Source organism: Oryza sativa, chromosome 6 (assembly GCF_034140825.1).
Source record: "Oryza sativa Japonica Group chromosome 6, ASM3414082v1".
Lineage (NCBI taxonomy): Eukaryota > Viridiplantae > Streptophyta > Magnoliopsida > Poales > Poaceae > Oryza > Oryza sativa.
Window position 1 is genome coordinate 25,119,387 of NC_089040.1, and position 129,200 is coordinate 25,248,586.

Sequence of the window (129,200 nt, forward strand, 5' to 3'; positions counted from 1 at the left end):
TAATGGTGAACAAGTTAGGTTATGGGAGGATAAGTGGTTAGGAAATTTTTCCTTTAAGGATAGATACCCATCTTTGTATGCTATAGTCAGAAGGAGAAATGATACATTTGCGAATGTTATGAGATCTGTTCCACTTAATGTGTCTTTTAGAAGATCATTAGTTGGTCAGAACTTAGACAAATGGCATAGCTTGTGTGCTTCAATTGTGCATATTGATCTGACAGAAGAAAGTGATAGTTTCAGATGAAACTTTCATCAAAATAGTCAATTCATAGTTCGATCTACTCAAAGGAATTTTTATGTGGTATCTACTTAAAGGAATTGTGTTAGCTAAGGATAATTTGGCTAGAAGGAATTGGGATGGTAATTTAAGATGTTGTTTTTATATGAAAAATGAAACCATCAACCATCTATTCTTCAATTACCATTTTTCTATATTTCTTTGGAGATCGGTTCACATTTCTTTTGGTTCATCCTCCACAAAGTATGTCTCATATGTTCGGGAATTGACTTGTTGGTGTTGATAAAAAGATTAAGAATCTTATTCTTGTTGGAGCATCCGCTTTATGTTAGGCTCTTTGACTTAGTAGGAATAACATGGTTTTTGGTAAATCACCATCAAAATCTTATTGAAGGTACTTTTCAGGGCAACGTATTGGCTCTAGTGTTGGGCTCAATTACAAAAGGTATGAAGAAGATATTAACCTAATTAATGATGCATGTCGTAAACTTGAGCCAACGATTATGCAGCTGGAGGTTCTCAAATAGAATTCAATAGTTGTGGGATCTTTATCTTGTGTTGGTGTCTATTAGTTCGTGCTTGTTTAAAATTTTCATTCTGTGGTTCTAGACTCGTTGTGTGAGTTTGCTATTGTGTGAACTATGTAATAATTGGTTATAACTCGTTTGAGTAAATGCTGAGATATTTTATTCTATTATCTTAAAAAAAACATATAGTTACATGGAGTCAAAGGGTACATTCATGCACATGCACAGTGCAGATCGCGGCCATGTGAAGCTTTCTCCATCGCAAAGCCAAAACCGCCTACACAGAGCCAAAGTAAGACACAGTCCAGCCTCTCACCTCGCCACCACCACCTCTCGTCTACTCGTCTCCTCTCCTTTATAGCCCAAAACCACAAGCTGCACCACACTCTACTTCACCCTCTCTTCTCTTCTCCTCTCCCGTGATCTCGATCGCCATGGTGATCACCACGGCGATGTCGGCTCGATCCATGTCCACGCGCCTCGAACTCCTCGTCGTCTTCGTCTTCATCGTTGCTCCCGCCCTCGCCGCCACGAAGCCGTCCTACATCGTCTACCTCGGCGGCCGCCACTCCCATGGCGACGACGGCGGCGTCATCTCGCCGGAGGAGGCGCACCGCACGGCCGCGGAGTCGCACTACGACCTCCTCGGCTCCGTCCTCGGAGAGTAAGCGCAACCTCTCCCAACTCCATTGATCTCCAGATTCGCTCTTTTGCATGATTTCTCGAGACGCATTTGGTCGAACGACACGCGCGCGTGCGCAAAAATGCAGCAGGGAGAAGGCACGTGACGCCATCTTCTACTTGTACACGAAGAACATCAACGGCTTTGCGGCGAGGCTGGAGGCGGAGGAGGCGGCGGCGGTGGCGGAGCGGCCCGGCGTGGTGTCGGTGTTCCCGGACAGGGGGCGGCGGATGCACACCACGCGGTCGTGGCAGTTCTTGGGCCTCGAGAGGCCCGACGGAAGCGTCCCGCCGTGGTCGCCATGGGAGGCCGCCAGGTATGGCCAGAACATCATCATCGGCAACCTCGACTCAGGTAAACTATACACTGATCAAACATCCGGTGGCTGCTACACATCGAACGTTCGATATTTAGGTAAACTATACACTGATCAAACATCCGGTGGCTGCTACACATCGGACGTTCGATATTTAGCAAAAGATCGGACGTTGTTCATCCACATATCTGATGCATGCAAAAAAAAAACCATCGTAGTTAAGCTGCTATGCTGCAAGCCTATAACCTTCTCTAGTACATGCATACATGTAGTCTCTCTCTTTTATCTTCTCTACCAATAAATCTTTAAACTATTTTTCCTTCTAAATTACTTAGCCGATCTATCATCCGATTTCATCATTGTGTTCGTTACAATTAAATCTTTACAATAAGATCTCACTTGGCTATATTTCTGATAAAATTTGTAAATATGATTATATTACTAATTGAAACATTTATATATTATACGTGAAACAACGAGTTATAATTATTGAAACAGTAGAAAATATTCACTACAACATCCCATGCAAAACGTGCAACATTTATAAATGAATTAGTGAAACATTAGAAAATACTTACTAAAACATCCAATAGTACCACATGCAACATTCATGAATAAACTAGTAAAACATCAGAAAAAATATTTATTGAAACATCAAAATAATGCCCATGCAACATTTTATATGTGTTTTTAGAAAAATCAACCTTTTGTTGCACCATAAAATTATTTTATCACTTGTACCGATAACTCAACCCACTTTAAAAAATGTTTCAGAGCGATGTAACTTATAAAAATTACTAAATGCAACAATAACCACCGTCACATTAAACATTAGGTCCCAACTACTGAAACATAAAAAAAATGATGCAATATATTAGCAAATATTGATTTGTTAAAATTTTATATCATTCTTGAAACGTTAACTTGCAATTTTTGAAAGCTAAAAAAAATTATTTATTGAAACATATAAATAGATCACGTGCAACAATAACTATATAAAAATTACTGGCTACAACAATAACCACCATTACAGGAAACACTAGGTCCTACCTAGGGAAACATAAAAATATATATATGATGCAAAATATTTGCAAATACTTTATTTTGTTAAAATTTTATATCCCTCTTTAAGCGTCAAGTTGTATTTTTTTTGAAACACAAAATATATTTACTAAAGCATATAAAAAGACCACATGCAACATTATATCTGAATTAGTGAAACATGAGTAAATACTTATTGAAACAATAGAATAATATTATGTGATAAAAATCATCGGATTATTATCATGTGAGATCTTTGTTATAAAGAGTTAATTATAACAAATCCAATGGTATAATTAGTTCATAATTCTAATAAATAGTTTAATAGAAAAGATCATTTAAATTTTGAATCCATGTAACTTGCATGCACGCTCCATTGGCTGCATGCACTTGTAATGCACCTGCGCTACTACTACTCCGTTGGGTTGAGGTGTCCGATTTTTCCTCCTTCCTCGGACGTCTGATGATAAGCATTTTCGAAAACGTCCTTAAGTGCATTTGATTTTCGAATGGGAAAGTTACATATACTGTGTAACATGGTCATTTTTTAAATCTAATTCCGTCTGATTTTGTGTTTGACATTCAGGCGTGTGGCCTGAATCGCTGAGCTTTAATGACCGTGAGCTTGGTCCGATCCCAAATTATTGGAAAGGAGCTTGCCGGAATGAACACGACAAAACGTTTAAGTGCAACAGGTAATTTTATGTTACAAATCTACTCCCAAGTATGAATTTTCTTTATATTTCTTTCAATTTTGGTAAAAAAAACTATTCAAAAATGTAACTGTCGCAATAAATTTAGTGGATTTTTTCTTCAAGAAAAAGGGTTGAATTTCCGGAGTTTTTATTCCTATTTTTCCACCGATGTACACTTTCGGTGGCGAAAAAAACAGAGTAAAAATAATTTTGAAAAAATTTAACAAAATGTAGGCATATATGAATTTTCTCCAAAGGATATATATTTGATTCATTTTTCGTGTGCGTGCGTGTGTGTGCAGCAAGCTCATCGGCGCTCGCTACTTCAACAATGGCTACGCGAAGGTGATCGGCGTCCCGCTGAACGACACGCACAAGACGCCGCGGGACGCCAACGGCCACGGCACGCACACGCTGGCCACCGCCGGCGGGTCGGCCGTGCGCGGCGCCGAGGCGTTCGGCCTCGGCGGCGGCACGGCGAGGGGCGGGTCGCCGCGGGCGCGCGTGGCGGCGTACCGCGTCTGCTACCCTCCCTTCAACGGCAGCGACGCGTGCTACGACTCCGACATCCTCGCCGCCTTCGAGGCCGCCATCGCCGACGGCGTGCACGTCATCTCCGCCTCCGTCGGCGCCGACCCCAACGACTACCTCGAGGACGCCATCGCCATCGGCGCCCTCCACGCCGTCAAGGCCGGCATCACCGTCGTCTGCTCCGCCAGCAACTTCGGCCCCGACCCTGGCACCGTCACCAACGTCGCGCCATGGATCCTCACCGTCGCCGCGAGCACCATGGACAGGGCGTTCCCGGCGCACCTCGTCTTCAACCGCAACCGGGTGGAAGGCCAGAGCCTCTCCCCGACATGGCTGCGCGGGAAGACCTTCTACACCATGATCAGCGCCGCCAACGCCGCCGTTCCCGGCTACCCGCCCGCCGACGCGTAAGCAAAACACACACACACACACACCGATCAACTCTCGCCGCCGCCGCCGCCGCCGCCGCCGACGCCGGCGTCGAACACTAACCATCTCTGTGGATGGATGCCAATGTCACAGCCTGCTCTGCGAGCTGGGAGCACTGGACGGCAAGAAGGTGATGGGGAAGATCGTGGTGTGCATGCGAGGAGGCAACCCGAGGGTGGAGAAGGGCGAGGAGGTCAGCCGCGCCGGCGGCGCCGCAATGATCCTCGTCAACGACGAGGCCTCCGGGAACGACGTCATCGCCGACGCGCACGTCCTCCCGGCGGTGCACATCAACCATGCCGACGGCCACGCGCTCCTGGCCTACATCAACTCCACCAAGTAATCAAACAACACCGTTTCTTTCCAAAGATCAAATTTACGAGTCGAGTTCTTGATTTGTTCGAGCTGAGCGGAAGGTGTTTGTGAAAATGAAGGGGCGCTAAAGCCTTCATCACGAGGGCGAAGACGGTGGTCGGCGTTAAGCCGGCGCCGGTGATGGCGGCCTTCTCGTCGCAGGGGCCGAACACCGTCAACCCTGAGATCCTAAAGGTGAGAAACTTTTCATGGCGAGAGCTCGACGTCGCGCCGCGCGCACACGAGGTAAATCTTTTTGTATGCGTGGATGCAGCCTGACGTGACGGCGCCGGGGGTGAGCGTGATCGCGGCGTGGAGCGGCGCGGCGGGGCCGACGGGCTTGCCGTACGACCAGCGGCGGGTGGCATTCAACGCCCAGAGCGGCACGTCCATGTCGTGCCCGCAAGTGTCCGGCGTCGCCGGCCTGATCAAGACGCTCCATCCGGACTGGAGCCCCGCCGCCATCAAGTCCGCCATCATGACCACCGGTGAGAAATTCTCTCCTCACGACGCCGCGCGCCGGAGACGACGAACTCATCATTATTTATTAGAGATTTGCTCCGATCCAACAAAAAGTACCTCAAGGTACCGGTACCTCACGGTATCAAATCGTTTCCGACCATTAGATCTAACAATGTCCATCCTGCCTATCTAGATTCAACGATCGAAAACGATTTGGTATCGCGAGGTACCGATATGACCGGACTAAATCTCTACTCCCTCCGTCCCAAAATAAGTGCAACCATAGTTTTCCGTGCCTAATTTTGACCATTCGTCTTGTTTGAAATTTTTTTAAAAAATATTAAAAACATAAGTCACGAGTAAAGTACTATTCATGTTTTATCATCTTATAACAACAAAAATGCTAATTATAAAAAAATTTCAAATAAGACGGACGATCAAAGTTAAGCGCGGAAACTTATGGCTGCACTTATTTTGGGACGGAGGAAGTATTTATTAAGCTAGCTGACGAGCCGTTTGTCATGGGCAGCGACGGAGCTGGGCAACGACATGAGGCCGATCATGAACTCGTCGATGTCGCCGGCGACGCCGTTCAGCTGCGGCGCTGGGCACGTGTTCCCGCACCGCGCGATGGACCCGGGCCTGGTGTACGACCTGACCGTCGACGACCACCTGAGCTTCCTCTGCACCATCGGCTACAACGCGACGGCGCTGGCGCTCTTCAACGGCGCGCCGTTCCGGTGCCCCGACGACCCGCTCGACCCGCTCGACTTCAACTACCCGTCCATCACCGCGTTCGACCTGGCGCCGGCGGGCCCGCCGGCGACGGCGCGGCGGAGGGTGAGGAACGTCGGCCCGCCGGCGACGTACACGGCCGCCGTCGTGAGGGAGCCCGAGGGGGTGCAGGTGACGGTGACGCCGACGACGCTGACGTTCGAGAGCACCGGCGAGGTGAGGACGTTCTGGGTGAAGTTCGCCGTGAGGGACCCCGCGCCGGCGGCGAACTACGCGTTCGGCGCCATCGTCTGGTCGGACGGGAACCACCAGGTGCGGAGCCCCATCGTCGTCAAGACGCAGGAGAGTTGATCATCAGGGGGACGCCATGCCCATGCGCCATGGCTGGAGGCCTGGAGCTTGGATTTATTATTATTTTTTGGTTCTTTTTTCTTTTTTTTGGTGTCTCAGATTAGGCTTTAGTTAGCAAGAACACTGAGAGAAGTAGCTAGGAGGTTTTGATTAGGACATAAATTTCAGTCATCGGTTTAATAAACAGCAAATATCAGGTTGAGAATTTTTCATATAGTTATTATATTTGTCTTAGGTTGATGCTAACATCCAAAATGTTGATTGCTGCTTATAAATAATTTTATTTTATTACACAAAAAATAGGCACAGATACATTCAAGTTTTTCACATAAAAGGACTGCAAACTTTTCTCTTTTTTTTCAAAAATGTAACTGAAATAGGAGCACATGAACCAAAGTGTATTGTGTATCCGGGAAAAAAAAATGCAATGTCAACCTTTCATCTGATCATTCCCTTAATCCCTTCCCATTTCCATGTTAGCTTGATCAGGAATATTCCAATTCCTACCAGATCTCCTACGTGTACGAGAGCTCCATGTCACTGACAGGTGGGTCCCAGGTCTCCCTCCTACCTATGATTCTCCTAGCTCTGACCAGAAGCAACAGAGCAAAAAGAAAGCTCTAGAGATCCAAGCCAAGAGCCTCGCAAGAATCCAATCCAATCATTTCTCCCTCGCTTGCAGTCTTTGCTGCTTGCTCCAGGAATCGAGACCCCATCTGGCGATCTCTCCTCTTCTTCTCCTAGCGCCGGCGCTTCGGTTCGCCTCCTGATTTCGAAGCTTCTTGGGATTTTTCAAGCTGATTTTCGTTTCGAAGGAGGCAGGTTCTTGATTTCTTCATTTCACTGCGAATCCGCGATGCTAGCTTAGTGGTTTCTGTGAATATCTGTGGTTTGTTCGCTCTCAATCCTTTCTGTTCGGTGGACTGGTCGATCTATTTCTACCCGGTGGAAGAAGATGACTTAGATGAGGGTTGCTCGATCCCCCAAGGGGCAAATTTCCTTCTCTCTCTCTCTCTCTTTTCTCTACTATTACTGCATTGATGCCGTAATTTTGGGAAGAAAGTGATATGCTGTTCTTGACCATTGTCGTTAAAATTTGCCTATTCTTAGCAGCGTTGAGGCGCACCTGGAGGGGAGTGTTTGGTGGCAGCTGCTGAAATGAGTACCAGCAGAGGTAGTGCTGAGCTTGAGACTTTGTCATTTCCTCTTCCGCTTTTTTTTTTCATTTTTATCGCAACGCGTGTGCTCTTGCTACTTGAGCGCGGCTGCATACTTGCATTTGAGGGACATGTGCATTATATATTATGAAAGTATTTCTCGTGATGAACCTAAAACCGTACTAACATTTATCTTATGATGTTAAACTGTATAATTCTAGATGTTTATAGTCAAAGATACAAATGTTTGACTTAGGGAAAAGCTAGTACGACCACTAATTTGAAAAGGAGGGAGTATATATGTGGAGGACATATATGGTGAAAACGAGCTTAGTGTTGGAAACTTGTGAAAATTATACCTAAAAGTTTTGTAAATTCATGAAAAAATTACTAGAGATAGGTACAGGTATGAAATACATTATCACCAAATCTCAAATCCAAACTCAACTTTGTTTAAGAGAAATAAAAAAATACAAATTTGGGGTGAATAGTGTCATGTTACTATTCACCTGAAATTTGTCTTTTTTGTTACTCCTAAATGAAGTTGAGTTTGAACTTGAGATTTGGTGAGAATGTATTTTATATTTACACCTCTCTTTAGTATTTTTTTTATGAATTTACAAAACTTTTATGTATGATTTTCACGAGTCTCCAATACTTGGCTCGTTTTCACCGGATATGTCCTCATATATGTGAGTTAGTAACTGCTGTTCATCAGAAACCCTAAAAAAAAAGAAGAAAATTTTGATTTTGTATCTGGTACTCAAGCCAGCAGTTCTGTTCATATCGATTGTGTTGTGTTGTATGATGGGCTCAAGTTTCAGTGCTTTCGTGCAGATAAGATGAGAAAGCTCAAGGAGCTGCTGCACAAGAGTGAAAACCGAATATGTGCTGACTGCAGCTCACCTGATCCCAAATGGGCGTGAGTGTTTTATCTTCTGTGAGCAACATGGTTTGTTTACTCCTTTTAAATTAACTATGTGTTTTTTCCTATACAGATCAGCTAATATAGGAGTTTTCATATGCCTAAAATGTTCTGGAATTCACAGAAGTCTGGGGACGCATATTTCAAAGGTTTCACTCGCTGCAACTAGAAAAAAAAAGTTATTTGACCTTCTTGATGAATCCATGATATGATAACAATGATATCCATATTTTAGTAAGATTTAGAACAACCATGGGCTGGTTAGTTTAAACTGCAAAATGATACGAGGAAATGTGTAACATTTTTCAATATTGCTAGAGGCAATACAAGCTTAAATGAATTTTCTGGTTGAAATCAATATCCACTTGACACAGGTTCTATCAGTCACTCTAGATGAGTGGACTGATGATGAGATTAACTCCATGCTAGAAGTCGGTGGAAACTCTTACGCCAATGCAATCTATGAGGCATTTCTTCCAGGAGGCTATCACAAGCCACATCCCGATTCTAGCCAGGAAGAGAGAGCAGATTTCATCAGGTGCATTTATGAAATACACATCAGCCATTTTTGTTGATTGTACCCATGAGTTGCTAGGTTTAGTTTTCAACAACATATATCTAGCTAGTCATTCAATTTGAAATGTGCGAAGCTTTTTTTTTTCCTAATCACTTGAAGTAATTTTATCACTCATACTTTTTTTTGATGGTTTATAAAATTTAATTACTGGGGCAAGCCAGTAGTGTTTCCCTTTAAAATAAGTAATTTTATCTGTATAAGGCTGTCTCATACAATTAAATTTAAATAGCTTAAGTTGATGACTTCCATAGCGGAGTAAACATTGAACAAAGTTAGTTTTGTAATATCTCAGGTCAAAGTATGAGTTGCAAGAATTTCTGAAGCCAAGCCTGAGGATAGTTTCTAACAAGAGCTCTTTACAGGCCATGGACTCTAGAAAAGATATTGGCAATGCTTCTAATTCTTACAGCTTCAAGAGTGAGGTAACGCCATCCCATAATTACTAACTTGGTTGCACAACACTCTCAAATACAATATGATTAGCATTTCAAATACATTTTCATCCATGTGTTTTGCAGGCTGGTATGGTTGAGTTCATTGGAATAATAAAGGTTAAAGTGATCAGAGGGACTAAACTAGCTGTGAGAGACATTCTAAGCAGCGATCCTTACGTTGTGCTGACCCTTGGACAACAGGTATGCCTTTCACCAAATGGAGTAATGTCACCTATATTCCTTTCAGGGTTGATAACTGAATTACTTATGTGCAGAAAGCAAAGACTAAAGTAATCAAAAGCAATCTGAACCCGGTTTGGAACGAGGTGCTTACACTGTCGGTTCCTCAGAAATACGGACCTCTGAAACTTGTAAGTCATCCCCACTCCATATCACCAGCTTCAGAACCATAAAACTTTCAGAAAACTCGCAATTGTTACACCGACAACGGCATATTAATCTCGCCACAATCTTTACATGCTCTTCCATTGACAATGACCAGCAAGTGTATGATCATGACGTGCTATCGAGGGACGACATCATGGGGGAGGCCGAGGTGGACCTGCAGCCGATGATCACCGCCGCTATGGCGTTCGGTGACCCCGGGCTGCTGTCGGACATGCAGATCGGCCGGTGGCTCATGTCGCGCGACAATGCGCTCGCCAGGGACAGCGCGGTGAGCGTCGTCGGCGGCAGGGTGAAGCAGGAGGTCTCCCTGAGGCTGCAGAATGTGGAGTGCGGAGAGGTGGACCTGGAGCTGGAGTGGATTGCTCTCAACCAGTAGAGACTTCTGGCTACATCAGTGTGATCTTCCTCCTTTTTTTAAAATTATTTTTCGTAACAAAAATTAACACTCTTAGCGTCTGCACCAACTATGAATGCGCAACTAAAATGTTGGCTTTTATCCCGATGTATGTTACTGGATTTTGGTGTAGCCTTTGTGTTACTGAAATTGTTGTAGCCTGGGTGATGGTCTTCCTGGACTGTGGTGTCCAAAATGGCAAAATCCATGCTGAACTTTCTCAACTTGGTTGAATTGTACGTGATTTTGCTTATTGTAACTACAGTTGTTTGGTTTAACGGCACAATCATAGCTTTAAATAGTACAAGATCACAAGTGTGATATTCAGTTTTATGTCGTGGTTTTGGCACGAGTTTACGGCAAAAACGTTGTTAAATATGTGATCCGAATTTTGGGCCTACAGTATATTCGGATTAGTTATCTAATAAGACTCTACTTTATAGGATTAGTTTCCTATTAGTATATCCCTTGTAAGCCGCACGGGGAGGGTGCGACAGCCCAATATATCCCTTGCGTTTGTATCCCATTTCTCTATAGTGATCATTGCCGGTCGGCGCCTGTGGTTTTTTTCCGCAAGGGTTTTTCACGTTAAATTCGTGTCTCCGTTGTGCATCTATTTTCATAACAAACGTGGGTGGCAAAGTCAGGCTTGAGCCAATTTTCTACATGAATCAGGTCCGCAAACATGGCCGTGTTTGGAGAAGCTTTAGCAGTAAAGCTTCTTTCAGAGCCTTACGGTTACTCATATTTTCTAATAAGCCAAAAAAGTTTTAGAGAATAAAAATTATTTTGTAGGTAAAACTTTTATATATTTGTTCGTAGCGACTTGAAAGCCAACTCTAAAAGGATTATGTTAAAAATATCTTAAAATCAAATTTAAAATCGAATTAAAAAATTCAAATTTTGGCTTATTAGGCCAACTGATGAGGCTCTGAAATATCGAGCTCTGCGGACAATCTAGGTTCTTTCATCTTTTTTTTTCTTTTTTTGTTAAAAAAAACAAATTCTCACTGACTCTGCTTACCATCTGTTTTTGGGAATCTCTGTCCAAATAAAGGCCTTTGGCTCATCTCTGATGCAATCATACACCGTCCAAAGTAACTCCAGGCCAAGCAGATGACGCCACGTGTCCAACCCCCAATCTGACTGACTCACACGGGTGTTGGCTCTTCACTTGTCCTGAACCCAAAATAACTGACGAATCCAAAGCTGGAAGACACGAAAAAGGAAGGAAAGAAACCTAAGCCCATCGGAAATCTCTCCTCCTCCCAGCAAAGAGGAGGTGGTGGAGATCTCCCAATCCGCGGGAATCACTCGCTGTTCACCCCGATTCGGCCTCCGCTCGAGCTCTGAATCTCGGGAGCTCCTGATCTGGGTGCGTGGTCCTGTCCATTGCTGCTGGGTTCTTGGCGAATTTAGTTGGGGATTCGTTGGTTCTTGGGGTCAGTTTAGGTTCTCCGGGTTATAGACTTTGCTTGCGAATTGCTTCGGGTGAAACTGCTTGCTGGATTTTGTAGGGGAAATCCTTTGTTATTGCTGCAGAAGAGAGCGCCATTTGGGGAAATGCTCGTTACATTTATGTTTACTTCGGCGATTTTTGAGAGGCTCGAGGAAAGCTAGATGTGAGTGTGCAAATAGGGTTGAGTTTCTCATATATCGTGTTGATTGTATTGTGTGATAAGTAGGTTTTGGCAGCTGTTCATTTTTTCCAGGATAGATTCGACTCCAACTCCGCATCTGCTTAATCATTCTTAGGAAAAATGTAATGCTGTTTCTTTGATTTGGAGTGTGTATGGTTATCCCTAGTTTTGTTAGAGAACTTATATTGCCCTTGTTAATACTCTGCTAGTTTGTGTGCTTGGGACGTCCTTATTCCCCACAAATTCTGCTGTCAATTGATGGAGGCATTTGATGTAGTATAAATCTCTGACTAGTGCAAAGAAGCATTGCTTTGAAGTGGCAAAGGTATTACTGTGGACTGTTATTGAATCCCATAAACTTAAGTGGCAACATAATTGTTGAAGCTTTGGTTCTAACAACCACAAGGATAAGTGTTAGGAACATACTAGCATATGGTGTCTTGTTGCACAACTCTCCTGCGCGTTCGAGAAAAAAAAAATTATGGTCCTTATGTAAAGAGACAAAATGCAGATATCCTGTTTGGTAGAAGTTTGGCACCATTCCATACAACAGCTGCCACAATTATTTCACCAATATGACTTTATCTCAACCTGCAGGCATACATTCATTTTATATTTTAGTCTGCCATTGCCAGTGCAGAACTATCTTGTGTGTGCATTATATGCTGGAGAAAGGCTTCACCAGTAGTAAAAGTTCATTACACTTACCATTCAAGCACAGACATGGCACATGCTAAGGAAATCGAAAACATTAGTTCCTATTTTCACTTCATATGGCTCCTTATACCACTTTTTTGTGCTATGGTGGAATATTGTTTTAATGTTTTGTGAAGATGAGTATTTGATCTTCTTACCTTATTTCACAGCATGGTAATTCAGTTTATATATGTCTTGTGCAGAGGATGCCAAATGTATGAACCAAAGCCCTTCTCAAGCATTGTACTAGCTCACAACGATCCAGTTTCCCACAATCAACAAATTGAACGTATTAACAACAATGTAGTATCTAATAGTGGTGGGAACAGCTCAAACAGCAACTTTGCCGCCAGACAGCGCTTACGGTGGACTGATGACCTCCATGATCGTTTTGTGGATGCTGTAACACAGCTTGGTGGACCCGACAGTAAGTTACTATGCCTGCTTAATTACTTTTCTCCTAGTACAAAAAATCCTGTGCTTGCTCTCCATTAAGTTTTTTGTTCACAAACCCTGTGATGCTAAATACATTTATGCTAACGGACTATCTTTCAATTCTTATTTCAGGGGCAACTCCGAAGGGAATTCTTAGAATAATGGGTGTTCAAGGGTTGACCATCTATCATGTCAAAAGCCATCTGCAAGTAATTGAGCTTGAGATTCTCAATACCTGCATATAGTCTATTCTCCAGCTTATGTTCTAGACTTTACTGATTGAATTGCTTGTTTCTTCAGAAATATCGGCTTGCTAAATACATTCCAGATCCCACAGCTGATGGTACGTAATTGCTGTTGTGGAACATAAGAGTTTGATATAGATGTTACAATTTTCAAGTTAAGAAATAAGGATTTAATTTGTGTAGGTGCCAAGTCTGACAAGAAAGATCTCGGAGATTTGCTTGCTGACATTGAAAGCTCCTCGTAAGTTATTTCTCCTTCCTTCAAAAAAAAATGCATGTTGGTATGTATCTGGAGCCTATGTGCTCTTCTAGTAGTTGTGAACTTCCACTATCTTTTCCATTCACTTAGCTGTTTGTGTCCATGGGATTTGATGGGTTCCTCTTAAGAAAAATAAAAAAAATCTAATTCTATTGCCATATTCTACTAGCACAACAGTCTGGTACAATTTGACGTGGAGCCGCTCCACACATACCTATATGGTCATCCTCTGTCGCATAAACTTTTACTTCTCCAACACTGAATTTAAGTATTCATTCACAAACTATTATTATTCTAATTGTGAGTTTAGATCTCCCAGCACCACATAGGTATGTCCAGTAATGGTGAGAAAGCATAGCTATTACCTCCATGAGGAATTAGCCCCATGACACGTGACCATGAGGACTTCCTGGTTCATCTTCCGTTCGCATTCATCACCCTAAATAAATTCTAAGGTTGCCTCATTTTGTACTTCATAGCATTGCATGTACATGCCAACCAATTATTATTTTCTTTTTTCTAATGATAAACCTGTTGTTTATGCTGATAAACTGTTCTGAATTTTCCTTCTTCTGATCATTGTGGTTAAGCAATACAAATGGAAAGCGTCTAGCTCCATAGGTCTGTAGCAATATAGGTTATCCATTTAGGGCATAGAGCATTGAAAATATTTCTGTTGTGCAGAATTTTCAGATAGCAATGCACACTATGTGCATGAGAACTTCTAAAGTTGAAACTAACTGCATCACGTTGCTTGTTTACATGCATATCACAAATAAATTGAACAGCTGAAATGATATGCTGCTGCATTAAAGAAACATAAATACAATATGCACTTTTTCTGTTTTTCGTTATCTTGTTTCCAGGCATCCATTCAATATTGTTCAACAAATCTGTACTTATTGATGTAGTATTCGAAGTAGAAAGTTCAATTTTGCATTGTCTAGTTTAAATGCATCCATCAGATACTACTTAGCAATTCTTTACTCCCAGAAATCTTGTTTAAGGATCGAGTAGCCAAAGTAGGATGTTGAGTTCTTAACAAAGCATACTTATATATGAAGGGGAATGGAAATAGGGGAGGCTTTAAAGTTGCAGATGGAGGTGCAAAAGCGGCTACATGAACAATTAGAGGCAAGTTGCCTTTCGGGCACCTTCTTTATGTCTGACTTCATGTTTGTACTTCATCTCAATTCTGCATTTCTGCTAATGCTGTCAAATAACACGTGTCCTTTAACATTGTGTTGTTTTCTCTATTGGATCGGATAGTCTAGTTTTATTAAATTGCTTACAGACACGCTGCTTCTAACCTCGTACATGGATATTGTTAAAAAATTATATAAGCTCTTTCCTGTAACTAAAAACAATTCTATACAGTGACATCTTCTGTTTATGTTTGACTTCTCAACTGTACTGCTTCAAAATAATGTAACTAGATTTGTTTCATCTATGCATTATTTCAGTCATCAGGTGTTTTCACTGATAGTGCCAAACAAGATTTGATAACGCAGAACATGTCTACAGGTGCTACTCTTTCCAATTCCAGAGAATGTAACTTACTGCTCTTTCAAAACATGTCTACAGGTGCAAAGGCAGCTACAGCTCCGGATAGAAGCCCAAGGAAGGTACCTCCAGAAGATCATTGAGGAGCAGCAGCGGCTCAGTGGTGTGCTGGGTGAATCAGGCAAGTTAGGCGCCCTGGGACCAGCTCCAGGGGAGCCATACCAGGATTCCAACAAAACCGACCCCTCGACCCCGGTACCGACTTCCGAATCCCCAATCCGCGACAAGGCTGGAAGCGGCTTGTTCAAGACCATTTCTTCGCACGACGACTGCCGCGAGCCTTTGACACCGGACTCCAGCTGCCGTGCCGGCTCCCCTTTGGAGAGCCCCCCCAGGGCTAGCAAGAGGATCCGGGTCAGCAGCGACATTGATCATCGTGGGAACAATGAGTTCCCCCCTCCTCTCAAAGTTCCGGAGCCAAGTTCAGGTTCAGATTTCCGACAGGAAAGCTCAGTGTTATTATCATCCAGCGCAGTGCACTTCGATTCTTTGGAGAGCCTGGATGCAGATGAAAATGTCTTCACCAATGGTTCAGGCAGTGATGATTGATTTTTCATCTGTGTAGGGGCAGGGCAGTGATGTTTAGAGGACTTGCTAGTTATCTCTTCAGTAGAGCTGTTGATCTTAGTGAGGCTGTAATGCTGTAAACCCAGCCATGACTGTTAGTTGTTATCTACTGTTCAGTGCATGTTTGTAGCTTATACTTATTCAATCAGAGATGTGCAGTGTGCACATCACTTTACAGTTCATGTAGGTCTGGAAATGTAGTAAGGTGAGAAGAACATAAAGATATGATCTTATTTTCGTTGAGCATGCAACTGAATTATAGCATTTCTCCACATCAAGTCCAGGATATTGGTAAGTACAACCATTAGAATTACTGTACAAGTTCAGATCTATCTGTCATGGAACTCTTTAAATTTGTAAGCATACATGGAGTCTTCAGGCATGTTAAGATATTCTACTAGGATCATGTTGAATCATCCTATAAGATAATACACAATATCAACGATCAACTAATCAACATCATATGCTCCAGTTGTCATTACCACCAAACTTTATAACCTCCTTAGGCTGGCCAGGTCCTAATAATTGAACAACTTATCTTCACGAAATTCATTCATTGTCGTCCTCATTTTCGTCAATCCCAACCCAGCGAGTGAATGCAAACAGAAATTCTTTGAAGGTCACCATTCCATTCTTGTCCCAGTCCATTTCCTCTGGTGCCATGCAAAAAAAGAAAGTGTTACATGTTAGGACTTAATTCTGAAACTGATGGGAATTGTCAATCTAGAAATTTTTAGATTACTATAGAGAAATAAAAAACGTGGGACAAAAATATAATTTATTCATAACATGTACATCTAAGGGCATACAACTAATTGTTTTCGCCCTAAACTCAGAGACCAGAGAGCTGGAGAACAAGCGACTTACCAAATCTTTTCATGGCTATACGCCCAGAAGAGCGTTCCCCTGTTGCAGTCTCATTCATTGATTGAACCATCTCTTCCTTACTGACATATCCATCTTTGTTCTTATCCAAAAAAACAAATGCATCAACCAAGGTCTCAAAAGTTGCCTCAAGATTTCCTAATCCCATCTTAATCTTCTGTGCATTATGTCAAGGAAACAGAGAAGCTCCTGGCAGAAATGAGTTAAGACAGATCTAAAATAGGATACAGGTACAGAAAGTTACTAAGTATCCTATCCATCTAATAAACATTACTCCAATCAGATTTACATCGTAATGAAAGATTGAAGAAAATAGAACAGTAAATAGTAATGTATCATTTTTGCAATACCTAACCTATATGCTAACCCAACATTGCTCTGCAGCAATGCTTATTAAGAAAAGGATACTGCTTCTGACACAGCTGGTTCGTTGAGCAGATAAATGAGGCACAGAAAGACGATGAACTCATTGAACTTCATGCCCATGTCTTCATTTATATCACAAGCTTCAAAGAGGTCATTTATCTCCTCCTCTGTGAATGAAATTTCCAACTTTTGGAAACAATGCTTCAATTCTTGTTTATCTATTTCGCCATTGGAATCTTCATCTGAGGAGCAAAAAAGGTTGTTTTTGATATATGAGTGAGAAGCTGTTTGTTTGCACAAATCAGTAAATATTTGAAAGACGACATAACCATTTATATAATACAACTCATGCTGATAATGTATCATTATTGAAATTCAACAGTCCATGACAAGAACCTTATGAAACAACAACAACAACACTACATATTTATTTCTGGTAAGGATTTCATTGTGTACAGGAAAATAGAATATATCGGTCCGACAGTCCCTATGTTTTCCTTTCAAACTATTTCACCATTGTATAGAAGATCTCTACTGAATCTCACTAGCAGTGAGATCCAAAAGTAGGAGATAATCAGGTAATTAGACAATGATTGGCATGCAGACAGCATGACGAATCTCACCGAATTGCTCGAAGATGATCTTGCATTTCCTCAAGCTCTCATCGATTTTCGGAAACTTCATGATGATGCTATCGAACGACTTGAGTGAAGTCCCGTGCGACGCTCTCTGCTGCATGGACTCCACCATCTTCGTCTCGAGCTTCGAGCCGTGAGAGCTCCTCTTCATGGTGTCATGGCGTCCAAGGATGCCACCCATGCTGGCACTTCACTCGGCTGTCCTAGCTGGACAAGCACCAAACAACAGTTGTACCTGAAACAAAATTAACAAATAGTTGTGGCTCATCTCATCTCTCATGCATGGGACAAGTTGGCAAACTGGTTCAGAACAGCATGATAATATAAATTGTGCAAGTTGTAGCAGCAGCCGACACAATCAAGCAATCAGCATGAAGGGCCAGAACCAAACTAAAGTACCAACTCACCTAGTCTGATTAAATTCAGAATAATACGAATTTTACTCTTTTCTTTACACTAGAAGAAGAGACGGTCTGATCGCTACCATATACTCGTAACAATCAACTACAGACAGAGAGGGTTCACCATCATGAACAGTGCAAGAACAGTGCAGAAAACAACAAGGAGAGTACATGGAAACAAAGATCAACAAGGAGAGTACATGGAAACAAAGATAAGGTATAAGGAAATCCATCGAATCCCTGTGCGCCATGAAGAAAACCGGAAGCCCCTTTCCTTCAACCTTATCATACACCCAGGCACCCAGCTACTCAGCTCCCCCCACACCACACACATCTCCCAAGAATTAATCCACCAAAAAGAAAACAAGCGGATACGAGGTGAATCGTGACCAAGAACAACAATCCAATCCCACCCACTATCCGCCAAGCGACGGAGAAGAGAAAGATTGCAAGAAAAGAACCTTTATCTTTGCTTTGCCTGTGTTTCGCCGTCGCCGGCGGCCCAGATCGGAATCGGCGGCGAAGGAAGGGCAAGGTGGGATGGGTGGTAGCTTCGATCGAGGGCAAAGAGTACCAAATTCTTCTTCCCTCTCGGCTGGCCGCGCTGAAGCCGCAAGAGAGAGAGAGAGAGAGAGGGAGGCTTTTGTTGTTGCTTTCGACGAGGCGGCTGATGAGAACAGCGCAACGGCGGCAGGTGCCGATGCGATGTTGGGGGGGAGGTGTGGGGTCGCTGGCAGGTGGGGCCCAGGTGTCAGGATGACTGTTGACCTCGGCTGGTGGTGGGTCGTTGGTGACTTAACTTACGGGATATGCGGTGTAAGAAACGAAGGTACTGGTTGGGAGCTTAAAATACTGAGAAACAACTAATTTAATAACTAGTTTTTAAAAATTTTAAAAAATAGGTTTTTCAGCTTCTGGCTTTTAAATTATTTTCTGAATTATACAACTACAGCTTCTTAAAATTTGGACCAAAAGCTGAACGGTTTTGGGGAGCTTCTACTTCTGGAAGAAGTTGCAGCAGCTAGAAGCTCCCCCAACAGGCTCTTAGATACTCATAAGAATTTAGAGAAGCTGGTAAACTTAGTTTTCAGTTCTTAGTTTATTTTCTGGATTTTATAATTATAATTTCTTAGAATTTTGGTGAAATTTTAAATTATTTATTAGTGGCAGTTGTAACTAATAGAAGAATCTTCCACTGGCAGAAGTTTTACAAATAGGCCCTTAGAATGAGATGACGCCACGCCGCTGGTCTCGCTGGGACGCTTGTCTTGCTATCGCTGACTTTGCTTTCTTTTTCTTTGCGTTTTCCTTTGTCACGATTCAGATTTTCTCGGGGATACCTTGGCGATGTGCACGAATGTGCGCTCCTCGACGTGTCAAATCCTTGCTTTACTTATGATTTCTTATAGAGGCCGAGTTTATTTACAAACTTTTTCTTCAAACTTTCAACTTTTTCATCACATTAAAACTTTTCTACACACATAAACTTTCAATTTTTTTGTCACATCGTTTCATTTTCAACGAAACTTCTAATTTTGGCGTGAACTAAACACACTCTATAAAAGAAAGGTTACTCATGGATTTTTCTTTCCACCTTTGTTGATTATTATTATTATTATTATTATTATTATTATTATTGACTCACTTCAAGTTCATGCCACCAGATGGCCTCTCAAGCTCTGTATGATCCTAAGATGCAGCAGGCATTAAGGCTGTGTTCGTTTGGACGTTTTCCCAGCGCGCTACAGTGTTTTGCCCCCGCGCACACTTTTCAAACTACTACACGGTGTACTTTTTTGTAAAAAGTTTCTATACAAAAGTTGCTTAAAAAAATCAAATTAATCCATTTTTGAAAAAAAAATTAGCTAATACTTAATTAATCACGTGTTAATGAACCGTTCCGTTTTCCGTGTTACTGTAGCGCGCTGGGAAAACGTCAAAACGAACACAGCCTAAACCGTGCAAGTCACATGAACAAGGTCAGATTAAATTCCAGACAAATTGAACATTTTCAAGGGACTCAGAACTCAGATGAAACTTCTCTACTTCAAATGGTCATGCAACTGACATGCTCATTTCACACTTTTACACTGTGGGCACAGTAATGAGAGCGGTCCACTGTTCCAACACCACAGCGAAAAAACGTTCTCATGTCAATTGTCAATACAGTTTCAACTCAAAAGCCTACCCAGATCTTAGAAACAATGCACCAGGCTACTAGAACTACTACCCCAAAGACCAGGGGTGGTCACACGCTAAAATTATAGTACATGCCTTCAGATTTACATAATCAAACGTGGAAAATGATAAGGTACAAAATGGCAATTACAAGGATTGCCTGATAGGCTTAGTTGAGCAGTAAGTGATGTTTTCAACCAATGTGTGTACAGTTGGCGCCAAGAGTCAGAATCAGGGGTGCATTTCCTGTCCTTCGTGTCATCCGTGTTCCTAGCGGATATTTCCGTGTTAAGATGTGTATTCACAGTTGTTAAGATGACTTGGTTCTCTTGTGTTGAGCCTGGCCTTGGAGGCACAGCCTGAATCGCTGGGTTAGGCTCTCCCCCATCTCTTGCCTCTCCTGTTTGAGCCTCTTCCATAGAGATCGATTCTTCCTCTCCTTTGGTATAGCGAGCGGTTTCCTTCGTATCCGTCTCAGTGGTGTTGCCAAGGCCCGTAGCGTCATGCTCTACAGTTCCAGAACAAATGATGAGATTGAGATCTAATAGAAAATTTCCGTTGTTGTCAGGGACAAAGCAATGTCACTAGTTTGAGAGGTTCAGTAGGTAACAAACAAAATGACATATGCATTCACTTGAGGATCTATTTAAAAGATGTGTTAACAAAAATATCTAAGGTAAGTTACCCTATGAAAAAAGGACAGTATGGTCATGCAATAGATGGACATCAAAAATGAGAAAAGAAAGAAGACATACCTTATGCTTATGACTAGGAATTTCAGGGCGCTCGCCTAGGGATGATCCATCACTCGCTGCCCCCAAGGAAGAACATCTTCCCCAGCTCTCTCGGTTTGAACTTGTGTATGAGCAGCACTCCTCATTTTGCCTGTGAGATTTATCCTACAAAAGGAAGTAATACTTTGTATCAGTGAGATAGCAAAACAGTTCTATGTAATATTCTGTACTCAGGGAACAATCAAATGTAGCAGAGCAACAAAATATGCTTTTGGTGTTTTGTAGGAACAACAAACATATGGTAATCCACATTAAGGGAACTATACCATATGTTGATGTAAAGATGTTTACAGAACACAGTGTTAAATTACAATGCAAAAAAAAACTATTTTATGCTTCAAAATCCTCATTTATTTTACCTCTAAATGAGACTCAGCAGTGTGAGTGTCCATCTCAGTGAGGTTATGATTTTCATCCAAAAGAAAATCCTGCATTCAGATGGAGATACTCAGCTAAGATCTCAAGTACTTGAGGCAAACCAACCACTGATGAACTTACCAAGTCATTATCTGTTTTAATAGACAACTGATTGACCCTCTCTGTCAGCAATTCAACCACTGATTTTGTAGCTAACAAAATGAAAAAGGAATTGACTTAGGGATCACAATGATAATTCATGATATCAATTTAATAACCTACTAAGGGAACTGACTCACACCATTTGTGAAGTTAGCTGCAGCTGCCGATGAACTGCCTGCATCAGGACCAGCAGCCCTTAGACCATTGATGATTTCATACAGTAAGCTCTGAAAAATACAAGCAAATTGGTTGGTAATTTCCTCAAAATTTCTGATAATATAGGCATTAAAAAAAGGATAATCACCTCATTTGTTCCAGCTCCAACCTTAAAAGCACCAAGGTTGTAGTACTTATCTAACTTATTTGAGCATACTGAAGGAAACTGAGGTGGGTGTAGAACATTATAGAAGAATATTGAAACAGAATCATAATAAAATTGAGGCCTGGGGGAATTGTGATCGCCATCAAATTTGATTAAGTTTTTGTCCCCCTGTAGACAAATACACCAAGAAAATGAGTTATAAATGTATTTAGCATGCATCCATTAACTGTTCAGCCTTTGTAAAGCAAGCAAGAGTTAGACTTACCGCATATGCCTGATGAATACGGTCCGTGTGATGGGGCTGAATAAACATGTCATTTGATGCATGTCCAAATAATGCAGGAATAAATGTCTTGGGGGCAAACTGTTGTAAAATAAGGAGACAGAAGAGGTGATTAGGCAAACACCAATGTTAGCTTTGATTTCCATTGAAACTGACAAATGGTAATTTAGAAAGCACACCTGAACAACATCAAGATCCATTATATCAAACTTAGCTCTTCTTTGAATTACACGGCGCATGTACTGCACAGCCATCTTAACCTGAACAATATAAATAATAGCAAACATTATATGATGCAAGTATTGCAACAGTCAGTGGGCAGTTAGGCACTTAACTTAGCAGACAATTAACATGAAACTAGCATCGCTAACTAGAACTTTAGATTATTCCTATACTTGATATATAACCAGAAAATACTAGAATTTTATTATATTATAGAGCATGAACTGAAGTTTGGAAAACTTTTCTTACCTTTTATACATTACCTACCAGTTAGCTAGTGTCATGCACAGTTGCGCAACCAGAGTTGTAAAACATTTGAACCGCACAAAGCTCCCTAAAGACTACTATTTCTGGATGTAAACACATTATTTTCTAATTATAGATACATGTTCTTTGTCATGCACACAGCACACAGCAGTCAGCTGAAGCACAGTAACAAGGTGACAAGCGGTATAACCAAGCACCATAAACCACCGATTGCGGATTACCGCATAAGCTAAAGTTCATCAAAGCATGTGCCTATATCATACAAACTCCAGAAAGCGAATGGTTCCTTTATTCAGTTCATAGTAACAGTGAACAAGACTATTCTGCAAAAATGACAAGCATACCGTGAACTTAGGAACTCGGATTTTGTAAACATCTACAAGCTCCATCATTAAGTCATATAGGTTAGAGAAAGCACTGTCCAAAACCAGACCGGCAATTGAGGGGTCTTCTGCTCCATACAGTAGGCTGTCAAAAGTTTGGACAGAAGTTATGAAGAACTTACCAAAATTCAATACATAAATAGAACCTAAATATTTAAAATATTTTATGGACAGGGGTACTTCTAAGTAACAATTCAAATAATCAACAGGAATTATATATTATAAAGATTCTAGTGTATCCAAAGACTTAAAAAATAATGTATCATTAAGAGAAATAAAGTATTGGATAATTGGTCATAAACTGGGAAACACAAACGCTTTAACCAAATACCTTGTAACAGCACCCATTGATCGCCCCCAAAGGCCTATGCAAGAAACTTCCTTATTGTTTCGCAAAAAGGACACCGCGCATTTGAGATCCTGTTTCTGAGAGTGATTGTATTTTTATCAGATTAGTGCAATTGCAAAACAATAAGAGTGTGTTTTCAAAAAATTATGATGACTATGTACCTCATGCCAACCAAGGCTGACATACTCTCCACCTGATAGCCCTGACCCTGCAAAGTCAAGTGTAAAGAGGGTGATATTTGAAGGGAGAAGTATGACAGCTGCTTCATTTGCATCCGCTCTGCATCCACTGCATTGAGTTAAGAGAAAGAGCTTGTAAGGAATACGATAAGCACAAGAAGAAAACAAAATTAATGATTCATCTCAATAACTCAGAGACTGTAACTAACAGATAAATGACCGGTCTCCAAGAATTAGAGTGTAAACTATGATCAGAATGTTGGTCCCACCAAAAGATTGATCATATTAATATAAGAAATTGAGAACCTATAAGCATAATCCAACTATGATAAATACCTATTTCCATGGCAGTAGATCACACAAGGAAGGGCAGTATTGTCTGGGATGACAGCAGGAACATAGTGGCTGCATTTTAAGGTCTGGTCTCTTCCGTTCGTAAGCTGCCATATACAAGTAACAGAATAAGGCTAATATATAGTAAAAGGGTGATTTTTTCTTCAACAAATGAAAGAGAAAGAAGGCCTTAAAAAGCTCCCCTTACTTGCCTCCAAATCTATTCGTTTGTACTTTCTTCCCGCAAGAGTAAACTCCGGTTCCCACAGATACTGATCTGGATTGTACTCTGCACTGCAAATGCATAGCCAATTAACTGCCTCATACCATAAAGATAAAAAGCATCAGTTGACTATCAACATTTTGTGGGGTTCCGAGTTCCAACTCCATTATTAGACATTAGTGCATCTTAAAGAAAACAAGTAAAGTTATCTTTAGGAAAAAGAGTACTGTGGAATGAATGTTGATGTGCTAACTAAATGCATAAGCCCCCTTTGCGGCACTTGCGACTACAACACTCCGCTAATTGTTCGACAAGCTAGTACAGTAATTTCAACAGCAGGGATTAATAAATAACAGCCTCAAACTCCTACTTTTGGATATTTCAAGTACTGAGCTTTTCAATGCTTGAAGTGGTAAGATTAATACTCAACCACGGCTTAGGAAGCATGACCGTCTAAATCACAGAACCGAGCTAATACAGCGAAACATGATAGTCTACAGCACGAGGCATCATTTCAGTGGGAAAAAAATATTTACAGTGCAATTACCGCGGCGGACGGATGACAAAATTTACGAACTGCTCGATCATCGCGCCGCCGGAAGCTCCCCGACGAAGACGCAGCCGCGTAGGATGCTCGCGGCGCTCATGTACCAGGCGCAGCCACAAAGCCCCAACCTCCTCCTATCCCCCTCAGCTTCCCCCGCCAACCAGCCTAACCCAACCCAACCCCAACCCAAGGCCAAATCAACTCAACCCCCCCACCAAATTCCCACCAAACACCCTCAGATCCGCGCCCGCGGCGTCCCGGCGGCGAAACAGGCAGCTGCTCTCGCGGGAGCCGCGTCGAGCACCGCCGGATCCGGCGAGGTTTCGGGCGACCCGGAGCTCGGAATGCTCGCCGCGAGCCGGCGGATTCCGGCGGGGGCGAGGGCCGCGGCGCCCGCCGGCGGCAGCGGGAGGAGAGGCGCGGTGGCCGCGGGGATCGAGGCGAGGGGGGAGGTGGAGGAGGAGGAGAGTGGAAATGAGAACGTTAATGAGGCGGATGAGATGTGTAATAAGGGGAATAAAATCGGTTTTATGGGGGGGATTTTTTCGATTTTGTTTGCTTTGCGTTTTTGTAGTTTAGTCCTCGGAATGTTTTTTATTTTGTGGACTGTGCACGGATGGGTCCTTGGGAGTTGGGGACGTGGTTTACCAGGGTAGGAGTAATTAGGCCCTGTTTGGAAGATTAGCACAGGGCTAATTTTGAAAGCTAATGTTTAGTCATGAATTGGTAGGCTAAACATTAGTCTAGGGTGGTATGTTTTGATCCATGGGCTAATTCAAGGCTTAAAGGTATAGAGAGAGTAGAAAGAGAGGAGAGAGAAGGAGAGAGAGAGAGCTGTTTTTTGATGGTCCCCACACAAAATTAGCCCCATTAGCACCCCTTGGAAAGGCTAATGTTTTGAGGGGGGCTAATTCACATTAGCTCAAAATTAGCCCACCTGTTTGGATCCTTGAGGGCTAATTTGAGGCTAAAAGGTGAGGGCTAAACATTAGCCCATGGAACCAAACAGGGTCTTAGACACGGGTGACGGTTGCAAGGGTTTTGAAAACCGTGGTGTTTTGTGTATCCATATGCTTTTGTATTGTATTGTGGGATTTGTTGTGGCGTGTGAATCTCATATGGTTGGACATAATGTGGTTTTATTTATGATGATTTCTAGTTGATAACATCATATAGTTCGTCATCCAACATAGGCCATCATTTAATCTAAGTTACCGAATACTTCACATATGTGACGGTTGTGTGGGTTTTGAAATCGTGGTGTTTTGTGCATTTGTATGCCTTCGCATTATATCGTGGGATCGTAAATGTTTGTGTGACTTGTAAATCTCATATGACGGGACATTGTATGGTTTTGTTTATAATGATTTTTGGCATATAACATGACTTATAGTTCATCATCAATGTAATCATTGTCTTAGTTGCCCAACAAATACTTCTACCCGTTTGTTGAAAGGTCTTTTTTAAAGATATGTTGAAAGGCTTAAAGCATATAAACATAATATAAACATTCTTACTAGGCATGACGAAGCATTTTAAAAGAAACACGTATGACATCGTTCACATATTTTTGAAGACATATATGACTCGTAAAGTTATGATATCCAGCTGTTAGCTAATTTATAAAATATTGCTTGACACGACTGTACTATGATAACATAATTATATTAAAAGAAGTCGAAGCCTTAACTTATATATATTTTATTTTTCTTGATAATGAAATAAATCCTGGTGTTTGTCTCGATACATAATTTATGAAGTTAACAAAGTGTGCTGCTAAAATTATGACGATCCACATAACCTTTGCTGAGAAAAACTGGAGATATGAACTTCAAACCAAGGCAGTGAGATATGAACTTCAAAATCAAATGTTAGGCGCTGACCTTTTGAGAAGGAGCTGTTTGAAAAAACTCACATCTACCCAGGGCTATACCAGCGAAATTCTGAATCAAGAGAAGGACAGCTCGGTATATCCACCAGGCCGCCAAAAAAATGAAAAAGAAAAAGATGTGTGCGAAACCTGAAAGCCCCGAATATTCACCCGCCACGTGGGCCCCACATCGAAAGGCAGCGCCTCGTACCACCACCGCTGCTGCTGCTAGCCTGTCCATCTCACCGGAGATGCTCTCCGTGGGGCCCGCATGTCATCGACCACAATACGGGGGCCAGTTTGGTCATTTCCGGTGGCGACGTGATTATTGTTTTGGACTTTGGACTTTTCTTCTTCGGTGGACGACTCGTCAGGGTTTTTTGGCCGCGCACCGGACAAAGCCGCAGTAAAGGAGGCGGTCCATTGTGAGTGTGAGGCCCTGGTTACTTGCCACATAAAAATTTTACATGGTATCACAATGAATATTTGAATATCTGTATAAAATATTAAATATAGGCTAAAAATAACTAATTATACATATTATAACTAATTAAATATATTAAATTTGTTTCGCTGTTTACTGACGGATTATATAATTAGTTTTTCTATTAGTGCCCAAACATCTTATGTGACACCCTATATAATACCCAATATGACATGTTAAAACTTTACATCTGGATCTATAAACACACACCCTGAGTGTGTGTGAGCTTGACTGTTTTTTTTTTGAGAGCCTGACTGTTGGGTTCAGTAGACAGTAGACTGTTAGGAAACGATAGGCGAACAAACGATAAAAAACAATATATCAATCACAGAAGACACGAGATTTAACGTGGAAAACCCTCCCAAAACAGGAGAGAAGAAAACCACGGGCGCCAGCTAGCAAAATATCTTCACTATATCTGAGGTGAGGTTACATCGCCGCATGGCGGCTTACAAGATGTATATATATGGTGGAACCCTAAAAGGGATGACGATCCATACCGCTGGGGCTCCGCCCCCGCACCCCCGGATAGCAGAAGCTGGCCTTTATTAAGTGCAAATGAATTTGAATCACAACTCACCATAGCCGTGGTTGTCCTCATCCGTCGGCTTGATCGGGCCACCAACTGCTGCTCCTGCTCCTGAGTGACATGGCCATTCATCAAAAGAAAAACCAGGTCCAGTTTGTTAATGCCAATATGATGGGGTTGGATGAGACGTCTGATCACAGCAAAGACGTGTTTGGGAAGTAATGGGGGTGATTAGGGCCCATTTGAAAGGGAAGGTTTGGGAAATTTTTATGTGTCGTGCGAAAAATTTTATTTCTATTTTTTTTCAGAAAAGAGAAGGAAGAAAAGAGAAAAGAAGAGATGCAGACCCATTTTTTTCTCCTCACATGTGGGGCCCACCGTATGCCCCGTCAGTGAAACCAGAGGAAAATTAAGTTGATACTGCTCGGAATTTTTTTTTTCACGATTTGTGATAGTTAATGGGTAGAGATTTTTGGTATTGTGGATTAGGGACCTCAGACAGACTCCACCTAAAGTTAAGGGAATTTACTCCACGTAAGTTGGAAGGCCTCTTGGGCCTTGGTCCAACTAAATTGTTTGATGGAACGCATTGGTTGAAATAGCAGAAAAACAAATGGAAAAGGCACACCGAAGGTCTCTCAACTTGTCATTGAGTTACAGAATCGTCTTTGAACCGTAAAATCGGATATAACGCATCTCCCAACTTACAAAACTAGTACAAACTAGGTCCTTTAGCGTGGGGCCCACGTGGACCTCACATGTCAAGGTGGCCACGTCATCACTCTATGTTTCCCCTCTTCTCTCCCTTCCTTCTCTCTCTCGCTCTTCTCTAGGAAAGAGAAGACGAGGTTGGCGTCGGCAGCCAGCTCACGTCCTGGCGGAACCACGGGTATTGTAAATTACATAATACGTTTATCACGTTACTACTTCTAGTCTAGTAATGAATCAAAGTTTCTATGTTTTCCTTTGCACTATCCGAATGATAGCTTTACCCGTTTTTCTATATTTTCTAATCCTCTATTTCACACCTACAATCCTATCATATTATTGTTTTTTTTTCATGTTCCTATGCTTTTCCTATCCCATATTTCGAATAAGCCCCTCATCCCCAACAACATTGGCAAATGACTCTCCCAACAAAATTTTAGCCAATGCATAGCAAAAAAACTCCCTCTAACAGCCTTGCTACTTGGACTGCCAACCTATATAGCTGGCCAAATGAGCACCTCAACTGGCCAAAATGGTGGGCCCACTGTGGGTCCCACCTTCATCTCTTTCTTCGCTTCCCTCTCCTCTCTGCCGATGGTCGAAGTCGTTCGCCCTCCTCACGTCCGCGTGCCCTCCCCTTGCTAGCTTCGGCTCTAGCTCTTTCATCACGGCTAGCGCCATGTCTAGCGGTTAGCTCCCACGAAGGTCGATCCCACGCTAGCACCAATGGCCAGCTCCTACGGAGGTCTATCTAATGGCACGGTGAAGGTCAAGATTGAGACGTGACCGTGCGGGGAGATTCGACTCCTTGACTACCTGTCGTCTTCCTCCTTCGTATCCAGTTCCTGTGGTCGACCACTCAAGGTGGTCGGCGGCGGCACCAACGGCGGAGGAAGGCGCACAATGAGGCGGCGGAGGGGGGGGGTATGACAGTGAGGGAGAAGCGAGGGATGAAGGGAGGCTCGGTGGTGCATGGTTATTGAAGAGGACGAGGACGGCGAGGAGTGGATCCGATGTCACGCGCAAGAGCCCGCCTTGCGTGCACGCAGATCCACCGTCGAGGAGGGCCACCATGCGCTCATCACCTCCTCAAATGTGCGAGGGCATGTCGTCGTTGCCCAAGTGTTGTTGCCACAGCTGCCACCCGACTTCTTCCCCTCTCGCCACCTGCAACCGCCGCCGATGGCTTCTCTCTCTCTCGTCTCCTGTGGTCGACGTCGCCGGCTTCTTCATTATAGCTGTCAAACACGTTTGGATTCCCAAGTGCGGGATCCTAGTGAACCCACCCACTTAGGAGATCAAGTGGCTATGCATTTTCTACAACTATTGCCTAGAGCCCGAACCAGAAAAATACCGCGGCCATGCGCAAACTCATCTGAATTCTTCGCACCGCAACCCCATCCCCCCACATCATTGGGTGGAGCTCCTTTTTCTACCCTTCAAATTTCAAACTTTCCCGCTAGTTTTTTGCAGCCCATCCGTTTCCCACCGAAGCAATACGACCGTTCTGCCTGCCCACCTTGTCGGCGCCGCGGCGGAGTACACGATGACACCGACGAGGAGGCCCAACGCCGGCGAGTCGGCGACGGAGACCGCCACGCGCACGTACGCCTCGCGATCGTGACGGCTCTCCTCCTTTGGCCTGTGGCGTCACGGGCGAGCGGCGAGACGAGACGAGACACGAGACACAGTAGTTCCCCTGTCACGTGGCCGCGTTTGGCCACCTCCTGTACCTGCACGCGTATTGTCCTGTACCAACCGAACCTGTCAAAGACGCAAACAAAATTCAGAATGATCATTCATGATTTCGATATAATACTCCTCCACATTATTAGCAGCAGCTCCAATTTCAAACTCCGTCACTGTAATTCTAGTAAATGCTCTTGGGCTGTGTTTAGATCTAAAGTTTGGATCCAAACTTCAGTCCTTTTCCATCACATCAACCTGTCATACACACACAACTTTTTAGACACATTATCTTTAATTTCAACCAAAATCTAAACTTTGCGCTGAACTAAACACAGCCTTGGACCCGTTGCCAAATTGTACTACAAATTCAAAATCGTGTCAGCTCAACGTGTCAGGCGTCGAATCTCGTAAATTCCCCTCAAAACCTGGCGCACTTTTTTTTAAATTCAAAATTTCCCCAATCCGCCCACCGTTTCAACCCACGACACCCGCCTGACTCTTACCCGCCTCCATCCGCCTCACCTACAGGTGGGCCCGGGTTTAAAGTCGAACGAATTTAACTGTTACTACTACTAATGGTAGTATACTAATTCAAAACGAATTAATTAATTTGGTTTTAATTAATTTTGTTCGGTCCACTCGAAGAAGGTTTTAGTTGCCATCGCCATTTCCGTCTCTTATCCGGTGGAGAGGTGAGGGGATTAGTGCAACCCTAGCTGCTCTCTGCTCCGGTCGCCGGCGGCGATGGCGGCGGCGGCGGTGGGGGCGTACCGGTCGGCGGGGAGGAGGAGGGACGCCTTCGCGGCGGCGGCGGAGGACGCCGGCTCCGCCACCACGCGCGGGCGGGCCGCGGCCGCCGGGGGAAGCGGCGGGCTGCTCCGGCGGTCGAGGAGCCTGAGTAGGTTCCCGCCGCCATCGCCCTCCCCGGAGGACGCGGCCACGCCCTCCTCGAGGTTCGTCAACAAGGTCAGGGGCGGCGGCCGGGGCGGAGCGGGGTTGCCGCCGGAGATCAGCCTCGATGACCTCGCCGACGAGTTCTTCCGGGCCAGGGCGGAGTCCGAGGACGACGACGACGACGAGGAGGCGGTGGTGGTCGTGCGCGGGGAGGAGTCGCGTGGGCGGCTCAGGTTCCCGGCGCCAGCGGAGAAGGGCGGCGGTCGGCGGAGCTCCACCGCGCGGTACGCCAGGGAGACGGAGTCGTCGCGGCAGCGCGGGAGGTCGGTGTCGCGGCCGCCGGCCGAGAGGCGAGGCGGAGCCACTGCTGTCGCCAATGGCGGGGCTGCTGCCGCGGGGCGGCAGCGGTATGCATCCGTCGACCGGCGCGCTTCGATGGATCGGCACCGATGGTGTGATTCGGATGTAAGTGTGACCAGCATTTCACAATCTAACTCGCAATTTTTAGTTGTAATAATAATAATAGTGGTGTTCGGTTTTGTATAGGAGTTGATTGCATTATGCCGAGTTAATTTCATTGGGATTAGCGGATTGCGTGTGATATGCTTTGGATTTGCTGTCATATATTGTCATAAATTTTTTAGTTAGTCCTATCGGGCATTTTAGAAATAAATTTGTATTAGCAATGAATGCAAAATCTCGCTACGATTCTATTTAACGATATTAGACTTGTTTAATTGTTCATTGTGCTATGTTTAAAATCTGTTTGGAAATTTGATACATGCTTCATGCCTGTAATTCATGTACCTCTACTGGTTGCTAAGTTTATATGGTATTATTCATGCTTGTTCATGAAACGTGAATTAGTTCAATTTATGGATGTGTTGAGTTGAGATTATAAGAATAATAAAATCAAGCAACTAGGTAATACAACAAAAATATACACAATGCTTTCATATGTTTTTGTATGACACGTATCCGTTCAGTTTGTTGGTCCTGGATGATGTTTGTTATCTATGCGATATTTGCTTGACTGTATAAAAATGTGTTAGATCACTTGTTTCTTGCTACACACACCATAGTAGACTGCCGTAATCGACAAGAGGATCTTATATCGCATTGTCTGTGATGGGGTAGTATTCTTGTCCTCAAAAGCACAAATGGACCTGCTTTTCTGCTTTTCAACTGGAACATTGATCTTGATGACCATAGGTAGTTTTACCTCATCAGCTTGCATTCAATAGCTATCATATTTGATTATTTGTTTATTCAATAATAACTATCATAAATGTAATGCTATCTATAGCTTCAACACATCATGATTTTACCCAACAGTATGGGAGTGCTTGGATGCATAAATAGATGATTGTAATTGTTCACTTATATATAATGTTAGCCAATGTACCATTTAATATTTATGGTACCACATTATCTTTAATCTTCATCAGAAAATTAGGTGAACTATTTCCTTATTTTTGCTTTGCAGTGGTCTGTGAATCCCACTAGTACCTTTGTTTTTAAGGTTTGGCATCCTAGATTTCGTATTTCCTTTTGTTTGCTATCGTGTAACTTATATGCCTTCACTTCATTGCTACTAGTTGTCTAGTATGTGCAATTCTACTTCTGTTTAAATCTGTGCTTTATGTTTATGACTGCAGAATGATATGGACATTTCTCACCGGTATGGTTCTAGGGGAATAAATACCAAATCCAGCAATAATAGCCTGCAGAACTCATCATTCCATAAGACGGCTAAAGTAAATCAATCGTTGAGGAAGTCTACAAGTCAAAAAGATTTCTTACATTCACGAGACAGCAGCTCAGTGAGTACATCACATATTATTCTTTTGCCTGCTGCTATTGTGATGACTTAAGAAATTCTGCTTTCTAAGGATGCAGAAAATGGAATAGTTATTTGGGTGGTTCCCCTTGCATGTGAAAATAGCAATATAATTGTGACATGTTCCATGTGATGCAAACCATAGTGCATAATGTAGCTGTTTGTGCCACAGTGCAACCTGTTGCTTGGTGCTTAATGATATCTGGGACTGGGAGTGACTGCATTACTCACTTGCATCCCTGGGCCATCACCTCCCTTGCTGCCTTATATGCCCCAAACCGTAATTTGGTGAGCCCAGACCCTAAACCTATGCCTCCATAACTCCATTGCTAGAGCAGAGAACCACAGTGACTTTAGCATGAATCATCAAGCCTCATCCAATTTGAAGTAATTTTCATTAAATCACAAGAAAGAGTTGACTGCTGTATATCATTAAACCTTTTGCCTTACCCTGTGCTTTAGTGCCGTCAGTTGCTTGGCCTGAGCACGAGTTGTCAAGCCACATCTAATTCTAATTTTAAGTAATTTGATTAAAATCACAAGAAAGAGTTGAGTGCTGTACACCATTAAAATTTTTGCGCTATCTTGTGCCTTAGTGCCATCCATTGGTTCGTGCATAAAAGTTCTGGCTCTTCCATGTGTCATTGTGAGCTCATCTTAACCTTGATTTTTGCAGAGCCATTCTTCAATAACTGATGATGAATTTCGGGACTCTTTTCATAGCAGAAATCAGAAGGGGATTCGGGCAGTTTATACCCTTGAAAAGGTTGATCTCACTATATTCTTTTAAATTTTTAGAACTAGAATATATCAGATATCCCTTTTATATGCTTATGGCATTTGATAGGACCGCCTGAGTAATAATGAGGATGAAAATGCACTGTATGACGTGATGCGTAAAGAAGTCCGGCAAGCTGTTGATGAAATCAGGACTCAGCTTGAAAAGGTAACTTATGAGCAGCAAAAGTTCCTAATGACATTCACCGTATATTCCTTTGATTAGTTTCCTTGGTCTGTGATAATTTTCTCTTGGTGCCTATGTTCGGAACTAAACCTTTTAGAAAAAAGTTATAGCACTTAAAATGTTAATATCCTGTGCACAATGCACAGTTGTAAGCTATTTTTTCTAGTTCATTATTTTGACTCTAAAATAGTTGACTTTTGAAATCCTTTGCCATGTTTTGACATAGATTGTAAATGACAGTATGATTACATGCATCTTGCCTTCGATTGCATTTCTCTAGGTCGTGACAAAATCTGAACCTTCAGAAAAAGCAACAAGCGCTGATGCACAACCAACTCAGGTTATTAATGAGCTCCGCAGGAGTTACACTAGCAAGTTGGAAGAGGTAATATTCAGTAGATGAGTGTTTTTTTCTTGTTCTCTTTTAAGGAATCATATTTCTATTTAATATGCTTTATTGCTTTATCCAATGTATTTTTCAGTCAGAGATGCGGAAACAGGAATTGTTAGCTCAATTGGCAGCGGAAGAACAACGTGGGCATGAACTCACAAAAATAGTCAAGGAATTGCTACCTACTCCTAAGAAGAATATGAATTCGGAAAGGCAACCACGATATAGAAGAGTAAGTTTTCTTCACTGTATTGCTACTTCTTCCTTTGTTATTGAGAATCTGCGAATTCAGACTTTATGTATATATATTCCAGAGAAGCAATGATAGAGCCAGGGTGTCAAGACGTCTTACTGAAGAGGCTGAGCAATACTTCGAAGATTTCCTGTCAAATGTTGAAGATACTGATTTTTCATCTTTTGATGGAGAAAGAAGTGATACAAGTTCAAGCAGAAGAGATGTGGTACAAAACACCAAGATCGAAACTCCAATAACGCTTCCAAAAGTTGCTTCACCCGTCGAGGCAGACGGGGTTGTCCTTCCCTGGCTGCAATGGGAAACAAGCAACGACCTTCAAACCTCTCCATGCAAACCAAAGACACAGGTGACGATAACCATCTCTGTTCTCTCTATGCTAAGTTGTGCTTGTTGTACTTATTTGTATGTCGTTATTGATATTCTGCGAAATTGTTTAACAACACATTTTTAACTGCAGTAAGTAGAATGCCAATATTTTGAGAAAAAAATGCTCTCTGTTATGTGTTTTCTACATATAACATCTTTGTTAGTAATTGTTATCAACATACCATCGCATTGTGGTGCCTGATTAACTGACCATTTCAGGGAGCAAGTACCGCATGCAGCACCAGCAGTCGCACTATGAGCAGCCGCGGGAGTTGGAGTCCTGGAGATCATGATAGCGCAGCTGGCTCCAAGGATACACTTCTGACAAGGTTCGAGGAGGCTGCGTCTCGCCGAAGCAGCTGCCCCGATAACACTCAAAGATCGTCATTTCACATCGATGACTACATGCATTTGCGGAGGAGCCACGATCTTCTCTTGGAGCGATGGAGGCAAAAGGAAAGAATTGGCGACGGTGGCCTTATCCTGTGCAGTAGATCATCAATAATGTAGGTTATGGCCCATGGTTCATATGTAGAAGCAGATGATTAGCATATCAAAAACAATGTAGCCATTATTCATCTGTGTGCTTACCCATTAGGTTGTTGGTTGTGATGAGCTAAGGCCAAAAGTGTGTACATTTGCAAACTTGACATAATTACTTCATGGACCTGTGGTGCTTAGCTATATTCTAAATTTGTATAGACGTTTGCTTTTAACTTAGTCCTAAATTTGTTTACCAACCTCAGCCATAAAGATATACGAAATCCTTTCCCTTTGCTTGGACTGAGCCATGAGGCCCATGACTCTTCGCCCGGACTTTCTTCCCCTTGGGTCCAGTTGCACCTCTTCGCATTCAGCTTCCTCTACAGCGTCGGGTACTTAAGGAAAAGCCAACTGGATTGCTTAAAATTCGACAAATTAAGCTTTTTTTTTTAAAAAAATCATCTGCATACTCTAGTTAGAAACAAAAATTTAAGGGTTCAAAAGGATTTTAATTAATTTGTTAAATTTTCTGATCGGAATGAGCGGTTGCGGGAGCCGGAGATGGAGACGAAGAGTTCGCAGGCTGACACGCAACAGTTGGCAGGCTGAGCTCTCGTGACCCACCTTTTGTCCTCCGGTCCCACACGCTCCGGAGAATCTCAGATAAATCCGATGAACGGCTCAGATGCTGTTTCTCTCTAGATCGTTCGGTCAGAAATCGTTTCCGCTACTTTATTATGAGGTGGTACCAACGGTGGGACCCACACTCATCTCCCTCCTGGTCCCCTGTAGCTCTTCTTCAACCTTTGGAGCTCTCGAACAGCCCAAATCTACTCTCTTGAGAAAGAAGAAGATTTATATTCTAGGGAGTAGAATTTGGTCATAGAATTTGTGATCTCAAATAAATATGGAAGCAAGCCTCAAATCTCAGATTATGGTTTATCAGGAAGGAGGAGTGCTTCAAGCATCTGCGAGGAAGAACCCATTCAGATTACGCTGCATTTTTTTTTGTTCTCTCGCCTCCCATCCCCATCTCCGCGTCTCGCGACCCCGAGCTCTTCCTCGCCTCGCCGATCGCCGCGCCGCTCTCCGGCGAAGCGCGGATCGAGCCGCCGCCATCCGCCATGGCGGACCCCGTGGAGCTCGGAGCGCCTCCCTCCCCCGAGCCCCTCTCTCCCTTGAGGGAGCTGATCGACGTCCCCACCGTGGTGTACGTCGCCGACGAGGACCCCAAGTTCGCCGCTCTCGCCGACCAGGCGTACGCCGGGTTCCCCTTCCTCTTCGTCACCATGGTAAGTTCCTCTCATGCCCTTCTCCTCCTCCTCGTGTTGTTCTAAACTAATCTATGTGCTCCTCCTCCTCCTCCATGTGTTGTTCTAAACTAATCGATGTGTAGTTGTGCAATTGTGCTCCTCCTGTTCATCCTATACTAACAAATTGCTTGTGAAGGTATGTTTAGAATCTCATCCGACAAACCTTGTTCCAGATTTCATATGTAGATGTTCTTTGGCCAAATGGCATGTATCTCGTCAAAAGCTTCATTGCAAAGGCTGCAAATCTGGTTATGAGGCCAGTGTCGCCTCAGCGAGTTCTCAGCTGCATGGGTCTTTTGCTGCAGCAACAGCCATAGAATGCTACCAATTACTTCTAGATCCTTTAGGTTGTGTTTAGTGAAGTGAACATCATCATCTGTGTAAAGCGATCATCTGAAACGGGCTATGTTTTGGTAAGAGGAGAGACCGAGAGAGTAAATAAATTTCTTTTGCCACCTCAAAAACCTTCTGCAGACCCCTTGCATGCACGATATCATCTCCTGGTACTGTAGGCAAAACTCTAGAAGTGAACATGGCTAGGTGGTTGGAGTGTTGGACTCCCAGTTCCTCCATTTTATATCAAAACCTGTAGAACCTCCAGCAAATAAGGCCAGCAATACATTTTCAAAAGCTTTTGAAATATCCAGTTTAAAGAAGAGTGAATGAGTCCTTTTTTCTTGAGAGGAGTAGGATTATGTTTTGAACATAAAGGAAATTTTCATGAATCAATCTCTTATGAATGAAGATAATTTGATTCATTGACACCAACTCATTTAATCTAGGGGCAAGGCGATTAGCTAGAACTTGTGCCACAATTCGGGCAAAACTGTGCATCAAACTTATTGGGTGAAAATGCTACAGGCTTATTGCCCCTTTATTCTTGGGAAAAAAGCAAATAAATGCTGAATTGAAATACTCAAGTGGTCAGTGTTGTTTGCTAGGAAGAACTGTACTGCCTCCAAAGATCGTCCAATAATGTTATCCTCCACTGTAATACTACCTCCCCAGGATATAAGGGATTTTGGCAATGCAGATCCCGTATATTATGGGATGGAGGTAGTATCTTCTTTCTAGTATGTTAATCCATGCTCTGCAGTTGCATCCATGTTCCATTTAAACTGATGGAGGTAGTATCTTCTTTCTGGTATGTTAATCCATGCTCTGCAATTGCACCCATGTTCAATTTAAACTTATTGTATGGACTGTGATGGACCAAGATAAACCTTCATTTCTCAGTATGATCTGAGCTAAGAGGGAATAGTTACCCAGAACTTAAGTTATAGGGCTCTTTGAACTACTCTTTGCTTTGTTCTGTCTGTATATTAATAATGTTTGAGATGCATCCTCTCTTGTGTCCTCTATTAGATATCTATTCATTTATGCGGAATGATAAATTGACTAATTGCCCTGATTTGTGTAGAGCCTAAAAGCCCTGGCCTACAAAAGGATGGATCTAAATGAACTCGATGAAGAGCACAGTGCTCATTACCTTCGCCTAAGGTTTGAGAACCAACTTCAGGATGCCATGGAAGGTATGGCGGCTGGTGGAGAGGAAATGAGGGTGGCGCTGGCCAGGATGGAGACCCTGAAGAAATCGGTGCAGTTTCATTTTCGCCGTATGCAATACGCAGCGCATGAGTTGCGGAAGGTGGTGCTTAAAGAGGAAGAGATGTACAAGAAGCTGGGTATGTCAATGCGCATTCTTATGTGAATTTGGAGGGAATGAAACAGAGTTTGCGTGCCTTGATTATTTTCTGAGAATTTGCCTACTGTTTTGCAGTTACCCTGACCAACTGAGCCAAGGGAGAATGGCGTAACGATGGCTTCTGTGGTGTAATCTGGGGGTAAATGTCTCTGTGCTCAAGAATTCTCCTCTCATGAGACCTGTTTCCATCTCCTGCCACGTAACTACTCCACGTACTAGAACTTGGACTCGAAAATCCTAATCGGCGATCGATCGCCCGGGACCGGGGGTAGCGATCAATCCCCCTCTCCCTCTCTCTCTCTACCTGGTTTCTTTTTTTGCACCGCATTACTTTACTATTTTAGTAAATTTATACACATAAAGTTTATACACCTCAAGTTTACACATCTAAAGTTTAGAGACCAAAAGTTTATAAGTCAAAAGTTTATATATCCGATTCAAATTTGAATTTGAATTCAATTTTTTTATATATAGTATTTCTATACATCTAAAGTTTATACACCTAAAGTTTATAGAACCAAAGTTTATAAGTCAAAAGTTTACATACCCGATTCAAATTTGAATTTGAATTATATCTTATTCAAATTTGAATTTGAATTCAAATATTTTCTATATATAGTATTTTTATGCATCTAAAGTTTATACACCTAAAATTTATAAGTCAAAAGTTTACATACCCGATTCAAATTTGAATTTGAATTTAAATTTTTTATATATAGTATTTCTATACATAATTTTTTTCTAACTTTTGGTTTTTTTAAAAAAATTTGTGTGGTGTACTGTAGTAAGAAGAGAAGAAAAGGAGGAGGATGAGGGAGGAGTGTATGGAGTATAGGGGAGGGGGGCTGATCGCCTGGCGATCGATCGCCCATTAGCCCCCCCCCCCCCCCCCCCCCAAAAAAAAAACTTGGACTTGCATGGTCGATCGAGTAATGGGATCTTTTATGTTGTTGACTTGTTGCCCATGCCTGTTTGGATTCAGTACAGCCAAAACTTTTGTTTGCTATAGCATCCATTGTCTGTTACAGTATTTGAGGAAGTGAAGAAGCATCTTCAGTCCGTCAAGTTTGTTTTTTTTTTCTGTTTTTGTTTTTTTGCCACTCTAGAATCCGACTAGGATTACCTAGAAGGCTAGAACGAGTCAGACTTGGCGCGTGCCCCCCTTTAAATAGGAGATCCCCGTAGACCCCCCTGTGTCTCAAATCAGATCGAGATCGATCGAAAGTTGAAAGCTGAAACTTGAAAAGTTGAAAGCCGCATTGCCTCCCATGGCGGCGAAGAGGAAGGAGCCGGAGACGGCGGCGGCAGAGGAGGACCCGTCGGACTGGATCGGGGCCGTGGCGAGCGTGTTCAGGATGCTTGGCGAGATGAGGGAGCGGGAGAAGAGGGAGGAGGAGGAGCTGCGCGAGGAGAGGGAGCTCGCCGCGTGGGTGGCGGCGACGAGGGCCGAGAGCTACGCCAGGTTCAACATGCGCTTGCCGACGCCGGAGGAGGAGGCGGCGTTCGCCCGCGACCATGCCCACGAGATAGACTTGTCCGTCCTCAGGCCGGAGGACTACGGAGAGAGCAAGCGCGGCGTCGGCAACGATGGCATCCTCCGTCGCCTCGACTAGGCAATACTAATAATCAAATCAATCAATCAATCTCGATCCATGGATTTTCCAGCTAGTTAGCTAGGTTAACCGATTCATGTTTCAAAATCCTAGTACTATGTCGCAGCTTGTTTATCCCGTAGTGTGTCATCTGATGACTTGCTTTTAGCATGTTTTTTGATTCTGTTAATTTTGATCAAGGTGAAATTTGTCACACATCTGTCATGCATTACTATTATGCTATAAACATGAAAATTTGACAAGCCGTCTTCGATGAGTTCGTGTTACTTTGCCTTCCAGTGTCACCCTGCAATTAAGCAAACCAACAAACGTTTTTACTCACGACAAAGCCAAGCGCAAAATTGTCGTTCGATCGTGGCACACGTCAATGCACTGCACTGCACTCGCTTTACTTACATCGTGGACGACTTCTCGCAGAGGAGCTCCATCTGCTGCCGCGACACGCGCCGCACCTGCATATACGCTCGCAATTGCTTGCGCCATCAGACGACTAACTCACGAAAGAAATTAATGATCTGATCTGTGATGTGTGTGGCTTGCCTTCGTGGACACAGTCCAAGTGATCCCCTCGGTGCAGGGCGGCGTGGTGAAGGAGCCCGTGTACCTGTAGATTTTTTTTAACACGTAAAAAAATATTACACGTTAATATATTAAAAAAAAATAGAGCTTTAGTTACAAAACGTGACAGGCCGGAACGGCCCGTGTACCTGTAGTAAACGCCGCTTCCCTTCACCGGCCACCTCGGATCCACGTCGTCGTCGATCTCCACCTCGTGCCCCTTCCTCCTTTTGGCCACCCTCTTGATGTATGGCTCCAGCTACTCCCTCCGTATTTTAATATACGACGCCGTTGACTTTTCGACCAATGTTTGACCATTTGTTTTATTCAAATTTTTTTGTGCAAATATAAAAATATTTATATCATGCTTAAAGAACATTTAATGATAAATCAAGTCACATTAAAATAAATGATAATTACATAATTTTTTTTAAATAAGACAAATTGTCAAACGTTAGACAAAAAAGTCAATGGCGTCATACATTAAAATATGGAGGTAGTACATTGCAGACATCGATCACATGTTACAATGTTACGTGTAGTAGAAATACTATAGAACGATATACTATTATAGCGAAATAGCTAACGTCAACATGATATAGATTCTGATACCTATAGTATCATGCTAACATCAACATGATACTTAGTAAAATCATGCTCAGATCCGCTACTTACGTATCATGCTGATGTCATCATACCTATACGGTGTATCATATTTGGTATTAAAGGTACCAGATTGGTATATATTTGCTATTCCGTTACAACTGTATACTTTTTCGTAGTCTTCCTCTACGGCGGTGTTCTTTTCTCCTGAAGATGAAGATTAAGTTTTTTACGCAAAACGAGGTGGTATTAACGTATAATTGATTGAGTTTACAAACTTGGAAAATAGATTAATATGATATTTTAGAGCAACTGTCGTATAGAAAATTTTTGCACAAAACGCGTCGATTAGCAGTTTGAAAAGCGTGTCACGAAAATCTTAATGTTCATTCAACTCTTGTTGGAGAAAAGAACGGGACCTACGTGCAGGGTTCACTTTATCGGTTAGGCCGATCGTGTCGGAGGTCACCGAAATCCTGAAATTTTGGAAATTTTGGTCCGAAATTTTGAACAAAATTTAGTTGAGTTTGAACAAATATGACCAAAATTCATGACAAAATTGAAAAATTTCCGTCGAAGTAATATCGTATCGGAGGGGACCGAAATGACCGACGTCCGAAATTTCCAACCCTGCCTACGTGTAGATAGTAGAAGATGTGGAACAGAGGGTGATCACCATGTCCAGGGTGGCGTCGCGGCGGTGGCCGATGTCGAACAGCTGGGCGACGACGGCGTAGCGGCCGTCGCGTGTCTCGCTCTGGTGCAGCATGTGCAGCTCCAGGTCGTACCGGCGGCCGTCGACGGCGTGCTCGCTCGGGGAGTGCCAGTGCATCTGCCGCAGCGCGTACGTCTCGCCGTCGACCACCACCCCGCCGGCGTCGCCGTCGAACCTCACCATGATGTCGTGGCCGCGGTTGACGAGGGAGGCGGCGGCGGTCGTAGCCGCCGCGGCCGCCGGCGGCGATGGCGGCGGCCGCGGAGAGGCGGATGGGGGATTGGCGGCGGCCGAAGCCGAAGGAGCAGGCGGCCCAATCCCGCCTGATGTGCCCCCACCGCTCCGGCCCGTCGTCGTCGCCGCGACGGTAGCTGAACTCCATCTCGTCGTCTGCCCGCAACGATCAATCGATCGAGCAGTATTCAAATTCAATCACCAATTAGCTAGTACTTAGCTGCTGCAACATGTAATATAAAAGCGATCGATCGATGGAGAGTGAAAGCTACCCGGTTTCTTGCTGCGCTCGAGCATGCCGGATCGAGCCGAGCAGCAGCAGGAGGAGGAATGAGACGGCGGCGGCGAGGAAGACGACGGCGCCGTTGGTGTTCGAGGGCGCGTGCATTTCGGCGGCGAGCGCTAGCTCGCTGGCGTGCGTGCGTGCAGCTGGCGCGCGCGTCCACGATTCCACTGGTTTGATCACCGGTTTTACCGTGCGCCGGCGGCCGCGCCGTCACGCGTAACACGCGGCGCCGGCATATGCGGCGGCGGGAGAGGACGCCTGCACGCTTTACGTGTGACTACAAATGAAGTACATGCCTCGAGATAAAAAATTAAATAAATTCAAATAGTACTACAACGCTAATTTGTTTTTACGAAACATATAACGTAATCGAAGTTCGGTGGGTAGGAATTAGGAAGTCATCCACGTGATTTTTTTTACGGATTTGCTAAACATGTTGCGCCATATTTTGTTCCTCATCTCAGTCGGATTCTAGACCATTGATGCCATTGAGATTCGTGTAGCAGTAGTACGTGCGTAGGCTGTCGGTGATTAGCGTAAACAGGAACGACCTATTTAATAGTAGCGTAGCATTAGCACGGGCATGTTACTAGTAGGAGTAAATATAAACAAATTTGAGTATCGGTGATTAGCATACATGTTAGTTACATCATATTTACACGGTAATTACATACTAATTACATATGTAATTTTGATATTTACATATGTAATTTTGATATTTACACTATAAACACACTAAAATTACATATGTAATTTAGAGATTTACAATGTAAATACATGTTGACTAATTTTTAGTGAAAAATATGGCGCCATAAATATAGCTATTTTTTTTAAAGTTGTAGCTCCTTTGAGTAAAGGCCGGGATGTTATCTATTGCATTTAAAAACAACGTGATTTTTTTCAACAATCTTCAAATTTGACGGTGATTATATTTTTTCCTTTTCTTTTTTTGGAAAATTAGATGTGGTTTAATCCGTGAAAGAACAAATGGGCCACATAAGCCCAAACCTGGGCTATCACAAATGCCACCGGAATAAGTTCACTTTGGGTCCCTCTATTTGTCGCCCAGTCCGATTTTCGTCCCTTGATCGCAAAACCGGGTACGACAGGTCCTCCAACTTACGAAACCGTTTAAATAAGGTCTCTCGGCAGTATTTGACCCCGGTTTTAGCTGAGGTGGCGCCTACGTGGCTAATTTGACTCGGTCTTTATCTGACGTGGCATTGACGTGGTGATTACGTGGCAATTCAATCAAAAAATAATAAATCCTATGGGACCCACATGTCAGTTTCACACCCACAATAATAGAAAATTGGTGGGGCCCACGTGGACCCCGCCTGTCATCTTCACTACCCCTTATCTCTATCCCCCTCTCTCTATCGTCTCTCTCCTTCTCTCTATCCCCCACTGCTCCCCATCGTCATTGTTGCTCTCCTCTCCGTCTTCCTCCGTGGCGGGCGGCGGCCGGAGCGACCGGCCGGCGGAGCGGGCGACGAGCGGGGCGGAGAGGCCCTCCACCATCGCCACGACCTCACCGCCTGCCTGCTCCCCCTTCGCGCAGCTCCGCGCCCATTCAGTGAGCTGCTCTGATGACGCTGGAGTCCGCGCCGGTGCGAAGAGCCCGGCAGCCGGCGTGCGGAGGCGAGGTGCGCTCCTCCGCCGAGGCCGTTGGTGGTAGGCTGAGGTGGCCGGGCTGTCACCGTGCTCGTGAACGATGGTTAAGGAAAAAAGTGGAAAAGTATGTGTTTATTTAGCCGGTAATTAATTAACAGAGCTAACCAAAATCACCAGGTTGCTTCTGGTGGCCGCCGAGATTTCATGCAGCATTTCGCCGACGAGAATTTAGCCATGGCGGCGCCGCCGCCGACGGCCCGCGGCGAGCCGGCTGTTGATGGGCGATGCCGCTTCTGCCATGGAGATCCGCCCGCCGCTGCCTCCCGCCGGCGAGTGGCGACATCTCTGGCGCCACCGCGTGGCGCCGAACTACTGCTGCACCCCTCCGCCCACGTGCACGGCTCTGAACTCCGCGCGGGGTCTGCGCCGGCGCCGCGGACGAAGACGAGGAGTAGCTTCTAGGGGCGGGCGGCGCCCCCCACGCGGAGCCCCTCCCCCCAGCGCTCCCGCCGCCGACACCCAGCCTTCTCCCGTGTCGTCGTTGTCGCGTCGTCGGCCACCACTGCCGGACCTCCTTGTGACGCCGTGGAGAGGGAGGGAGGAGGAAGAAGAGAAGGGTGAGAATGACATGTGGGGCCTACGTGGGCCCCATCATTTTTATTAATTTGTGCGTTAAACTAACATGTGGGTCCCATGTGGATTAATATTTTTCTACATCGAATTGCCATGTCAATGCCACGTCAGATGAAGACTGAGTCAAATTAGTCACATAGGCGTCGCGTCGGCCAAAACCGCCCTCTATACTGCCGAGGGACCTGTCCGGTTTTCGTAAGTTGGGGGACGGGTCATACCCGTTTTCGTGGTTCAGGATGAAAATCGGACTGAGCGACAAATAGAGGGACCCAAAGTGAACTTATTCCAATGCCACCATAGAACAAGGCCCAAAACACAACACAACCATCGGTTCACGCTCATCGTGTGGGACCCACCTGTCCGCCGCACAGTGCCCCTCCGCGCCGCCCTCTGTTTTGCCGCCGGGAAAACCTCCGCCTCCGCCTCCGCCGCCGGGGAGTTCGCGATCCGATGGCTGGATCGGGATCGCTCCTCCCGCCGCGCTGAAGGCGCGGGCTCGGCGAGGCGCATCCGTCTTAGGTATGGCCCCAATCCTCGCTCCTCGTACGTGCATAGTTCGATCATGCTGTGTTCGTGTAATTGTTCCAAAAAAAAATTTTCAGTTCTCTCCGATCATCATCCCAGAAACTAATCCACCCCTTATTATTTCAATCGGATGAGATGTTTTTTTTTGACGAATCGACGAGGCCGCCAATTTCATTGAATAGAAGAATGATATGTTTTTAGATCGCGAGAATTTATTAGTAGTAAAAGTTTAATCCCAAGCGGTGCTTGCCTGAATAAAATTTATCTTCGTTTTTCCCATTACTTTTTTTTGGGCTAGAAAGAAGTAAAAATGTGTATCGGAAGGAACAAATCTCGTGGAATTATGTGCACATACTGCTGCTCTTGCACGACATTTTGTCTATGTACTCTCTAAAAAAACCAGGTGTTCTGTCACCTTGTGTGTGATCCTATTCTGAGAATGGAATGTTGCTATGGTAGTGCTGCATTTTAGATGGGAGTCATAGGAGAATAAATGACAAACAGGAAGAACTAAGGTTGGTGAGTGACAACATTTTTGCTTGCTTGTTTGTTGTGTATAAATTTGGTTTCTGTCAAGTACAGTCAAAATTGGCCTTGGACCGAGCACTTCAGGTAGTTGTTCTTCGGTGGTTGCATGTATGAATTCATAGCCCGTGCAGATTGTGTTTGTTTAGATAGCACGGCATCAGGCATCGTTGCGTGTTGCTTTTGGACGTGACTTTGATTGTTTTGTGTAGCTCTTTGTAGTCAAAGGGGACCATGAACTTATCAGGGTCAAACTGTCAAAGAAAGCATGCTTTAATTTCCTTTCATGCTTTCTTTTGGACAAAGTTTCCAGCATCGTAGCTGTTGTTCTTTTGAGAAGATGATAGTGGCTGGGGGCATCAACCTGAAAATGGGCTGTGGCGTGTGCGCATGAAAAATCCAATGTTAGTAGCTTTTCTTGGTTATTGTCAACTTGTGCTCCACCAAAAACTTGTACTTCAACTGGATGAGAACCACTAATCAACCATGGATTTAGTTGGTTCAGTCAGCTACGAAAAGGGCAATCTATCAGTTGATCTAGTGCTATGTGATGTTAAACAAGGGGAAGTAATTGTCTGATAGACATATGAAGAGTCGACCGTTTTTTAGTTACAATTCATAGTTGCAATCAATTTGGCCTGATTTTGGACTAAGAAATGTCATAGTTCATAAATGATTCATTTAAACGCCATGTTCTTATTTATGTCAAATATTCACTTGATATCGGTGACAATATGTTAATTTGATCACCATGATGCAAAATCTACATCAGGAATTCAGGAGCGGGACATATACTATGCTGTTGCTGCCATCGTAAATCAAAGAAATCAGTGACTAAAGAATCGAAAATGTGTCAAGAGAACTTCTCTATCTGTTAAATTCCTAAGTTGAACCTACTAGAAACTATAGAAAGTCTCTGAAAGTCCATTTTTCTTAGATTTTTAAATTAGATTTTTTTTGTCATGTAAGATTCGCTTTTGGATTCATGGGTGTATTAGATGAGTCTTATGTCATTCTTATCCTACAAAGTACAAAGTTCTATTCATCTGACATCGTTGTTACTCTCTGTAGAAGCTGAACATCTTCAAGCAAAGCAGAACACCATTAGTACTGACATAAGGGAAAAAGGTGCAAATAGAAGATGTCTCAAGGTTAATAAATTTTTTAGTAATATTGCATTTGGAAAAAATATTAGATTCTATTGACAGTTGCTGAACATATCTGTGGCTGTTATTGATTTATTTGTTCTGCACTTATACTAAATCAAAGTACTATACCAAAGAAAGGATCAAAATTTAATTATCACTTATGAAGGATGTAGTAGGACCAAATTAAAGGTGACCTCCTTTACTTATTCTTTGCTTATTTTAGTGCACATATGTTCAGTTAAACACTGGTACATCGACAGTAGCAGAAATCTCTACTAGCACTTATGCTCACCTACTGTGTACCTTCAGGCTTCAGGATCTCCTGTTACCTTTACTTTAAGGAGCTTTTCTTTGTGTCTTCTTTTTTATTATTTGTTAATGACAAATGTCAACTAAATTACATGCTACGTTGTGATCAATGGGGTTCCTTCTTACACTGTTAGAGACAATGAAAGCTTGCAAACGTGAGGTATCTTCCATGACCAGAGTCCACTAACTAGTAATGCGGATTAATTGAAGGATTCTATCATTCTAGTGGCAGATTAAAAATTAAGGATTTTAGTAGAAGTCTCACCATTATCCTCTTGGCATCTGTAACCTTCTTGAAAGATCCTGTTCCAGATTGTTTCAAGTTTCCTCGGCCATCAAGTAAGCCAAACCTGATCAATATTTCCTTTGACCAAGCAACTCGAATTTTGGGATTCTTGTGATACAGTATATGGCGCTTCCCTTTCATTACAAAATTGTTTTACTTTATTAAATAGAAAAAAGTATCTAGTTACTGACCAAAATCTGCCTTTGATGCATGCCTTTGATTAATTATTTGTAATTACACAAGTCGCCACAATCACAAGATGCCTTCTAATAATATCCATAGATTGTGGTTATGAGCACCCCCAGCCTTCTAAGATGCTGTTAGTGCTGCTAATTTCCAGCTTTTCCTTATCCCCCACTAGGCACACAAAGCTAATGTCGCCATCTGCTTGATCCAGAGCATCTTGAGCATGATCTTCCTTTGTTGGACTCTGCCTTAGCCCATTGAAATAATAGCCATTAAAAGTCCAAAGGACTTTTTACATGGATTTATTCTCACAGAAAGAGCATCAAGAAGGGGAAAGGAAGATTTAGAGTACAGGAATGATCGGTGTGCCTACGATGAGGACTGAAATATTAACTAGTCAATAAAACTATAATGTGATAAGGGAATCTTTGAAGTTCTCAATTAGAAAATTGATGACTTGGGTTGAGCACCTTGAGGTTTTTGCTCCAGTCCATTCATATCACATAAAGGTAGTAGTAGATTACGTGGTTTGTGCTATGAAAAGAGTAGGTCAAGGGATAAAGCCTCTTCATAGGGTTCAATGTATGTACAGCCAAGAAGACATGCTCTTAAGTTGGATGTTTCCATAGGTTTGTGCTCTCTCTTTGGACCATGTTCAGCATTGTTTATGATGTTACATGTATGCTATTTAGCTAGGTGAGGTCTACAAATTGAGCACTGCCTTTTTGACAAATGCGCTGTCCATTTCATCCAAAATTTGCTGCTCCTTGTGTCTATCGAATGATGGATGCCTTTACTGTTGTAGCATAGAGTTGAATTGATTGTTTTAGGGGGACCAAGACTACAATTTGACACAATACTATTATATTGCTCGATGGTGCTAAACCAGCAAACTTAAGATGCACCGTGCAACTTGTGTTTGCTTCTAGGAAATGCCTGCTGCTCTGTTTTTCTTTTCTCCTTGATGATTACTGAGTTATTCCCTTCTGGAACCATATCTTAATCTCTCTGTTTGATGAACAATATATATCTTTTTTGAGGGAACAACAGAATGCCTGCTATTTCTTAGTTAGAGTGGGATTTGACCAGCAATATTATTGAAGTTTTCATTTGCCACTTTTGCTTGCGTTGTTTGGGAAAAGAACAAATCCTTTGTGCCCTTAATGGGAGAAGAATTCTGAAATTCCTTCAGGGCAGGACAAATCTGAATGCTTAAAGCTACTCATTTTCGTTTCTGTCCTGCCCCACAACTGAAGCCTGATGGTTGGGTCCAGCAGTCACACGACGCCAACATGGCTACATTCCAATTCAGAGGCTGCTAGGTTATTTACTAGAGTACTAAAAGCCACATCTTGTAGATTTTTTTTTTAAAAAAAGCAAAGGCCAGACCTTTCTAGATCCCGGTGAGAAGAAAAAAGAATGGAAAATAAAAGGAATAAAAGGTTTGGTGTATTTTCTTCCAGAAGAATAACAGTGTACCAGCAGTTTGAGAATATTCAAGTCTTAAACTAACCCATGACCGTCTTTGTTTTCCAGAAAACAGGCAGACAAGTTCAGGAGAAACTTACTGGCAGGAGCATATGTTTATGTCCATAGAAGCAAGATCTTGGGTTGCTTTGCTCCATGCTTAAGTCTTGTCTTCAAAAATCCAAAATCCGGTTGACTTTATATTGTTACAAAAAGAAATAGCCAGTGCCAGGTGTTCCAGTTGGGATCTTCTGTGGAGATGAGGTAAGCAGTCATGTGTTGCAACCGCAAGGTATTGTTTTCATTCACTTACATAAAAAAAATCATTTCTACCATGCAATGCTTATAATTAGTAAAGCCTCGAAACGACTGAAGTATTATATCATGTGAATCATGATTTTTTTGTTGACAATATTACATCCTAAATATCGAAATACGTTAATAGATCAACTAAAACACATTTGTTGTCCAAAGATGCATATGGAGACCGAGAAATTCTCTTTAAAAAAGTCTGAACAAATTTTATGATAGGAGAGGTTCCATTTTTAAGAAATTGGATCCACTTATCATAGTCTCGTTTTCTTTCCACTTACCAGAAGTGTGTCTAACAAATTGTTGGCCACACAAATTGTGGCTTGCCCAACTTTGCTAAAAAAACTTTATTTACATGGCTTGTTTTGATTTTAAAAATTCTCCTAGAAAACTTTGAGCAACGAGTTCTTATGAATATATTTTACTTGTCCATATAGAACCTTAATGTTCTGAAGGTTAGACAGGTTCGATCGAGTTAATTAGGCACCTATTTATTGTCATACTTGTAACAAATATTTATTCATTACTGTGTATAGACTCCGTGTGTCGTTGACGTAAGACGTTTGATAAAATTGCGTCATTCTAGGTGAATTGCATGTTCAATTTTACTAGCCAAACTTTAGACAATTCAGCTAAAAAATGTTATTAACATCTTGGTCAAATTGAAGTACTCAATGAAACAAGCTTGGAGCCAAGATTTCCCAGCGTTTGAAAAGGTGCCAATCGATCGAACATGGTTTTACGCAATGGTCGAAAACATGTCTCAACTTTGGAGTAACAGCCACTCCTACAGAAGATCCTTGACCTTTTGTAGGACACGAGGGTAACTTAATTTAATTACGATTGCAGGAGACAACGATCAATCAGCTGTCCCCTCCACCTGGCCACACGTTGTACTGGAGAGCGTGGGCTGAGTGTGATATTAGTATAAAATTTTACTCACGAGTACAACTACTATTTGTATAGTACTATATCGCTGCTTCTCACGCTTAAATTTTATCTTGAAATATAACTACTTCTCCATATCTGAATTTAGGTCTCCTTTGATTCAAAAGAAATTCATAGAAATTTTAGAGGATTTATTCCTATAGGATTTTTTTCCTACAAAGCCCTTTGAATCAAAGGAATGAACTCTATGGAATCCTATGAAATTCCTATGGAATATCTCTTCCCATACAAGTTTTGGAGGAATTTTAACAAGAGGTAGAACCTCATGGAAGAAATCCTTTGAGTCTTTATCTCTCTCAAATTCCTCTGCTTTTCCTGTGGTCCAATCAAACGGTTATTCATATGTTTTTCCTGTGTTTTGAAATCTTCTGTTTTACACTTACATTCCTGTCAGAATCCTATGTTTTTTCTGTTCCTCCGTTTTTTCATTCCTGTGATTCAAAAGGGGGCCCTTATCTTAACCAACTACGAACCATTTTTAATTTAATTTATTTACTTTTTTACAAACGCTCACAACATGTGCACATTTACCCTTATAAACGTACACACCCACGGTCTGTTCTTGTGAGTATCTCTGAAAGATCAAGCCAATATACTTTGAGATTAATGATATCATCACAACGCCTCGCTGAAAGAATAACTAGTCATAAATACGAGCTCCCCTATCAAGTCTAAAACTTAAATATGTATAAACTGATTTCATCACAAAAAAATCAAACCAGTTAAGAGTACTTTCTTATCTTAACTTACCGTAGTACATCTTTCCCCAGCCTCTGTAAAGAAAAACTCCATAAATGTTTATATTCCAGGGAGTACTTAGATTTGACACAACCTGCACTTGGGAAGAATTTTTTTTATATGCGTTAGTGCCCCTGCCCTATAGTGATCGAGTGGACATCTAGGCTCCTGGCCACAGCTTCTGTTCTCCTCCATCATCTCTAGCTCTAGCTCGTGCACTGCAGAATTTGCAGATGCTGGAGTAGATAGATAGCGGACGCATGACATACCTTTCTGTTTTGGCCGATTGGTCAGATCCATCGTAGTTTGGACCTGTACCTTCTGTATACTGTACTGTACTGTACGTACCCCTGCTGCTGTCTTAGTACTAGTACAGCATGTAGAGTACGTAATGTTGATAGTTAGTACTCCTAACCGATACTGCAGAAAGCCCTTGAGATTCGTGCCGCGCGCGTTCGTTTGTTCTTTTTTGTTGGTGTGGATGGGGTCACAAAATGTGCTGGATTGTTAGGAGGGGTTGTTGGGCTAATTAGGAAATTTTGATGGGGCTTGTTAGCTAGGGTTATTGGTAAGGAAAATACTGTATTTTGTGCATGTGCATATGAAACTACTCTAGTTGCATTGTTGGAATATAATATATATATATATATATATATATATATATATATATATATATATATATATATATATATATATATATATATATATATATATATATATATATATATATATATATATATATATATATATACAATGGTGAGACATCAGCAAATGTTCTTTGAGTAGATGACACTGATTATGTTTTCAATTAAATTACAGTGGACATTTTTCTTCTTTTTATTCAGTGGGCCGGCCAATGCATATAAAGTAGCAAAGGTGATTTCTTTTTGTTGAATTTAGTGCAGTATTACACTAAGGTATCACCATAAGCATAACAACAAGAAGCTTATCTCTAAAAATAATTTTAGAGTTGTGTTCTTGGAAAAAAAATGAGAGGAAGGGCTGGCCTTGGCACACTCTATGCTTTGGATGCCTTTCACATATATCTACTTGAACTCGCGGAAAAACTGCTAGCGGAAAAGATAGGTTGTGTCGTCACACACCAATATTTTATGCAAAAGAACTTGACGATGTGCTATATATGAGCCCCATTATGTTCACCAGGTGAGCGTGGACCATGGAGGACCCGACCTAATTAATAATATAGTACAAAACTAACAACATGTCAAGCTAGCATATCCCTTTTCTTAGCTATCTCGTGTGATTCATATTGAAAGTTAATTTAATTAGTGGATATTCGGACCGTTGATCGATGATGACCACTTGATCTCTCATGACCCTTCGATTGTTCTGCACTTCAAGCAAGTACTGTACTTGATTGGTTGTGTCTCTAAATAAATATATAATCTTCATAGAAAAAGTTGTGGTAGGAATAATTTCAAGTTCTTAGGGGTATATACAAGTTGGATAGTAGTAGTAGAAAAGTTAGAAGCAACATACATTAGCTAGATCTGACAGTTACTTAAGTTATGGTAAAGTTTTAAGGTTTTTTTCCTTTTTACTTCTGGTCTGCTAGTGTTGATTTCTTGTGAACTCGATCTGAGCTATTTAATACTAAGTAGGAGTAGCAGATAATGTTTTAGTTTGGTGCTTGATCTTGTTAATATTGTTTTCTTGCCCCTGAAGCGAGGTTTGTAGGTGGTTGTGTTAACTGGTCCTACCAGAGTGACTGTGATCACATCACACAACTTTTAGTTATCTCCTCTACATGGTGTTAACTTGTTCCATTTGATTGATTAGAGTATCATTTCCTACCTTTATTGCAAACTATACTCATTCCAATTAGAATAATTCGGTAGAAAAATCAGTGACTTTCTTTGGTTAATTTGCCATGTTGTCTGAAGATTGTATCCAAAACTTATCCTACAGACTGCACAAGTTACACACTAGCTATACTTGAGTGCATGCATGCTCGTAGTCGTAGGTAATCAGAAGACACAAGCAAAGGATCACTTTTGCAGCCATTGATCGAGAGAGGATGATGCCCTCCGGCTACATGCAAGAACTCTTCTTCTAAAGCAGAATATACTCCTCTCTCTCTCCATTCATTTCTTGAGTCTTCCAAGCATGCAAAGCTCCTTTCACCTCTCCTTTCATTTCCTTTTCATGCCTCATATCATCATCAGCTCGAGCTGTTCTTTCTCACCTGTGACGACTGAGTGAGTGACTCCCCTGATGAACAAATTAATTGGAGCATGCCTGAGCCTTGACTTTACAGCCCTGGAGAAGATTCGAAAGACGACGTGTGTTTGACTTCTGCATTATTCATTCATTCATTCATTCATGCATACTACTCCTACTGCTCATTTGTGTTGGGAACTGGGCTAGAGTTGTTGGGAGTGATCTGATGGGATTGAACTGGAGTGAGGTAGGTTTCACTGGGATCTGTTTCACAGAGAAGGAAAAGAGAATAGACCTCTAGTGGAGTACTCCTACTAGTTCTCTCAATAGTGAAATGAATAAACAAGAGGCCATTCATGGAAGGGGAAGGCAATGGTGTTACCACTGGCTTGATCAAGGCCTCAAGTAGTGAGTGGCATTGGTTATTAAACACCACACAAAATCTAGTAGAGATGATCTTTTTCCCACCTGTTGCATTACATCATATGTCAAGTCTCTGACAAGAACCACATGGAACAGTTTCACTCATAGTTTTTGCGAGTTCAGCCAAATGGCTACCACTAGACACTAGTAGTACATAATAGTTAGGATTAGGGGGGGAGATATGAGAGGGAGTGTGTGTGAAAGTGAGGGAGAATATAAAAAAGGCTATGCAAAAAGGTGGCAACAAGCAAACAATATGAGTGGGGGCGATATACCTTTTGTGGATTTGCTAGTGTTTAACTATTGAAACCATGACTTCTCTGGGCTAATCCTTTGTTTACATCGTCTCCTTTGGCATTATAGTATCACAGCTTTGGTCCCCATCTTGTTCGATCTCTTGAGCATGCATGCTCTCCTCCTAGCTTAGCTTTCCCTTCCTTCAACTCTACTCAACAAGTCAAAGATCGAGTCCTCTCTCTAAAACTTCTTCATCCCAATCAAAAACTCCTCCCAAAACCTTCTCAAACCTCAGCTCATATAATACTACTCTCTCTAAAACTCTTCGTGAGAGAGAGAGAGAGAGAGATGTGATGCTGCATGAAGGTTAGATTTTGGAACATGTCAAATCACAATTGTTCCAGGCATATGGGGAGGTAATTGATTATGAGAGGAGAGTCACAAGTTCTTTCTTTTTTTTTCTTTTTTTGTTATGTAGTATATTTTTATTCTACTGGCTCTTGTACTGGATGTTGCTGCTGCAAGTGATCGATGCATGCATGAGAGTGATGAGCTGCTTCTGCTTGTTGCCTTCCTCACTTTGGGCATTTCTCTCTCGCCTTCCTGTCCATTGCTGGCCTTATGTGAGGTTTTGCCAATACCTCTAATCATCTCCTCTCTCACTTTCTCTCTCTCTTGATGCTACTACTGCCTTGCAGAGGCAGCAACAGGAGAGAGTAGCAGATTCCTTTGTTGTTCTGCCCACAAGAGAGAACTCACAACTCACAAGTAGTAGCAGTAACAACATCAGCAGCAGGTACTACTAGACCCACACACATGCAAGCACAGATATGAGTATATGATCTTTCTCCCATGCCACAAGTGAAAAGATTTCTCCCTCTCCATTATCCTTTGTTTCCTTTTGCCTTTTGTATTGTTCTGAATGCATGCTGCTAGCTACTCCAGCTACTGGTTGCTCTCTCTACACATGTGTGTATACAACTACACATACTATGCTTATTTGTACAAAATTTTGTGCAGGGTTGGAAGCAAGGGATCTCTGCATGCTGTGGTTGCATGACACAGATGCACATGTCCCTTTTGGTGGGTAATGATGGGGTGCAGGTGGAGGTGATGATAGATTGCCTCATCTGGGGACTGAGACATTCCATCCAAGGGTGCCCAATGCCATGCCCTCACATTCACTCACAGCTAGTAGAGCTATCCCCCTCCCCTCCCCTCTTTGCAATATTCCATTTGTTTGCTAATGTGTTGTATCAAGATGCCCTTGATGTGAGTGTTCACTGCCCTCTCTGTCCCTCATTTTTTGCATCTCTCATTCTCATGCATTGCATACCATGTACAACTACTGCTTCAGCTAGAATTGCATGTGATGTATATATATGATAGTATATCCTTTGCATCTCGGGAAAATATGTAGTGCAAATCACATATATAGTGGAAACTTGAAAACTACCGTTGAATCGAGAAATGGACGTCCGAGATTCGTCCACGTCATCATGAGTTAAAATTTAACTCGCAGATTCACTCATGAGTTAAAATTTTACTCGGAGTTAAATTTTAACTCATGATGACGTAAACGAATCTCGGACGTCCATTTCTCGATCCAATGGTAGTTTTCAAGTTTTCACTACATATGTGGTTTGTACTGTATATTTTCCCTTGCATCTCCATGTATCTCAAAAGTTACATGAGTGGCACTTGCTACTGTGCATGTAGTATGTGTAGCAGCTAGGTTATAAATTTCTTTATGTGTAACATGTGTGTGATGCATAGTATATGCAATGTGAAACACTGACACAGCTAGACCAGGTGTGGGGGGTGTGCTTGTTCTTGTTGCAAGGAAGTTATCTGGAGGCCATCATCAATGAAGATCCCACCAAGGGACAAAACATGAGATGGTTGGAGACTTGGGTCTGTCTAGTCTCTATTCAACCATTTAAAGCATTGCGTGTGTAGGCTACACTCGGAGAGAGAACACAGAGCAGCCGTCCAAACCGTCTGAAATGATAACTTACTCTAAGCTAGTAGGAGTGCTAGTAGTACCCTCTATATGTGCAATTTTATTCGTTAAAAAGGTTTCCATGCATGCTTTTTTAGTTTATCAATAGCCTAAACCTTTTGAATTATTAAGAGTTAATTAGTCCCAAGTGTGTATGATTACTCCCCCAAATTCTCTTTGTTTTCTTCGAAAAATTTGCAGTTATTTAAGTGAGGTCCTCTCTCTCTCTCTCTCTCTCTCTCTCTTTGATAAACTGAGGTTCTCAAGTTTCATGTTTTACCAATTAATCAATCCCAAGTAGGTTTTATTTTTGTTGATTTAAGTCCTCGGACCTCAAGCCCTGAACATTCAATAATTTATCAAATTCAAGGACCTGCAGTTAGATAATTTTTAGTTAATAGAAAAAAATATCGCATTTGTTGCAACGGGTGAAGACTATTTTAATCTTATTATTGTTATACGGTTTAGCTAGGGTAAAATTTACTCTAAAAATTCGTTTGAACTTTTTTTAAAAATGTCATGAGCTACAATTAGGAGTTTGACTTTCGTCACAAGTTAGCATGCAAGTTTTTTTAAATATATTTCTTATACGACTCCTTTTGTATTTTCAAAAGTGAACAAACATAAAAGCTAACTCAAACACAAATCTATATTTGCAAAAGCGAACGAAATTAAAAACCAGCTCAAACAAGAATGACATACAAAGTACTGACAAAAACATATTTAATTTTTATAATAGTAGAGATATGAGTAAAAGGGACCAAAATCAACAAAGCAAATAGTGGAGAGCCGGAATCAACACTGTCTGACTTGGTGAAGATCTCAATTACACAAAAATGAATGCTTTAAAAGGATCATTTAATTAAAGAAATACCAAATATATAATAATAGCTAGTACCATCATATTATATATACTCCCTTTGTCCCTGAAAGAGTATTATCCAGATTCATTCATAGCTAAAAATACACTCTTTTAGAGATGGCCGGAGTATCATTATATGTCTATAGCATATACTTCTACTTAACATATATAAATACATACTCCCTCCGCCCTAAAATAAGTGCAGTTTTGCACTATTCACGTTCAACGTTTGACCGTCCGTCTTATTTGAAAATTTTTTATGATTAGTATTTTTATTGCTATTAGATGATAAAACATGAATAGTACTTTATGTGTGACTAAATGTTTTTAATTTTTTATAAATTTTTCAAATAAGACGGACGGTCAAACGTTGAACGTGAATAGTGCAAAACTGCACTTATTTTGGGACGGAGTTAGTACATATATATACACATTACACATTGCATACATAAACATACAACCACACTGCCCTCTAGCTATACACATGCCATGATGCCAAGAGCCAATGATCACCACCCAAATCCTTCTAGCAATAGCTCCCTATGGCACAAACAGTCACAGCTGCACAAACACACACACACACACACATATCACCCATTCATCTACTCTAGCTAATCTAAAGGCACTAGCATAGTACTACAATCAACCAGTAGTAGTAGCCCTCATTTGCATGTTTTTATTTCGCCCACCAATCCTTGGAATGTTTTAGATTCCCCCCTCTCACTCTCTCATCAAGGAATGAGCATCCCCCATTCTCCCCCAACCCCTCATATTTTCAGTTTCTCACTCTACCTTTCCCCTCCTCCCCTAGCTAACCCCTCTCTCTTTCTCTCTCTAAAGCTCCAATCTTTCTACCTTTCTCTCTCTAAAAGCTGGAGTAGCTTAATTTCTTTCTTTCTTTTTCTTTCTCAGCTGGGATTGCACAGTGAAGCTAGGGAGAGGCTATAGCTATGGGGGTGATGTAGCTGGGCAGTGAGGCTAGTGACAATCTCTCTCTCACACACACACACACAAAAACACTTGTGTATTTTTGGCAGATGATGTCCTGTCAAGGAAGCTGCAATTGCAAGCCCAGATGTTGGACGTGCACGCTCGCCCTCCCTATTAAACCCGCCCTCCTCCGATGCTCCCTCTCCTCCTCCCCCCTCGCCGCCGCCGCCGCCACCTTCTCCGGCAGCTCACCGTCGTTGTAGTAGCTCTGGTGGTGGTGGTGGTGACGACGACGGCTACGGCGGCGGCGACGGCATGCTCCGGTCACTCCACTCCTCGTCGTCTTCTGACACGGATAACAACAGCGGTGGCTGCAAGAACAATGGCGGCGGCGGTGGCGAGGCCGCCGCCGCCGTTGAGGGTGGCGGTGATCAGCGTGCCGTTGCGGCGGCGGCGCCGTCGACGCGGGACTTGCTGCTGGCGTGCGCGGACCTGCTGCAGAGGGGGGACCTGCCGGCGGCGAGGCGAGCGGCGGAGATCGTCTTGGCGGCGGCGGCGTCGCCGCGGGGCGACGCGGCGGACCGCCTGGCGTACCACTTCGCCCGCGCGCTGGCGCTCCGGGTGGACGCCAAGGCCGGCCATGGCCACGTCGTCGTCGGCGGCGGCGCGGCGCGGCCGGCGTCGTCCGGGGCGTACCTGGCGTTCAACCAGATCGCGCCGTTCCTGCGTTTCGCGCACCTCACGGCGAACCAGGCCATCCTCGAGGCCGTCGACGGCGCGCGCCGCGTCCACATCCTCGACCTCGACGCCGTCCACGGCGTGCAGTGGCCGCCGCTGCTGCAGGCCATCGCCGAGCGCGCGGACCCGGCGCTCGGCCCGCCCGAGGTCCGCGTCACCGGCGCCGGCGCCGACCGCGACACCCTCCTCCGCACCGGCAACCGCCTCCGCGCCTTCGCCCGCTCCATCCACCTCCCCTTCCACTTCACCCCGCTCCTCCTCTCCTGCGCCACCACGGCGCCCCACCACGTCGCCGGCACGAGCACCGGCGCCGCCGCCGCCGCCTCGACCGCCGCCGCCGCCACTGGCCTCGAGTTTCACCCGGACGAGACGCTCGCCGTGAACTGCGTCATGTTCTTGCACAACCTGGCCGGCCACGACGAGCTCGCCGCGTTCTTGAAGTGGGTGAAGGCCATGTCGCCCGCCGTGGTGACCATCGCCGAGAGGGAAGCAGGCGGCGGCGGCGGCGGCGGCGACCACATCGACGACCTGCCGCGGCGGGTCGGGGTGGCCATGGATCACTACTCGGCGGTGTTCGAGGCGCTGGAGGCGACGGTGCCGCCGGGGAGCCGGGAGCGCCTCGCCGTGGAGCAGGAGGTGCTGGGCCGGGAGATCGAGGCCGCGGTGGGGCCCTCCGGCGGCCGGTGGTGGCGCGGCATCGAGCGGTGGGGCGGCGCCGCCCGCGCCGCGGGGTTCGCGGCGCGGCCGCTCAGCGCGTTCGCCGTGTCGCAGGCGCGGCTGCTGCTCCGGCTGCACTACCCGTCGGAGGGCTACCTCGTGCAGGAGGCGCGCGGCGCCTGCTTCCTCGGGTGGCAGACGCGCCCGCTGCTCTCCGTCTCAGCGTGGCAGCCGTCGTCGTCGTAGCCGGCGACGAAGACGACGATGGCGACGGCGGCGGCGACCACGGGCTAGGGTTTGCCAAGCTCGATTGATCGATCGATCACTACTGCTCCCATATATAAATAGAGAATATATATATATATATTATATATGAACATTTGCATAGATGCAATAATATTGGCTACTCGATCTCTAGTTAGCATGCAAGATCTCATGGAGGTTTTGGGAGGATGTGAACTAGTTGGGTTTGCAAGGAGGAAGAAACCCTAACCCTAGCTAGCTGCTTCATTAATTGCTGTTAAATCTTTGGTTGTTTTGCTTGCTTGGCTAGTTAATCAAAAGCTGTTAATTAATTTCGATCCTGCAATGGGATGGAGAGGAGGATTTGAGAAATGCATCATAGCTTAATTAGCATGAGGATGGCAATGGAGTTTGAAGTGATCAAGAACATGGTGAGAGGCTACTACTACGTACTAGTACCAATTCCATGTTTTTTCTCTTTTTTTTTCCATTTTTTTTTGTTTCTGCATGTCTCACTAGTTCCTGTTGGAGATTTACATAGTTCTAGGGAGATTTTGTCTATATGTTGGACCTAAATATTGCACTACTATTAATATAATTTGTTAATTTTGATGTGAGGATTTGTTGCTACACATATTATTGCTTCTATATATATTCTCAGTGTTCTATTATTTATTTGGATCTGTAGATCTTGCAAAATGGATCATATCCACCATGCATGCACTTTTTCTATGACCTTCATGTTTTTTTAGTCATGTGTGTGTAATATTAATTTCTTAGGCATGGAGGCCAGGAGGGGATCTTCTAGCTAGCTTCTATAGCTCACTTGCATGGCCTCATTTTATAATCCTACATTTCACTTGCTTGTTGGTGCTTGATGCCCTTGTTAGTATTATAACTAATCATGCGTTCTTTGGCCAGCACTAACCATAAACTAATCCCTATTTTGGGAGGTTGTTTATGTGGGAGTAATGATCACTCCTGTAGTGTTGCAACTTGCAAAGGCAAACAAATCAAATTGTATATATATACAGACAGGTTTTGTATATGATGCTAATTAATACACCTAGCTATAGCTAGTGTTTTCTTTTTCTTCTAATGTGCTCTTAGGGAGAAATTAAAGAAAATGTTGTGTGTCTCCTCTCCTGCCCAGGGAGAAGGGGTTTGGGGGTCTTGTTTTCTGTGACACATGCCCCTGATATGCTGGTAAGCTGTCTTTGTGAGGGCATGGCATGATCCCATGCATCAATGCCACCCTAATCCCTGCCCCCTGTCCCCTCAAACAAAATCATGGGATTTCTCAAAACCAAGCCACCCCTTTTGGTGGCCAACTTGCCCCCTTAATCTCTCTCTCTCTCTCATATATGTGGTTGCAAGAGTAGTTTCTCTCTCTAAGAGTGAAAAAGATCATTCCCTTTTGGAAGGACCCATGTTCCTCTCTCCATTGCCTTGGGATCTTTGCATGCATGCCTTCTTAATTGGTTCCTCAAAGAGAGCCATGCCGGCCATGCCCTACTTGATTCCCTTTGGTTGCCTGTCTCTCATGTTTTAATAATTTAATTAAGTATAGATTGGTACCTCTTCTTTTATATCTGTTACTAGGCAGTTGTTTTTAGAGAATTTTTGTGTGAGGCGTGTGGTGGGTATATATGTCTGTGAAAAAAATATATAAAACCAATCACACTTGAGTTCAGAAAACCAAATCATAAAAGTGTTTTATTGTTCGTTAGGAGAGGTGAGTTTATATCATATTTATCTTCTTAATAATAGAGGTACCACAAATTAACAATAGAGTGGTATACCATGGTACAACAAGAACCATGAAAAGCTCAAATCATAATGTTGCCCTTTTGTTATAATTCAAATCATCAGTTCTTTATGTGATCACTTGTTGACTGCTTTCACATACTCCAGCCTTTCCCTATTAAATTTTGTCATGATTTTTCATGAATGGATGGATTATCAACTAGCTATTTTTAGATCCGATGTAATCTGAGGTTCCTTTGGGGGGCATAACTTTTGATAGAACCAAATCTAGCAGGTGTGGTCAAAACATTAATTTTGAGATAATTAATTATATATAAGCATATTGCTCTTTAGTAGTACTATATATAGCATTTCATGTCAACTTGTTGTACAACTTACTAGCGAAAACGAATAGCTGATTAGACATATATGATATAATCGATAATAGTATATTGTAGATGGATGGGTTAGTGGGCTACACGTTCACTATGAACAAATTTGCATCGAATACCTTTTACTGCCTTGTATATATTTGTCTGAAATCCTGCACCAGTCTAATGTGGAGTCGTATATACTTGCTACTATATAAATTAAAGAAGATATTGTAGTATGCTTAATTACCGGCACTAAGATTAATTAATAATGTATGGGCCCAGCTGTCCAGCTCAATGCCATCAGTGGGAGTGTCAAACCTTATCTTAATTTCGTTGCATATTACAATTATGCTGACCTTAATCTTCCTCGCACACATGCTGCATTGCATCATCCTCACATCTCTTTGACTTTGATTAGGCTATAAACAATTGATTGTAGCTTGGTATTTTAACCTCATCAATCTTTTCCTCAAGAAAAAGTGACATTGACTGATATGTCTGCAGTCAGGCCCTAGCTTTCTTTGCCTTCCAACCAATGTGTTTGGCATAAGAAAAAAAAATCCTACTACTACAATGCCTAGTATTCTACTACCTCCTCCCATAATAAGCGCAGCGGTGGGTTTCAGTGCCCAACTTTAACCATCCGTCTTATTTGAAATATTTTTATGATTAGTATTTTTATTGTTATTAGATGATAAATATGAATATTACTTTATGTGTGATTTAAATTTTAAATTTTTGTTCATAAATTTTTCAAATAAAATAGACGGTCAAATGTTGGGTACGGAAACTTATGGCAACATTTATAATGGGACGAAGAGAGTAATGATAACATAGCTACATTCACAATGTACTGTAGGAGTATTTGTGTTTGCATGGACATGGCATCTTATAATCTTTTATTCCTAGTATATGCTGCCCCAGCTATGCACTATATCTATACGCATTCCATACCATAGGTATATATATCATAATTAACCTAAGGGAGCATATGTAATATCACATCCACTCCAAACTACTCCTAGCTAGGAGTATGTACTGCCTACCTCTTGCTTACTCTACTTGCCTTCCTTGTAGAACACCTACAAAAAAAAGGTGGTTCAAGAAAACATTTTTTTTCCTTGTAAGAAAATCGAATTAATAGCAATGCAACAAAGGTAAGTGTGCGGTGCAGCACAAAAGTTTGTTAGAACTGTCGATCGATCGATCATGTAGCTAGGCCTTTTGATTACTCCCTGGATTTTGCGAGAGTTTATAGGGGAATCTCTTCAACTTAGTAACTTTTTGGAGACCGATGTTACATGACATTCAGCTTCGTCAACTCCCAATGAATCTCATCTGCAAAAATTTTTGTCAACTACTTACCGGAATCATACGACTTTGTAATCTTCCTAAATGATTGCCATCTTACTAGCTACTACTAACTAGCTAGCATATATAGCTATCGATCACAACCAAGCTAACTATAGATCGGGATCGCTCACCAGATTCATTAACCTTTTTATTACACATCCTAATCAACGCATAAACGTTTTCACATTCATATATATGTTCAAGTGCTATGAATTATACATGAAGATAAATATTGCGCGTTGATTTTCGTTTCTTTGAACATGAATCGGGGGGGGGGGGGTGCATTCATAGGCGTGTGAGTGGATGTAGCGTGTGCAGTGATGTGTGTACATGTGCATGTACTATGCAATCAAAAAAATAATACTAGGTTCAAGCTACTCCATCCGTCCTCTAATATAAGGGATTTTGACATTTTGTTTGCACTGTTTAACCATTCGTCTTATTAAAAAAAATTGAATTATTATTTATTTTATTTGTGACTTACTTTATTATCTAAAGTACTCTAAGCACAACTTTTCATTTTTATATTTGCACAAATTTTTTGAATAAGACGAATGGTCAAACAGTGCAAGCAAAATGTTAAAATCCCCTATATTAAGGGACGGAGGGAGTAGCTAGCTAGCCAGATGGTTTATGTTATATATGATCTTACCCAGAGATAATTAATTAAGTTAAAAAGTGCTATATGGTTGCATTAATTAGCACACATGTAGCATCACCAATGAATGATCCAACTAGCATACATATATGCATGCAAAGATGCATGTAATCTTCTGAACTTTACCATGATCAATACAATTGGAGTTACCTTAAGAATTTCTCCAAAATTAAGTTGCTTACAATGGACACATACCAATCCACGGACGAACTGGCGAGTGACACAGTTCGTCACTGGCCAGTTAAGGCTGCCATATCCTTAAATTTTGCAGGCTACAACAAAGCTGCTTATCATTGCTTGGCATTAACTCCCATGGCATGTATGGCAGCAGTGACAGTGGAAAAGAAGAATGTGTGCAACCCCAAAACCAGATGAGATAGAAAGAGGAGTAGATACTCCATGGTGCCAATAGCTAACTAGACAGGCAGCACAGGGAGACCAATGGAATCAACAAGGTATAGCTAGGCAGGGTATCTGATCTCTCCATGGTGCACCCATGCATTCTGAATTTCTTATTCTCTTGCTCCTTTTCTTTTTTTTTTTTTGAGAACTGATCGATTCTCTTCTCTTCCTCACCTCTGCTCACTCCATGCATTGATGATAGATGGATGACAGACAGGACACAGAAAAAAGGGGCCATGATTTCCATCTACCAAGATCAGATTGATGCCTTCCTAGAAACTTCAGAGATTATTATGGAGTCATTGAGTGAGCCTAGGAGTACAATTATATATTCAATTCTGTTTGGTACAAAAAAATGTACTAGTAGTACTAAAGATAGAAGAAATGCTTTTGAAAAAATGGCAAAATAACAGTGCAATCCTGATAGAGCCTGAGAAGAAAAGAGCTAGCAAGAAACGGTGAAGTTGAGGGCTAATTAATTTGCATCAAATTAACCATTGATCGACTAGCTAGTATATAACCTCTCTTGTAACTTTAACTAAATACGTTGAGACTCTGTGGGCTAATTAACTAGAATATATTAATTAACACGCATACATAACACCCTATCAGTAACCAGCTAGTATTCATATAATGTAATTTGTATCCCCAGAGTATTTGCTTTTCATGTTCCTCTTAAAAAAATGATTGGGCCGTGTTGCTATTACAATTTCAGTAAGCTTCCATTTCTCTCTTTCAGCACAAGTTAATTACCAATTGCAGTGAAGGTTTGATGAAGTGACTACTTAATTTGCCTGGGTGGCCAAGATGCAAAACAACAGTTGGTACTCACAGCATTCACTGCCATGATATAGGAGGATAGGACAGAGGATGCATGCACACACATCATCATCTGGTAAAGGGGCATGCAGCATTTGTGTGTGCAATAGAGATCCCAATGCTGATATACACATTTGACGATTGGATTCTAGTAGTAGTGGGAGGAAGAAACACAAGCTTTGGTTTTGCATATCTGTCTCATGCAGGCAGTGCACCCCAGCTGAATCTTTGGGAGCATCTCTGTCATCTTTTTGTGTGTGTGATGTGCATGTTTCTGCTCTCTCTCTCTCTCTCTCTCTCTCTCTCTCTCTCTCTCTCTCTCTCTCTCTCTCTCTCTCTCTCTCTTAAATGCCAATGCATCTATGCATATGCTTTGTACCACATTCATATATATGGATTTATTGCATTGATGTGTTGTGTTGTACTACTGATGAGGCAAGCATCATGAGATCATGCTGAAGGATGAGCATTTGGGCATCAATGCTGCCCCCCTGTGTGCATGTTTACCCATGCACGGTTCCTACAGGGCATCACATGAATACATGATCAAACCATCTTTATTACAGATTTTTTTTATAAGATGCTCACCTAAGAGTATGGCCAAGAATGCTTAAAAATCTCCCCCCCCCCCTAAATCTCCTTTTGAATTCTGTAACGATGATTTAAGGATTAAAAAATATACTTCTTTCCCATATATAGCCTAAATTTGACTCTCTAAGATAAAAAAATGTGGGCCACCTATAAATCCCGCGCACGATTTGCCTCCCTCAGCGCTAGTCTTGCTCGCTCTTTCTCTCAAGCGATACCACACAGATTGCAGATTGGAAATGAGTGCGAGTCAACTTGTGTAGAGCGACTTGGACGAGCTGGAAGGGATTTTCAATTTTTGGACAGGTGGTTAGGCTGTTGGACCCATGTTTTCAACTAAAATCACCTAATTTTGGGATTGAGAGGAGTTTTGGAGAATTGTTGGCCATGCTCTAACAATTCCAATGGAACTTCGATCGATATCAGCTCGCCTTTCAAATAAAACCTCTACCATTAGTTATCTTTCTTTACATTTAGGTTGAAGTGGTGCATTATTTGGACAGATTATTTAATTTGACCTTTAGGCTGCTAGAATTTAGATAAACTGCATTCCACTAATTATATTAATTGATATATACAAATTCTCGCTCAGAAAAGTTGGTGATTTTATGTGGCATTTTGCATTATCATGTGTGTGTTTTTTAGGTGTAGCTAGCCTAGCTACATATATTTCAGTTTGCTGTATTTTCTTAATTAACCTAAATTATCTTCCTTCTAAAAAAGATTATCGTGATGTCGATCACGTCTTTGTCCAACGAAAATTAACCATCAGACTCTGGTGACCTGAAGAGTCATGTAGCGACATATATAAAGTGTGCCATGCATATGCATGTGTGAAAATTAAATTAATGCTTCAACCCTGTTTTCTTCTAAGCTAGCTATAGGGTGAAAATGAAGCAAAGCTATATATGTCACACATCAGATAAAATGCACGGTTTTTGGTCGCAATCACCATTGTCAAGAGCAAAGTCAATCATAGAAGGAAATTAAACAACAAAAATTGGACGAGCCACAAGCAGGTACATGCATATATGTGCTATGCAGTCCTTCAAATGATCATTGGCAAGCCAAAACTGCCCAAAATGTCACGTATGCGTCGTGTTACAGGCGTGCTTTGGTGATTGTGCGTTTGTTTCTATCTCTTTCACAATATTATGGAAGATATTCTTGGCCATATATATGAGTACTTACGCCTGTCTTTGATGACCTTTGGGAAAAGAGCAATTATTGAAAGGACGGATGAGACGACAAAAGTTTAGCGGAAGTCTTTGTTGTGTTCAGGGTGTTTGGCCTTTTTATATCTTTTTTTCAACAAATTAGTTTCCAAGCGCGTTGCTTTTTTGCCGATCATTTGAGAGTCAATCTTACGATTGAATCGAAATGTATCTCATATCCTGATCCCTGTTAATCCCCCCCACCCCCCCTCCCCCGCCGGCCCTTTTTCACATTATAACTTCAAAAAAAATGTTGACACAGTAGCTTCAGCCCTGTTGGAATGCAACCTTACCCTATTCCCCTAGTACAAAACAAAAGATATGTAGAGAGAGATATCATAGCTTTTGAATTCAAATATACCTTGATTGTATATATGAAATATATACTTCTCCAAACCTAGATCCAGTATCGACTAGGGGAATCGCACTATGGGGAGTTTGGCCGGCAGTCCGCTAGCTCATGCGGGGGACCGGCCGGTGTTTGGAATGGGGTACGGTAGTCCGTGGGGAACTACCCAGCGAAGGGTCAGGACTACAACATAGCGGGGATGACCGTCGGACTATCGTGTGGAGGGCCAACACAGGTTGAAGATAGCCCAGGCAGATGGCTGACGTGCGCGAGGATGACGATGGCATAGGCTAGCTGATGAAGTATGGTCTTGTGGGTGGCCGGCTAGAAGTTGTAGCAGGGTGGCCCGTGCAGGCTGCCCAGGTGAATGGCCACGACGGCGGCAAAGCAGGCAATTAATTGCCAGTTGGCAGTCGTCAGATCTAGAATCCTCCGACCGGATCTGACCACTCTACTATGCAAGCGGTGGTGTTGGGGACAATATGAAGGTTGTCGGTTTGGTTAAGTTGGGCACTGAGTCTCCTTTGTAGTATAGTCCTACCTTTCCTCCTTGGACTCCTCTCCTTCTTTGTGTTGAGCTCTTACTCGGGATGAGGTGGCTTGGTCTACAGGGCATTGCCTTGGCCGAGGGTCAACGACTTGCGATGTCTTGGTGTCCTAAGCGACAGTTCTTGTGATATGGACTTAGGGCCGTGTATTTGGGGATGAGGCAAAGTCGGGCACCCAGACAACGATAACGTCTCCAGGAGTTGTTTTGGGTGCCTGGCGCGGGTTTTAGTCAATTTTATTTTAATTAATCATGCAATTATAAGGTTTTTAAGCCAGGTTTTACATAAACGATCAATTCTCTTATTATTAATAAAAAATATGAATTGGATGTCCTTCTTCGAGATTGCTTCGAAATAAAAAATGAAATATATATATATATATATATATATATCCTGGAGCCCATACTATAAATCTATGGATAAGGTGTTCAATATTTTAACTAATAATTAAAATTGGAATGCCATTAGGCAAAGTTTCTATGGAGAGCTTTACAAATTTCTTTTGGTTTATATCCTCCACACGATATTTCTCATATATTTGGGAATTGGCTTGTGGGTATTGATAAAGGAACCAAAAAATTCATTTTTGTAGGAGCATCCGCTATATGTTGGGCTCTATGGTTCAGTAGAAATGATATGGTTTTTGATAAATCTCCGTATGTATCTTATATGCAGGTCCTTTTCAGGATAACATACTGGCTCCGGTTTTAGGCTCAATTACAAAGGTGTTATGAGGACATCAAGCTAATAAAATCTGCATGTCGACTACTTGAGACAACGGTCATGCAGCTTTTTGCCAACTTTGGTTGGAGGTTCACCAATAGGATTCAATAATCAATGGGTCTTTGTTTTACGTGGTTATTTGTTAGCTTGTGTTTCCTTTACCTTACTAGTGTGTGTTTTTTAAGACTTTTTTGTGTGCTGGTTTGTGTGAATTTGTGTAGTAATTGACTGTAACTTCTTGAGCAAAGGCTGAGATTTTATTCCATTATTGAAGAAAGAATTAAAATTGGAGCGCGTGGAATTAACACAAAACGCATGGAGAGGAACATGAAAAACGCTATTACAGAAGTGATATTTTGCTTTTTTTTTTAAAAAAAAAGGGACGGAGGAGAAAGCGAACAAGGAGAATCACTTGCACGTTGGGGGTCTGAGAGAGGGGTCCCTGACTTGGCAGATCCTCCAGCGATCCCGTTGCAGCCTTGCCCACTATTCTATCCACTATCGCCCTCCTCTCCTCTGCTCTCTGCCCTCTGCTGCTGCAAGAAGCTACCAATCCAATCCTATCATTGCAACATCCTCAACATCCTCACACACAAGCACACAGCTCATCCCTCTCTCTCTCTCTCTCTCTCTCTCTCACGGGCATAAATCACATCCGATTGGCACATCAATGCATGCCAATTTGATGAGCATGAGCATTTGCTGCTAAAAAAATGTACTCCTATTTTTTAAAGGAAAACAAACACAGTAGGGGAAATGTAACCCCACAGTAAAGATAATTGCAAAAAAAAAGTATTAATCCCGTATTTATAAATATATTGGTTTGATGATTCATGAATCGCCGAAGGATGTCACACATTTATAAAATTTAATTGGAGCCTTGGTAGGCTTCAGAGAGAAAGCAGGTATAGACCCCTCGCTACGAAACCATTTTTCACCTCATCTTTTATTAAGTACATGAAGGAAGGATTTAGAGTACTAGTCTAATGAAGGGTCTTGCTCATGAAAGCAGCACCACATTCATCATTCCTTTAGATGACTGGTGAAAAATCAGGCCATGTTTAGTTACTACGAAAAACTTTTCACTCTGTCACATTAAATATTTGGATACATGCATAGAATATTAAATATAGACAAAAAAACTAATTACACATATTGCTTATAAATTACAAGATGAATTTTTAAGTCTAATTACTCCATGATTTGATAATGTAGTGCTACAGTAAACATTTGCTAATGACAGATTAATTATACTTAATAAATTTATCTCGCAGTTTACATGCGAAATCTGTAGTTTGTTTTGTTATTAGTCTACGTTTAATACTTCAAATGTTTGTCCGTGTACCCGATGTAACACGCCAAAACTTTTCACTCCTAATCTAAACACAGCCTCAGTCCATTTTTACTACGAAGTTCCTAACAAGTGCTAGCAATAGAGCTATAGGTGCGCCTAATAAGGAGGAGAGGACGAAGACGATATGGTGTCGGCAACGATCAAGGTGAAATGTGATTAATGGTGATTTGACATGTGGAAGCAGTAGATAAGGTGGTCCATGGATGAGAAGGGTGTTTATGCCAAATCCAACAATAAACCTAGCTAGTACAAGGCAACTGCATATTGAACTTGCTCTTAATATCTTTTATTTGGAAATACGGTTAATTTTCATGACCTTATATTTGATTATTTCTCTGATTTTCTTGTATATATGGCAGACTGCTAGACGCCACCTCCAACTGCTAAATCATGATGAAGTCCAATATCCAAAATGAAGGATAATTACTTGCGCGTATATATTGCTTTAAACTTGTGTTCGGGCAAAATGACGTATGCATTAACACATTATTAATTAAATTTTAGCTAATTTTTTAAAAATAGATTAATATGATTTTTTTTAAAGCAACTTTTGTATAGATTTTTTTTAAAAAATACACCGTTTACTCGTTTGAAAAACGTAAATGTGTAAAACAAGAGATGAGTTAGGAAAGTGAAAAAAAAAACTCAGCTGAGTCATTTATCCAAAATCCGTTGCACCACACGTGAACATTAGGCTGCCCCTAGATCCCCAGCTGTAATAATATCCTAAGAAATATTTTTCTTGTTCAGATGATTGTGTGGGGAAGGGGAAGGAGAGGCTGAGAGAGCTGTCTTGGTGTGTTGGGGGCCCACAGACAGGCATTGGGCCCACTGTTAACTCTGGATCCAAGAGACACATACTCACGCAAACGAGATAGCCACAGCCCATGCCATGCTGACACCAATCTATATTTTTACGATTTTGCTATATATTTATCGACAAATTTTCTCCCAAAAATTTAACAGATATAATTACAGTATAATCGTAGTGTAATTACACTGTAACTTGCATATAATTACACTGTAACAATAGTGTAACTTGTATGTAACTTTCAAAAATCTCTCTGTAATATGTTATTTCGGTAAAATGGAGGTTATGGGAACAAATCCTTACACATATGTGTGTGCTGTGATTTTTTTCTTCCTCACCAAAACAAATCTTGTAATAGATTTAACGATTCAAAATTACGTGAAACTTATATACAAGTTACACTGTAGTTACATGCAAGGTACAGTGTAATTACATATAAGTTACAGTGTAATTACACTACGATTGTACTATAATTACATCTGTCAATTTTTTAGGAGAAAATTTATCGATAAATATATAGCTGGTCCCATATTTTTATATATTTTTTTCTTTTAGGAGTAGCTAATTGAATTGCATCTCCTAGCTAGATGTCACACGTGTTCTTCGTATCATTCATTCATGTGTGTAGAGTGTCGACCCTGTAGTCCTGTAGCAGGCATTGGATAGCAGCTGGCGCCTGGCACCCAAAACAACTATGAGCCGCGTCAGTTCCAAATCCATCAGAACCGTTGGTGTCCAAAAACACTAACCCTAGTTTTACTTTTCCTCTCCCCTCCCCTCACTATGAGCCGCTCTACCTCCCCTCCCCTCACCGGATCTTAGCCTTAAAGGAGGTGGCGGGCGGCGGCGACACAGCTCGACCAAGCCAGCCCCAGCGCCAGCGGCCACTCCGCACCCCTCATAGTCGGATCTGACCTTAGGGAGGCGGTGGTGGAGCTCGAAGGCCGCGGCGGCGGCTGAAGCTCGACGATAGCAAACTCATGCCGCTCGTATCTCTTGCGAGATATGGTAGCTAGATTTTTGTTCGATTTGGGTTTTCTTTTTCTTTGTCTGCCTTTATCAACTCTTGTATTTAGGATCTAATTCAAGAAAATTTTGTAACCAATTTTTGTATGTTGTATATGCAACTTCTCCTGGTGTAATACTAACTGATTTAAATTTTTTGTGTTATTTGATATGGACTCTGAATGACTTTTGTGTGTTGGACTTGGGATGCCGCGGATGAAAACATTTAGGTGAGGACGTTCAATTTTTATTAGGGGCAATGTATCATGTGCACACATGCACTCATGCAACGGCATCCTTCCGATCTCAATCCAAAGGCTAGCATCATGGTTAAGGAATTTTGCAAAAAAAAAAAAACAAAAATCCCTGACGAGGCTTTTCTCTTATCTCATCTTCTTATGTATCCCAAATCTTCATCTCTATCAAGCAATTGAACTGGGAAGCCCCAGATCTGGAACGAGAAAGAAAGAATCAAGCAGCAGGTGGCGTACGTACATGTTCTATTGAAAATCAAATCTCTAATTTCTCTCATCTCCCGAACTCGCCGGCCTTTTTGTAGGTGGCGCCGATGGTAGCCACATCGGCAGTGGCGGCGGTGCAGCTGCTGCTGCATGGCTACGGAAGCATCGGCAGCGGTGGAGGCGCCGGCAACCAGAAATCAAGCACCCACATACATAATATGATATAGGGCCTGTTCACTTTGATATCATTTTCACTTTGATACCACTTTAACACCTTGCCAAAATTTTAGCAGGTACCAAAATTTGGCTGCAAACTAAATGTAGCCACTTTTTAGCAACTTTACTAAAATTTAGTAAGGTTAAAAATGGTAGCAAAGTGAACAAGCCCATATTTTACATCTAATATTAAATATATTTTAGTACTATATTACTTTTTTATAAAATATATTGAAAAGAAGGAAGTTTCAATTTAAAAAATTAAAACATCTTGTAATTAATATACTCCCCCATCTCCTAAAAAATCAATCTAGTACCAGATGTGACACATCTTAATATATATTCGGTACTATGTTAGTTTTTTTTATCAGGGCAGAGAGAGTAAACTACTCGATCGAGTACTCTTTTTCAAAAAAAAAAAGGTACAAATTGGGCCAAGGTATATGTAGCCCATGCATGAAGCTACTCCGAATCACTTTGAGCATACATGGATGGATTCCTCCAAGCATGGAGGGGGAGAGAGAGAGGGAGGTAGGTAGCTAATGATCGATGGATGGATGGATCGAAAAGATCAACGCAGAGAGAGTGAGAGAGATCAGGCTAAGCTAGCTGGAGTAGCTCTCTAGACGCAGATCGAGATGCCACGCTATCTATCTTAGCTAGGGAAGGAAAGAATATGCGTTAGTGTACTAGTACTACGTGCATATGCACGCACGCTGGCTGGCTGGCTCTCTCTCTAGGTTGCTTGTGCATCTCGCACAAATATGGCCCATCCATGTGGACGATGTCATGTAACGTACGTACGCTGTCCCTCCCTCCCTTCCCCCCACTCCGTTCAATCAACCTCTATAGCTACGTTGTAGAGTACCCTGCCTAGCTGCACACTATGCCCAAATCATTTACGTCCCAAAATATAAGTATTTTTTAAGTTAGCACGGGTATTAAGAAAGTAGGTGAGAATAATTGAAAAATGTGTGTGATTGGTTGAAAAAAGAAAGTAGGTGAAAAAGAATGGTTGTGATTGGTTCAGAGGAGAAGGTTGGTAGAAAAATAGCTTCATTTTAGAATAAAGTACTGTGCTAGAAATAACTACATTTTAGGGCGGAGGAGAAGCTTGAACCCCGATCGAGCGTAGGTATATCAGGTATGTTTGCAAGTGTGTTTGCTACTAGAATATTCTTGTAGCGCTTTGCCAATTTCAAAATATACCCATATAGTCTTTCGAATATGTGCGTGTGCAGGTTTATAAGAGCATGGTCAGCCGTTTTCCCTAAACATCTCTCTCCCAATATTAAAATGAGGGGGTTTTGGTTGAAAAAGTCGCTCTCCAACGATCTCGTAATAATCTATTTAAGAATTGGAGTTCCTTCTGTGATGGAGCTAACGTAGTTGTCCTCCAACCTGGATGCATGGCTAATAGCATTTCATGGCAATCGCTCAATTTTTGTACATATTGATGGTAGTCGGTAATGGAGGCACAGTGACAGAGCCCAGATAGTCGGCCAACCTGCTCAAGAGCTACCTCCGTTACTAAGTTCATTTCCCCATGAAAGTCTCACTCTCCACAAGTCAAAGCGCCGTGCTCGTTCCCAATCAACTCTCTACCAAATCAATCGCGCGAATGCAGGATGAGGGGAAGAACAGTTTATTGGTAGTTTGGGGGTAGCTCATATTTTTATCTTAGAGTCAAGCTGATTTCAGGCTATCTGTTGGAGAGTTATTTTAACATTTGTGATTGGAATTTTGAGAAACCGTTAATCACGCTTTAAAGATGTGAGCGTCTACGCTTGTACCACGCATGCATGTTCCGTTCGTATAGCATATTCTTGTAGCATAGTATGCATGCGTGCATGCATATGTCTACCACTGCACGCTACGGCATCGGCCACCGACCACATGCAAAGCATGGATGGATGCAGAAAGGTGTTGCAGCTAACGCTACATAGCTGGAGTAGTTGCCACGACGACGACGACGACGAACCGATCGATCGAAACGTACATACCGGCCGGCCGGCAGCTAGCACGCAATGAAGCCTCAAGTCTGTCGATCGTCCAGTACTTGATAGGCTTCAGCTAAGCTAGCTAGACGACGACGACGCCTAGCTATATATAGAGCCAGGCCTAGTAGAGCTATAGACCCGTCTCGCTCGCCTCTGCCACCATGCCGTGTCGTCGTCGTCCCTGACATGATCGATGCATGCCTGCCCCAGCCGCAGGCGCGCACGGCGGCTGGCCGGCCGACCGGCCGTACGTGCCGCCGAGATGTTTCGATCTGGGCATCGATCAGGGACGACGACGAGACGGCGCCTCGCCGTCGTCCCCGGCCCAATAATCCGGCCGACGTCGAGTCGGCAATAATTGGGAAGCACGCACGGAAGCGTCCGTCCGGCCGGCCGCCGGCGATGGCAGGGCAGGCGGCGACAACGGCGGCATATACTACCTTCATAATAGTGCAACTATGAGTTTCTGTATCCAACTTTGAACGTTCGTCTTATTTAAAATCTTTTTATAATTAGTATTTTTATTGTTATGAGATGATAAAACATAAATATAACTTTGTGTGTGACTTATGTTTTTAATTTTTTTAAAAAAAATAAATAAGATAAATGTTTAAAGTTGGACATGGAAAATCATGGCTATACTTAAAATGAGACCGATGGAGGATTTGTTTGCACTAGGAAATAATAAAGCGAAAGGAGGGGTTACGCGCTATGTACCTGTGAATTGTGATGACGAGCAGCTAGCTTTCGCCATGACAAAGCTTGAAGCCATCCGTAGCTTTTTTATCAGATCGATCACCACGTGCAGCAGCTAGCAATGCACCATCGATCAAACAAGAAACCGTTACCTACAATGTACATGCCTGCACAGGTTAGAGAGAGTCCAGGTGAAATACTACCTCCGTCTCAAAAAGACGGAGCACTATCTAGCATGAGATTTGATATATATCATATACAAAGATTCATTATATTAAGATAGATCATTCAAATGCTATCCTAGATAAAAACATTTTGAGAAGGAGGAAATAATAATTACATGCATATATACAACCACACAGGCTCATTCTGCTTCTACCTTGTCTTTAGTCTTTACAGGATTATTTTCTTATTACAAAACGGAGTTACGGAGGCATGTCCATCAGGAACACCTGCCGCGCGAGTGTGTATGTGGGCTCCGGGGACGACACAGAAAGAAAACACGAGCCAAGCCAAGCCAGGCCAGGCCAGCGCCGGCCAGCCAACAAGCGTTGTGGCGTCTCACACGACATGTCACAACGCGCCTGCCTTCCTGCCGGCTCGGCCGGCGGCGGACGACGCGTCCCGTCGGCAGCTAGCGCCGACGCTGACGTTACAGACAGCCCTGACGTACGAATCCATGATGCGACGGACGCATATGCAGCAGAGATCGATCATCGCCGCCCCCGACACAATGAATATAATTTCGTCAATCATCACCTACGGTGGCGGCTGTCGTCGCCGTCGTCGTCGGCGGCGGCGACGGAGACGATCTCGACCAGGTCGGGGGAAGGTGGTGGCGGCGGCGCCAGGGCGCTGCGCGGCGAGGCCCCGAAGTGGTCGCTCCTGTAATTGCTCCCCTCCGTCGCGCCGGTGGTGGCGCCGCCGTGGGACGACTGCTGCTCCTCCTTCTTCCTCCGGGCGTCCAGGGCCCACCCCGCGACGGACTCGTGCAGGCCCGACCCAATCCCTTGCAGCTTGATGCCTCCGTCCATCTGGGAACGCCATCGTCAGAGAGCAGTAAAAGTGAAACATTTCATGAAGTAGTAAAAAACCTTCAGAAGGAGATTGGGAGTTTACACGAGCGAATTGATGATAAGATTAAGATGAGAATTTGATTTTTAATCCCAATATCTTGTTTGGTAGAGGTGATGGATATTGATAGGGAGTTTAGTTGAAAATTAAATCATTAATAAAAACGGATGGCTGAGATTTGCTTAGATAAAGTAAAAGAGGAATTCCCTCCCAATTACCTACCCCTACCAGGTATTGAAAAGGAGGGAGTTCCTTCCTCAATTCCCCATCCCCATCCCACCAAAATTCTCATGTCTCCCAACCAAACAAAACACTTAATAACCTCATCCCTCTAAACTCCCGATCCCTCCTAAAAACTCCCTCCAACCAAACGGACCGTCAAAAGAGAGAGTTATTTCTGGAGCCTACATGTGTAACGATGGCGTATAGTGGTAGAGTGACGTAGCTGCAGATCATTTGGATGAGCACACTGCATTAAACAGCAAATAATTAGTCATTATCAAGACGACTCTAAGTAATTTAGTAGAACTAAGGGCATAAAAGGTCAACGGATAAGTAATGTTCCAACTCTTATTGTGCTAGCAGGACTATGCATGTGAGAAAGAACGAATCTTGCAGGTAATTCAGAATTTTTACTGACCCAATAACAAGCCTAGAAATGGCGTACACCTTCTTCTCCATAATGCACGAGTCGAACCCGAATGTTACCTGTCGAGTGATTCCTTTATTAGCTGCGATTCTGCGAAGTCATAATCATTAAATGCTTGCAATTGAAGTGGGAGAGCGCAATGGACAATACCAAGACCCAGATGAAAAAACCAATCTCGAAAGAGTTCTGGAACAGGATGAAATGGATCAGGTTGAGGACAATTTCAGGTCTGCCAAACCAGAAATGTTCCTTCGATGGCTTTACATAAGGAGTTCTCTCTGTTCCGTGTGATAATGATGCCACTGCTGCTGCCTCTTGAGCTAATCGGGTAATAATATGCTCTAGCTTTGCACCAACAACAAGCAGGAGCTGCAATTTTACTCCATTATCAGGAAGTGCCTCATTCAGATATAAATTCATTCTATGTTTACTTTTCAAAAATAACAGCTAATGTAGATTTGAGTCAGAATTTAAAAGTAGATGTCTCACCAAAAAAGGAAGAATTCTAAAGTAGATAGCAGGAAGTAGAGTATATGAATTCAACGGAACCCATGTCAAAAGGAGAAAGTTTGACTTACAAACAGAGGCAAGAAAGCTAACCAGAAGTATGTATGCCATCCTGCATTGGACAATAATCAAAGGATGAAGAGCATTACACCCCACAGAAAACTATTACAAACCTTGCTCCATAAGAGAACTGATACCACTTTCTGAATCCTAAAGTTGATATGCAAATGGCATGCTAATTCATACAAGGATAGTAGCATACAATGCAGAAACACCATGTTATTCACAAGCCACCAATGGTAGTGTTCAAATAAAGCATGTACTGGTAATAATAAGAAGATACCATGCCATTTTAATCATTTACTGTATACCACTATACTGGATCCAATGAATCAAGGGGACATGTAGACTAACCGTTTATATTCAGCAATAGGAAAAGGATGACAAAAAGCCACATGTACCAGCTGCACACAACTAGCTAATATTAACGTCATGTACAAATTTAAGTCAAAGGTTAGAACTGTTCTATGAAAACACCAACCTGATACCAACTACTCTCTTAAAGTCATGTTCAAGAGCACGAATCAAGTACTTGTAGAAATTGAAGGATGGATGACTTGGGAAATGTTTCTGTGAAAACAAAAGCACCCTGTTCGCTTCAATAGCGATGTAAATCAATGAGCAAGGCTTGAAATAAATGATGTGTCTTACCAAGCCGAATGCTGATCTAAGTGCTTTATAATCTGATTTACTCACAGAATCATGAAACTGCTTAAAGAAAGCAATCTGCAATATATGTAGATAAAAGCTTTTAGAAAAAAACACCTTCGTAAAGTTATAGATACATGAGGCACTACTGAAGACAGTAAGCAAACATCATAAGCATTGCAATAAACACATACATAGAACATAGTAGGAGAATGGTAGGAAACAATGTCTTGCGGAAAGCATTTAACTATATAATAAAGAATGTTTACTGAATGTATTGATCCAATATGAACATCAGACATGTGACCACTTTGAAAGATAGCATTTTTTTGCATACTTTCCATACTTTAATGGCACTGTGGCATGCAATTCGTGCAATGATATAATCATTGCTTATTTACATCAATCATGATTTGGATCAACTTACGGCCATGGCAGCATGCGGATATCCACATTCCAAAATATATGAAATGAGAAAGCACAAAAGATTTGGCAGATGACTTACTATCCAGCTTACAACAGCCAGCTTCATCCATAACCCCTTTGTTCGCTCACTGACAAATTCACCCTGTTGATTATGTGCAATACGCCCAGGTGTAGCATCTCTTTTTTGTACTACAACCAATTTCTCCAATAAAAATGAGATCATTACACAACGAATGAAAATGTTAAAGTGTTAGCAGCCTAGTGCTTCTAACAGGAAAATGGAGACACGATCTTTTATACAGAACTTCCTAATGGTAGTAACTAGTAAGTCTGGAAAGGGAATAATCAGAGCGTGGTGCATTAACATCATTAAGAAACACTGCAAAAATTGGACATTCCAATATGTTGTTTATGCATGTCGTGGTGACTGCCTTCTTCATGAATGATTAATCCTGGGTATCAACCAAAAAGAAACTAATATTTGACCAAAGGAATTGCTCATCAGTAAGTATATCTAAAGACAAAAAGGGTCATCAGGAGAAAGTGGCATAACAGTGAACAAACTTGTACAAGCAACACACTACTGGAATTTGAAGCCATTTCACTTGTTTGGCATAATGCAAAGTGCTTATGTGGTTTATGCAATGGAAAACTCAATTAGCAAACATAGGTTATAGGTACAGGCATTGGAATAAGCACAAATCCATTTTTCAGTGTCAGATGAGAAGCATGAACATCCAAGCATATTGAGCTATCATGCTAAAGTGCTCTGAAGCCAGCTCGGTAGAAAAAAGAGGTTATGTGACCAATACGCATAAGTCATAACTTAACCCACCTATAGGTTATGGACAGACAATGATGCAATCATGCAGTCACAATTAAGAAATTTATGAGAACTGAATTCTTCCTCCTATGGTAACTGAATTTCAGTGACAATGACAATGGTTAAAAAGAAACTGAAAGGTGTTCAGTCGCATGCAAATGGCTTATCAATATATGCTTATGCCTTAAAACACCTTGAAACCAAAGGATGGCAGGAACAAGCCAGTGTGAACAACTAGGACAAAATACAAAAAACATGGGAAAACATAAGCTGAGGGGATGTGCAAGGTTACAGAGTATGTTCTAACTTAAATCAGTGAAGGTAATACTATCTTGTGAAAGCTGACCCTTTCTACGCTTCAATATGCATTCAAGAAAATTGTGTATCTTTATCTTTTATAATTATATTTTATTTTGGAACATAAGTTATTTAAAAACAGAAGCAAAGAATAGGGAAATAACACACACATTTCTGTTGCATTTCCTGTTGGATTTCTGTCTCCCAAAGCTTCCATTTTCTTATCTACAAAGTTTAACCAGGCAAAGATTAATCAATGGAAGCATGGTCACATATCACAGAGACTTATCTATGCAGATATACCTTCGCTCCACCAAGTAATATTGTTGTAGCACAGAACACAACATGGACCAAACCAAGTATAAATATGAAGATGTGCAGCTGATGCAATGCCTCCACTGATAACAGGGGAACTTCACCCTAAAACAGAGCAAACCTGTTTTGTTACAATGTTTATTGAAACAGTTCTGCAAAACAAAATTGGCACAAGGTTTTGCTAAACAACAATGTGTAATTTGTATGCCAGAATGGAATTTCAAACATCATAGAACCAGGCATCCACTTTCAAGAAACAATTTCCCACAAAAAAGTTGCAAGAAAAACAATCAGATACTATTTTCATTTCCAAGAAAAGGAATCCTTAATATTCGATAATGGTGTATATCCCTAACCTTTTTCTTGCAAAGCTTAACACCTTCTGAAAGCTGGTAAGTCTCTTTCTTGCATGGAAGCATCAAATGCATAGCATTTTCCGAAACACAAATACCAACAATGAAACCTTCAGAGAGGCTCAGGACGAAGGAAATGAATCCCAGAAGCATTAACTCTGCATATGTAGACACTCAATTAGATAAGACGTTAAAGAAATAAAATTTTAAATGAAATAGCATAAATTTTGTGAAATACAAATATACCGTAAGCAGCTATTTTGAATATTTTTGTTTAACCAAAATAAGTGAAATTCTACAACAGATGTACCATGTTTATATATTGAAGTCCGGTTAACAATATCGAAAATAAGCAACTGAAGATATTCCTGAATGATACCTTCTTTTAGTCTCTCGAGAGCTGAATACAATGCCTTCTGATCTTTATGTTTCAAGAACTGTATGAGCAAGAAGAAAAGAAGAACTTAGCAGTTTCTTAATAGCATTGTCGACCATTATTACTAAGTCAATTCAACAAATGTGTTGAGTATTAAAACTCATATTGAATATTGAACAATGCACTGTATTTTTTTTAATGGGAAAAAATGAAAGTTAAGCTCTGACTGTTATTGTTTCAACAGAACATAAAAAGTTTGCTTTCTTAGAAGTCCACTAACATAAAATACCCAGTAATTAAATCAATTAATAGAAGACACGAACACCATCATTTGACGCCTAACCAGAAGAGCTAACTGACACACAGCAAGGAAACAAGGGAGCGAAGTTAACTGGGTCAAAGGAGGATAACTATATTGAGCCAACAATGGAAGTGCCTTGCCAGAAAGAAAAATGAGATTATGCATAGCATGTGAGCTATCACCTTACCTAACAATGAAATTATTTGTATTGGCAAACTGTCTGGTCCTAGAAAAACGGACGAGTGTGCTTGTGTGATGATGCTGGCAGGAAAAATGTTGTGTCTGTCAACTAGTTTGTCAGCTTAGGATGTGATGAGATTAATCATACAACACATTTGGCCATAACCATGTAGTACTAAATTACTGTGCATTCGTAGCACAGCGAGAAAAATCCATCCACAGAGAAGCGAACATCTACACGGCTAGCTATTCCAACTGAGCACTCAAATTCTAGCTCCTCAATCCAGTAAAACAAGGCCATATGTAGTTGCAAACAAGTTAAATATCCATCCAAAACCAGCCCGCCCTTATGTTGCTGGAAACAAGATGAACTCGATTGCGATGGCGTCACCAGTTCATCAGCCATTATTATGACTTAGTTACGAGACCTCGATTCCCGCAGGGGAAGAGAAGAGAAATCACGGCGAGCGCTCGGATCGGATGCCTGCAAACCCGAATTTCCTGATCCCCCAAACGCGAGCATAACCCACAGCGCGTAGCAAATCCACCACCGCGTACGAATCCAACACGAATCGGCGGGTGCATTTGGAGAGGCGAGAGCATATAGGGGTGGGATAAAGGAGGGAGGAAGGGAGGTGCGCGTGCCTTGCCGAGGTGGTGGAGGAGGCGCTCGGCGGCGAGGGAGACGGAGACGATGGCGAAGCAGACGACGGCCACCACCCAGGTGGGCGTGTGCGTGATCGACGACTCCTCCATTCTCCTCCTCCTCCTCCCCTCAGCTCGCGCGCCGCGGCGTCGTCGTCGCCCCTCCTCCGGACCATCCGCACGCAGCGTGCAGCTCCGCGGGTTAAAGGGGGGCGGAGGCGGAGGCGGCGACACGGAAGGAATCGTGGTGGCGCGGCGCGGCCATCCCCGCGGCGTGAGCGTGACTGCCCCGGGTTGCTTGCCGGCGGCGGCGGCTGGATTCCATGGCTCCAGCCTAGCGCGATGCGGCGAGTACGGTGGCGGTGGAAGGAAAGCTAGCGGAAGAGGGAGGCAAAGCTTTGCTTCCACCGCCGGTCTCGTCCCCTCCACGCGGCGGCGGCGGCGGCGGCGGCCAACGGCTACCACCCAGCCTCTGCAGTTTGCGTGGGCCGGGGGTAGGCTAGGCCCATCAAGAGGCTCAGAAGCTATAAAACTATTGGAAATAAGTCCACTTTGTGTCCCTTAATTAGTGGCTGTATCTGATTCATATATGTGAATCACAATGCCGATATTTGACCCCTAAGTATTAAATCCAGTGCAATTAAATCGGGTTAAAAATTAAAGCATTAGTCTGTTAATCCTTTTTTTTAACTCCCAATGCATGCTTATTTTGGTGGAGCTATAATTAACTCGTGTCGTCCTTCCCCTTCACTGACTTGACAGCCACACATGTCGCTCCCAACTCAGGTATTTGTATCGGAGGGTGCCGGTATTTGTTACCGGTCCGAATTTTAAACAAAATTTTATCAAATTTGAATATATATTGCCAAAATTCATGGAAAATTAAAATTTTCGGCCGAATGATACCGTATCACGGGTTCGAAATTTTGAAGATAGCCTCCTCGCTATCTGGTGATCTGGTCAAGCGAGAGCGTTCTCCTGACCGTGTGAAAATAGTTTTTCACTATACGATATCCAGGTTTTCACTACAATACTTTCCCAGTAATCTATGCACATGTACAATTTTTATAAGTACATATAAAAAATTCAAAACTTTTGGTGATATTTATTACTTCCTCTGTCTAAGAATAGTTAATTTTAAGCCCCTTCCATCTTTTATAGAATAATTTTATCTTTTAAAGTAATTATTATATCATAGTTTGTGAAAGTAGATAATAAATATATTGAGAATATATAAGAAAAAATAATTAATTTAGGATTTGATAAAGTGGAGGTATTTTAATTTTTTTGGTTTTGTATTGGTATACATAGACGTAGGATGAGTGAGAAATGAATTTATGTATAGTATATACTCCCTCCGTTTCTAAATATTTGACGCCGTTGACCTTTTAAAATATATTTGACCGTTTGTTTTATTCAAAAAAATTTAAGTAATTATTAATTCTTTTCCTATCATTTGATTCATTGTTAAATATACTTATATGTGTATATATAGTTTTACATATTTCACAAAATTTTTTGAATAAGACGAATGGTTAAACCTGTGCTAAAAAGTCAACGGTGTTAAATACGGAGTATATAGACCCAAAAGTTTTGCGGTTCCCACCACTAATTAATTTATTGGCCAACTCGCGGAGTCGCCGTGCATTTGCACACACATTTGCACTAGGGCGGCAATGGTGTTGTGGACTTGTGTGGTGGCTAGGACCGATCTAGAAGAAAGCTAGCTAGCTTGGGTGCTTAATTTGAAGTTAATCTCGTCCGCCACTAATTCCCCATCGATCCTAAGTGGTGGGGCTGACTAATGTTGTAATGCATGCCTTGCCGGCATCATCACACAAATGGAATACGTAGGCATGCAATTGAGGACCTAATTAACATTGACCAAATCGCAATACATCAATCCAATATATATGCATTAATTAACTACTCCGTACTAGTTTACTATACTCGCTGCGTCTTGGCTACATATTGGTGCCAAAACACCTGCCAAATTGCAAAACTTTACACGAGACCAACCCAGCGACGAGTGGAACAGAAGCTAAGAGCAGATTGAATAGCACACTCTATAAACATATTTCGAGGAGATAAGAGAGGAGAGAGAAGAGCAGTGGGCTACAGATTTATAGTCAGCTGCAACACGGACTCCAAGATACATGTGTGTATGATAGGTGGATCCAGGTATTAATAATGTAGTATATATATGTTTATATGTAACTATTATATGAATTAGCTATTAAATTGACTAAAGATAATTTAGAGCTAATAGCTGGCTATACTATTAAACTTGTTCTAAGCACGAATGCAGCTTGTGCACGACTGCACGCAGGTAATGCCCACTTATTAATTTGAATATTCTGATAAGCAAATGATAAGGTTTTATAATTTCGTTACACACAAATCTATCGGAGAAAAGAAATGACATTTGAACAATTTTTGACAAAAATTTGAATTTTCAGCGAAACGGTTTCGTAACGATGGTCTGTTCGGTTGAATTAATAGTTTCGTGCTGATGGTCTAAATTTTTGAAAATTTCAAATCGAATTTTTTTAAAAAAATTATGTAGCAATTATCTCATATATGGGGAGCTGAAAATTCTTTTTAAAAGTTGCAGCTGCTACCAAGCTGCAAAACAGAGCCCTAAGAGCAAGTTTAATAGTATAGCCCACTGCTAGCTCTAATTTATTTGTAGCCAATCTAATAGTCAATTCATTCATATAATAGTTGCTTACTATACAATTAATATATGGTCACACCTGTCATACACACATTGTATCTTGGAGTCCGTGCTGCAGCTGGCTATAGATCTGTAGCCCGCTGCTCTTCTTTCTCATTTTTTATCTCACTAAAATATGTTTGCAGGTGACTAATAGTCTGCTATTGTACCTGCTCTAAGGGAGCGGCAATATGGTACAAGCACCCCGGTGAACGAAAAACCTAACATATGCATTTGCCATGATTGATGGAGTGTCGTGCATGTACTTTTTTTTATCCAAATTAAGTGTACGATATATCAATGTATATATTGATCGCTTTTGCCTACGTTAGATGCGCCCTAGATTCGTCACCATCCATAAAGCCAATGGTGCCCTTTTTCGTCACTTAGAAATTTGCCTATTATTTTTTTTAAAGGAGGACAAAAGCTTTGCCACATATATTAATAGAGAAGGAAAAAATTATACAAAGTATGTACATGGCTAGTCGGAGAAGACCGGCCCGCAAGAGAGAAGTTCGTTAGGTGATATCTTCCAAAATTCCGAACTTCTGCAGCCTAGCCGTTCCGGCTTTGACTCAAGCTTTGCCTTCCTTTTTGACCTTTGCAAGAATTGAGGCCGGTGTTGAGGCTGTACTTCGAAAGATCCTTGCATTACGCTCCCCCCAGATCTCCCAGGTGACTAGCATCAGTAGCGTTCGCAGAGGGGCTCTTGGGGTGCTGGGGGATTCGACGACAAGGTTCCACCAATGTTCAATCGAGGGGCAGTCATTCCATTTGTCCATTTGGAGGTCAGTATGTGTCCATCTTTGGATTTCTGCCCAAATCCTCTTAGTGACTCTACATTTGGCCAGAAGGTGAACCGCTGATTCGTCGATTGTGCGGCAGAGGGGGCAAACCTTTTGATTTCGCTAGCCTCAATTCCCCAATCTGTCAGCCGTCCATAGCCTATTCTGGGTAGCAAGCCAAGAGAAGAATTTGCATTTCGGCGGCACCCACGCTTTCCAAATCGATTGGTAGAAAACGGATCTTGCTGCTCCCATGAACTGCAGAGATGAAATATGGATACTTCAGTCATTAAGACCCACACGTCAGTGAGACATAACACGTACCACTTCAACACCTAAACTTAAACATCACAAGACCCTAAAGAAAAAAAACTTAATCATCACAAGCAAATAAACACTCCAATAAATCTTCAGAAGAGAAAAAAATGAATCCAAAAGACCTGGATGATGAAGGGTAAAACCGCCATTGACGTATTGACCACTACATGATCCAAATGAAGCCTATGTTAGCTAGTGCATGTTAAGGGCATGTGGGCATGTTTATATTGTAGCCAAAATAAACTTTACCAAATTTTGGCAATGTCAAAATTTTGGCAATTTGGCAATATGGCCAAGTTTTGTTAGGATTTATTATGTATTTACCAGAGTTTCATAAAAAAACTAAATGGGTGCACATATTTGATAAATTTACCAAAATTTGGTAAGGTTTATTTCGACTACAATCTGACCAAGCCTTAAGTGACCACGTAGTTTTAGTGTAAGTACAACAAAGTGATATAAACATATTGTAAGAGTTTTTATATCAAATTTATGTCAAGTTAAAAAGAAAAAAGTAGCTACAACAGATTTACAACTAGCTGCAGTATAAGCTCCAATCAACTTTTTATGAAAATGAGTTGTACTATAGAGAAAGTATTATATACCTAAGGAGACATCCCCTCGTATATTAAAAACTATCCAAATGGTCATAGAAAGTTCTTTAAAAAAATAACAATATTCAAACAACATATTTATGCCACATCACAAAATCTTAACTCTAAAATCAACTCACGTATCGAGATATAAAGAACAAATCTATGAACTGTATTTTGCACTCAAATTTATCTCTTTATTTTTCTCAATGTCTAGGCGATTAATTTTTTTAAGTAATAGATGTCACTATACTTATAACATTATTAAAATAATTTAAATTTTTCTAATAATCATTTTTCTCTAATCAACATTGGATTTAAGTGATAAAGGATCTGTTTAGATTGGTGCCATTTTAAACCATACCGTTGTTTGGTAAAATTAACAAATATATGGTTGCATTTAGTTTGTTACCAAATATTGGTAATGCATAGAAAATTTTGGCACAACATATTTATTCCAACATATCAAAATTTGGCAATTCTATCAATTTGTCAAAAATTTGGTATTGTCAAATTTTGGTAAGGTTATTTTCGGAACTAATCTGAACATGCCGAAAGGTTTAGGGTGAATACCCAACGTGATCCTTGAACTTTCGCTTAAGGATCAATTTAGTCCCTGACATTTCGTGTTGTCCAAATAAGTACCTTAAGTTCATTGTGTGATTCAATATGGTCCTTAGACCCTCTAAACATGCCATGTGTACATGCCACATCATCTATGCATGCAAATTCAATATTTAAATATCCTTTACACCCTTATGTTTTCATATGAAATAAAGAAAAACTATTGAGAAAACACACAAAAAAAAGCTTTTGACCATTGGCAAAAATGTGTAGTAGGGGTGAAAACGGTTCGGAATTTTTCCGGATTCCGGACCTGTTTTCGGAAACGGAATCAGCCGGTCGAAATTTTTTCGGAATTTCTCGGAAACGGAAATATTTTTTCGGAAACGGAATCGAATATGATAATAGCAGTTTCCGTCGGAACTCGGAATCGGTCGGAAAAAATTCCGGAAAGTTTGTCGGAATTTCCGAAGTTAAAAAGGCCCATCCAAATAGTCCATAATTCCTCCAGCCCAACCCAAGTCCCTACTAACCGAGGAGACAGGCTAACCCTAGGATAGAGGCGGCGCATCCAGGAGGTTGAGTCGAGCACGCCACCGCTGGCCGCCGTCTCGTCGCCCTTCCTCTCTCGCTCATTTTCGCCGCCGCCACCACCGACGATGACGCCGACGACGCCGGCCACTGGCCACACCGCCGACGCCGGCCACAACACCACACTGCCGACGCCGGCCACAGCCACACGACCGACGACGCCGGCCACTAGCCACACCGCCGACGCCGCCGACGCCTCGCCTTGCAGGCAGCAGCAGCCAGTAGCCCAGTGGCAGCAGGTGTTCCTGCTTCTGCTTATATTATGTTCTGTTAATTTTGTAGAAGAGAACTGTATTATTAATATGTTCTATTGCCATTCACCAAGCACTCCAATAAAGACAGACTGCTAGTATGTCCAGCTAAAGACAGACGGTGTTCTTGAGCCTAAACCGTTGATTTGATTTCTTTTATCGTACAGATTTGTGATTTGAACTTTGTTTTGTGATGACTGATGAACTATGTACTAATGGAGTGATGTGTTATGAGATTGAACTAAGTACTGAAATATTGATGAAATTATATGAAGTTATAGAAGACTATATTTTGCTGTGAAGCTCAGTTTGAGTGGTTTCTGTATTCCGATAAATTTTCGTTACTGTATCCGCACCGGTTCATTTTCGCTCCATTTTCGGTTTCGATAATATTCGTTTCCGTTTTCGTTTCCGGGGTTTCCGATTTCGATTCCGATTCCGAAAAAAATATGAAAACGAAAACGATAAAGGTTGTTTCCGTCCGTTTCCGTACCGTTTTCACCCCTACTGTGTAGCATTGATAGATAAAAAAATTAATATTTTTTGTTTTATGATTGCTTCTTCTTGTTTTTCTTTTCTTTATTTGATAGAAAATTGAAGGTTAAAATGGACATTTAAATGCACGAATGACGTGGCATGTTCATGTGGCGTTTTAAGTGGTCTAAGGACTATATTAAGCCGCATGATAATCTTTAGGGTCATGTTTAGACATTATAAAATATGAAGGACTAATTTAACCTCTGAGCAAAAAGTTAAAGTACTGAACTGACTATTCACCCAAAGGTTTACGAGGGAATACTTCTCGAGGATCAGTGGTGGATTAACTGAAGATGAGATGCTCTACGTCAGGTCAACATCGGTCTTTGCTTGTAGCATCGTTCATTCCACGCTGGTAGTGGTACTATCTTAAGCTAGAAGGCCGGCCATCTCGTGGTAGAGACGTGGACGCCTCTGCCCTTGTGTGCCCCTCAGTTGTAATCCACCACGTCTGGCTCCGTTTCAGCCTCCCGTTGCCCTATCTATCTAGTTATGTAAGCTAGAGCTGGACTTTGCTTGTACTCCCTCCGTCTCCTAATACGAGGGATTTTGACATTTTTTGCGTATACCATTTGACCACTCATCTTATTTAAAAAGTTTGTGTAAATATAAAAAACGAAAAGTTGTGCTTAAAGTACTTTGGGTAATAAAGTAAGTCACAAATAAAATAAATAAAAATTCCAAAATATTTTGAATAAGATAAATGATCAAACAGTGGAAGCAAAATGTCAAAATCTCTTATATTAAAAGACGGAGGGAGTAGCATATACTATTTCCTGTCTGTCTCCACTGAAATTTCGTGAGATTTCAGTTTTCAAAATGGGGCCTAGCCATGCACGTTCGTTGGCTTCTTGCAAGCACTGGATGATGTTGTCCTTGTCCCTGAGATGCTGAATTCTAAACTAATCACGCATTGCTTATCTTATTACTACCTCCATCACAAAATGTTTGACGCCATTGACTTTTTAAAAAATGTTTGACCGTTCGTCTTATTCAAAAAATTTAAGTAATTGTTAATTCTTTTTCTATCATTTGATTTATTGTTAAATATATTTTTATGTATACATATAGTTTTACATATATCACAAAAGTTTTTAAATAAAACGAACGGTCAAACATGTTTAAAAAAATTAACGTTGTCAAACATTTAGGAAAGAAGGGAGTAATTCTCAAGCGTCAAGCGTGCACGCTGAGCTTCGTTATGGCGTTGAAGATTGCTGCACAGTAGCAGCAGACAGAGACCTTGGTCAATCACACTACAGTCCCTGTCTTTACAGCTAGCTTGTGGCCTCTGGCACTCATCAGTGAGGATTGATCAATCAATCAGAGCCTTCCCTTTCTTTTTGGCTTTTCTTTCCTCATGCGTTAGACAGCGGTAAAGGTTCATCTCTGTAGATTCTCTACCTGACTATCCGTTACTTCCTCCATTTTATATTATAAGACTTTCTAGCATTGTTCATATTTATATATATGTTAATGAATCTAGCCTTATGATTTGCTGAACTGTGAAGGAAATCACTTAAGCTCGTCTCCCCAGCTCGTCTCTTCAGCTCCCAGATCTGCACCTGCCGCCGCCAGAGCTGACCGGCGGCTAGGACAGCGGCAGCGGCGGGAGGGGGGGGCAGAGGATGGTGGAGGATGGCGGCGGTCCGACAGCAGGAAGGCGGGTCGGCACCGGCAGCCCTAGAGGCTACGGCGGCGGTGGTTCCCGTCGGTGCCGGCAGCCCTAGAGGCTGCGGCGGAGGATGACGGCGGCCCTAGGGGATGCGGCGGTGGCTCCCGTCGGCGGCCCTAGAGGCTGCGGCGGCGGCTCCCGTCGGCGGCCTAGAGGTTGCGGCGGCGGCTCTCGTTGGCGCTGGCAGCCCTAGGGGCTGCGATGGAGGACAAAGGCGGCTTCCGACGGTGCCGGCGGCACTAGGGGCTATGGCGGCGGCTCCCGTCGGCGCTGGCGGCCCTAGGGGCTGCGGCAGCTCGAGACAGTGGCAGTCTGTGCACTTTGACGGTGGATGCCTAGGATTCGGGTGAAGTGTAAGTCAATCCCGTAGGTTCGATCGTGTTTGGTTGGCTAGTTCCGACTATACGGCGAATGACGACGGTTGAGAGTGGGGCCAACAAGCGGCGCGTGACGTCAACTCTCCTGAAACTGATGAAGATGGCACAAATGGAGGTTTGCATCGACGGCGCACTAGGGGCGGCGGCGACCGGTAGACTTCCACTCGTCAAATCTAGGCAGAGAAGCAGGATGTGTCGAGGTCGTTTGGTTTTCTTTTCCTTTTTGGTTCTGTTCTCCTCTTTGTTGAGGTGTGAGTCTAAGTACTCATATCCTTTTGGCTGTGTATATCCTTCATGGATATAGAGGGCCGGATTAATAAAAATCTATTATCTAAAAAAATGTTAATGAATCTAGACATACTATATACCTAGATTCATTAATATCTATATGAATGTGGACAATGCTAAAAAGTTTTATAGCCTGAAAGGGATGTAGTAAATAATTTCCAATGGAATGGTAAAAGGAAGCCATCCGAATGTTATAAGATTATTAAGAGAAAAAAGATACAATAAACACAATGGAAGGTTGTTGAGGTTGGTTGTGCAATACAGTGTACATCCACGAACCGAGTCAACCACACAAGCACAAACCCCTAAAAGGGAAATATAGCACCGAATCGACCGCCGCTATGTGTGGTCGATCACTGTTGGATCTATAACAATACCATAGATCAAAGTCTCTAAATACGTTGTCTTGTAAAAGTTACAACGTTAACGCTGTCGTTGTCGCCCATCTAAGGAACTGGACGTAGTTTTCATATAGAGTTTCTCGCCAAAAGAGGGAGAGAAAGGTACATGTGAAAATCACTGTAGAATCTAACCTGAGAAGGTGACAAAAGGTAGATTCTGCTTGTTCAGGAACTGACGCACAATCCGGTAGTTTGGTGCTCTTCTTTTGCAGCCTCTGTTCCAGTGTTCCGGGCAGGCAGCAGTACAGCACAAACACAAACACGTTTGGATAATTGCAGAAATGATTCAGGGTTTCCTGCAGAATCATGTCAGTTAGGTGACACACAAACGGCTCGTCGTTCTCTGTCACCGGGGGACCTTGTGCAGTGCCGCAGTTGCGTCTTGTGTGCATCTCTGAATATTCATTCAGTCATCGGAAGGAAGATTCAGACAGAAAATGCAGGGCTCACAGCAGATAGCAGCGGATAGCCTGCCCCTGCCTGCTCTGTGCCAAGAAAGCCACAGGCTAGCTACTCTCTTCGCCGCTAAATGTAATTATTTCCAGCTTATTTAGTAGTAAAGTTTAATATAAAAGAAAAAGATTTCCTTTCAGAGTCATCAAATAGTCAAAATCTTAAATTTCGAATTACTTAGATTCCTTCTCTAAACACCTGATTAGTCAAAAATATTTTTGATTCCCATGCAGTGAAAATAACGTTGTCCCATAGAAATACTTTATATCGTGTACAAAATTTTAATCCTAAACACTTTTTATTTTACAAGGGAGTAGTACGTAGCAAAGACAGAGAAACGCCTAGAAATCTTCCGGCTAGCTTCACAAAGGTGATGGCTTATCTGGTATAGGTGAAGTCTCACTCATTAAATTTATTTGATATTAGATCATTCCCTAATATTCGCCTTCCTTTTATGTATGTCTAGATTTATTAACATCAATATAAATGTGAGAAATGCTAGAATGATTTACATTATGAAACGGAGGAAGTAGCAATGATCAACCGTCAGTGTTAGAGCAGCCGGCCATGCAATTACCGTGTGTTGTGTTGCGCCCGAGCGAACGATACGGTGGTGGAGTGGAGGACGTACGCCGATGCAGGATGGACCAGCATTTTCAAGCGCAAACGGCGACAGCCATTGGCATTCGATAAATTCGATCGTGGCTAACCACACTAGAGCAATAGCTGTGGATATATCTATATAACATTAACAGGATAGGAGATACGCGTGCGTTCCCTCCACTCGCGCGGGCTGAGCTTAGCTTAGCTCCCCACTCACTCGCCACTTGCTGCAATTGCAATGGCTGCTGCTGCTGCTCGATGCGCCGGCCATGGCGGCGGCGGCGGCGGCGGCGGTTTCTTACTCCGGCGACGGCTGCTCGCCACCGCGGCGTTCCTGGCGGCGTTTGGGCTCTGCACTGCTGCTGCTGATGACGCTGCCACGGGGAGAGGACAAGGGCATGATCATGTGATGCTGAGCGTGGAGGACATGTTCCCTGACTCGTCGTCGTCGTCGCCGTCGTGCGACGCGCCGCCGCGAGGTTTGATTCGTTTTGCTCGCCATGGCATGGCATGGCCACTTCTTGATCGAGCTCTTTCCAAGTCTCTGTCTGTCATGTCAGAATCTCAGTGTGAGTGTGAGGTGTGTCTGCTGCTGTTGCATTTGCATATATCATGCATTCATTCATGCATGGATAGATGCTTCAGATTGCTCTCTGCATCAGTGCTTCTTTTTCTTTTTCTTTTCTTGGTTTGGTTTGGTTTGGTTAATTTGTTTGCTTATTCAATTGATCTATCACCCGTTTGTTTCTGGACTTCAGGTTTCTCTGGTTTCAGAGCTGCTTTTGTGGTTGTTTTGTTGTGCTTTGAATTTATATATACTTACATACGAGACTGGAAATAATTTTGCTGATTCCAGTGGATTCACTTACAGCTTTGATATTGCAAATGCTTCCAAGTAAGACTCTCTCTAAACAAAACTAAATAACTGTAGTAAATGTTTCTAAAATAAAATAAAAACTAAATAGATGTATGTAAGACTTTGTGTCGTTATCTGCTCAAGTTTTTGTCTTGTTTGTCCGTTATCAGAATACTGTATCTTCCCTGTTTTGTATGGTACAGTACACAACAAGCGTAAGGAAACTGCCATGAATTTAAATTGATGGCCACAGTACACAGGGCCATATACTTGACAGTGATTTTATTACAAAAAAAAACAAATCACTTTTAAAGATTTTGAGTCGGAATTTTTTTTGGAAGACCGAAAGTATGACAAAAATGGAGCTTTGGCTCTCACAGGAACCCCAAACATTTGATACTCGTAAAAAAAAGGGTTAAATTTGCATTTTAAAATATGTTAGGTGTTAAAACAATAACCCTTTTTTTTAAGTGCGAGAAGGACACACACTCAAAGCTTGTGTGTCCTAAAAACGCTCCAAAACATAAGACCTTGCAAAACATGGCACACACGTCTGATTTTTTCCACCAAACAAGCACACTTGTATATAAATTTTGGTAGATAGGCAGATTTACATAAATCTAAGGATCGGATATGTGCGTGAGGAATAAGATGAAGGCAATGATGTTTCTAGAGCATAAATCAATTAACAACGATGGCACGTTAGTGAATAAATGAGTAACGGTTTTGCTAGCTATTTGTGGATTATCTAAACGTGGTCAAAATACAAAATTGTAGCTTTCAAATAACTTTATTAACTTTTAGCTTGCTCTCTTGGGTTTAGCTAGCTATATGCATGTGTTTTTATGTTGCTATTGATTATAGGGAAAATTGCAAAAACCATCTCATAAGTCAATTGAAGTTTGACATTTTACCCAATAAATCACTTTGTTGCAAATACTTACTCATCTATTTGTTGCAAAACCACATGTTTTCATAAAGTGTGAGCCGTCAATGTATTCTTTACCAAAATTAAATATTTTCATAGTATAGTCTTGACACTTTTTTTTTGAGATTCCACAAATAGAATTGCTGATGAGAGCTTAAATGTTGATGCATTGAGTTTCTCTATATGAACAAAAAAAAGTTCAATCAAACATGAAAAATAAGTGTAATGCAAGCACTTGGAGAAGATTGATTTCGCTAACTTAGCATGTGGTGACTCTACATCAGCGATAATGGGCCAATTTGGTTAAGCACGTGCGCACTGGGTGGTTTTTGCAATAAAACTGAGTAGGTGATGGGTATTAGCAATAAAATAACTTATGGGATGAAATGTTAAAATTCAAGTGACTTATGGGGTGGTTTTTGTAATTTTCCCTATAGTCTCTTTGTTTTACTAGCGAACCAACCGTTCGTTGTTACAGGAATTAGAAAAATCGCATTGGCATATTACAAGGAAGAAATCTATTTTTTAATTTTAGAATTAAATTTGAGTTTTATTTATCTTTTTGTGTTTTAGCCATAAAAATATTTCTAGCGGACTACGTTGACTTCCTGTCACTAAATAAATGCTCCTCCCTTCAAAACGTTGCATCATAGATAATCTATGAATTCTACCATATATGCGTTTTGTTTGAGGAGGGGCACTGATTTCACATATGTTTTGGAGGTTAATGGTGGGTGGTGAAAGATGCACCACCGCTCCCTTTTATAAGAATATAGATACTGGTAAGTGGTAAAGAAGTTGACCATTTTTTTTGTTAGTTAATTTCAAGCATTATATGTTTCACCCTAATAAAAAGAGGTACGTAGTAAATATGTGAGTTGTTTTGTGTTGACACTTGATACAATATTTCAACCAAAAAGAAAGGTGATTGACAAATAAGTTACCCACTCAGTGAATAGATGCATGGTCCAACAAATGTCTAGTTTATATGAGAGGAACGTATTTTCAACGAAGAAATCCGGGTCTATCATATTCCTGATGAAAAATATGTAATACTCTGTCCGTCCCTAAATATAAGGGATTTTGAACGGATGCGATATTTCCTAGTTATATGAATTTAGACAAGGAATATATTCAAATTCGTATTACTAAGAAATGTCTCATCTGCCTAAAATCTCTTATATTTTGCGATGGAGGGAGTAGTTCACTACTGCACAAATAAACAATTATAACCTCCCTAAAAAAAACCCTCTCGTGCTTTGGTTGGGCCAAGTGTACTTTTTTTTTCATTTATGCTGCATTATTGTTCAGACACAACTGAATGTACTAGAAAAATATAAAGAGTAAAATCCATCACCGGTCCCTAAACTTGTACCGTTGTGTCATCCCGGTTCCTAAACTCGCAAATCGACCGTTCAGGTTCTCAAACTTGTTTGACTGTGTTATCCCGGTCCCTAAACTTGCATATCACTCATTTAGATCCTCCAACTTATTCAGTTGTGTCACCCCGGTCCCTAAACTTGGATTTGAATATCATCTGGGTCAAATAGGACGGTTTAAAGACTTTATATTTAAAAATAATTCATAACTTTTTCATGTGAACTATAATGAAGACAAACTTTATATGAAACTTGTAGCCCTCGACGCGATCTACAATTTTGTTGTTGAATTTTTTTATTTTAAGTCATTTTTTCCCAAAATGTAATTTTAAAATTAAAATTTCAAAATCTATAAACATGCAACAATATTTTGGGACCCTAAAAAGTTTTAATTCAAAAACTTTTCAACTACAAAGTTCTAGGTCGCGTCGAGGGCTACAATTTTGATATAAAATTTGTCTTCATTAGAGTTCACATGAAAAAGTTATGAATTATTTTTTAATATAAAGTTTTTAGACCGTCCTATTTAGGGACCGGGATGACACAACTGAACAAGTTAGAGGACCTAAACGAGTGATCTGCAAGTTTAGGGACCGGGATGACACAGTCGAACAAGTTTGAGAACCTGAATAGTCGATTTGCGAGTTTAGGGACCGGGATGACACAGTGGTACAAGTTTAGAGACCGGTGATGAACTTTACTCTAAGTAAAATATAGACATAAAGTGATAGAAAAAATTCTGAATTTCATTTTCTGAAATAATTCCGATTGATCCAAGCTGAACATCTCCCTGGAAATTCAGATCACAGACATGACGCCACGTCATCAACCACTAGGATGACGATCGTCCACCGGCACGGCCCGTGCTCGCCGCTAGCCGCCGCGCACGGCGAGCCGCCGTCCCACGGCGAGATCCTCGCCGCCGACCAGAGCCGCGCCGAGTCGATCCAACACCGGGTGTCCACCACCACCACCGGCCGGGTGAATCCAAAGCGCAGACGCCACCGGCAGCAGCAGCCGCCGTCGGCGCCGGCGCCGGCGGCGTCGCTGTCGTCGTCCACCGCGTCGCTCCCGGCGTCGCCGGGGCGCGCGCTGGGCACAGGCAACTACGTGGTGACCGTGGGCCTCGGCACGCCGGCGTCGCGGTACACGGTGGTGTTCGACACCGGCAGCGACACGACGTGGGTGCAGTGCCAGCCGTGCGTGGTGGCGTGCTACGAGCAGCGGGAGAAGCTGTTCGACCCGGCGAGCTCGTCCACCTACGCCAACGTCTCCTGCGCCGCGCCGGCCTGCTCCGACCTCGACGTCAGCGGCTGCTCCGGCGGCCACTGCCTCTACGGCGTCCAGTACGGCGACGGCTCGTACTCCATTGGCTTCTTCGCCATGGACACCCTCACCCTCTCCTCCTACGACGCCGTCAAGGGGTTCCGGTTCGGCTGCGGCGAGAGGAACGACGGCTTGTTCGGCGAGGCGGCGGGGCTCCTCGGCCTCGGCCGCGGCAAGACGTCGCTGCCGGTGCAGACGTACGGCAAGTACGGCGGCGTGTTCGCGCACTGCCTCCCGGCGAGGTCGACCGGCACGGGGTACCTCGACTTCGGCGCGGGCTCGCCGCCGGCGACGACGACGACGCCGATGCTGACGGGCAACGGGCCGACGTTCTACTACGTCGGCATGACGGGCATCCGCGTCGGCGGGCGGCTGCTGCCCATCGCGCCGTCGGTGTTCGCCGCCGCCGGCACGATCGTCGACTCCGGCACGGTGATCACGCGCCTCCCGCCGGCGGCGTACTCGTCGCTCCGCTCCGCGTTCGCCGCCGCCATGGCGGCGCGCGGGTACAGGAAGGCGGCGGCGGTGTCGCTGCTGGACACGTGCTACGACTTCACCGGGATGAGCCAGGTGGCGATCCCGACGGTGTCGCTGCTGTTCCAGGGCGGCGCGGCGCTGGACGTCGACGCGTCGGGGATCATGTACACGGTGAGCGCGTCGCAGGTGTGCCTCGCGTTCGCCGGCAACGAGGACGGCGGCGACGTCGGCATCGTCGGGAACACGCAGCTCAAGACGTTCGGCGTCGCCTACGACATCGGGAAGAAGGTGGTCGGCTTCTCCCCCGGAGCTTGCTGATGAAATGTGCCACGCGTCACCCCCAGCAAACGTACACGTCAGCACGCAGAATGAATTAACTGTCTGCACTCTGCAGTGTAATGCTGCAATCCACCAGGTGGTCAGCGACTGGTTTTATTACCATGATTTCTGAAGATATATAATCATATGATTACAAATATGCTAATATTATTTTCTCTTCTTACATTTATGATTTGCTTGAAAGAAGGGAAAAGCGAAGATTGATAGAAAAAAAATATGTAAAACAAAATGAGCTATTGGCGCATGATTAATTGAGTATTAATTATTTTAAATTTAAAAAATAGATTAATATGATTTTTAAAGTAGCTTTTGTATATATATATTTTTAATAAAAACGCACCGTTTAGGACGGGGGAGTTTTTCTCCGAATCCACTGCTGTAGAACACAAACTTGTGGTCCGATGATTTCTGGCAAGCCCAAAAAAATCATTAGACGTTTTATGTAACCATCTATACTATGAATAAATTTGATCGGGTTAATTGGATCATGCCATTAAAATATACTGGTTTTGAAATATGATATTAGTATTCGCATATCTGAAACCATACCATTATAATTTTCCACATATTTGAGATATACCACTACTTACCCATTGGATGCATTTTTTTTTAAAAAAATAAGGACCAAACTATCCCTTTTTCCCCTTAGTCCTTCTCCCTTCTTCCATGGCGTGACCTGACCACCGGCCTCCTCCTGCACGTCATCTCCCTCCACCTCGGCCCGCCGCTGGCCTCCTCTTGCATGCCAGCGTGTCCCAGATCCAGCTGCCTTTCCTCGCTCCGAGCTCCCGCGGTGGACATCGCCGGCGACAGGATTTAGGAATCAATGGCGGTGGTGGTCGCTGAGATCAATGGCAGTGGTGGCGCCGCCGTTGCGTGAGCAGCACGACGACAACACAACGATCTCCCTAACGTTGACCGCTGCCCGGAGCCTACTCTGTAGGTCGCCGTGCTTGGCAACGTTGGCGAGCAGCGCCACCGACGCGGTCGAGGAGCCGATGGCCTCCTCGTCGAGCGGCATGACAAGCACCCGTGCCGCCAGGACGTCGTCGAGCAAGACCGACGACGCTGACGAATCAGCCTGCCACAGCGAACTACACGATCGCCGTGGCGAGTGCGCGCGCCACGCCGGCCGACGCGAGGCACCGCCGATCCTGGTTGGACTCCCGCGCGAGGCGCCCGACCTCGCACACCACCGCACCGCGCCTCGCCGCGTCACTTGCCCATGCAGCGGACCTTGGCCAACACACGTCGGTGGCACTGCTGTAGGGAAGAGAGAGGTAGAAGATGAGGGTATTTTCGTCTGATACATGCAAAATACGTATCTTAGTGGCACCATTGAGATTACATACAAGTAGCAGTATCATCGTTATAAATACGTAAATAGTATTGGTACATTTCAAAACCGGCAAATTTTTAATGGCACGTATCTAATTAACCCAATTTGATATGGTACAAAACATTGATTCTTGGTTACTGGTACATATTCATGTTCTTTTATTATTTTTCAACCTATCAATATTTGAACAATAGAGATTCAATATGACTATAAAATTATCATTTTTTGTGGTTTCAACCTAATGTTCGACCTGAATTGATTTTATCAGTAAGAAACTCTCCATCTATCTTAAAAAAGAATCCATTCCTAAATATGAATCTAGGTGCCAGTCTATATTTATTTTTTTGGATTGGACTTTTCTAAAGCAGGAGTAATTCAGTTCATATAAACACCGGGTGCGGTGATGAGCGACGAGCGACGAGCGTGGCGGCCAGTGTGAGAAGGGGGCACGGCGGCGGCGGGAAGAGGCGATGGCGGCAAGTCCAAAGGCCGGAGGCGGTGACGACAGCGGGAAGAGGCGATAGCGGCGAGCCCGCAGGCCAGAGGCGAGGAGGCGGCAGCGGGAGAGGGCGCCGGATCTGGATGGGACGGATCCGGTGAGGCGGTAGGGGGTTCCGTCGTCATCGTCGTCGACCGGCGAGTGAAACAGGAGATAGGGTGGTGGCCGGCAAATGAGGAGGTGAGGCGGTGGCCCGGAGACTTGGCGATGGCCGGCGAACAAGGAGGCGAGGCGGTGGCCTGAAGACGAGGCAACGGTCGGCGAGCGAGGAGGCCAGCCCGGAGGCGGCGGCCGGCGAGAAGAGCGCGAATGACCTTTTTTTTTATTTTTTTCATTTTTCTCCTTTCCCCCTTCTATTTCTTTGTGATTTCTTATATTTCCTTTAAGATTCTTTTGTTTGTAGTAATTGATATTTTGGTGGTTTTGATGAATTTGAAGGGGGTATACTCGTCGCCTTAAATGTAGGGGTGATTGTATCCACTCATTTATCCTACTCTTCCTAACCAAAAAAAATGGATCACTAAATCCACCTTCATCCCTACAACCAAATAAAAATAATTGGATCGCCATATTCACTCCACCAAACAAAAAACTGGATCGCCATATTCAGTAAAATATGGACCGCCGTATCCCATCCAACTTTGACTGTGAACCAAACGCACCCTAAAACAACCAATCTGGATGGTCCTATGACATTTAGGTTGGATCTTTTTTATTGAGGGAGTGGTTGGGACTAGAGCTGTCAAAAAAGCTTGAGGCTCGACTCATCCTAGGCTCGATTCAAACTCGGCTCGACCTCCAAACGAGCCGAGCCCGAGCCTAGCTCGAGCTTCCAACGAGCCTAGTAATATATTATTTTTATTGTTATTCAATAATTTAGGATATCAAATATATTATTTACATGCATTGTATTAACATCATATATTTATTTTATTCTTTTTCCTCTTCTATTAATATGATGAACTAGGAACAATCTCGGTAGTCAAGCTTGAGCTTCATCTAGCTCAAACCAAATCTATCTGAAAGCTCGAACATTTTATGGGCTCGAGTTTCGAGCTCGCTCATTGACAGCCCTAGTTAGAGCAAGTTTAATAATATAACCAACTATTGTTTCTAAATCATCCATAGTCAATTTAGTAGCCAATTCATACACATATGTATCTTGGAGTCTGTGCTCCAGCTACAGCAAATCTGTAGCCAACTACTCTTCTGTCTCCTCTTTTATCTTCTTGCTGGTTTATAGTCCGATATTGTAGTCATCTTAGGACGGGAGGTTTTTGTAAATCCTATCTTACAATAAATTTATCCCCCACTAACTCCTTAAACTTAACATGCAAAGATGCCACATCATCATTGACGGAGCGTGGGGCTCCTCACCGGGAGACCGAGCAGGCCCCCCTTTGCCGGTTCGGCCGGGGGCGCTAAGTGAGGTTCTTCGCCCTCGATCGATCTGGAGAATGTTCGCGAGAGAGCAAGTGCACGAGACACGGGCGATGTAGACAGGTTCGGGCCGCTGAGAAGCGTAATACCCTACTCCTGTGTTCTGGTGGATCTGTGTGTGAAGGATTTACAGAGAGCCGGAGAGCCAGAGAGTTCAGGCTCCAGAACCCCACTCGCCCCCTCTCTCCTTTTTTTTTTTGGTGGGCAAGGTCCTCCTTTTATATCTCAAGGGGATACTACATGCACCACTTCTACCTACTTTTCTTCTGGGTGGGGACCTACTCTATCTTGACCAAAACTTGGCTTGCACCTTCGCCTGGAAGCTAAATCACAACTTGTCCTTGAGTGAGGCTCAGCGCCGTCTCTCGCCTGACACCGGGGATCTCCCTGTTACTCCCTCATTAATGGGCGAAGATTTGCCATGGCTGCTTTCCAAATGACCATCCGACGAGATGGGTCATACCTACCTCCACTCCACCGGAGGCAGATGCATCGTGGGAGCACGGTTGTCTGCCGATGACGCGACCGGCGTCAGACCAGTCACAGACCGGTCATTCTTGTCCACAACGTGTCAGTTCAGCATGCTACACGTCTGCCCTTCTTCATACAATGACTTCCTTGCAATGGTTGCGATGAAGCCTGGAATGTATCTGGCCGGGGCTGACGTGCCAACTCCAGGAGTTCCCACGCCGGCTCCGGCTAGGGACGAGTGCCTGGAGGCCCTCATCATTCAGACGGGACGGGGCGAGGCGTGTGTCAGGCCGCCTGTTGCCACCTAACCCGCGATCTGACCGGTCTGTGACCGGTCACACACTGTGACCTGTCACGGACCGAACGAGTGTGCTGCACTGCATTAAATGCGGCGTGGGGCGCTCGTCCAACCCGCAATAAACGCGGTTAGGTGAGCGCCGCTGTGCTCACCTAACCCACACACGTGGCGCCAAACCCACAGGGGGCCGGGGCGCCCCAGCCCTCGGGGCCGAAACGGGAGCGGCCCGACCCCTCGGGGAGACAGAGGGAGGGGCGGCCACATCACCCTCGGGCCCGACCCCCCCGAGGGGGTCAGGCCACGTGGGTGACTGCAGCTGCCCCAAACCTCTAGTCAAGATACCCTCGGTCCCATGTCACCGACAATCATCCACTAACAAGATGCCACATCATCATCCACTAATTAATAAGATGCCACATCATCATCCACTAATTAACAAGATGCCACATCATCATCCACTAACAATAATCACATTTAAACATCATGCAAACATGCTATATCTTTATAGTTTTTATAATTTAAGAGCTTTTCAAATACAATCATGTTAAATTATTATCCAACATAATTCACATAATGTTTTAATGTATATCTTTATTATATTTTATGATATCCTATCTACTTATATAGCTTATCCTCACTTAGTTAGTGCTTAAATGATTAATCTATGGTCCAAATTATATTTCTCATTTTTTCCTCTAATTAAGTCATATCACATCAATTGTTTTTAGCCTTTAGATGATTAATCTACGGTCCAAACTATCTCCCTACTTTTCTTCTTCCGTAAATTCATACCACCTTACATTTTACGTTTGAATCACCATTCTACATACTATTTAAATTTAAATTATCATAAATCATATTAATTTACTTAATCTGATATTATCTAGCTATTTTACATGTTATTTTTTCATTGTTATCGTACTAAATTTCCGAAACAGGGTTTAACTTAGTTCCAAGAAAAATGGAAGCCTAGCAAGCGGCCACTGTTTCCTCAGTTGTCACCAGACGTCTGACTCTTATGAGTTCTGACACAGCGAGACCGGGACGCATAGCCCTCTCTCACTGAAAGTGGGCCCGGATAGGGGACAGCTCTCCAGAACCCAAGTGCACTGCAACCCCTGCAAAGACCCTAGTACTAGTACTACTCTACTACCGAGTACCGACAAACATACGCTCCGTAGGAATGCCACCGGAAGTACTCCTACGCCCTAACTTTACGTATACCGTATCTTGTCAGAGAAAAAAACGGACGGCCCAGATGCACTGCACGCGCCACACCGGTCCCAAACCTTCCCAACGCGCGCGGCGCATCGGACGGCCAGGATTCGCCGCGGATGGACCACCGTCCGATCTTACTCCCCACCCTGTCGCTGTGTGCCTCTCTCTCTCTCTCTCCCGTGTCTCTCGCCGCGGCGTCCTCCGGCCACCACCCCGCGCCGCGCCGCCGTCTACGGATCCCCGCTCCTCGCTCGAGCGAGCACGAAAGCCCTAGCGCGCCGCCCCCTGCACCGGGTGGGTTCCCCAGGTGAGCACTCCATTCGCGCCGCGGCGCCCTCTCTCTCTCTCGTTTTGTTCCCACGGATTTCTGCGGGGGATCTCGTTCTTGGGTGGAAATGGGAGGAGGGGGTTGGGGTTCTAGTTCGTTTCGAGGTGGTTGTTGACTTGTTGTGGCGGATTGGGTGGGTTTTGGGAGGGTTTTGTGTAGGATTGGGGGGGGGGTGAGGTGAGGTTAGGTTGGTGGCGATTCTTGATTTGTTCTTGCGCGGCGGCGATCGGGCTGGGTTGCGTCTGTCCTCTCCTAGGTTTTTTTTTTCTCTTTTTCGCTCGTGTAGTTGGATTCTTTGGTGGGTTCTTAGCGGAAGTTTACTGTTTTTTGACGGAGCGGTCCGCAGGAATGGGGGCCAATGTTTTGATTTTGGGGTATCTCTGCACGCCCTAAAAACAAAAGAGATTTGAAGGGAGAGACTTCCCTCCAAACATTTTTTTAAGAAGAAATTGTGAGCGTTGTTGGGGATTGAACACATCTTTGTAGCGAGATGTCGGCTTTTATGTTGAAAGTCTGAATGGTACATTTTTTTGTATGAGCATACATGGTTTATTGTGGGGAAGTATAAGTGTGTTTCTAGTATATGTTTCTTTTTTATTTCACCATTCTGATTTAGGTGGTATGGTGGATGGATTTTTTTGCTACCCTTATAGGGTCTTAAATGACTATTCCGTAGAAGAAAGTTAAGTTTTTTTTTTCCATATACTTTTGTTTGTCTCTTTATTTAGGTTTTTTTTTTGGGGGGTGGGGGGGGGCTCTACTAGGGAGTTTAGTTCATATAACTGTTGGTGCACTAGTTCCTCATTTATGAAGGAACTGCTGAATTTCATCCTTTCAGGTGTGGGCACCTATATGTGCGTTATATTTTACTTTATCGCAATTTATTTATCAACCAGCATTGACTTTGATTCAGAGATCATGTCGGCTTTGCAGGTTTACTTGTTTTTATTTTTAAAAATAATCCAAGGGTTTTCAGAATATAAATAATTGAATACGGTCAAATGTGCAGCTAACTAATTATCATGAAATGCCATCAATATGTTTAAAGACTTACATAGTTACGTTTAGCAGGTTGTTGAGCTAGAATGGGAGTGGCAGGGCACAATGATCCTTTGATAGGTGAAACGACATGTGGATCTTTGCTGCAGCAACTTCAGGTGCCTTTGTCTCTTCCAATGTTCTTTTGTATGTGTGCTTTATAATGACTGGAACTAAGGATAGCAGCAAGCCATTTTAGTTCCCTATCTACACCATAGCATCTGTGCAACGAAAAGTTATATGAGTAGTGCATAGGATTGGACAAGTGACTGACTAGTGTCATTTCAGTTGATATGGGATGAGGTTGGTGAAAGCGATGAAGACCGTGACAAGATGTTACTTCAGCTAGAACAAGAATGCTTGGATGTTTACAGGAGAAAGGTTGATCAGGCATCTAATTCCAGGGCACGCCTCCTTCAACAGCTTGCTAACGCCAAGTCTGAGCTTTCTAGACTCCTTTGTGCACTAGGCGAGCTGTCTATTTCTGGCATTGTAAGTATCTTGATAAATATTTTCATGAATATAATTCCTTATTTTCCCCAAAAGTACACACACACCTACAATATGCTGCATCTGGCTCATTACTGCTGACTTTTGCAGCCTGACAAGACAACCGGTACTATCAAGGAGCAACTAGAAGCAATATCACCTTTCTTGGAGAAACTCTGCAGGGAAAAAGATAAGAGGGTTAGAGAGTTTGCTGGTGTACAACTTCAAATTCAAACTATACGTGGTGAAATCGCTGGGAGTCTGCAAGTTGGTGACCACATGGAAACACCCCGTGTTAATGAGGATGATCTTTCAACGAAGAAATTAAATGAATTTCTTTCTGAATTGCAAGCTCTACAAAAGGAAAAGGTTGGCACTTTGTTTTTCATTTTCACAATCTGCCAACTGCCTTTTTCTGGACCTGCTTATGGAATAATCTTCCAAATTTCATAGCCCAACCATGCTAAAGAGATTCTTTGTTTTGCATAATAAATAATAATTTCACATAATATCTGCTGGTCAAATTCTCTTGATAAGCATTGTATAACATCAAACATCCCTATGATGGATGATCTCTAAATTTTGACGTACCATATTAGTACCACAGAAGCAGGCATACGGCCACTGATATAGCTGATGATAATCTTTGCATTATACACACATTTTCGACTATTTAAAATTTATTGACTTGAAATCGTATTTCTTTCCATTTTCTTGCATTGCAGAGCAATAGACTGCACAAGATTCTTGACTTCGTGAGTTCAGTGCATGATCTCTGTTCTGTCCTTGGGATGGATTTCCTGAGCACTGTTACTGAAGTTCATCCTAGTCTCAATGACTCGGTTGGTGCCGAGTTCAAGAGCATTAGTGACGCAACATTATCCAAGCTGTCTAAGATGGTAATTCAACTTAAAGAAGAGAAATCAAAGAGACTTGAAAGGGTAATTCTACAACGAGCCTCTTGTTCTTACTCATCCAACCCTTTTTGTATCTCTGTAACATAGTACATCCTGGATATTATTTATGATTAAATGCTATGTTTCTCAGATTCAAGCTCTAGCTTCCCAGCTAACTGATCTTTGGAACCTAATGGACACCTCTGCTGATGAGCGACAACTTTTTGACCATGTCACATGCAACATTTCCTCAACATTGGATGAAGTAACAGCACCAGGAGCTCTTGATATTGATTTGATCGAACAGGTTAGGAGATTTTCTTCTCAAAGTGCTCCTAGGAGAATAGCATAATATTTTGTCTGACATGTTTTGCGCTCCAAAGGCTGAACTTGAAGTTGAAAGGCTGGATCAGCTCAAAGCTAGTAGGATGAAGGATATTGCGTTCAAAAGGCAGACTGAACTTGAAGATATATATGCCCAGGCTCACATTACGATAGATACCAGTGCTGCAAGAGATAGAATACTGACTGTTATTGATTCTAGTATCTTCGAGCCTTCGGAACTACTGGCTGATATGGAGAACCAGATACTTAAAGCAAAAGAAGAGGCACTAAGCAGAAAGGACATTCTGGAGAAGGTTGAAAGGTGGATGTCAGCATGCGAAGAAGAGAGCTGGCTTGAAGACTATAGCCAGGTAATAAAAAGTATACAGTATGTAACTTCTTCATTGTTTGATCTCATTAACAGTCATACATCTTTACATTGATATTCTGATAATGGCAGGACGACAACAGATACAGTGCAACCAGAGGTGCACATCTGAACCTCAAGCGGGCAGAAAAGGCTCGTCTTTTGGTCAGTAAAATTCCAGGTATATCCTGAATGTTTACTTGGTTTTGTTTCCCTTGTGATTATACTACATTACATATTCTAAAAGTAGCTTCCACTGCCTGCCTTAGACCTATGCTACATCTGGCATAATATGACATGGAAAATTAATTCTATTCCTAATCTGACTTTTGGGTTCATCTGTGACTGTTACGAGTGTAGTCATTGTTGATACACTGATGGCAAAGACCCGGGCATGGGAACAAGAGCATGGTATGCCGTTCAGCTATGACGGTGTTCATCTTCTCGCAATGCTGGATGAGTACAAAGTACTAAGGCAGCAGAAGGAAGAAGAGAAGCGACGAATGAGGGTACCCTTCTGTCCAATCCCCATTAATCTTTCGCATGTCTGGCTCTAAAACCATATCTCATTCCATTTGCTTTCTTCCAAAACTCATTTCAGGACCAGAAGAAGATAAACGACCAGCTAGCTGCAGAGCAGGAGAAGCTCTTCGGCTCGAAACCGAGCCCAGCCCGGCCCCAATCCTCAAGGAAGGCGCCTGGCCCGCGGGCCAACGGTGGCGCAGTCAATGGCACACCGAACCGGAGGCTCTCGGCCCACCAGAACGGCGGCGGCAGGTCGGTGAGCCGGGACGGGCGGAGGGACAGTGGCCGGCCGGCTGCTCCGGTGAACTACGTCGCCATCTGCAAGGAAGAGTCCAGCAACAACAACCCGGCGGCGTCCTCCCCCTGACGATCATCCTCGCCATGATTGACCGTACATTTCTTGGTGCCAGTGGTAGAGAGATACTCCATATCTGTGCAGTAGCAGGAAAAAAAGAAAAACTATAGCAAGATACTAGTAGGACAAGTGATTCGAATGATAGTAGCAGTATTTTGGCTGTATTTGAATCGATTTGTTGCTGTCCATTTGCTGGTAGTGGATCGAATGGATCGAGTGGGTGCAGCCGTGCAGGTGCATCCGCCATGGAAGCTGAGCTCATGTCGTCGTGTCCCGTTGGAGTTTCTTTCGCCTGTCACTGTCGGTTGTTGGGCTTGAGCTTGGCGGGACGGCGAAAAACGCAATCCGTCAGTTACAGTGGTTATCGCTTGAATTTCGTCGAATCCTATCAAAGTTTACCGAGCTGTTATCGGCAGTTTTGCGGTTACTGGGCTATCAGCTGTTAGGCTATGAATTTAAATTTGAAAATTTCATGCCAGTAATCCAAAATTTCAAGTTTTGGATGATGTATATCAATTCCGTACATTATTTAAGCACTAATAACAACTTGGAGTAGATTACAACGCGACATACATGCAACAGCAGCGAAACATTCGTCAGTCTTTCAGACTTCCGCACTCAATCACCAATCACTTCATCGGTTTAGGAGGTGGTTTCTCGTTTTGGATGGATAATCAACTAAAACAAAGCAATCAAAAGAAGAAAAAAAAGGGGCCAAATTTCATAGCAATTTGATTACACAACACAGCACAGCAATTCGGTGGAGGCTCCACGCAAATTGAAGAAGCATATGTACATCATCGATCTGCTCCTTCCCCGGTCAGCTTTTGTCTCAGTAATCCGTCGGTGGTTGGTTGCCGTCGTAGGCCTCCGCCGCGGCTTCTTCCCTCTCCTGCTCCTGATCTCGCCGGTGCACCTTCTTGCTCACCTTGATCCAGATTGCAAAATGTTATAGCATCGGTGAGTGGAGGAGAGATTTTTGCAAAGATTTTGATTCTTGGTTGTAAAATGTTTCATCAGTGGAGGGATTTGCAAGGATTGATTGATTGATTTACCTTGTGTGATCTTGCGTGGAGGCGGTGGTCGGAGGAAGCCACCTTCCGGCGAGGCAGGCTCCGGCCGCCGCCCCTGAGGCGGCTCTTGCTGCCGGGCTTGTAGCAGCTGAGGCTGCCGCTGGAGCCGTCGAAGCTGACGACGGACACGTCGTTGGACCCGCAGCTCTCCTTCTCCTCGCCGGCGCCGGCGCCGAGGTCGTGCCGCCGCCGCACCACGATCACCCGCCGCCCTCCGGCCGCCGCCGCCGTCGAGCCAGCGTCCGCCGCGTTCTTGCTCATGCAGTCGTCGGCCGACGCCTCCGACGACGCCTGCCGCGTCGCCATCCACCGCTCCAGCCAGCTCCACCCCACGTTGTACTCCGCCTGGTCCGACCGCGCCGCCCGCTTCTTCGTCGTCCCGCCGCCGCCGCCGCCGCAGCTCCGCAGCTGCTGCGAGAACGCGTAGGCCAGCGCGCGCTCCCGCCGCGTCGTCGCCTCGATCCTGCTCTGCATCCGCATCCTCGACACGTTCGAGCTCACCGTGCTGTCGTCCCACTCCTCCTGCCACGCACGCATCATCATCAGTTCATCACATCCAAAATCTCGCGACACAACTCGCCGATCACATCACTGTTCCATCATCGGTTGCAGAGATTTGATCGAGATCGAAGTCTACATTGCATTGCGGACATGTTCTTGCATGGTCTGTATATACCTTCACTCTGAACGCCTGTGGCCGCGACCGCTGGCTGCTCCGGTGCTGCGCCGACGTCGCCGCGGCGGCGGCGCTGTCGTCGCTGAGGCGGAGGTTGCTCAGCGACTCGCCGACCTGGACCTCCACCGACGCCGCGATGGACGCCGTAGTAGGGCTCCTCGGCTCGTCGGTGGTGCAGCAGCCGTTTTCTGAGCATTTGAGCTTCTGCAACTGCCTCCTCGCCTGCAACACCAGTGGATCTGCATGATCGATCTTTTTTTTCTAACCTCCAATTTTTGAATTTGGATCAAGAACGCACCATGAATCCCCTGAACACGGATTGGATCATCGTCGCCGCTTCGACTTGGCTGTCGGTGGCCGGCTCGGCCGCCGTCGGAGGCGCGATGTCTTTGATGGGGATGCTCATGCTCCCATGTTCTTCAGGGTGGCCGCCGGCGTCGGCGACGCCATCCACGCCATTCGCCGGTCGAGCAACCGTCAGCGCCGCCGCCTGCGGTTCCTGCGGCATTGCGCAGGTCTCGAAGCTCTTGACGGAGACCGTCCCATCATCGTCGTCGTCGTTCTCGTCCTCGGCGGCCGCGCTGATCTCGTCGCCGCAGAGGTAGAGCCGGAGAGAGCTCCATCTCCTCTTGTGATCAGCAGAGCCCCTCTCCTGCAAACCAAAAATCAGAACAATCTTCTTCACTCGATTAATCAAACTCCATTTTCTGTTCAGATTGTTTATGTCGCAGGCAGGCAAAAGCATCTGCAATTGTGAAGATCCATGAACCGAGGTGCCACGACAAAGTACAGAATCGAAAGTACATTGGCCTCATCGCCGGTTACTGATTGGTGTACCGAGAGATCTTCACTTTTTCTCGTACTGAACCTGAACCCGAACCCAACACCGACTGCACAGTTGCACTGCACCACCACAAACGTATGCCCTACACAAAAACAGTGGACGCAACACCAAAAGAGCACCTACATTGTGGCAACCACGGCCGCCACCGCCGGCCGACGAGCAGGGGCTCTTGGAGAAGACTCGCCGGACAATGCCGCCGGCGAGGCCCATCCCCACCGTCGCCGGAACAGAAGAAAAGCCTCTCTCAACTATCTAGGACTAGGAGGCTTCACATGTCAGTGTAGTAGAACGACGGCGATCTTGGTTGGCATCGCCATGAGCCGGCGGTGCTGAGCTAGCTGAGCTCTCACTCCACAGTGATGGCTGGCGCGCGCAGGCGAGGCTGCAATGGCTGGCTTCCCCTTATAGTAGCAAGGGAGAGGCCAACGACCGTGCAGTGGTGGTGGTGGCTAAAATCCACAAGACCACCAGAACCAGTTTGGCTTGGGTTAAAATAAAAAGAAAGGCGGTGTGCGAGATGCGCTTTGGTGCAAGTAGTAAGCTTTGTGTAAAGGCGCCGGTGGCGGGAGGCATCTCATTGGTGGATCCATGGAGGAAATGTGGAGTACACTGCACAACTGTGGTGGCACTAATGATTTAGAGCGAGAGTGAGGAAGAGGACCCATGTGTTAGGTTATTTTTTGGTCTGGCAGAGGAGGGGACTTTAGAGCTGGAGGCTGGAGGAGTTGGGCACTTGGGCATCTTGTTTTTTACACTGTTGGTGGAAGGAGTGTGGGGGAAAAAAATGGTGTGCTGCTAGGCTCACAGTCACACACAGCTGGGATTGTTTTTGTTGCAACAAGGTATTGTGTTGAAGGTTTCCTAGTCTTATTGTAGTAATCTGTTTATATTTTTGGGGTAATGTAAGTTTCACCTTTTTACAAGCCAAGTCTAATGCATTTTTACTGTGTTACTACAGTGAGAAAAGTGAAAAAAAAAGAGAGAAAAAAAGGATAGCACTAAGGGCAATTTTGAAGGATGAGTAGAGGTTATCTTTTAGTGTCCTCTTGTCAATAAAAGAGAGCACTAAAGACAACGCATACAAGAAAGCCAAGCATGGCTCAATTGGCTAGTTTGTTGTGGAGGAAAAAGTTGGCATCCATGGATTGGATCGAACCTATGTGCCTCACTGGAAATTTTTTCCCTAGCTCCATGATCTTTGCCTTTGCCCAAGGGGTTAACCTCAAGTAGATGTATTCAGTGTGAATGTGTGTTTCCATACATTGGAGCCCTACACTTCGTGTGAAGTGAGTATGGTGTTGTGTCCTTGTGCGCATCGTGTTCATTCTTGGCTACCCTTAAAAAAAATTTTGTGTCATGGTCGACACATTTCGTTCATTACCTTATCTCTCATCCACCTCAACCATTCTCAAGATTATGACGATGGCTGAGGTGTTCTATTACGTTGGTGTGGTTGTCCACAAGTAGACATCCCATTAGTTGGTTGATTGGGTGCTAGGGCAGCCGTACTGTACATAGTACAGATTTTGGTTGTTAGACCAGACTGCAGTGTGTCGGCGAGAGATAGCAGTGGTTTACTGGCTTGTGTGAGCTTAGCATTTCGAGAGGGAAAAAAATGTCAGCAGGAAAGAATGTTGGAAGGGTCCGGAAATAAAGGTTCTAGACGTGCACCCTTTTTTTTTTTTACTGAAGGGTCACATGGCTTGCTTCATCCCAGCCTAAAATGTTGGTTTTGCTTGCTCTTGGGTGTAAGCATCATATTCCTCCCCTCAACTTTCTAATTCCACGCCAATCCTTATCCTCACTTGTTAATCTTCCCTAACTATACTTTGTCAGATGCCACTTTTTCATCATTTCTATTCGCAAGTAATAAATACTACTCTTTCGGGTGTGTTCGGCAGCTATTTTTTGGCTGCAGCTGTAGCTGTGGCTAGGGCTATTTGGCTGTGCGCCGCAGCCGCATACACGCAGTGCAGCAGCAGCAGCTGTTAGAAACTTGCAGCCGAACACACCCTTCATCTCAGAATATAGCTTAGTTCTAAAATTTTTAGAACAGACTAAGGATTATGATGAAAAGACTAAAATGCTCTTCACCAATGGTGGTCGTTTCGAGAGGGTGCTGGGGATGAGTGGAAAAGAAGTGTATTATAGGCCTTGCACCACTAAAAACACCCCATAGTATATTCTAGGATAAAATTTGAACGTTAGAAATAGTTATATTTTGAGATTAGGAATTAGTTATTATCCCATATAAATAACACCCCATAGTATATTCTAGGACAAAATTTGAACGTTAGAAATAGTTATATTTTAGGATGGAAGAATTAGTTATTATCCCATATAAATAACAAACATCATATAAAAAAAAATCCTCACTAATTTCCCCTGGCCCCTCTCTCTCCACAACAAAGTTTGTGAGCACGTGCTTAACAGATTTTAGTGGCTCGCTAAAGACATTTGACCATCACCTGAGTGTGCATATCTTGCGAAAACGGTACACATAACAAATAAACAAAGCACGTCAGGTTCGGTACCCAGCTAACGCTAGGTTTCCGCATCAAGGCCCACAAAGAAACCGTCCTGAGAGGCGACACAAGTACTGTGCCGGTCTCCATTTCCCAACGGCAATGGTGCAAGCCGTGTCGACTGGCCTTTCTGGCCTATCATGGTAGAAACCCCATGCCGACACGATTTGCACACAGTGACACAGGGAATCACCACGTACGGAAGCTCATGAGATCACTAGCTCAAGTAGGTATTATGTGAGAATAACATGCAAACACTTGCACGAGCCAATGAACCATCACCCCAAAAGAACAAATTATTAACAAGGCAAGCCTATTGACATAAAGATGTAACTATCAAATCATCCTGGCTGCTTTAGTTCAGTATCATCATAGAACAAACCAAGCAAGCAAAGCCTAATTAACCGCAGTATTTTATTCGTACTACAGTGAAGAATTTTTTTAATCTGTGCAAAAAGGGTCAGAGGTAAAATACTTTAGGAGCATTATTTTTTTACTCTGATGCAATGTCTGCCCGCACATGTTAAACAAAGCTTCAAGGTCTCAAATTCATAGCTACATGTACTTAAATGCGTGCAAATGCAATGCGACTGCTGATTGCTGTGGAAGTGTCGGTTCATCCACCAGCACAACAGCATGGCCTCAGATCAAGATCTGTTGAAGGTGGAAATTTCGACCTGTTCTAAATTTATGGGTTTAAGTAGGGGACCGAAAATAGAGGGGCAGAGCTCTTACCGGTTTGACTCCGCTTCATCCAATTCTGGCAGATGGAATTTCCTCGTGGCGCGCCTAAGATCAATCAATCCAGCACATATGGTAATACCGGCTGATCAAATGGAGAAAACCAAATGACAAAAACAGGTTAGCGTGTAAAAGAGCATGGGAATGTAGGATTACAGGTAAAAGTTACAATTGTGGTAGCAGGAGAACCAAGGGTAAACCTAGGAGAAGTCTAACAGATGGAAGCATGCACTCCTGCACCAAGATGGCAAGATCTAAGATGAAGGTATGAAGCATCATTGACATAGGTAGGCCAGACGTGTGTCTCCACTGTTTCTTCAAGTACCAACATGCCAATCAACAGATAAAAGGAAATGGCAATCGGAGATCTTGGGGAAAATCCATTAAGGCCAACTGCATCTGAATATGATTACATGAATACTTCCAAGGCTAGATCTTGCAAGACAGTATCATTGTCATTGTTAGTACGTACTACCAACAGATCCTCTTGTTATTGTGCTACATCATTTGGTCACAGGATTCACAGCCACGCAACGAGAGAGTGTCATATCAAATTATCAACATCATCCACTACTCCTTAGTCAAATATGTTGAGTATAAGCTCCTTATCAGCAATTCGGTAGTGGATTGTGATCAGGTCAAGCTCACAACAGATTTCCCTTAAAAGGTTATTTTGTTGACCATGAGCCAAATATCAACTCCTTGATGGTTTCATGGATCCTGACAAGAAACAAGTAATTCAGATAGGTACCCCTGAACTTACAAATATCATCATTAGCAATTAAGTGTGGAAATCATGAGATGAGCACGTGCTAAACCAAGAAATGAGTGTATAGTATGGACATCTACATCATGTCATATCAGTGTCTAAGGAGAAAAAAAAACAGATGTCCTATTTGTGTCATAAAGCAAGTGAATGGAGAAAAACTGTGATCCTTAATATTCGGCACAAAAGGGAATTATGTACTAATTGTTGCAACAACCAATAATGTTTGGTTCCATGAGAATAAAAGAAACGATTGAAAGAACTGGCCAATATATCCCTGTTATCAAGACAAACATATGCCATGGAACATAGTAGTATATAAAGCTATCCTAAAAATACACCAAAAGGTCTTTGCAACGGGGTAACTAAAACTAGTTAACTTAGCCTCACATTTTTAAATAGCTTTGGATCCTAAGACATCAAATTTCTTCGCAACTGTTATGCTAAATACCTGTAATTCAGGCTAGTATTTCAGATTGATAAGGCCAGAAAAAAGGGAAACATAAAAAACAGATCATCAAGCCAAGTACAGCAATACTTACCCGTGGAAGAAGCCAATAGTTGTGGACAGCTTGTCTGACAGTTCCATCTCCATGGTAGTTGAGGTCATCCTGTCCTAGCCTACCACATCTACAAAGTCTATGGTGTTGGACCAGCATTAACCAACGCTGTAAACTGGATTATACTGTTTTTTCTGAGGTGATTATTCCTGTTTCCTACCAATTGATGGGATGAATTTTGCACTGTGCAAGCTGGTGTCAGTTTTCAGTGGCAGATCATGCAGGACCTTTTCTTAGAGTAATACATGATAGTATTCATCCAGGCTCCCAGCAGTTCAGATTTCAGAAATGGCACATGAATATTAACTCAGAGCTCAGAATCACTAAGAAAAGCAAAACCATGAAAACTATACAGGCTGTCTTATTCTCTATCCATCTCATTGGAAACTAAGCAGAACCGTGAAAATTATATGGACTGTCCTAAGAAATATCCATCTCAATAGAAGTTACAAGTTCCGAAACTTCCTCATTACTATTGCATACATGCAGTTTGCTTCTGTTAGCATCAACCCAACTCATTCCAGGTTCCTTTTTCACCTTTCTCGATTCCATCAGCCTTCTAATCTCTAAAGCATCTTCCCATCGTCCTACTGTTCTGTACACATTTTCAAGAAGAATGTAGCTCAAATGATACTGCGGTTCCAATTCCATCATTTTCTTTGAAACCCTTTCTGCTACATCTGGGTTAGAATGTGTTGCAGAAGCACCAAGGATATCGGCCCACAAAGAAGAATCATTCCTAAAAGGTGACTTGTTTATCAAATCTTCAGCCTCTTCAAGAAGCTCTACTCTGCTGAAAAGGTCAACCATACAATTGTAGTGTTCAATTCCAGGGGCAATGCCATAGTCCTTGCACATAGAGTTAAAGTAGTTTCTTCCTTGCTCAACCATTCCAGTATGACTACAGGCAAAAAGAACACCAATAAAACTGATATAGTCAGGCCTGGGCCCTTCCCTGACCATCCGATTGAACAAATTGATAGCTCGTTCACCATGGCCATTCTGCGCGAAACCACCTATCATGGCATTCCAAGTAATTGTGTTACGGACAGTGCTTGCTTCAAAAACACTATATGCATAGTCCACTGCGCCACATTTTGCATATAGGTCCACAAGTGCAGATTCAACAACCACATCTCTCCACCCTGCCATCCTCAGAAACCGACAATGGATCTCTTTACCTGGCTTTACTGAAGATAGGCCAGCACATGCCCGCAGAACAGTCCCCAAGCTATACCAGTCACCGTCCTCCTTATCCATCTCCCTGAACAATGCAATGACCTTCTCGTACTCCCCATTCTGGCAATACCCTCCGAGCAGCGCGCACCGTGAAACTTCATTCCTAACTTGCATCCTGTCAAACACCTTGCGAGCCTCCACCATCAACCCACACTTGGCGTACATGTCCAGCGTACTGCTTTCCACGATCACATTCCCACACAGACCACGGGTCACCACCTGAGCATGTGCCTGCCTCCCCTGACTCCCCCTCTTCGAGTTCCCCAGTGCTGTCATCATCGAACCAAAAGTGCAGCCATCTGGCCTAACCCCATTCATCATTAGCATAGATCGGAACCACCTCACGGCCTCCTCAAACCAATCATTCCGCACAAATGCGGATATCAACGACGTGTAGCATATCCCGTCCGGTGCACGCATTTCCTCGAACACCTTCCGCGCGTCACCGGGCGCGGCCACATGACCGTACATGTCGACCAGAGAGCTTAGCACGACGCCATCGTCGCCGAATCCCCGAACGAGGACGCTCCCGTGGAGGCACGCGCCGGCATTGCGGTCCCGGAGCACGGCGCAGGCCTTGACGGCGGCGGAGAGCGCGTGGGCGTTGGGCGAGACGTCGTCGTCGGCGCCGGCGAGCATGTCCCTGAGGGAGGCGAGCGCGCGGCGGGGCATCCCCGCGCGGAGGAACGCGGCGAGGATCGACGAGTGCGCGACGACGTCGCGGCGGGGCAGGTCGTCGAACGCCCTGAGCGCGTGCGGGAGGTGGCGCGGGAGGCGGACGTAGAAGGCGAGGAGGGCGTTGGCGAGGTACCGGTCCGCGAGGAGGCCCGCCCGGGCCGCGCGGCCGTGGAGGCAGCAGCCGAGGCGCGGTGGCGGGTGGCGGAGGAGCACGGCGGCGAGGGAGACCGGGGACGGGGAGGAGGAGGAGGAGGGCCCCGCTCCTGCCGCCGCCAGGCGCGCCGCGGCCGCGAGGTCCCCGGAGTCAAGGAGGCGGAGGACGGCGAGGTGCGCCGGCGCGGACGGGGGCATCGTGGCCCGAGGATGCCGCGGCGCGGGCGCGAGAGTGGCGCGCCGCGCGCGCCGTCGCCCCTTCTCCGAGTCCGAGCTTGGCGTCGCGTCGAATGCCCGTGTGCGCAAAGGGTTTCCTTTCCGTGAGGAGACCTTTTTGTGGCGGCCCATGGGCCATGTTTGCACTTAGCCCACGTCTTCCCTCTTTTTTGTAAGGCCCAAGCCCGTTGGATTTTCGGCCCACATCACCCGTTAAACAATGGTAATTTTTAGCAAAAGGCGAAGTTATTGTAAGCCACTTTAGCATGAAGAATTCAATTTCTAAGATTATCAAATGAAGCATCCCATGATAATCATCACATAGTATATAAGTAAGATTGTAACATTAGGTAAAACATCATAATGGTGTTTGAAATAGCTTCGTAGATAGTACTGCAAGAACGCTAATGATCCCTTTTACTAGTAAACACGAGTACACAACATAGTTGACACTAAGACGCGTATATATCAACGTTACTATAGTTAACTTCATCGAATTACTTAAACTTAATGACTTTAGCAGATTAACTGCCTTATTAATTAACTTAGCTACTACTATAACGATAATATGCATATTGTGCGTGCAAAGCATTTCGACAAGTACTAAGATAACAAAGGACACGTACGTACGCGCGTGCACACCATACGATAAAAAACCCAAGCGATCTACTCCTCATGAACCTTGCTCTTCTCACACGCATCCTCCTCCTTGTCCTCCGGCGCTTCCTCCTCCTCGCCGGCCGCCGCCGCCGCCGCCTCCGCCGTCTCCTGATGCTCAGCAGCCACCGGCGCAGCGACGACGACATCCTCGTGAGCCTGATCATCGTCGTCGTCGTCGTTGACGGGGACGATCGCCGCCTTGGACGCCGCTTTCTCGGTCGTCTTCTTTGCCTGCACACGGCGTCGTCCTCCTCCTCCTTCTTCCTCGGGCTCCGCCTCCTTCGCGTCAGCAGCAGCAGGAGGGGTCTCGACGGCGAGCTTGGCTTCTACCTCATGCGCGATATCATGGCCGCCGCCGTCGCCGTCGCCGTCGCCGTCTGCGGTGTCGTCAACGACGACGGTGATGGCGGCGGCTTCCTGCTCCTTGGTGATCACGACGATCTCCTGTTCCTTGGAGTTGGGGCCGCCATTGTTGTGCAGCTCGTCCTCTGCAACTGCAAGAGGTGCTCCTTCTTCTTCCTCTCCTGCTACCTTGGTGTTGGGCGTGTCGTGGACGTCGCGGCCGTTGTTGTCGTCGTGCACGGCGGCTGCTGGAACCACTTGCTGAACCTACACATCGACAGGAAATTAGGAGATGGAATTTCACGTGATTTTGCTAGGGACATTTCAATCAGTGGCGGACACACCCGTTGGGCAGGGTGAGTCGGCCGGCCCAACTATGGTCCGTGTCGCCCCACACCCCTAAACCTCATTTTAGTCCTATTTCTAACATATTAGTCATCAGTATACTGTTGAATTAATAATCAGATAAATCAAGTATTTTAAGTAGGGACAAAAACTTTTATGAAAATTCGTGTATAAGTAATACCATTGTGACCGTTTATGATTTTGGCCATACATAAAATTTAATTTTCTTTCTATTTCTTTAGCATATAATACAGTCAACAGTAAATAGTTAAATTGGTAAATATATAAAAAAATCCATTTTACTCACTTGAACTATTTTGGCGAAGCACTTAAACCCCTAAATAATTTTTCATCTTGTTTCATACCCCCAAACTATTGAAATTGGTTCCCTTTGTTGTCTAACCACATTTCTCATTTTTTTTCATCTCTCTACATACAAGTCATATACGTTTGTTCGACTACCCATATTCGTTGTTAACTTTCTCGATGTTCGTGCCATACGCTATTGCGCCAATGTCGTGAACCATTGACTATGGTTTGTGTGCGTTGTGCTATCACTTAATTAGGGCTAGCTCTGTTGCCCCATCTATATTTTAAAGCTGCTTCTGCCACTTATTTCAATTCCGGCATTAACAGAGGCCGGTGTTGACGTGTTGTTCTCTTACAGAGTTCTGGCCGGATAACTGTTCTAATTTCTTCTCACTAGTTAACTGAGTAATATACCCCTTTTCCTTTTTTCCCGAAAAGATTTTTTTTCATGTTCCAAATAATGACCTAATTTAAAGACAAAACAGGTATGATACATCTAGCTTTTTTGACTGACATATATATGTTCGTGATTGGCACGCATGTAATATCATGTATGCTGATTGCTGACAGTAAAAAGGAAAATTTAGGGAAGAGATATTCAAACCTCAGCGGTTGCCATTGTGCAGCTGCAAAATTTAGTGCTAATGTGTGTGAGGAACAAGAGCAGTAGGTCGAAGTAGGCTAGCTGGCTAAGATTGCTCTGATACGCAAAGTGCATTTGCCACGGTTCCCTTTTATAGCTGGTGAGAGGGCGATGAGGAAGTACTAAATTAGGCTCCCAAATGATGGATCAATCAATAATCGATCAAAGAGCTGATCTAGTTAGCTAGAGAGATCAGCTCATGACTTGTTGGATCGATCGAGTTTGGGAGGAGGAGATCAGAGGAGTTGGGATGATGAACGCCTGCTGCCTCTGTCTCACTGATGGCACTGAGGTCAAGTCCCGAATGCCGGGAGGTGTGTCCTGCCAGGAGGCGACATGGGGATCCAACTCGGGATCAGATTCAGATCATATATTCAGATCGGAGCCGCCATTCAGACGCCACGTACTACATACCTGCCTACTCACCCATCTCGGCGAGGCCACAGCTGCATGCCGGCGTCGATCCGATGCGCATGATGCACCGGCGCGCCATTTTGAGGCCGGCCTCGTGCTACGCGGTGTCGGGAATGTACGAGGCAGCTAGCGCCTTTCGTTGGCTCTCCCAACCCAATGCACATGCCAGGACGTCGTCGTCGTCGATCGCCTACCTCTCCGCCCGCACACCGCCGCCGCTTTGGGCAATTGGCAGCCGCGCGAGGATACTGCCGTGCAGGGCTAAATATTTCGATTTTGGCATTTGTATCGGGTGTGCCGATATACTGAAATTTTAAAAATTTCGGTCCGAAATTATTTGAATGTTAAACAAAATCTATCAAATTTGAATAAAAGATTACCAAATTAACAAATAAAGAATTAGACATTTCAGCCGAAATGATATCGTATTGGAGGTCCGATAGAACCAAAATTTCGGAAATCTCGCTCTGGAATTTCGAACCATACTGCCATGTCGCCCCACGCCCTTGTACGGGCCAGGAACAGGTGGACCTCCAATAGAAGAGAACAGAAATAAAGATTTTAGGTGCATTGGAAATTTCGGAAAACTTTGGCCCGGAGTTTTTGATATTTTTTTTCTTAACAAGCTTTGGCAAGCTTGAATAAGTTGTGCTAAGTAGAAAAACACAAAACATAGCTTTTCGGTCAAAATATTTCCCCATTTTCTTTGTTAAATTTGGGTCACCTTGAATAAGTTTCGCCAAGTAGGAAAACACACAGACACACGAAGATTTTTTTTTTATCGAAATAGTTTCCCAATTTACCTCCAAATATTCAGTCGCTTATGGCTCAGATTGTATCAAGATTTATATATCACATGAATCTTACCTTTCTCTAGCCCCTCTCCTCCCCACAACACATGTGAGGCGAGCCCCCTCTCCGCCTGTGGCCCCACTAACACTGGTGAGGCCTTCACAAATAAATCTTTTGTCTTTTCATGATGTCTACTTGTGGTAAGAACTTCACCAAATCCATTAGATTTAGATCATGCCAAGTATTCTTTTGAAAAAAACTTCAGAGCTCTTTCGAATTATCGAATGAACCTTATGGCTCAGATTGTATCAAGATTTAATATATCACATGAACCTTACCTTTCTCTAGCCCCTCTCTTCGGTTTCTTCGGTTTACCAGAATCTCGGTTTCTCAAAACTGGCAGCCAAATTACCCTTTTAAAAAATAAAAACCGAGGAAAATCGAGAATGCTTGATGTCAGGCGCCCAGCGCGGGGGGAGCCGGATCGGGCGCTCCCCCCGTGCCCCTCCCTCCACGGGCCTATACAGGGCCCACTCACTTCTCTCTCCCCTTTTTTCACAAAAATGTTTCATCTATTGTATTTGCAATGTTTCACTATTTATAAATCTAATGTTGCAGTGAATTAAAATACTCTTTTGCAACAAAAAACCTACATATTTTAGAAACTCTCTATTACGGGAATTTGGTTTATTTTTTGTTCCACCAAAAATGTTTCACCCACTGTACTCACAATGTTTCATTATGTATAGATCTAATGTTGCAGTGAACGAAACATTCTATTGCAACAAAAAACCCACATATTTTGGAAACCCCCTATTAAGGGAATTTGGTTTATTTTTTGTTTAACCGAAAAATGTTTCACCCAGTGTACTCACAATGTTTCACTATGTATAGATCTAATGTTGCAGTGAATTGAAACATTCTTTCGTTATTTACTAAAACATTGTTTTTATATAAGGTGAAACAACACCCGATTTAAACGAGTGAAACATTTTCAATCTACTTAGTGAAACAATTCCAATATACCTAGTGGAACATTGTGCAAACAATTTTAAAATAATACAATAATAAGCTAAAAAAAATTCGTCGGAATATATCCATGTGTGGTCTTGTTTTGAAGATTTAATTGTAACGAGTTTAATGGTACAATCGGATTATGATTTGGACAAATAATTTAAGAAAAAAATCAGTTTAAAATAATTTTGCACGTAAATCGGGCGCTGACGTCAATTTTTGAAGTTTTCGATCGGATGACCGATCCCTAGTCACTCCCGAGGAAAATAAACCAAAAACAATTCGATGCGGTTTATTCGGTTACCGGTATACACCGAAGTTGATTTTGATCCATTCATCAGTTCATATCGCACTAGGAGATTTAGCCAGGAAGCAACAACAGTGACGTTGTTCGTGAACGTAGTCCTTCCCATGGCAATACCAATACATGGCTTAATTGCCATCGGACAACAAAAAGAAAAAGAAATCAACAGCAAAGACTAGAAACGCCAAATCAAAGACTACTCAAAGCATGTGCTTGCCGGTGAGATTGCTCGATCGCCAAGACTTCTGTCCCAAGCAGTGGTATCCATCTGATTAATTAGAGCCGCCGCGGTGATTCACTGGTGGAGACTGGAGACCAACGGGGATGCTTCGTATCATACGAGTCGTCGTATGCAACGAGCGCGTTCGGCACTTCGTCGCTGATACGCGATCAGCCGCGCGCGCGCGGAGGCGCGCGGTCAGTCACCCCCTCTAGTCTCTCCTAGGTACGGTATACATCTTTTGTGTGTGTGTACGAATATATTTTAATGCATAAAAAATATATACACACATACACAAAGTTTGTATGCGCGTATAGAAAGTTCTATACGTACGAATACAAACTTGGTATATATGCGAATACAAACTTTGTATTTATACATCTTAAAAAAAAAGAGAAAAAACCGAAAGAAGATAAACCGGGAAAAAACAAACCGACCAGAAAAAACCGGAGAAAAAAATCCAAACAGAAAAGAAAAAACCGGAGAAAAAAACAAAACAAACATAAACGAAAAAAAAGGGAAAAAACAAAAAAAAACGAAAAACTCGCTCGCGGCGCGTCGCCGCCCCCTCTCCGCGCGCGACACGTGTCCAGTCGCGTGGGGAGGGAGGCGCGCGACTGATCGCCCAATAGCAATCTCGCCATGGCCAGTGCGGCAGTGCGTCTAGCGGCGCAAGGGTTAGGAGCAACAGGGGTAAGAGTGGAGTAACAAAGGACTGGATGGATAAGGTAAAGTTGGGCCTTATGAGTGTATGTTGGGCCATGGGTTCACAGGAGAAAACAAATGAGTACTTGTCTGCTCGGTTTTGGTGTGTACGGTTTTCGGCCTTCGGTTTTTGACCTTAAAAAAAAGAGAAAATCAAAGGCCGAAAAAACCGATAATTTGGTGTGGTTCGGCCTTCAATTTTAGGTATTTTTTCCCACCCCTATTCCCCACAACACGTGTGAGGCGAGCTCCTCACAAAGCACTGCCACCTCCGCCTCCCCGATCGAGCGCTCCACCTGTGGTCCCACTAACACTGCTAAGGCTTTCACAAAATAAACCTTTTGTCTTTTTATGATGTCTACTTGTGGCAAGAACTTCACCAAAACCATTAGATTTAGATCATGCCAAGTATTCTTTTGAAAAAACTTCAGAGCTCTTTCGAATTATCGAATTCGAAATGGATGAACAAGAAAAACATATAAATAGATTGCCACATTTTTTTTAGATAATGAATAGATTACCACATGCTATGGCTATGCATGTACTACATGATTTTAAAACAAAGAAATACAAGAAATAATGTTTGAATGATTCACCGGCCTGTGGAAACAGAGAGAAGAAATCTAGGGAATTGAACGTTGGACTTATAGCAAAGAAAAGTAAAATAAGAGGCATGAGCTCACGCTAGAATTATTGTAGAATGAGGATACAGGAAAGCAATTATTAGGCCTGTTCCTTTATTCGAAAGGATGTCATACGGTTTTTGCAGAAGATTTTAGTCCTTCGAAAATCCTATGTTTTTCCTCTGTTCTAAAGAGCCCTCAAAATGTGGCAAATTAATGTGAAAAATCTTTGGCAGTTATGATCACCATCAGACAGCATTGCTGTGTTTCTACCTGCCTGACAAAGTGACCACCATCATGGTGTGTTAACTAACTGCTAGCCCCTGCTAGAAGTTGGCAGTGTGTGAGACAATCTAGCCATGAAAGAAGGTTAAAAACCCATAAAAACTTGGGGATCATGGCAAGAGCAGTAGCCTAACAAACACTAGTATTCAATCACCCAGTTCCAAGAATGCGTTACAGGGAAGGCCATCATAATGCATGACAAGTTCCTCACCGGCCTTGCAAATATATATTACTAGCTGTTAGCTAGATTAGCCCTGTTAATTAGATGCTCATATAAATATGGTGAAACCTGCATGCAGAAACCTTTGCTTCTCAGTTTTGACACACAAACAGTATGACACCTCTGTTACAAATTACCATGTCTTCTCTGATCATCACTAGCTGGTGGTGGCTACAGGCTACTTGTACTGCTCGCCAATTAGTCTTCGATGTCAGAGACTTCGGCGCTGTCGCCGACGGACAGACAGATAATTCCAAGGTAATTAATCGCTGCAACTTGGTTACTAATTTGCTCAAATTGTTCAAATCAAATCTGAATTGTCAACATTTTGAAAGATTTCATTAATTTTGTGTTTTTTTTTTGTGTAGGCGTTTGAGAGGGCGTGGGCGAAGGCGTGCGCGGCGCCGGGGAGGGCGGCGGTCGTCGTGCCCGCCGCCGGCGGCGGCGGCGGTGGCGGCGGTGGCTACCTGCTCCACCCGGTGGTGTTCCGGGGACCCTGCAAGGGGTTCGTCGAGGTGCGGGTCGCCGGCGTCGTCCGCGCGCCGGCCGGCCTCGACGCGTTCCGGGGGTATCACGAGTGGATCAACTTCGCCGGCATCGACGGCCTGCTCGTCACCGGCGGCGGCACGTTCGACGGCCGCGGCGCGTCGTCGTGGCACCTCAATGACTGTCCCTGGAAACCGGACTGCGTGCCTCCTCCCTCAGTAAGTTTTGAAGTTACGCGGTGCCGGGTGTCGAAAATTCAATCTGAACAATGCAATAAGAACCTCGTGTTTCAAACAGGTTTTGACGGATCATATAAGTACACAATGAAATTATCATGTACGTGTAAATTTTTTTCTTTTCAAATTATATTAAAATGGATTATTTGCTTTATGCTTCAAAAAATATATTTTTTTAAAATAAAACTTTCTTCTATTGTATTACTTACAACACTTGTTTTATTATTTATGAAAAAAATTAATTTATCTTTATGGTGTAGATAATCCATAACAACGATCCGCTGAATAAATCAGACAAGACGCGCGCACTCACTCACACACCACATATATGGTTTTATTTATTTTTCTTTCGAGTATTGTGAGCGTTTGGCTTAAAATATTTTTTTTTATGACTCAAATTTACTATGTGTGTGCTTAGTCCATCAAGCTGGGGAGCGTGAGGAACGCGACCATCACGGGTGTGACGTCACTGGACAGCAAGTTCTTCCACGTCACCATCGTCGGGAGCCACGACGTGGAGGTGAGCCACGTCAGCATCCGGGCCCCGCGCGACAGCCCCAACACGGACGGCGTCCACATCCAGGGCTCCACGGGCGTCCGGATCACCGACACGGCGGTCGCCACCGGCGACGACTGCGTCTCCGTCGGCCCCGGCAGCGCCGACGTGACGGTGTCCGGCGTGTCGTGCGGCCCCGGGCACGGCATCAGCGTGGGGAGCCTCGGCCGGAGCCCCGGCGAGGCCGACGTGCGGCGGCTGCGCGTGTCCAACTGCACCATCGCCGGCACGGCCAACGGCGTGCGGATCAAGACGTGGCGCGGCGGCCAGCGGAGCTCCGCCGCCGCCGCGGCCGCCGCCGCCGTTTCCGGCCTCGTCTTCGAGGACATCGTCATGAGGAGAGTCCGCAACCCCATCATCATCGACCAGGAGTACTGCCCCTATCTCTCCTGCCACCATCAATCGGTCAGAGCACACACACAAAGATCTTTTTAAATACTCCCTCCGTTTCATGTTATAAACGTTTTGACTTTGGTTAAAATCAAACTATTTTAATTTTGACTTAGTTTGTAGGAAAAAAATAGTAAAATTTTCGACCCAAAAAAATTTAGTATGGAAATATATTTAATTATTGATTTAATGAAACTAATTTAATATTATAAATATTACTATACTTATCTATAAATTTAGTTAAATTTGAAACAATTTGACTTCGACTAAAGTCAAAATAACCTGAAATGGAGGGAGTAAATCTTAAGTTTTTGTCTATGGCTGGGCTCACCGGAGGAATTCATTGACATGCACAGGAGCGGCGGCCGTCGGTGGTGAGGATCAGCGACGTGAAGTTCAGGAACATCAGGGGGGTGTCGGCGACGCAGGTGGCGGTGAAGCTGTCGTGCAGCGCGGCGAGCCCGTGCCGAGGGGTGGAGCTCAGGGACATCGACCTCAGATACGTCAGGCGAGGGGTGGCCACCGTGTCGCGGTGCGCCAACGTCGCCGGAGGCGTCGCCGGCGGGACGCTTGTGCCGCCCCCTTGCATATGAAAATCTGTTTTCTGTTTTTTTTTCTTTTTTCACTTTCTTGTTTTCTTTCTATATAGCGTACAGTCACAGAGAGTTGGCGTGGACGAAATTTTGGTTCTTGTAAACGACCGATGACGAGATTGATCCTTAATTATGGGGACATCTTGTTCTCCCCTGTAATGGAACATATGAAGTACTCCATCCATCTTAAAAAACGAACCAAAAACATAACATATTGGGTTGGTTTTTTAATGACGAAGGGATTTTGCTATTCCCCTCACCTTCTGTTTTTTCTTGACAAATCTGCATTGATGTTCTCAACAGTGTCATGGAAATATATCATATGTGCACATAAGCTTTGGGTGTACTCACTGTTCACACCAATAAATAAATATCACAAGAATTCTATAAATTCCTACATAATTTTTTTAACATAGTGTACATATAATTTTATAAAATTATGTACTTTTAACATAACATGCACGTACATATAAAGTTTTCACTTCAGATACATTATACATATTGTACAAAGTAGGGGAAAAATGATTAGTACCCCCATCTGTCAAAAAAGATCTATTCCTAGATCCCCGAGGCAAGTTTAGTATTAACGTGAAATTACCAAAGTACCATCCTTAACTGCATTCATCCATCAACACTGCCATTCTCTGCACACACATTAAAATTGAGTTGCATTTGCCCAAGAAAAGATTACATTTGCCGTTAGAAAGGGAACAACCTACAAGAACTACACCAAGAACAAAGAACAGAGAAGAACCAAGAATAGAGGGGAAAAAATGGAATCAAGTTCTTGAATCAGATCTGCCACATATAGGCTTGCAAACTTTCACCTTCACCTCCTGCATCACAACAATATGCCCCTACCATCGCCGCCGCATCCATCCGCCACCGCATCCATCTCCCATTGTTGCCGCTGCATCGATCTGCCACCGTCGTCACCGCGGCATCGATCTGCCACCGTCGTCACCACGGCATTGATCTGCCACCGCCTTCACCGCCACCATCATCGCCGCATCCATCTCCTGTCGTCGCCGCCATCCCTGCAGAGAGGAGTGGAAAGAGGGGCAAATTTGAAGGGAGAGATTGAGTTGAACAACTGAGGAGGCAGAGGGAGAGAGAAGCCAAATGAGAGGGAGGGGAAAAGATTGCCGTGTGAACCGGAGAAAAGAAAAGTTGAGGCCCTCTGACTCCTTCTCGAGCACCCATGCGGTATTGAATGTGTATCTTTTTTTTACAGGAATTAGTTTTTTGGGACAACCACACCCCACCCCAGGAATCGATTTTTTTGCGGACAGAGAGAGTAGTATACTAGTATGGGAAGTAATTGTACAATTTTTAAAATAATTTTTAATAGTTGATTGTATAGCGAGATCATCCAAAACTTTATATGTATAAGTTGTGTTTTTGTTGTCGGCCCTAGTTTTCTGAAAGTTGCAAAGAGTTCTAATAACTTATTCATTGATATTTCCTTAACATCAACTTTTCATACTAGAATGCTAACGATCTTCATCCCCCAATTTGAATTCCAGCACATCTTCAAGGTCCGGAGGCCACAAGAGATCTACACCCTACAACACATTTATTAATAGTGCGAAATTGAACCGAGTCTTTTTTTCTCTAAAACTAAAATCAGGTATAAATTGAAATAGCATGCTATAAATACAATCTTTAAATACCAATTTGCATAAATTGATGAGCCACACCTTTTGAGTGGACTGAAACTAAGATTAGGCAACATGGGGACGCCAACAGACGAAATTCCTCTGAAGTAAAGTAAAAAAAAACGTGGATCCCTGATAGGTGGACCTCACCTTCATGAACGTCAGTGGCTCATATCCCTCTAACGTATGTAAGAGGAGCCTCTTCCGATATGGGGAACCATAGCAATGCTCAACCGCCAGCCAACCAAGCCATGGCCTGAAAATAGCAAAAGGCCAACACATGCCTGCATGCCACAGACATAGCAAAATCTTGTTGTCGCCACCACCACTATATATATGTGCATGCCGGCCGGCGTTCAAGTTCGCCGGAGAGAGAAGCACCGGCGGTCAATAATTAAAAAAAAAGAAAAAAATGGCTTTCAGAAACCATGACGCTGCCATGGTCCTCTTCTTCTTCCTCCTCATGGTGACTACCTACGCCAACGCGCACGGACACAGCAAGAAGCCCGAGGAGATCACTCAGGGCGTTTACGGGGCGGCGGCGGCGGTGGCGGCCGGCCCCGGCGGCACGTTCGACATCACCAAGCTCGGCGCCGTCGGCAACGGCAGGGCGGACAGCACCGGCGCGGTGATGGCGGCGTGGAGGTCGGCGTGCGCCGGCGCCGGGAAGCAGACGATCCTGATCCCCAAGGGGGATTTCATGACGGGGGCGATGGAGCTCAGGGGCCCCTGCAATGGCGCCGTGACCATCCAGCTCGACGGCAACCTGCTGGGCTCCAACGACCTCAGCAAGTACCCGGGCAAGAAGATGCCCAACTGGGTCGAGGTCCGCCATGTCGACAACTTCGTCATCTCCGGCAAGGGCAAGCTCGACGGCCAGGGCCCCGGCGTCTGGAGCAAGAACTCCTGCGCCAAGAACTACAACTGCAAGCTCCTCCCCAACGTACGTGTTACACCATGCATATGGATCAATAGATCATGAAACATATAATAGGCCTTGTCTTTTCTGATCATGATACACATTTCGGTTACCTCGGTTTCCATTAGCACACTTTTTAAATTGCTAAACGGTACTCCCTCTGTTTCAGATTATACGTCGTTTTGACTTTGGACAAAGTCAAACTGCTCTAAGTTTAACCAAGTTTATAGAAAAAAAAAGTAGTAGCATTTTCAACTCAGGACAAATATATTATGAAAATATATTCAATTATTGATTTAATGAAACTAATTTAGTATTATAAATATTGTTATATTTGTCTATAAACTCAATCAAATTTAAAGTAGTTTGGCTTTGACCAAAGTCAAAACGACTTATAATCTGAAATTGAGGGAGTAATATATTTTTCGTACGAAAACTTTCGAATATTGACGTTGCTTTAAAATACCAGGTAAAGCCATTTTAAAACTCAATTAATCATGCGCTAATGATTTTCTCATTTTACGTGCCCTTGAACCATTTTTGGTGCGTTTGATGGATGCAGACGCTGGTGCTGAACACGGTGAACGACGGGGTGGTGAGCGGGATCACGCTGCTGAACGCCAAGTTCTTCCACATGAACATCTACCGGTGCAAGGACATAAAGATCAGCGGCGTGACCATCAACGCCCCGGGGGACAGCCCCAACACCGACGGCATCCACATGGGCGACTCCTCCAAGATCACCATCGCCGCCACCACCATCGGCACCGGCGACGACTGCATCTCCATCGGCCCCGGCACCGACGGCGTCAACATCACCGGCGTCACCTGCGGCCCCGGCCACGGCATCAGCATCGGCAGCCTCGGCCGGTACAAGGACGAGCGGGACGTCCGGGACGTCTCCGTCACCCGCTGCGTCCTCCGCAAGACCACCAATGGCCTCCGGATCAAGTCGTACGAGGACTCCGTGTCGCCGGTGACCGTGTCCAAGGTGTCCTACGACGGCGTCGTCATGGACCACGTCGACAACCCCATCATCATCGACCAGAAGTACTGCCCCAACAGCATCTGCACCAGCAAGGGCGACTCCAAGGTGTCCGTCAGGGACGTCACCTTCAGGAACATCACCGGGTCGTCCAACACGCCGGCGGTCGTCCAGCTGCTCTGCTCCGGCAAGCTGCCGTGCAGCGGCGTCGCGATGCAGGACGTCAGGGTGCTGTACGGCGGCAGCGACAAGAAGACCACGGCCGTCTGCGACCACGCGCTGGGGAAGTCCACCGGGTGCCTCAAGGAGCTCGCTTGCCTCTAATGGATTATTAATTCGATCATCATCGATCTCTTTGTGTGTGTTCATCGTGTTTAAGAGACAGATCGAGGTTTGGAGAGCATATGGATGTATCCGCGTGTGTTCCTTGATTTTGATCTTCCAAGTTAATGTCCATATCCTTTCTTTCTGTAAAATTAAGACCCAAAGCTGCCTCCTCGATTCGCCACGTCATCAACATTATATCAGCCGTTAGATTCTCTGTAGGTCTCTGGATTGACGGTTCGGTAATATTAGGCCATCGCATTCTACTCATGCGCCTCTCATAAATCCTTCCTTCTGTTGGCCCAAGCCCATAGCAATAGTCTATGATCAAAGCGATCATCGCTCCTTCTCCGTATTTATTGCCGCTTCAGCTTGGCCTCCTTTCACCAACGGAGGAATTACGAGTAATAAAAAGAATTATAAGCTACCAAAGGAGGAATTACGAGCAATAAAAGAGATAGTACATGAAGGGTCATCCCAAATGATTTATACTACTCCCTCTTAAGTTTCATCCGCGATTTAACCATAATCGGTCACAACCCATGGTCTTTCATCTCGTCGGACAGCGTAATGCAAGAAGCACACCAGCCATGGATGATGGGGGTGAAAACGGAGCGGATATTATCCGATCCGATCCGCTCCGAATCCGATCGGAGTAAGGATACGGTAAGAG

At 43.5% G+C, this 129,200-nt stretch overlaps 18 protein-coding genes, 1 long non-coding RNA gene and 1 pseudogene across 30 annotated transcripts; 12 read left to right on the forward strand and 8 right to left on the reverse strand.

Moving 5' to 3' along the window:
- Positions 1-1,131: 1,131 nt before the first annotated feature.
- On the forward strand, positions 1,132-6,687 carry LOC4341498 (subtilisin-like protease SBT5.3). Of its 2 annotated transcripts, none has more exons than XM_015785526.3 (8): positions 1,132-1,432; positions 1,539-1,804; positions 3,394-3,502; positions 3,805-4,440; positions 4,556-4,801; positions 4,897-5,011; positions 5,091-5,304; positions 5,808-6,687. In XM_015785526.3, the coding sequence occupies exons 1-8, from the start codon at positions 1,203-1,205 to the stop codon at positions 6,362-6,364; spliced, it is 2,373 nt and encodes a 790-aa protein (XP_015641012.1). In that variant the 5' UTR covers positions 1,132-1,202; the 3' UTR covers positions 6,365-6,687. The 2 variants fall into 2 exon arrangements, with proteins under 2 accessions (XP_015641012.1, XP_015641013.1); XM_015785527.3 differs by having other exon boundaries at positions 1,542-1,804.
- A 280-nt stretch (positions 6,688-6,967) lies between these two features.
- Positions 6,968-10,592, forward strand: LOC9271389 (ADP-ribosylation factor GTPase-activating protein AGD12). 6 transcript variants are annotated; one of them, XM_066311675.1, is made up of 9 exons: positions 6,968-7,186; positions 7,475-7,538; positions 8,359-8,443; positions 8,520-8,595; positions 8,821-8,984; positions 9,316-9,445; positions 9,542-9,658; positions 9,733-9,828; positions 9,960-10,592. In XM_066311675.1, the coding sequence occupies exons 2-9, from the start codon at positions 7,523-7,525 to the stop codon at positions 10,239-10,241; spliced, it is 966 nt and encodes a 321-aa protein (XP_066167772.1). In that variant the 5' UTR covers positions 6,968-7,186; positions 7,475-7,522; the 3' UTR covers positions 10,242-10,592. The 6 variants fall into 6 exon arrangements, with proteins under 6 accessions (XP_066167772.1, XP_015641017.1, XP_015641016.1 ...); XM_015785531.3 differs by having other exon boundaries at positions 7,478-7,538; XM_015785530.3 differs by having other exon boundaries at positions 6,968-7,182.
- An 866-nt stretch (positions 10,593-11,458) lies between these two features.
- Positions 11,459-15,936, forward strand: LOC4341499 (myb family transcription factor PHL7). 3 transcript variants are annotated; one of them, XM_015788539.3, is made up of 8 exons: positions 11,459-11,634; positions 11,777-11,881; positions 12,799-13,022; positions 13,163-13,239; positions 13,331-13,373; positions 13,459-13,516; positions 14,599-14,668; positions 15,119-15,936. In XM_015788539.3, the coding sequence occupies exons 3-8, from the start codon at positions 12,809-12,811 to the stop codon at positions 15,644-15,646; spliced, it is 990 nt and encodes a 329-aa protein (XP_015644025.1). In that variant the 5' UTR covers positions 11,459-11,634; positions 11,777-11,881; positions 12,799-12,808; the 3' UTR covers positions 15,647-15,936. The 3 variants fall into 3 exon arrangements, with proteins under 3 accessions (XP_015644025.1, XP_025881863.1, XP_015644024.1); XM_026026078.2 differs by lacking the exon at positions 11,777-11,881 and adding an exon at positions 12,109-12,224; XM_015788538.3 differs by lacking the exon at positions 11,777-11,881.
- On the reverse strand, positions 15,871-18,568 carry LOC4341500 (probable calcium-binding protein CML21). Its single transcript, XM_015788540.3, has 5 exons — positions 18,416-18,568; positions 17,539-17,788; positions 16,958-17,157; positions 16,532-16,706; positions 15,871-16,317 (listed from the first exon to the last, which is right to left on the reverse strand). The coding sequence occupies exons 2-5, from the start codon at positions 17,732-17,734 to the stop codon at positions 16,214-16,216; spliced, it is 675 nt and encodes a 224-aa protein (XP_015644026.1). The 5' UTR covers positions 17,735-17,788; positions 18,416-18,568; the 3' UTR covers positions 15,871-16,213.
- Positions 18,569-19,970: 1,402 nt separating this feature from the next.
- On the reverse strand, positions 19,971-25,077 carry LOC4341501 (uncharacterized). The gene is made up of 14 exons (XM_015788866.3): positions 24,554-25,077; positions 23,996-24,077; positions 23,787-23,890; positions 23,433-23,559; positions 23,254-23,348; positions 22,884-23,007; positions 22,230-22,310; positions 22,033-22,131; positions 21,750-21,935; positions 21,585-21,672; positions 21,425-21,495; positions 21,286-21,354; positions 20,888-21,031; positions 19,971-20,640 (listed from the first exon to the last, which is right to left on the reverse strand). The coding sequence occupies exons 1-14, from the start codon at positions 24,592-24,594 to the stop codon at positions 20,443-20,445; spliced, it is 1,509 nt and encodes a 502-aa protein (XP_015644352.1). The 5' UTR covers positions 24,595-25,077; the 3' UTR covers positions 19,971-20,442.
- Positions 25,078-30,486: 5,409 nt separating this feature from the next.
- On the forward strand, positions 30,487-35,228 carry LOC4341502 (uncharacterized). Its single transcript, XM_015785963.3, has 8 exons — positions 30,487-31,192; positions 32,386-32,550; positions 33,244-33,333; positions 33,415-33,513; positions 33,812-33,916; positions 34,014-34,154; positions 34,237-34,524; positions 34,764-35,228. The coding sequence occupies exons 1-8, from the start codon at positions 30,578-30,580 to the stop codon at positions 35,052-35,054; spliced, it is 1,794 nt and encodes a 597-aa protein (XP_015641449.1). The 5' UTR covers positions 30,487-30,577; the 3' UTR covers positions 35,055-35,228.
- A 733-nt stretch (positions 35,229-35,961) lies between these two features.
- LOC4341503 (uncharacterized) lies at positions 35,962-54,999 on the forward strand. 3 transcript variants are annotated; one of them, XR_003242918.2, is made up of 6 exons: positions 35,962-36,319; positions 37,761-38,025; positions 38,121-38,184; positions 46,423-46,502; positions 48,817-49,011; positions 54,607-54,999. XR_003242918.2 is itself a non-coding variant. In XM_015788168.3 (4 exons), exons 1-3 carry the CDS (start codon positions 36,152-36,154, stop codon positions 38,135-38,137), a joined length of 450 nt encoding a protein of 149 aa, XP_015643654.1. In that variant the 5' UTR covers positions 35,962-36,151; the 3' UTR covers positions 38,138-38,184; positions 38,831-39,900. The 3 variants fall into 3 exon arrangements, 2 of the variants coding, with proteins under 2 accessions (XP_015643654.1, XP_015643653.1); XM_015788168.3 differs by lacking the exons at positions 46,423-46,502; positions 48,817-49,011; positions 54,607-54,999 and adding an exon at positions 38,831-39,900; XM_015788167.3 differs by lacking the exons at positions 46,423-46,502; positions 48,817-49,011; positions 54,607-54,999 and having other exon boundaries at positions 38,121-38,416.
- On the forward strand, positions 39,239-39,900 carry LOC4341504 (uncharacterized). The gene has a single exon (XM_015788169.3). It carries the CDS (start codon positions 39,314-39,316, stop codon positions 39,656-39,658), a length of 345 nt encoding a protein of 114 aa, XP_015643655.1. The 5' UTR covers positions 39,239-39,313; the 3' UTR covers positions 39,659-39,900.
- On the reverse strand, positions 39,576-40,696 carry LOC9267685 (dioscorin DB3S-like). The gene is made up of 5 exons (XM_066311763.1): positions 40,670-40,696; positions 40,366-40,475; positions 40,199-40,262; positions 40,055-40,110; positions 39,576-39,944 (listed from the first exon to the last, which is right to left on the reverse strand). The coding sequence occupies exons 1-5, from the start codon at positions 40,694-40,696 to the stop codon at positions 39,878-39,880; spliced, it is 324 nt and encodes a 107-aa protein (XP_066167860.1). The 3' UTR covers positions 39,576-39,877.
- Positions 41,311-42,186, reverse strand: LOC136351216 (alpha carbonic anhydrase 7-like; annotated as a pseudogene).
- Positions 55,000-56,834: 1,835 nt separating the features above from the next.
- On the forward strand, positions 56,835-59,635 carry LOC107278653 (protein MONOCULM 1). Its single transcript, XM_015787186.3, has one exon. The coding sequence runs from the start codon at positions 57,696-57,698 to the stop codon at positions 59,019-59,021; it is 1,326 nt and encodes a 441-aa protein (XP_015642672.1). The 5' UTR covers positions 56,835-57,695; the 3' UTR covers positions 59,022-59,635.
- A 14,950-nt stretch (positions 59,636-74,585) lies between these two features.
- Positions 74,586-81,432, reverse strand: LOC9267607 (MLO-like protein 13). The gene is made up of 14 exons (XM_015786306.3): positions 80,990-81,432; positions 79,867-79,924; positions 79,491-79,645; positions 79,123-79,239; positions 78,990-79,044; positions 77,779-77,888; positions 77,277-77,351; positions 77,107-77,195; positions 76,980-77,029; positions 76,637-76,677; positions 76,209-76,427; positions 76,050-76,117; positions 75,818-75,878; positions 74,586-75,369 (listed from the first exon to the last, which is right to left on the reverse strand). The coding sequence occupies exons 1-14, from the start codon at positions 81,098-81,100 to the stop codon at positions 75,091-75,093; spliced, it is 1,488 nt and encodes a 495-aa protein (XP_015641792.1). The 5' UTR covers positions 81,101-81,432; the 3' UTR covers positions 74,586-75,090.
- Positions 81,433-91,228: 9,796 nt separating this feature from the next.
- Positions 91,229-96,591, forward strand: LOC4341509 (aspartyl protease family protein At5g10770). Its single transcript, XM_015785973.3, has 2 exons — positions 91,229-91,620; positions 95,107-96,591. Exons 1-2 carry the CDS (start codon positions 91,380-91,382, stop codon positions 96,423-96,425), a joined length of 1,560 nt encoding a protein of 519 aa, XP_015641459.1. The 5' UTR covers positions 91,229-91,379; the 3' UTR covers positions 96,426-96,591.
- A 5,299-nt stretch (positions 96,592-101,890) lies between these two features.
- LOC4341510 (65-kDa microtubule-associated protein 1) lies at positions 101,891-106,294 on the forward strand. 2 transcript variants are annotated; one of them, XM_066311563.1, is made up of 10 exons: positions 101,891-102,018; positions 103,108-103,196; positions 103,366-103,569; positions 103,678-103,935; positions 104,292-104,507; positions 104,614-104,769; positions 104,846-105,157; positions 105,247-105,334; positions 105,514-105,662; positions 105,755-106,294. In XM_066311563.1, the coding sequence occupies exons 2-10, from the start codon at positions 103,125-103,127 to the stop codon at positions 106,043-106,045; spliced, it is 1,746 nt and encodes a 581-aa protein (XP_066167660.1). In that variant the 5' UTR covers positions 101,891-102,018; positions 103,108-103,124; the 3' UTR covers positions 106,046-106,294. The 2 variants fall into 2 exon arrangements, with proteins under 2 accessions (XP_066167660.1, XP_015643921.1); XM_015788435.3 differs by having other exon boundaries at positions 103,111-103,196.
- Positions 106,295-106,512: 218 nt separating this feature from the next.
- LOC4341511 (protein IQ-DOMAIN 33) lies at positions 106,513-109,000 on the reverse strand. The gene is made up of 5 exons (XM_015788436.3): positions 108,750-109,000; positions 108,081-108,434; positions 107,783-108,004; positions 107,089-107,628; positions 106,513-106,961 (listed from the first exon to the last, which is right to left on the reverse strand). The coding sequence occupies exons 1-5, from the start codon at positions 108,834-108,836 to the stop codon at positions 106,866-106,868; spliced, it is 1,299 nt and encodes a 432-aa protein (XP_015643922.1). The 5' UTR covers positions 108,837-109,000; the 3' UTR covers positions 106,513-106,865.
- LOC112939329 (uncharacterized) lies at positions 108,243-108,704 on the forward strand. The gene is made up of 2 exons (XR_003242937.2): positions 108,243-108,383; positions 108,498-108,704. It is a non-coding gene; the product is annotated as an uncharacterized lncRNA (long non-coding RNA).
- LOC4341512 (pentatricopeptide repeat-containing protein At1g03540) lies at positions 108,258-115,592 on the reverse strand. The gene is made up of 4 exons (XM_066311562.1): positions 113,201-115,592; positions 112,093-112,612; positions 111,887-111,977; positions 108,258-108,434 (listed from the first exon to the last, which is right to left on the reverse strand). The coding sequence occupies exon 1, from the start codon at positions 115,484-115,486 to the stop codon at positions 113,639-113,641; it is 1,848 nt and encodes a 615-aa protein (XP_066167659.1). The 5' UTR covers positions 115,487-115,592; the 3' UTR covers positions 108,258-108,434; positions 111,887-111,977; positions 112,093-112,612; positions 113,201-113,638.
- A 234-nt stretch (positions 115,593-115,826) lies between these two features.
- Positions 115,827-117,869, reverse strand: LOC107281333 (uncharacterized). Its single transcript, XM_015787102.3, has 2 exons — positions 117,765-117,869; positions 115,827-116,773 (listed from the first exon to the last, which is right to left on the reverse strand). The coding sequence occupies exons 1-2, from the start codon at positions 117,777-117,779 to the stop codon at positions 116,171-116,173; spliced, it is 618 nt and encodes a 205-aa protein (XP_015642588.2). The 5' UTR covers positions 117,780-117,869; the 3' UTR covers positions 115,827-116,170.
- A 4,595-nt stretch (positions 117,870-122,464) lies between these two features.
- On the forward strand, positions 122,465-124,806 carry LOC4341514 (exopolygalacturonase). Its single transcript, XM_015787343.3, has 4 exons — positions 122,465-122,638; positions 122,749-123,084; positions 123,521-124,063; positions 124,405-124,806. Exons 1-4 carry the CDS (start codon positions 122,495-122,497, stop codon positions 124,639-124,641), a joined length of 1,260 nt encoding a protein of 419 aa, XP_015642829.1. The 5' UTR covers positions 122,465-122,494; the 3' UTR covers positions 124,642-124,806.
- A 1,732-nt stretch (positions 124,807-126,538) lies between these two features.
- LOC4341515 (exopolygalacturonase) lies at positions 126,539-128,679 on the forward strand. The gene is made up of 2 exons (XM_015788172.3): positions 126,539-127,242; positions 127,781-128,679. The coding sequence occupies exons 1-2, from the start codon at positions 126,712-126,714 to the stop codon at positions 128,525-128,527; spliced, it is 1,278 nt and encodes a 425-aa protein (XP_015643658.1). The 5' UTR covers positions 126,539-126,711; the 3' UTR covers positions 128,528-128,679.
- The last annotated feature ends 521 nt before the right edge of the window (positions 128,680-129,200 follow it).

Coding starts and splice junctions, on each gene's coding strand:
- LOC4341503 (XM_015788168.3), top strand. CDS start 36,152: ATGGCGGACCCCGTGGAGCTCGGAGCGCCTCCCTCCCCCGAGCCCCTC. Junction 36,320..37,760: donor CCTTCCTCTTCGTCACCATG/GTAAGTTCCTCT, acceptor TGATTTGTGTAG/AGCCTAAAAGCCCTGGCCTA.
- LOC4341509 (XM_015785973.3), top strand. CDS start 91,380: ATGGCTGCTGCTGCTGCTCGATGCGCCGGCCATGGCGGCGGCGGCGGC. Junction 91,621..95,106: donor GTGCGACGCGCCGCCGCGAG/GTTTGATTCGTT, acceptor CTGGAAATTCAG/ATCACAGACATGACGCCACG.
- LOC4341502 (XM_015785963.3), top strand. CDS start 30,578: ATGGCGGCGGCGGCGGTGGGGGCGTACCGGTCGGCGGGGAGGAGGAGG. Junction 33,917..34,013: donor ACACTAGCAAGTTGGAAGAG/GTAATATTCAGT, acceptor TGTATTTTTCAG/TCAGAGATGCGGAAACAGGA. Junction 34,155..34,236: donor GGCAACCACGATATAGAAGA/GTAAGTTTTCTT, acceptor TATATATTCCAG/AGAAGCAATGATAGAGCCAG.
- LOC107278653 (XM_015787186.3), top strand. CDS start 57,696: ATGCTCCGGTCACTCCACTCCTCGTCGTCTTCTGACACGGATAACAAC.
- LOC4341515 (XM_015788172.3), top strand. CDS start 126,712: ATGGCTTTCAGAAACCATGACGCTGCCATGGTCCTCTTCTTCTTCCTC. Junction 127,243..127,780: donor ACTGCAAGCTCCTCCCCAAC/GTACGTGTTACA, acceptor TGATGGATGCAG/ACGCTGGTGCTGAACACGGT.
- LOC9267685 (XM_066311763.1), bottom strand. CDS start 40,696: ATGACGCCATTGACTTTTTTGTCTAAC. Junction 40,263..40,365: donor GGAAGCGGCGTTTACTACAG/GTACACGGGCCG, acceptor AAAAATCTACAG/GTACACGGGCTCCTTCACCA. Junction 40,111..40,198: donor CTTGGACTGTGTCCACGAAG/GCAAGCCACACA, acceptor GCGTATATGCAG/GTGCGGCGCGTGTCGCGGCA.
- LOC4341510 (XM_066311563.1), top strand. CDS start 103,125: ATGGGAGTGGCAGGGCACAATGATCCTTTGATAGGTGAAACGACATGT. Junction 103,197..103,365: donor CTTTGCTGCAGCAACTTCAG/GTGCCTTTGTCT, acceptor GTGTCATTTCAG/TTGATATGGGATGAGGTTGG. Junction 103,570..103,677: donor AGCTGTCTATTTCTGGCATT/GTAAGTATCTTG, acceptor TGACTTTTGCAG/CCTGACAAGACAACCGGTAC.
- LOC4341504 (XM_015788169.3), top strand. CDS start 39,314: ATGGCGGCGAAGAGGAAGGAGCCGGAGACGGCGGCGGCAGAGGAGGAC.
- LOC4341512 (XM_066311562.1), bottom strand. CDS start 115,486: ATGCCCCCGTCCGCGCCGGCGCACCTCGCCGTCCTCCGCCTCCTTGAC.
- LOC4341498 (XM_015785526.3), top strand. CDS start 1,203: ATGGTGATCACCACGGCGATGTCGGCTCGATCCATGTCCACGCGCCTC. Junction 1,805..3,393: donor CATCGGCAACCTCGACTCAG/GTAAACTATACA, acceptor TTTGACATTCAG/GCGTGTGGCCTGAATCGCTG. Junction 4,441..4,555: donor GGCTACCCGCCCGCCGACGC/GTAAGCAAAACA, acceptor CCAATGTCACAG/CCTGCTCTGCGAGCTGGGAG.
- LOC4341499 (XM_015788539.3), top strand. CDS start 12,809: ATGTATGAACCAAAGCCCTTCTCAAGCATTGTACTAGCTCACAACGAT. Junction 13,023..13,162: donor ACAGCTTGGTGGACCCGACA/GTAAGTTACTAT, acceptor TTCTTATTTCAG/GGGCAACTCCGAAGGGAATT. Junction 14,669..15,118: donor GGCTACATGAACAATTAGAG/GCAAGTTGCCTT, acceptor ACATGTCTACAG/GTGCAAAGGCAGCTACAGCT.
- LOC4341514 (XM_015787343.3), top strand. CDS start 122,495: ATGACACCTCTGTTACAAATTACCATGTCTTCTCTGATCATCACTAGC. Junction 122,639..122,748: donor GACAGACAGATAATTCCAAG/GTAATTAATCGC, acceptor TTTTTTGTGTAG/GCGTTTGAGAGGGCGTGGGC. Junction 124,064..124,404: donor TCTCCTGCCACCATCAATCG/GTCAGAGCACAC, acceptor TGACATGCACAG/GAGCGGCGGCCGTCGGTGGT.
- LOC9267607 (XM_015786306.3), bottom strand. CDS start 81,100: ATGGAGGAGTCGTCGATCACGCACACGCCCACCTGGGTGGTGGCCGTC. Junction 79,240..79,490: donor TTAAGCTTTGCAAGAAAAAG/GTTAGGGATATA, acceptor GCTCTGTTTTAG/GGTGAAGTTCCCCTGTTATC. Junction 77,352..77,778: donor TGGCTGTTGTAAGCTGGATA/GTAAGTCATCTG, acceptor CATATATTGCAG/ATTGCTTTCTTTAAGCAGTT.
- LOC9271389 (XM_015785529.3), top strand. Junction 9,446..9,541: donor CTTACAGCTTCAAGAGTGAG/GTAACGCCATCC, acceptor TGTGTTTTGCAG/GCTGGTATGGTTGAGTTCAT. Junction 9,659..9,732: donor TGCTGACCCTTGGACAACAG/GTATGCCTTTCA, acceptor ACTTATGTGCAG/AAAGCAAAGACTAAAGTAAT.
- LOC4341511 (XM_015788436.3), bottom strand. CDS start 108,836: ATGGGCCTCGCCGGCGGCATTGTCCGGCGAGTCTTCTCCAAGAGCCCC. Junction 108,005..108,080: donor CCGTGTTCAGGGGATTCATG/GTGCGTTCTTGA, acceptor CTGGTGTTGCAG/GCGAGGAGGCAGTTGCAGAA. Junction 107,629..107,782: donor CACAGGCGTTCAGAGTGAAG/GTATATACAGAC, acceptor CGTGCGTGGCAG/GAGGAGTGGGACGACAGCAC.
- LOC4341500 (XM_015788540.3), bottom strand. CDS start 17,734: ATGGGTGGCATCCTTGGACGCCATGACACCATGAAGAGGAGCTCTCAC. Junction 16,707..16,957: donor AACCAGCTGTGTCAGAAGCA/GTATCCTTTTCT, acceptor CATAATGCACAG/AAGATTAAGATGGGATTAGG. Junction 16,318..16,531: donor TATAGCCATGAAAAGATTTG/GTAAGTCGCTTG, acceptor GCATGGCACCAG/AGGAAATGGACTGGGACAAG.
- LOC4341501 (XM_015788866.3), bottom strand. CDS start 24,594: ATGATCGAGCAGTTCGTAAATTTTGTCATCCGTCCGCCGCG. Junction 23,349..23,432: donor TCAGCCTTGGTTGGCATGAG/GTACATAGTCAT, acceptor AATCACTCTCAG/AAACAGGATCTCAAATGCGC. Junction 21,355..21,424: donor TTAAAACAGATAATGACTTG/GTAAGTTCATCA, acceptor ATCTGAATGCAG/GATTTTCTTTTGGATGAAAA.